General features: G+C 40.0%; 1 protein-coding gene across 1 annotated transcript; it reads right to left on the bottom strand.

The window, feature by feature from the left end:
- Positions 1-24,171: 24,171 nt before the first annotated feature.
- Positions 24,172-74,907, bottom strand: LOC133122600 (C1q-related factor). The gene is made up of 2 exons (XM_061232651.1): positions 74,067-74,907; positions 24,172-26,836 (listed from the first exon to the last, which is right to left on the bottom strand). Exons 1-2 carry the CDS (start codon positions 74,664-74,666, stop codon positions 26,657-26,659), a joined length of 780 nt encoding a protein of 259 aa, XP_061088635.1. The 5' UTR covers positions 74,667-74,907; the 3' UTR covers positions 24,172-26,656.
- Positions 74,908-144,179: the final 69,272 nt, after the last annotated feature.

Genomic DNA, 144,179 nt, shown 5'->3' with positions numbered 1-144,179 from the left:
TGTCCCTTGTGTCGCAAGAAACAAAAACCCTGCATGCAATTGCCAATGCTGTTTAACACATACTCTTACATGAGAAAACCACAACAGAGTCAGTGTTGGAGCCAAAGACGGAATGAACTACAACTGTGGATGTTATAACTTCAATTCAATCTGTTAATGTATGTCATGTGGTCCAGCCAGCATATCCACTGGACCAGTACACCAACTGTAGACCTGGATGTTCTATCCTGCACAGAACGGTACCTTGTATGCGGTAGTCTGGTGGTGGTGGGGGGGAGGTTGTGCATGTGTGTGATTAACAAAAGTGGACAGGTGGCACGTGGTAAAAACTATTTATATATCCCCAATGCTAGGAGGCCTGGCAGACGGTAGCAAAAGAACAGGTCTAAAAGAACAACCTCGAGGGGGACTAAGGGTCATATCCGGTGCCCTCTTCTGTTTAAACTCTCTTTCCCAAATATACGTGCACAAAATTTTCCCAAAATGGACAGTTTATTATTGAGTGAGGTGCTGTAAGCCTTACACACCCTAGCAATTTGACAGGAATGTGACAGTAATGGACTATTTTTGTGTCGCCTTCTCCCAGGTGATAACTGAGAGCGAAGTGCACAAAAAAGGACAATGTGAATCTTTTCTTTGAAAACTCCTTTGAAAGAAAAGACACATTCATTGTTGCTATCTTTATACCACCTTAAAAAAAACTTTTCAGAAAACTTGACCTCTGCAAACCCTGCCCATCCTCCCCTGAGGAGCAGTGAATACCACAAACCCACAGTTATCTATGAGTGAGTCAAAGGGATAGAGTATTGATGTCAAAGCCTTGTCTAGTGGAGGCTTCCTGGTGAGGCCATGCTCGGGCCAAGCTCTAGGGGCACAGTATTTCCCAGCTCAGAGGAGGCACACGAGGAACATTCCAGAAAGAGATGCCGTGAGAAGGACCCTGCTGTCCGCCATGGATTCCTGTGCGAGCTGGAGGGTCCCCAGCCACAGCAGCTCTGCCTCTGCCAGTGAAATGAATTATGTAGCTTGTTTTTCAGGAACACGGAGAACAAGGTGAGGCGTCGCCAAGGGACGCGAAGGGGAACAAAGCAACAACAAGGGAATTCTAAAGCTGGCACCAAAAGAGCCAGTCCTAATGCAGTCATAGAGTGCAGATGTCTTATTTTAATTGCTTTTCAATGACAAGGACACAAAGAGTGATTCGTGCCGGTATCAAACAGACATTTATACAAGTATTTTAATGTGTCAATAGTGAACTCATGGTTTTCAGGAACATTTCATTTAATTAATGTTTCACTTGCTCTAAAACAAACCTGCTCAGCCCCTGAGAACTGATAAAGAGAATTGAATAATTTGATCATTATTCAGTGTTCATGTCTGCCCATATTACGGCTAATCAAACATGCTTGATTTCCCGTGGTCCTTTGTTCTATTTTAAGCTTCCAGCACTCACACAGATTTAAACAGTACCTATATCTCTCTTTGTCACATTTGCACTTTGCAACCTCCCCCATGAAATCTGAAGCTAATGCATATGGAACAGTGACTACAGAGAGCACTGAGTCTCTAGCCCCCCCCTCCCCCCCAGCATTAGAGCACAGTGAGTGGAAGGCATGGCGTGGTGATTCGGTCGGGGGTGGTGCAGTCGGCACTGACAGCATGTCCTGTCAGGGTGCATTATGGAGAGCTGGCCCTCAGCCTCTCCAGGTATCTGTATCCGCCATCAATTACACATGAATCTCCTCACGCATGGGGCAGCAGCATCTCCGCCTCCCGGGAGTGGGAGACAGGCGGTGATTTTTGGGACAGAGAGAGCAGGTCTCTCTCAAAGACAAAGGCCAGGATTTAAGCATAAAAACCTTTCAAAAGAGACATGGAAATCCTCACTTTCCCTCCTTATACGGGAAAAAAACCATTGACTGACCCTTCGTGAGCGTAGCAGGCGGCTCGTCCCTGTATAGGGTACAGGGAGGGGAGGGCATCTGAGAAGAATGAGCTGCACCATCTGGAGTGCCAGGCAATGTGCCCACTATTCTAGTGTTATTTTCAATTATGAGAGGTAGCTTTAATGGAGGGGAGTAGAACTGTGTCCCCCATACTTTATTCAGGTCTTGCTCAATTAAGCCCGGATCTTAAACGTGGCACTATGTTTGGCTGGGAGCAACCAACTGAAAAAGGCCATTCCCTGAGGTGTCATTTGGATGAGGGTCTTGTGGCAGACAAAAGAGCCAGCAAGTGTGGAGAGGACACTCTCCGCTTCCACTCAAAGGTCACTTAAAGAGTGGGAATCAGGGGTCACCGTTGCAATTGTTACAAATGTCACCATGTCTTGGTTGCTGACAAACAGGATAAAATTTGGCAGTATTTCCACATAAGGGACAAGGGAAATTTGACTTCATTTTTGTACTGAGCTACTCATACATGCAAATAAATCTATTGTACAGAGCACTGTCCTGGGTTTACAGCGTTACAGTTCATTATGCACATATGCTTCTGGAAGTCAACTGCATGATTTAACTTTGCATGTCAATTGTGGGGAAACAAAATAAGGGCCTGTCCTTATAAGTAAGTAATAAGTGCCCACGGGATTTACGACCGATTGACCGAGTTCATAAAATCTGTCCAACAAAGAGTGGCATCCATCAGGGGCCTCCAGCTCTGTCCACAACTGAAATTATCTGAACGAGGCAGGGTCAGAAAAAGACCCTGCAAAATGTGCATCCGTATTTCTAGGCTGACTTTAGTGGGAGGAAAATTTGGCCTCAGGGCATTTGACAGATGGCCACCTGAAAGAAGTTAATCTTTATTTTGTGTCTGCACAGCCATGCATCATTATCCTCCTGCTGCTGTCGGGTTAGCAAATTGCTGTATAAGGAGCCGAGGTCACCATCAGGTCAACAATGCTTCTGAGGGACCTCCTGACCTGAACTATTCTAATAATAGCTTGCTGGGGATTTAAAAGTGATGGTTGTGATCAGCTCATGCAGTTATGAGCTCTTATTTAAGTAGTCATGGGGATTAATGTTGAATTTCAGCCACAAAAGTGGGTAATTTCACAAACTTACCTACAGTGTTATTTTGGAGAACTTCCTAATTAAACTAGACTTATTTTTTTAGGTTACCTGAAAATGGTTTAATATTGAGGTTCCCAATGCAGCTTTGTCAACACTGCTTTGAGATTGGCTTGTGTTCGAGCACCTATTATCGGCCACCTACTGAGAAGATGTGCACTGACCACCTCAGACACTACGTTTCTATTTGACTTTATTTGAGAGAAGTGAATGTCATTACCCATTAAAATGTAAGTCCTGTAGAAATACATGTAGTAAACATGAAAAAATAAAATTATAAACATTTTGTAATATTAACACAACCTTTTTTGCCATATTAAAATTACATGTACAACTCGCCTGGAATTCCTTAATCGAGACGATGAATTAATAAAGCGCGACGATAAGGTTTCTTGGTTTGCAAACTAACTTTCCTAACGGCTGTTTTGTTTAATATATTTCTGCATTCTTCCAGAGCATTATTTTGTATGGAGAATACCAATTTTCTTGCTAGGTTTCCTTTGTATTTCAGATTTATGAATTGTTTATGTTGTGTCAAGGACATGCACCAAATATGTCACCCAATGGGCTATTCTTACTGTTCCTGGTATGTTTTTAAATTTCAGCTAATATGTTCCCAAGCAGTGACTGCCATAAGCTGTCATGGGAATAAACTAGGCTCATTAGGACACAGATATAATAGGTTCAAAATACCCATGTTCCAATTGCCACGCACTCCTTCCCCGTGTACGAGACCTCATTGTCCAGCGTTGACAGGCGCATCATCACGCTTCATTAGTGCCACGTGTCACTCCCGCCCACACTGCCTACCGTCCCCATGTTGCCGTTGCACTGAAGCTCAGCTCGGGCGTCCCGTCATACAGCACCGCTAGATAATCCTGCACAGCCGCACCCCCAGCAGACGACTGACACTGCACTCGTCCGACAGGATCTCATTATGCCCACATCCCTGACAGTGTGGTGCTGCAACAGCAGTTTGCATCATCAACAAGTCCAATCAGGAGCAGGGAAACCCGGCCAAAGTCTCTCAGGTGAAGGGAATTAATTTTTGTTCGACTGCCCGACAGGGAGACAGGATCCATACACGCGTGTGCACTGTGTCCATGGTGATCGGAAAATTGTATCAGGGAGGAAGCACAGATCTGGGTTACAGTGGTTCCAGCTTTAAATAAGAGAACTGCAAATTACTGTACCTCTTTGTGGCAATAAATTTTTTTACCTTATGTCATGATGTCGACCCGTCTGTTTGTCAGTCCATCCGAGATACATCTGGAAAGGTAATGTCCAGATTGCCATGAAATTTGCTGTCTACATTCATGTTGCCTAGACAGAAATGTATTGATTTTGGCGACCCTATGACCTTTCCTCTAGCGACACCATCAGGTAAAACTTTGAAATTGGCAAACGACACAAGGAAAAGTAATGGCTTGATTGCCATGAAATTTGCTGTCTACAGTCATGTTTCTAAGGAAGAAACTTATTGATTTTGGTGACCCCATGACCTCTCCTCTAACATCACGATCAGGCCAAACTTAGCTCAAATGTAATGACTGAATGGCAGGATATTTGCCGTGCACATTTATGAGGGGAGTTTGTTGTGTCTCTACTGAATGCATTCTTTCTAGAAACAGAGCAGTGAAATCTGTAAAGGATTCTTATGTCACCTTAGCAACAGCTCTAAGCACAACACAGAAATAAATGAATCTGCATAGGCTTGTACTTGCACACCATTTTCCTTCCACTGCAGGTCTCGTTGTAACTGAGTTGTGGGAAATCACAAACAAAACTGGGTATCTCCCAGAGGAATGCTTTCAGAGGTAATGAGTTCTACTTAAAAGGCAGTCACTAATGAAAAACCAAAACTAAAATATCTATTGTTCATTATTGGATACTTCAGAGAACATTACAATTCATTATACTTATCAATCAGTCCCTTCCAAGCACCTCTTTTGTTTCATTATTTTATTGTTAGAACAGCAAAATAAATGTTTATAAAACTGATTTCAATTATAGTTACTTTTCAAGAACGTGTTTATAATTACCATTCTGGTGTGGCTATCTCCATTTGTTTGAACCATCTGCTTTATATGTTGTTGTTTTTGTTTGTGTTACTGGGGCATGAAGATAAACCAGTGAGGCATTAGATGAAGAGGCACAGGCACACTGGAAATCTACAGCTAGGTCAGGTGACATATTGGCCTCCCTCATAACATGAAATGTCTATTTTTAGGAAAAAAAAGAGCAAACTCACAATTATATTTTTAGGAGGACCATGCTCTCGGTTTCAGGTAAGGAAAAGGGTTTTGACAGTCAAACCTTCAAAAGATACTTGCACACTGCCATTTTTCTTGGCAGTACGACCAATATTTTTTAAGGGGGCACAGGTGCAACTAAAAATTTTAATTTGTTGTCCCTGCAAATTATGGGATTCCCCGCAATCTTTGGTTCAATTCACTACTGTTTGCGATGGAATAACATGAATTTCACTTCATGTGTGGTGTACCCAGTACTGTGAATGTTGCAGCACATATTCCAGCAAATTGGTACAAAAATGATTAATAAAGAAATTAATGAATTAATCAATCAGTGAGCAAGTTTTTTAACTCCTTGAAAGATTATTAATGTACTGTATATCATAAATTACATTGCAATGTATAGGATTCTTATTCAATGTTCTATTCCGTGTTCTATTCAATATTTCGGATATAAATGTGTGGGGATATGTATGTATGTCTGATAAGTATGTATGTCTACTCAGTGAAAATGTTTTTTACATGTCCCACACATAAAATAAGACAAGACCCTGTAGTTTCATGCTTTAAAAAATATTTTAAAATGTTAATTACAAATTGAACGCTGCAGGGTTAAGTGAGCTGCATCTTGATGGGGCATTGCACAAGAAAAATGTGGTTTAATATCTCTGGAGTACTGTTTTATGAACTGGCTATATGGCTTATAAATGGTTTTGAGGCTATTTGCAGCAGCGTGTAGCCTATGTGAAGACGCTGTTTGATTGCAAAAAATGACGCCTGCTGTCCTTTATTTAGTAAACTAAATAACGCACGATATGGAAATTCACTAGTTAGGGCTTAGTAATAGTGAGCAATTTTGGACACAGCCTTAGAAACACAAAACAAAACACGGGAAATACATAGAAACCGAGGAACAGGGAAATTACCTAAGAAACAGGCACGGCACGTGACAATTATCCCTGTTGTTTATTATATGCAGCCTTTTTTCTCCATTTTATTAAGGGTGCCAATAATTCTGCAGCCTACTGCATACATCCAGTGAGCCATTTATTATGTAAACATGTACACCAGCTTCTTAATACGAATATTTAATCAGCCAATCATATGGTAGCAACTAAATGCATAAAAGCATGCGAAGAGGTTCAGCTGTTTTTCTGACCAAATGTCAGAATGGGAAAGAAATGTGTTCTAAGTGACTTTGGCTGTGGAATGATTGTTGGTGCCAAACAGGGTGGTTTGAGAAACACAAGAAGCAACCAGGGAAATATGAGGTCAGAGTTCGAAGTTGATATAGCAAATAACCACACATTACAACAATGATATGCAGAAGAGCATCTCTGAACATGCATCAAACGCATCAAACCTCTTAAGTGGATAGGCTACAGCAGCAGAAGACCAATATGTCTAAAAATAAGTCTTATAATTACCTTATAAAGTGTTTTTTGAGTGTAGATACACTTAAATGTGTGATCCGACATCAAAATTCTGTGCTACTAAATTTTGTGATTGCTCCACCAGTTAAAACAGTTATTGGCGCCACCAATTCAGAAAGTAAGTCTGGAGCCCTGGCTTTCATATTTTATTCTTACATTTCAAATAAACTATTAACATTTTTGGTCTCTTCAGTTAACTCCTTACCATTTTCTCTTTCCTAGTTAATTGGAGATTTGAGGACTGGCCTGTCCTAAAGATTAGATTTGTGGCAAAACATTGGCTTAGATTTCATGGAAGGTCATTTCACTTTTATAAACCATTGTGTGATATGATAACAGCATGGGACATAATTGGCAAATCAATATGTTTGATTGCAGTGCTCACTCTGTGCAAAACAACAGATGAGTTCCCTGAACATCCCATCAATGCTGCCACAGCCGCAGTGTTAATGGATCTATTACCAAAGGATTACTGTGGTATAAATCCCCATTTCGGCTGTACACAAAGCTTGCGACTGATTCCCGGATTGCTGTGTAGGCATTGGACTTGTGAGAGACCAATAATCCATCTGCAGCCTGGATTCCGCACGCTCAGTGTGCAGTCTTCAGAAACAGCTGGCACTTCCACAAATCAAAGAAGGGCAGAGTTTGACTTTGACAAGGGCCAGGTTTAGCATCCAAATATTTAATTTGTCCATTTCGAGTTAAGCCGGAGAAACGACTGTCAGTGTTTGCTCTGTGTCACCAACGTGTTTGGTTTAAATGGGAAAACAAGGAACGTCAGAGGAGAGGCATGGCATTGGAGGAATGGGATAATCCCTGGGGCCCATGATATCTGCTCCTCTCTCTGTGCTGACATCTGAGGCGTGTTGCCAGGCTTCACTCGCCCCCGTGAGATGCAGAGTGGTCCAGACAAGGACAGCTTATGGCGGAAGGGGGGGAAGGGACCTTCTGATGGATCGCGGTCCTAAACCGTGTTGACAATGGAGAGACCCTGCTGATCGCTGACTCAGGTCACACTTCTTTGAAATGCGCCATTCTGCCCCGGCCCTCTTAACACAAAGGGACAACCAGCAGAGGCTGGGATCAGGGTGGCAGCCACGTGTGACATCGGACCATACAGGGGATGCCCTCTTGGCTGATGCCCTCTTGGCGACATCAGTATCTTCAGAGAGAGCAATGGTCCTGGTCTACACCGTGAACTCCCTCAAAGCTAATGATTCTTTGAAGGTCCAGGTTGCTGTACAGCATGATTGTGGGTTTACAACACTCTACAAAGCACTATAATTCAAGTTTAAGAATAGGAGAAGGCAGTTTGAGAGCAGGAAAAACTTTGAGAACAACAAAAATCCTTGTTCGTTGTTAGTATAAGTGTGTACAATTTTACATTATTTAACACTAAAAGAGCAGGTATTTACTGAATGAAATGAATATATAATTGGGAGCATGTATTGCCTCAGTGGTGATAACCGTGGTGTTATCTTGGACTGCTGTACGTCAGGATGAGTGCACAGAGAAAATAAGTGATGGAGAAATTTGCTTCAGCTCAATGTGAATCAAAGCAGTAGCATTTTGGGGGCTGCACCTTCTCCAGGATGGGGCAGCCAGACCCTCATATCATTGCAGAAGTAAAAAAAAGGCACATTTGCTTGACTCAGGCTTGAAGTGGACATGCCAAAGAGCAGCACGCGAGGAAAAGAAAAACTAATTTGGATGCATGAAGAAAAATATGTGAAATATCTGTAGGCCAATGCCAGGTCTGCCTCAGGCTGAACTCATATCCATTCACATTTAAATGAATGTGCACAAAATTCTGCAGAAACAGATGTATTTTCCATCGTCCTTTTTTCATCCCCTTAAAAGAATTTCACAGGTTCTCCAGTGTGACTAAGAGGACAGCCTTCTGTAACTGAAAACAAGCCTCGAACAGCAATTTATGTGCTTTTAAGTCTGGAGTGTTAGCCCATATAGAACGAGAACACACTTGGGGATTGTCTAGTGAGGCTGGGGTATAACAGTGTTGCTGATGTGGAACTAGGAACCCCATCTTTGAGGACTTTGCAGTGTTTGTCTGCTCTTGTGTTTGGTGTTTTAATTCCATTCCCTGGAAACTGCAGAAGGAGACACATGCCTTCATCTCTAGCAGAAAGGCACAGTGTGTTGCACCCTTGATGTCCTGAAGTTTCTGCTCTCCACCAGATGGCTTACTGGAAAACACCCTGTGAACATACCCTTTTTTTCACACCCTGTCCCTTTGTAATGTGGAATATTGCTCTTGATTTACATTTCAGTAGGAGCCGTTGAACGTTTTTCCAATGCCCGTAACAAGCATGTGTTTGCAAAACACATATTCCTTGTAAGAGATAAATACATCTCTCGCATGCTCCTAACTACAGTTTCCAAGCATGACCCATGCGTGCACTGGAAGTACAGCCATTTTCTCCACTTCACAATAAGGTGTCCAGGCTGGATCATATTTCATCCAATAATAGTCAGACTGAACCTCCAGATAAATAAATGGCATTTTTGTTTTTGTTTGTCGGTTTCCTCTACAAGCTAAATTTTGCACTGTTCTTTCTATGTACATCTCTTTGAGGTCAGGACTACCTCAGCACTCCTGTCCGCTCAATGAGCTGAAGTCAGCTGAATAGCACTTACTGGTTATTATGTAGTTATTTATTTTTGCCGGAGGCATAGGAGGGAAACAGCAAAAGGAGGGAAAGCTAAATTAAAAAAACAGTAGAAGGCTTCATGCAGCATTAGAATATTGCCCATCTTAATTATGCTAAATGTGTACAGATGCATCCACTTTGCAATATCAGTTTGCAGGATGTTTCTGTGGTTTTGTGGGAGGAAAAGCAATGCCCACAACGGCTTCTAAGTAAAAAGCATTACGTTTCTGCACTTGCACATAGAATGCCTGAGGGTGGTATGGTCGACGAAGCGGTTTGATGGGAGAGGGATGGTTTTTTTCTCTGTCTTCCTTCACCTCACACCCTAGAGGAGATAAACCCCTGCACACTACTGCCACCACAAACCCACCCACCCCACCCCACCCCCGCCCTCCCTGTTTCACTTCCCTTCCCCTGCTTGGCCCTGGGACCTGCTATATCTCTCTCACACTTCAGCTCCCCTGTCAGACCCCATCTGTCTCAGCATCATGTCAGCGCACAGGGTCCTCAGGCAGCCAGCGCAACCCCTGACACGGAAACTCACTGAAGCTCCCTCTTTATTGTCAAGTTCTTCTCCATTTCGAGAGTCCGGCAACGCTTGAAAACATACACTGTTCCAGACTCTTAGTCTCACCATTTACTTCAGAGGACCTGCTCTACAATGCTTTGTTTGTGTCATGTTGCGTCTATGTTTCCAGGTGATGCAGAGGTTTACTGATGTTCTTGGTCTGTTTTTTCTTGTGTATATTGCTTTGGCCTGCCATTTTCACATGGTGGTTTGGCTGTCATTTTTAGAGGGCTGATACACTTGTTGACCATCCATATCCAAATCAGCTTTTATCAATCAGTCAATCAAACTTTATTTATGAAGCACATTTCCTACAACGGGTGCAACTCAATGTGCAGTACAAACATTTCAAACAAGACAGGAATAAAATCAAGATATGAAATGATAAAAATGAGGGCAAGAGCTGCAGTCCTGAAAGTAGTTCAACAACAAACACAGCAATCAAACAAGGCCAGATAATTGTTTGTTTAATTTGATTGTTTTAACCCTCCCATTATGTTCAGATTTTATGATCGGTTTTACATTTGGGATCAAATTGAGCCCAACAGTTGAAACAAACAGAAAAATATTGCAATAGAAATGATTTTAAATGTAGTATGTTGCCTTTTTATTGTCTCCCAAATTATTAGCCTTTTATCCATATATATGAGAAATCTGTGTATGTCATTTTAGAGAGAGGAACAGTAAGTAAAAGTTACAGAAGGAACAGTAAGTAAAAGTTGGGCACCTGTATGGAAAAGTGCCACAAGAATCATTCACAAAGAATAAACAGAAAAAAAAGATTTGTATATGTTCTTACATTTTGTTCTTCTATAACCCCACTTCTTTTCCCCTGCAGTAAGATGGCTGAGGTATTCCCCAGCAGTAAGATGGCATACGCTGAGGAACAGGTCACACACAGACTACCACAAGTTGTTCCACAAGTCTCCAGGACAGCTGATAGATCTGCTTATTAAACATGATCTACATGCTGTCTGAGGTCTACAAGCTGCTTCAGTTATACTCAGGAAAAGGAGTGCTGGTAGTTCTGTCTCAAAATTATAAAAATGTATCTGAGCAACACGCGGTCCTTTGTTGTGGAAGAACTACACGTCCAGTGGAAAATGAAATTACATGAATCGTAATTGACCATGAAATAATGCCACCATGAAAGACAGGAAAATGCCCTTCCTCGTGAAAAACGCATCTCAGTCATTATGTTCAAATATATGGGAAAACGATATACTTTAATTTCAAGACATTTACATTCATGTTTCAATGTTTCTTATTTAGTAATCTAATTTTTTCTGAAAACCACAGGTGCCAAAATTATTGGCACCCCTAACAATAAGCAAGGGTGCACAGCAAGGGCCGATCTACTTCAGGATTTTGTGCCAACTGCTGCTCTTAATGATTTAATTAGCGAAATAATTTCTTGAGCAGACATTTGTATATGGATCAGCTACAACTGCAGACTGCTACTGTAGCCTAAAGATTTTATTGTGCTCAAGGACAGGAGTGAACCAACATAATTTACAAAGCTGTCAGAAAAATATATTAAGGTAATTGGTTGGAAAAATACCTAAGTGCTTAAGCACTGTAAGGGCAATAATTAAAAGGCGTGAAACATATGGAATGGTTGCAAACTTGCACAATGGGCATATGAGCGTCAGAACTGGATCATGGAGTAATGGAATATAAATAAATATACATAAATATAAATGCCAACCATTTGGAAGAAGGTGGCCTGGCCTGATGAATCATATTTTATTTTACATCATGTGGATGGCCGAGTGCAGGTGCATAATTTACCTGGGGAAGAGATGGCACCACAATGGGGTGAGGGCAAGCTGGTGGAGGCAGTGTGATGCTCTGAGCAATGTTCTGCTGGGAAACTTTGGGTCCTAGCATTCATGTGGATGTTACTTTGACATGTACCACCTACCTAAACATTGTTGCAGACCAAGTACACCCATTCATGGCAATGGTATTCCCTGATGGCAGCAGGATAATGTGACCTGCCACACTGCAAAAATTGTTCAGGAATGGTTTGAAGAACAAAGAGTCCAAGGTGTTGACTTGGCCTCCAAATTCCCCAGATCTCAAATCCGATCGAGCATCTGTGAGATGTGCTGGATAAACAAGTACGATCCATGGAGGCCCCATATCGCAACTTACAGGATCAGCTGCTAAAATATTGGTGCCTGATACCACAGGACACCTTCAGAGGTCTTGTGGAGTCCAGGCCTTGACAGGTCAGAGCTGTTTTGGCGGCACAAGGGGGACCTACACAATATTAGGCCAGTGGTTTTGATGTTTTGGCTGATCGGTGTACATACACTTAAAAACCCGAAAAGAAATCCAGTGAGCAGCAGTTCTGCAGACAGAAGCACCTTGTTAATGAGAGACATCAGAGGAGAATGGGTAGACTGGTCAAAGCTGGCAGGAAGGTGACAGCAAATATCATATAACAATAATGCAAAAGAGCATCTCTGAAAACACACATAACTCTAAGTGGATAGGCTACAGCAGTAGAAGTCTAAAAAAGAAGTCTAATAAATACCTAATAAAGTTCTCGATGAGTGTATATACAGTGAGATGCACCTCATACCTACTAGATGTTTTAAAGTATTAAATCAAGGATGCCAATAATTGTGGAACTTGTTTTCTAGGGAAATAAATGCTTTAATTGAAAGATGTCATACTTTGGTTGATTTTATCATCAATAAAGTACCTTACGCATGCTAGAAAATAAACCTTATGTCAATAACTTTATTATAGTTTACAGCACTTTTTGTGCATATTTATCAAGGGTGGCAGTAATTCTGGAGCCCACTACCAATTTCAATAAAATACAGTCATTGTTAATTTAGTTGATAAAATGTAGCTGAAATTTATGGATACCTATTGTTGATACACATTTTAATTTGAACATACTCTACTAATAAACTGCTTGTCAGGGACAGGTGCCTATAAGCAGGTTGTATCATACTGTGACGGAGAACTAAATGTTTTTAATTCTCCATCCCAAGTTCTGCATCTGCCTCCCTTTGAGTACCATGGAGAAATACACAGGGTTTGAATTAGAAATGTAAATGTTGTATATACACCGCACCATGTTTGTTTTCATGTTTATTTGTTTGTTAGTCAAATTGTCGGTTATGCAGCAAATGAAACCAAGCTCTGTGGATTTACCGTTAAAAAATAAAACATTCCATTTTACACAAGTAATCTGTTCAGACACATTTTAATTGTTGCAGAAATGTAGTTTTATTTTGCAGTTGGCTATGTTAATTAGTGGTTGTTATAGTACACACATCATTCCTCAAACTTTCTGTTATACACATTCTCGGTCATACTCACATATGTTTGGCACTGTTCAGACAAAGGAGCATGCTGTGCTAAAAATTGTGGTTTTATGCATTGTCAGTGCCAACTCTGGCCTCCAGGGGGCCCTAAGCAAAAAGTGTTTTTGTGCCCCCACCCACCCCAAGCTAATTTTATCTGTTCAGTTTGCCTGGTGCCAAAAAGCATTTGTTTTTGCAACGTTTTGCTCTAATGTCACATGTTCAACGTGCTAGGCTAATCTAAAAATATTGCCTGAGGAGACCAGGCATAGCCCGCCGCATCGGTAACTCCAAAAACAGATGTGTTTTCACTAATTAAGCACCAATCAAGCACCGCTATAGCTAACTAAATCAATTAATTATAACATTTCATGAGAGTTATTTTATTGCTTACCTTTATCACAAGCTCCACTTCCTTCACGGGCCTTCTTTTTCAGTTTCTCCGCACCGGAGGCATATGCCTGTTTAGGTGCAATATCTTTTGACGTTTCTTGTTGCGATTGACATTTCGTGCATTGCACGCATGACTTGAACAAAAACAATACAGGTATACCTCGATTTTCAAACATTCTATTTTAGGGAATTTTTTTCATTTAGAGAAAGGAATGTTCACTCTAACAAAATTTTACAGGGAGGAAAACGTTTCTTATTGTGGCTACACCGGGCGAACCTTGTGGGTCCCAGTCATGTACCTTAACCACTACGCTACAGACCACCCTATTTAAACGTCTTCACTTTACCATCTACAGCTCCGGGATTTACTCAATTTAACAGTTGAGCCAAAAAGCGAAAGTCACCTTGATATGGAAATGGAGATTACATTTAAGCATTTACAAACCAAACATTAAATCTGCCCGAGTATTGATCAACTAGTTTGCTAGGCAGATATTTCAACTTCTACTTTTCAGTCGTTGCGATTGCACTGATTATTTAATTTCTATACAGTGACGGGTGGCTGAGAGGAACATCATATTAGCCAACATCTATGCACATTGTTGGCCATAGGCACAATGTTGGCAGCCATGTTTTGGTTACAAATTTTAAATGTGCTTTTTTTTATTTCTATTTTTTTTTTTGTTGCAATTGCAGTTTCAGTCATTACTTTCATTTAATAACCACGCAGATGTAAAGATTGTTTTTATTATTTTTTTCTTTATTGTTATCAACTGCCCGGAAGGTATAGCTCTATTAAATCAATGGAATGGAATCAGGAATGTAACCCCTTGGTAAATAAAGGTATACCTGTACTCCCTTAACTAATCAGATCTATCCATGATATGGGGGCCCCTAAAGCATCGCCTGTAATTTAACCTTTGTGTCAATACAAAATTTGATAGACCAGGGAAAGTTTTCTCGTGAACGTGCATGATGTGTGTGGGTTGGGGGGTGGTTACACAACAAGGGGGCAATATGTATAGTCTGCATATAGGAGGCACCAGCACTGTGCATGAAATCTGTCCCCTATGTGTTTGCCATACCCGACCCTTGTATTATGATACTGATAACTATTTAATGACAATATGTAATTATCAAGTGATTTTACACACGATTATACAAGCTAACGTAAGCCAATTTTATCTGCCGATGCTGTTATTTTTTCAACCTATGGGCAATTAAACTTGATATTAAACTTGTCATTGCACAACAAGCATCATTTTTTAGGCGCTTGTCCTGTACTCTTATTTAAAAACACTGTATGAAACCCAGTTGTATTGTACCATCATCACAAGCTGTTCTTAAATTTTTCTGCACCACAACTAGGTGGAGCAATTATTTACGACAAGGTATCATATCGGTTGGACAAATATGAAACCCGAAATTCTGATTGGTCGTTGATGGGCGATGCCTGCAAAAAGTGAAGCCATGGGAAACTTTTACCAGCCAACTTTCGTTGCTCATATTCCTGGCCGTCGCTCAGACTTCCGGCAACTGGTCGACCAAATCACAGAGATGCCAACTTTTCACTGCTGGTATGATATTCAGATATTGCAAGAGAAATTAGCAATCCACAAGCAAAATCATCATAAAACAAAATCAATAACTTTCCATTTCCAACTTTCCATAGGTAGGCTGCATACAGTGCATCTGCACTTACCCAAAACGAGTTTGGACAAAGACTATTAAACTTGCACACCCTCTTGACTTTTATTTGGTTCTCTACAAAAGCATTGGGCTCGCATATGCTACCAGCAACAACATACAGAAAGCAAGCTATCTGATAAACAGGCACAGCAATACTATAGATCAGCAAGTTAGAGTGTGAGACGGGTGCGTGGGGGGTTGGACCCAAAATGCACGACTCAGAAACAGGGGTGAAATAAAGTCCTGTCAGGGCTTTATTCAGGGAGCGTCCAGTGAGCGTAGTCAAAAAACAAGCAATGTTCATACACGTAAAATCCAAAACACAGTACAGTACCGAGGGAGAAGGCAGTCTCGTAATCGGTGCACCATGCAAAAAGTCCGGTATCCAGGAAAGCTGTCAGCGGGGCAGAAGTACAGCCAGACGGTAGGCAGGCTAAGGGTCGATGATGGCGCAAGAGTCAAGATCGAAGTCTGCTCCGCGGGGCAAAAGCACGAAGACAGCAGGCAAAGTCGTGGTACAGGCAGGCAATGGTCAACAAAACAGAAGTCAATAATCTTTGGTCAATAAACAGGCTTGGATCATAACGGGTAGACAATGGCTAGACAAAAACACTCAAAAGTGCACTGATAATCAGGTGTGGAGGATTGACAAGTTAACGAGGTAATTAGTAATTGTTAGTAATAAACCTATCCTTCCCTAGCGTTAGTAAATTAGTAAATGACATGCACAAGAAACGTAAGGTAACATGAACACATGGTTATAATGTTAGTATTACCCAATCCTGATCTAAAGTTAGTAGATTAGTAAGAAGACAAGGGAAATTGAAACAATTAGGGTGTGAGTGACAGAAAGGGAGAGAGAGAAAGTAGGAATGCAGAAAGACACAAAAAAGTGTATGCTAAACAATGAACAGTACCACATAACATGAAACAAACAAATCGTGACATAACAAGTTTGTAACTGTGACATGAATAAACTACATAATGTGACATGACTAGACTAACAATTAAATCATAACAACTAAACATGAAACGTAACATGACATGAAAATTAAATGTAACAAGAAATAAAGCATAACAACATGGCAAGACTAGACTAACATAATACGTGACATGACAATAACATAACTAGGACAATGACTAAACATGAAACATGACGTGAGAAACATGAAACGTGACTAAGCACTACTAAAAGGTAATGTGCTAACATTAACTTACATCTTCATCAGTCCGTAAGTTATATTGTATGTTCTTCTCTTTTTTAAAACTCCACTGATCACTATCCAATTTTAATTTTCATTCTGTTCCACTGAAGATCACTTTCTGTTTATAGTAGGCAGGTTTGCCTTCAGATTGTTGCTTCAGTTGACTTCTTTAAATATCCAGGGAGTATTTCAGGAAGCTGGATAACTGTGCCGAGTAAAACTTGGAATGGCTCTTTTTACTTTTTCCAGTTCCAGATTTGGGAGGGTTTCCAGGTTTTTTAATGCAGTTATCCAATTAAATCAGTAATCCTGCTTCGTGAAACAGGGTACTGGTCTTTCCTTTGGTAGCTCAGACATATTTGTAATCAAACTTTGATTCTTCCCCAAACTCCAGCAAGCTAGCAATTCACTACAGCCTGTAATCCGCTGCCTTCTTCCATATTAGAGTTGTAATGAATATGTAAACTGGAAAGCTAATCCAGAGAAATGTATAAGGTATTTATACATTTACTTGCTATTGCCTAAAGTGCCAATGATAAAAAATGTATGAAAAAGTTGCCTGGCTTTCTGGAGCGGAAGCATGTGACATACCTGTCATATCATAATTTATTGAAAAAATCTGTTTCCATCACCCTTTATTGCATCTTCTTTTTATCATGATGCCAAATTTCCACACAGGTATACTTATGCGCAAATTCAAAACTCCGGATGGAAACCCTACTGGTGTGATAGCCCTTGCTCTGGAATACACTATTCATTTCAATTATCCTTGACATTCTCATTGAGGTGGGGACAGGGGGATGGCATTCTCTCCACCAACAATGGTTATACGGAGTAAATTCAAGAGGGGTATATCCAAAGAAGGATTAGTGCTGAGTAAGATTTTACATGGATTTTCATAATTTTACATGGCAAAACTCAGAACAGCTGTTTTTGCTTCAGTACATGTTCTAGTTGGGTTCTGGGTTTTACTCAGTGAATGTATCCAGTCAGTATTCCCGCTTCGTGATAGACCAAATTATAAATAAATAAATGTTCCAGGTAATCCAAGTACGGAGAGCTGCAAACAAGACATCACTCTTTTTAGGTGTTCTTGCTGCCCAGCAGCATCACGGAGTAAAAACTAGATATCTTGTCTGTCTGCTATGGACCTCAGACTTGCCATATTCATATTACTCACTTTGCTCCTTATGCTATAAATATCATTGCCAACATGTAGACAAAGAAGCACAGGCCCAATAAGTCCACCTGTCTGCTCGTCCATCTTGTACTAATCGAGCATGATCTCACCTAAACCAGCTGACAGTTTTCTCCCCAGACAGACTAATATTCAGGACCACATCCTGTTTTCTACTTATTGAGAACATCCTGTATCTGCCAGAGTGGGAGGTCAGATTGGCTCCTAACCCCACCCAACACAACTCTAGCCCTAACCAACCAATTCTCTCTCAATACAGCAAACTGAATTAAGCAGCATTAAATAAAATGTGAGGTATCACCAGAGAAGTTACAAAGATCACAGTGACCTGAATTTAATTAACATTAACCTTTAATTTTGTCTGGAACTACGAGCCTTTATCAGAACTTGCCATACTGAGTTTCTGAAGAAAAAGAACATAGAAAGACTAGGAACTGCATGTCAAGGTTAAGGACAAATGTTGTAAATGTTGCAATCCTTATTCCATTGTTTTGCACGAGAACATATAATCCAGTTGTAGCCAATGATGTCTCTACTTCAGGTGACTTGCCATCACTATTCTCAAGGCATGCTGTGCTTTATGGCTTCATTATCACATGCATTTCAGAACAAAACAACAACCTGGGCACACAAGAGCAAGGAGGAGAAAATATACTTAGAGACAGACCTAAATTATATTTCTGGATATCACCACATATTTTAATGTTAAAAAAGAAAAGAAAAAGAAAAACAAGCTGAGCATGGCTGAAACTGCAGTACAATACTGGCTATTTACCGTGTGGGTGTGAAACACTATACTATTTTGATTTTGAGGGACCCAAGAACAGAGTCGGCTATTGTGCCCCTCTCCGTTACAAAGTCATTTTGTGAGTGAGCAGAATGACAAAATGTTGAGCAGGGCCTTAGTGGACATATTTGGAATACCATTTATAAAACATTCTCACAAAGTGTTCTGATCATAGATTTTTAGTAATGTATGATATGTTTCAGACAAATATAAAAAAAGATCATTGACAATATCAAGAGCCCTATTTTTGCAGTCTTAATGGCATTGTGAAGTGCTAGCGGTAATGGAGGCAATAGCAAATATGGATGTGTCCAAATCAAATTTTCAAGTTTCTTGACCCCTGCCAGTAGCAGAAACAAACAGTGGCGAATTATCTATTGTGTTCTATCCTGAGAAGAATATCAAAATATCAAAGCATTCAAAATACCTTTGTGCTGGTGTGAAATGCCTCCTCTGTAAAATTGTTGTTACGATTGGTCCAGGATCTTACAGAACTGTCCACCAGACGTCGTAATGACTGTATTCTGTGTTCCTGTTTTGTGATTATTAGTATCAATTATTCTATTAGTCTTGTCACCTGTGTCTTGTTAGTTTGGTTCTTCTTTTCAGCGGTGTCTTGTTAGTCCTGATCTTTTTTTACTTTGTATATATAGCCCCCTTGTTTCATGTTTCAGTGCTCAGTCTTGAGTTTCTTTTGAGCTCTGTCAAGCATGCATTGTTTTTGGTCTTTGTATTACAGTTTACCTGTTTGTTCCGGTTCTGGTTCTGGTTATATTGTGTTTGTCAGTAAGCTTTCATTCCTTTCCCCACCCCATCTCTGAGTCTGCCTGGTTCACTTGGATCCACACCTCAGCCCTTGCACCTGAGTTTCTGCGGGCTGCTGGCAGGAGGCAATACAAATCCACCTGACTCACAGCAGGTCAGTGAGACTCTAAAGTTATGCATCTGATAGACTGCTGTGTGTCATTGCAAAGACAATGGTATGTATGGACAATTGGCAGACTAAGTTGACTAAATCTACTTGAAAAAAAAAGAAACTTTGAAAAGTTAATTTTTTCATTTATTATTAATTTAAATGCATGGTGATTCACCAAAAATAACTGAACTGTTCATCTGACACATCCATCGTGGCAGTAGTGGCCAAAATGTACCAGCGGTGGCAGCGATGCAGCCTTGAGAAGCATGAATTACCATTACATAAAACTACCATTTCTGCACTCATCTATGTGACGACTACTGCTGATCTGAAAACAGGGCTCCAAAAGTTTTATTTTGCTGCTATCATTTTGTCCATGCTTGCTGAGATAAAATACAGAATTAAAGGCACTATATTTACATATCAAGGAGACTGACTTTACTTATTATTTGAACTTTCCAGCATACAGATGTGTTTTGTGGGTTTCTTTGATGGCTTTGACTCATTATGTTTCATTATGCAAGAAAACTAAAGTGGTGTCATAAATGAGAAATAGAGCTGCTGTTATGATTTCCAAACAATAAAGGATGTGTTCTAAAACAAAGAAATTGGTGCCTAGTGCTGTTATTGTGTTCAACACATCAATTCTGTCAATGTGTCAGGTCCAAAAGCCATCCTACGATTCAAGTTAAAAACAAGTTTTTATTAGTTGTAGTTTGCACTGGGGGAATTTTACATTCACCTACACACATACTGAACCATCCCATAACAATAATAGCAGAAGGAACTTATGAATAGGTGTGTTAAAGCATGGTTTTGGATGTGATGCTTTAACTTGTGGAAGGACCTATGCACTTGTAAATCGCTTTGGATTAAAAGTGTCTGCCAAATGACTAAAATGTAAAATGTAATGTAAATGTGTGAATAGCTGTTGCATTTAGATACCGTAAATCCTCAAATTGTGTCCGGGGTCTTTTATTTACTTAGGCTGCACAAAGCACAGGCCTTTATCTGGGGCAGGCTTGTATTCGAGGCAGGACTTTATTTCTTATTTGGCTTCTGTTGTAGAATTTTATTCTTAGAAATAAAGTAAAAGGCTACACTTAAATTGGGCCAACACTGTTCAACACTTTCTGTAACCGTTCAGAAATCAATTAGTGTAGGCTAATCAGGAAACACCGTTTGGTAAGTCATAGTGTCAGTCTTAACAGACTTAGTTTATTGCAAATATTCTCAAACACAATAAATCACATGCAAGTCCAGAATCCATAAAATAACAACTTGCCAGACATGCCTTCATGAACAATAACAAATTAGCGTAGATAACAGCAAGTTAAAGTGCGTTTTATTGTGAGACATGCATTTCGTTTGGAGGCTATCAAAAGATTTTCGCTTTGGTTTGGGATTTAATTTACTTTTGGACTGTTTGATTCTATTGCTAAATGTTGGGACTGATGGGCACTGAAATCTGGGCGGTATTTGATGGTTCACTGTAAATTTTTATGTAGTTGGAAGAGTGTCGGGATTTCCACCCATCTGTTTATTGCGAGCCAAGGCAGCCGCTTTCATTAATTCATTGAATGTGCGCTTATTGCATAGCCAAGTAGCCTAAATTGAGTTCATTTTTAATTTTGCCTGATTTATTTTATTAAATTCGTAGGCTGGAATGCCTCACGGCAACAATTGTGTTTAAATGTATACTGCTTCAGCCTTTGGGAAGCTACTTAGAAGGGGGCAGCCAGCGACTGGTAGCTTGAGAGCAACGTGTTGGAGACCCATGGTGTAGGACAACGACTTTTCATTGGCAACAGTATTAAACCAACCAACAATATAAAATATTAAGAAGAGCTCTTTTATTTCATTGAGTTAAATCGAAACAATGTCTTCTAGTGCCCATGGACTGATAGCCCTACTGGTAGGCAATATTACCTCGGCTTGTATTTGGGGACCGGCCTTTATTTGTCCGAATCAGCCACGCCCCCGGCTATTATCCGAGGCCCGGCTTCAAATAGAATCCCGGACACAATTTGAGGATTTACTGTAACTAACAAAATTGATTAGTTTGTGAACTCATCTTCAGAGTTACCTTTTTTTAACGGAGTCTGTTAAATTACTGTAAATTGCCATTCACTGAATTCTATTCCCTAAGCTTCACACCAAGAACTGGGTCCAGTAACATTGGCTACAATGAACCTGAAAGGTGTCCTGTTAATTAGTACTGGCAAAAACAGCACATGGAACATGTGTTACTAAATCTGTCAAAATGCTGGAGCAATCACTATTCAAGGAATCAAATTATTTAGGAATGCAACAGATTGTTGAGGTGTAAATATAGGGGGTGATTAGGTGATCAAGTGTAGACTCCTATTCCTTTAATAGGATCTATAATGACAAAGAGACAGGATCTTGGTTTAGAATCTCATCTGATCGACTGATGTTCCATCACTATGTTTGGGCATTGACTGCCCAGGCTGGCCCACTAATAACCTACTTTTCATAAGTCTCCAATCTAAGTACTAACCCAACACACACCTGCTTAATGTCACCAGGTACTGAACAGGGTGGTATAGCTGCTGTCAAACCATATACTGTACCTGGTGATTGGCTCCACAGAATTTTGTATATGTGTGTTTTGGGGGAACTCATGCTGTGAACCCATTTGTTTTGGAGAGCTTTATTTTGCCCTGGATAAAGGTGAGTACAAAGCAGATATCTTAGAGATGGCTTTACTTTGCTTGGTAAAAAAAAAACAGTGTAGTTCATCACGACCACAATCTCTGACTTTGTTGTCTGTGTCAGGCCCACATGGTTTTTTTTGTGCATTCATCCCAGCCAGGAACATCTAATTGACCCTTTGTCAAGCCCCGGCCAACATCTTTGCTTTGCCTCGAAGCAAAAGCCTTATGGAATCAGTGGTGGCTAACAACAGTTGCTATGCCAACAGACACCAATTGGTGGTCAGCTAGGAAATAAAATAGCTAACAAGGGGTTATTTTTTTGTATACCTAGAACCGTTCTGAGAGTGTTTGTGATTAAGCATAGTTGGACAACCTACTGGACTACTGGCCAAGAGGACTGGAACTAGATAGCCCCTGCTGATGGCTAAAGTGCAATAGAAAACATGCATACATGTTTTGAAACATGCTTTCTGTAAACTGAGTTACAATATATGGATTGAGAAATCCTTAATGCTGTGCCACTCTTGAGTTTTTATAAGATGTGGCATTTGACAATCCAGTAGTTTGACATTTGGCAATTGAGCAATGCGGCTCATCCTTCCATTTAACGAGGGGAAACTAAATTGATTTTTTTGAATCACTACAAAGATGCCAATCAATAACCTGATAAGGATCTTATGAATTGGTAAGCTGATAAAACAGGAGGGCGGCTGGTTTTGGGGGAGGTCTGATGTCCATCTCTGCTGGCCACCCGCAGAGGCATCATTGCTGGCTGATTGACCGGAAAAATGCATGTCAGCCGCCGGCCTCTGGTTGCCCAGAGAGTGAACAAAGGACTTCTCTATACTGGATGAACCCAGGCTGACAAATGAAGGACGCGATAAAGCAGGCCCAGACAGCAACAATATTACTTTTGTCTGCAAGTCAGTGAGAAAATGCATTTGCCGTACCTACCTCCCCCTCTGTTTGTCAGAGTAGGTTAAAGGCTAGAGGGGGAATGAGGGGAGTGAGAAAGGGAAACTGACAGTCTCCTAAAAGTAATTGACTCCAAGACAAGTTGAACTGAGAGACAGGAGGCCAGTGCTTTGTACACTTTGGAGTTGTGGTTAGTGCTCTGCTGTTTGATCAACCTGAGCAAAAAGATATAGCACCTCACTGTCTATCCACAGTACTCCCGTCCATGCTGTTAGTAGATTGTACCTTTAAGTGGTCATCCATTCTCATAAATTATGTACATCTCTCCAAACGATGTAGCATACATCAACAAATGGATTTGGTTTATTTTCTGTTTGCTGTTTTCTGAAATGATGTGTTAGTGATACATAGTGATACAATTAAAAAAGAAAAAGGAAATATAATATTTGAGATAATGAAACATCTTGAAAAAGATTTTGACTTGTTGAATTAGTTGAATTAGACCTATTTATTGAGAATGTCTGATAGCTTTCCCGTATGACATCACCACTGGTGAAGACAATCCATTTCCTTACCAATTCTAATACATAGAATGCAGCTGTATGTCTGATATAAACATCCCATCCTCTCCATTACCCAAGTGCTGGTGTAATCCCCCCTAGCACAGGGCACAGCCAGGCAAGATTGGATCCATCTGTGAAAACAAGCCCCTTAATTCAGTACCCACCCCAGCATCACACTTTAAAATCTCTTAGCCAGATTGCCTCACCATAGGTGGACATCTCTCCTTTCATTGAAAGAGACTGTCAATTACCTTTTTCGGGAACCTGACATTTAACGTAACTCATATGTAGCTGCCTTTTTCTCTCTCCCTTTTGATTGGGCCAATTGAAGTTGAGATGACTTTATCTCGTCCCACACCTTTCCGTTACAGCAGTCCCCACACGCTGATGTTTAGAGGGGATTCGTTTGTGTTGTTCCGCCCAAGTGACAGATAGATATCATCAGAAGAAAACAGGGAAACAAACACATTTTTGGTTTCAAGTGTCAGGGGACAGGAAAAAGAAGTGCACCACTGAAGTACATTTTTTATTTCAATGGTTCTTGACTTATCTCCAGTGACAAGTAATGCTCTTTTTGTAATACCCTTTTAGAAACAAAAACAAGACAAATATCTATTCATGCACACTATTGTATGTATACAGCAAATGAAGCAATCCATTTCAGTCCAACCTTAGGTCTTTTGCCATTTTTTCTCTTTCCCGTTTCCTTGCTGTGTATCTAAAAAAAATGGCAATAACCTTTATATATATAATCAAATGCAAAGGTTTTGGCACAGTGACAGTTGTTTTGCCTATAACTTTTATAGTTACAGTATGTAAGTACCCTTAAATTAAAGCTGTCACTTTAAACTCATCTTCAATGTTTTATTTCCAGTCCAATGTGCTGGAGCCAAAACAGAACAAAAATTGTGTCACTGTATCAATGCTTTATTAATTTAGCTGTGTGTGTATAAAATCAGTGAGCACTTTATTAGGTATTTATTAGTTATTTTTTAGACTTGTTGATCTTCTATCCACTTAGAGGTTTGACACATTGTGTGTTTAGAGATGCTCTTCTGCATACCACTGTTGTAATGCGTGGTTATTTGCATTACTGTCACCTTCCTGTCAGCTTCGACCAGTCTAACCCTTTTCCTCTGACCTCTCTCTTTAACAACGTGTTTTTGCACGCAGAACTGCTACTCACTGGATGTCTTTTTGGTTTTTGTACGATTCTATGTAAACTTTAAAGACTGTTGTGTGTGAAAATCGCAGGAGATCAGCAGGTTTCTGAGATACTCAAACCACCCTGTCTGGCACCAACATTCATTCCACTGTCAAAGTAACTTACATCACATTTATTCCCTATTCTAACATTTGGACTGAAAAACAGCTGAACCGCTTGACCATATCTTATGCTTTTTGATATTTGCATTAACAAGTTGGTGTGTAGGTCTTCCTAATAAAGTGGTCACTGAGTGTATATACAGTATATGGCAAAATAATCCATATGAGAAAAGGAACTCCAAAATCCCATTTATTATTATAATTTATTGAACAATTCCAAAAAAATAAAGATTGACAAACATAACACATTTCATTTACAAGCATTTTAACAAGTTTTAATCTGTATCTGCATTCAGAGATTCTCACCTCTCCACTTACTGCAATCTCATTGGCTGATGAAGATGTCTGTGATTGTTTGACATGAAGGATATCCAGGACAACAAAACATATAGCAATGACACATTCATACACATACTCACAATTTGAACAATCACAAGCTTTTCAAGTGTAGTTCCTAAACTTTCACAAGAATTTCAAGTGCAGTCTTTCCATGTGATCAACGTAAGTGCAGGAGGATTTGTAGCTGGTAAACCAATCTTTGAATCCAAGTTGGAGATCAATCAGAAGGGTTTTTAATCCATTTCTATGAGGCATATTTTCACTGATGAGCCATTTGATAAATGAACTATGTGAAATGCTTCAAACCGGCTTCAGATAATTGACTAAAGCCTATTGTTCTATACATGCTCATACATTTCCAGGGCATGGAAACTATAAAACAGATGACTTAGACATTTGATAATGGATGAAAGATCAAGTATTGATTCTTGTGTCATTACTACCTTTAAGCCTGTTACAAATTACAATATCGCAAGACTTCATTTTAAGGACTGCTAGGTCAAAACTAGAATATCTAATATACTTGGGGCCTTCCAAAAATGCATACAGTAGTCCATCAATGGGACACGACAGACAAACAAGGACAGAAGGCAGGGGGTGCTGATGGGAATTGTTATAGTGCAGAACATGTGGGCAACCATGTTTTCTCGGGAAGGTCCTGCATTAACAACATTCAACCACAAGTCTGGCCAGGTGTGCTTACAGCAAGCATTGCATTAAAAAAAACAAACATGACAATATGCAACCACCAAGTGGCAATGTGTTCCATGTGAAATTCATAACAGCCAGTCAAAGAAAGAATGCCCCCTTGAGCTGAGACCTTCAAATTTGTCTTCTGTTAAGATAATGCTGTGCTTTCATCGAGTCCCCAATCTCAAAGCATACTTAGGCCCTCAGAGACAAGCTATTCTTATAAGGTACTACAGATTTCACAAAGAAATAGCTGCAATGATTTTTGCACTTCCTTATTTTACATGTTTGGACAAAGGAAAATAGTTATATGCTAGGAGGAGGTATAAGACGGCAAGGCAGGGGTCTCTGTGAAGTCAATCCAGACTGGATTGGAAGGCCTGTGTCCTTTCTGCTATGGAGACAAGGTCAGCTTTTTCAATCTGGCAAAGTTGTTTGAAAACAAAATTTTCAGCATATCTGACTGGGCAAAACACCAGCATGTAGAGTGGGTGCCACTCAGAGCTTTCTCTGCACCCTCAGGATGAAAGAAAGAGTCCATTTTCAGAGTGGAGAAAGAGAGAGATAGAGAGAGATGGAGAGAAAGAAAGAGAGACAGAATCTGAAAAAGTGCTCTGGTCTTCAAACCCTCCCCTTCAGTCGGCATAGATGATGAACCCAGAAAAGGTGCTGTACTTGTTGTTGTTCCCTCCATGGGCCTTGCCCCCATCAAGTTTGATGTAGACCTCATCGCCAGCATCCAGGTGCAAAATAACGCTGTTGCTGGCATAGTCGTAGTTCTGGTCTGCGTCTTGAGCAATGGCACTGGCTCTCACCTGCAAAAAAAGGCCACACCAGTTGTGTTGATAACAAAGCTTGAAGGTATCACCATTTTCAGTTTTTTTCATCATAATAAAATAAAGGCCACATCATAAACAAGAAGCCATATTACATGACATTTAACTGATATTTCATTGATCAAGCAAGAGCTCAAGGTGAAATTTAAATGAAAATGGAATAGCTCCACTATCAATATGTTTTTCCTGGCCATTTAAAATTAGGCACTGTCTGGTTTTCATTCACTCTTAAAGACAAGCTGAAATGGAAGTTAGAGCAACAATAGCTTCTGCAATAGTTTCCCATTATATTTGCCAGAAATATCCAAAAAGTGGTATGACATACAAGGAATATTATTATCATTATTATTATTATTATTATTATTATTATTATTACTACTACTACTCTCCGTACTGGCCTTGTACTGGAAAAAAGGCTTTAAAGCCTGTTAACTGGGGTTGATCAACTGATGAAAAGCTGCTCACGATGAAGAAGGTGTGTATTTGCTGATATCAGGAATATACATATGTAATATAATGGATATTTTGAACATTTCTGAGGAGATTCTGCATTCCTATTGCACTTCTGCAGCCCCACAGTAACTGGACCAAGCATAATCCATGGAAACATTAAAGAGCAGGTTCCAAAATCAAATGTCTATACACTGCAACAAGGAAGGATGTAGGTTAGCTCAAACTGTTTTCTTGCAAAGCAGAGAGACAACAAAGGCTAAAGCTAAATTGCATAGTGCATTATCTCTATAAAGTTCACACAGAAGTAAGAATGTAAAATGGAACGGAGTAAGAAGAGCTACCACCACCCCTTTGTCTGTTTTTCTTTATCCTTTTCGTATTTATTTCAAGCTTGAGAAATTGTGTCATTCTGCTCAGTATGATATGTATGACAACAAGCTGAAGTAGATTTTCTTTTTACTAGATTAATACTGTACTGCTTTCAAAGAGGGAAGGAAATCAAGAAAAGCATTCTTCCTGTACAATACAAATGCAGAGAATATGTTCACATTCAATTTATTATAAGACCGCAGACAGAAAGGGTACATTTCGAGAAAATTGTAAACTACTTTACTACATCAAAGAAAGCTGCCCTGCTTGCTCTTCTAAGCAAATGGTTTCCCATTTAGATTTGGAAGAGAGTTTGAAGATGAGAGACAATCAAAGTTTCCTTTGAAACAAACATGGTATGAGGACCAGTCTCTGGAGATAAAATGCACATTATTATGCTGGACTGTGGTCAAGACACCCTTCTGTCATGCTTCATGTCCCCACTGTAATTTATGTTACACGCGGTATGAAGGATGCTAAGTCACATTGTGAAATAAAGTGTAGTTTGTGAACTGGATTGTCTTCAGGATAATCATACTGTGTCTTTGCTCAAGCCTCAATGCATTGTGAGAAAGTATTACCATCCTAGGGATTCTAGATGGTTAGGCAAAGGTACAGTGGCTTTAGAAAGTTTTCATCCACATTGATTTTGTCTTAATTTTTGGTGTTGCAAAATCAAAATAAAATGTACATTCTGATAGATTTTTTTTCTACTCCTATATAGTAATTAACTATGTCAAAAGTCAAAATAAAGTGAAGCATTCTCATAATTATATTAGAAAGAAAAAATAGGAAATTATTTAATAAATGTATTCAAAGTTGGAGAAGGTTATAGAAAGTCTGGCAAAGCGTTAAACCTTCGGAGCACAGTTAAGTCCACTGTAACTAAATTTAAAAAATATGGTACAAGACACTAAAAAATAAGACACTACCAAAATCAGGCATCCAAACTGAGCTGGATGAGGAAGACAATTGTCAGATAAGTCCCCACAAGGCCAGTTACTACACCGACACAGAGTTCATTAGCTGAAATGTGAGAAACTGCCCAGGGATCAACAATCTCTTCAGCACTTCACCAGTTTGGCCTCTTTGGGAAAGTGTTGAGATGGAAAACATTTCTGTGAAAGGCTAACATTAAGTCATGCCTGGAGTTTGCCAGAAGCCATGTGAAAGCCCTTCTGGATAAAGCTTTTGTGGTCTGATGAGACTAAAGTTGAGCTCTTTGGCCTGAAAGCAAAGTCCTATGATTGGCTCAAACCAAACACAACCCATAACCCTGATTACACAATCTCTCCTGTTGTGGTTGCTTTTCTGCTGGTGGGACTAGCAAATTACCAACAGGGACTAGGGGTGAGGAGCCAAATATAGGGAACTGTGGTTTAAAAGTAAGGTATGTAATGTTCTGTAATATTCTGTAATGGCCCAGCCAATCTGTATCTGTGTACTGATATGACCTCGCAGAGTTGGAGCATTTTCTGTATCATTGTAGGTTTGCAATACATCATTTGCTTGAGTATTTATAAAGGGGCACCTCACCCAAAAATGAAATGAAAGTATCTTTCCACTAACTCGGAGTACTGTCTATCCAACCATCCATCCATTATCTGAACCCGCTTATCCTGAACAGGGTCGCAGGGGGGCTGGAGCCTATCCCGGCATACATTGGGCGAAAGGCAGGTATACACCCTGGACAGGTCGCCAGTCCATCACAGGGCACACACACCATTCACTCACACACTCATACACTCATACACTCATACCTACGGGCAATTTAGACTCTCCAATCAGCCTAACATGCATGTCTTTGGACTGTGGGAGGAAACCGGAGTACCCGGAGGAAACCCACGCAGACACGGGGAGAACATGCAAACTCCGCACAGAGAGGCCCCGGCCGACGGGGATTCGAACCCAGGACCTCGTTGCTGTGAGGCAGCAGTGCTACCCACTGCACCATCCGTGCCGCCCTCTATCCAACCAGATTATTTTATTTTATTTTAGATAAAGTTCACTTCATGGAGTTTAAATATATAAATTGACATTTTCTGCAGTACAGTAGTCAGTTTCTGATCTTTTATGAATGCCAAGATTAAATGTAAAACTGAAACATGGAAAAACATTTGGTCATTACTGCATTATTAAATATATGTTATACTGTGGGCTGATCTGAAGAGGGATAAGTTGATGAGCGCAAACCCAAGAATGTGAAGGATCTTGCAAGGATCTGCATTGAGGAATGGTCCAAAACCCATCCAAATGTGTTCTGTAACCTTGTCAAGCATTGCAGAAAAAGACTCCGTGCTGTTATCCTTGCCAGAGGTGAATACACCAAGTACTAAACCAGGGATCCCAATAATTATGGAACCTTGATTTTGGTGAAATCTATTTTTATTAAATCAATGTTTGATTTTGGTTGGTTCCATTGAAACATGAAAAGTCCAGTATTTTTCCACATGTTGACATTTATTAGTAATATTTATATTGTGGTAAGTGCACTGCCAGTCAGGGGTGCCAGTAATTCTGGAAATTTTTTTGCATGTTATCCTGGAAATAGGATTTTAGGATTGTACAGCAAATGTACAGCAAATTAAAGTTACTTCAAAGCCTTGCAAGAACTACTTTAAGACCAAAGAAGAACAAGTGTGCTGCACAATTGACAATCTCCTGACCTACTTGGATTGGATTATCCTTCTGCTCGGTTTTGGATCACTCGTTACCAGACTTTATGTATTGGATTTTGATTCTCGGATCACGGTCTGTACCTTTGCCTGTTCTGCCTGCCTTTCTGTGTTTGGACTTTCGCCCGTGACCACAACCAAGATTTTGATTACCCCGTCATACCCGTATGCCCCCTGATTGATCCATTGCTAGTGACCATGACTACAAAACTGTGTATCTCTGCCATACCATTCTGCTGGTATTTGACCATTGCCTGCCTGACCTCTCAGTTCCTTAATGAAGACACTTATTCAACTTATTTCTGGGTTGCGATTAGTTACTAGTTCCTGCTGTCTGACATGTATGGCATTCAATATTTTGATCATTGTCTTTCAACATATAGCATATCTACTCTCAGTGAGCACTTTAAGTATTTATTAGACTTATTTTGTAGACTTATTGGTCTTCTGCTGCTGTAGCCTATCCACAGGTTTGACGTGTTGTGTGTTCTGAGATGCTCTTCTGCATGCCACTGTTGTTATGTGTGGTTATTTGCATAACTGTCACCCTCCTGTCAGAACCGAACTGCCCACAGAACTGCTGCTCACTGGATGTTTTTTGGTTTTTGCACCATTCTCTGCAAACTCTGGAGACTGTTGTGCGTGAAAATCACAGGATATCAGCAGTTTCTGAGATACTCAAACCACCCTGTCTGGCACCAATAAAAATATGTATTAAAATATGTGTCTGACAGTGTGTCTGTGTGTCAGTGTGTCTGTTTTTGAGCGGTTGTCACAGTTTCACACCTAGAAGTGACCTAGGTGTAAAAACAGGCCCATCAGCCACTGCTTTGGAGGGTCTGGAGAGATTGGGGGCAGGGGGTTTCAATGAGCTGCATAATGTATGCCTGATCCTTAGGTGGGAGGCGGAATTTGCTTGGGTAAACTCACCTTGTTCCAAACAGAACATGGGGAAGCCACCGCTTCCACCAGAAGTTAACATCAGTAGTTTTTCTCCTATGTTAGCCTACGTTTATTTAAATACATCATTATTTCTAGTAGACTATATTGACGTGTAGCAAATTGTTTCATTTGGTTCGTAGTCTCTCATTAGCAACAGCTTCCCCACCACAGTGTTTCAGGAGATCACCATTACCGTGTCACTGTAAACTCAAATTGATCGCAGTTGTGACTCTTACCAAATATAAACGAAAAGAATTAGACCAAAGCTGATCTGTAAGTCATTTTTCATTTATTTGTCATGAAAGTTGCACTGCTCAGAACACAGTGAGCTAACTTGATGTAAGAAAAAACGCTGAGTTTACTTTACCCACAGTTAAATGCCAAAGTATTGGAACAGGGACACAACTTTTGTTGTTTTGGCTCCGTACTCCTGCACATTGGATTTGAAAGAAAACTATTGATATGATGTTAAAGTGCAGACTGCCAGCTTTAATTTGAGCCCATTTACATCTATATTATTATAGGAATAACAGCCCTGTATATACATAGTCTCCCCATTTTAGAGGAGCAAAAGTATTTCCACAAATGAACATGATCTGAAATGAAGTCATAATATTGAGTACTCAGTTGCAAAATCCTTGGAATTCGATTACTGTGACCCATGAATACAGTGGCGTCACCAGCATCGGGCTTCCGGGCTTCAGCCAGGAATCTTTTTTGACTAGCCCCAAATCTGTTTTCGCTGAGTGCAGAGTTGTTTGCTAACTTCCCGACTGACTGATAAAAACACAAGCACCGATTTTGTCCACACTTCTGGTGATTGATATTACCGACAGCCAATGAGAGTGTAACTGTTACTACTCCAGCCCTGTAATCTTTCTTCCGGTTTTCCAAGATTCAAGCACTCAACTCCAGAGGTTATGCTATGTTCCATTTACAATCGGAGGTCGGAATTTCCCACTTGAAAACTTCCAACTTCCATTCCAGGTGCATGGTGAAAACAAAAAACATGGCTGAACATGAAAACCTGGTGGTATTTGTGTGGCAAGTGTATAACCACATGAATTCTCTGCATTCTGCACTGACCCAATGGCAGAAATTATACCACTCGTTATATTGCACAAAGCAAAAAGCCAGTAAATGCTATATTCTATGTTTTGGTAATTTTCCCAAATAACTTTTGTACAGAGAAGATAACTTTCAGACATCATTTTCCCTAACCAGCCAACTAATAACATTGTTTCACATCAATTTGCATGCAGAACAGGCTTTACGCTATGACAGTATGTTTTATTTTATTTCAATGTCATGCAGGAACAAATGCATTGCATTGCCTTTTACGATGTGTGCCCCCATGGGTGCTGCCATTGTTGTGTGATATCAGAAAACGGCTTCTCATAATGATCGAAGCAGGTGCTTCATTACAAAGAAAAGGTTTAAAAAACGTATATGATAAGACAATAATAATAGTATGTGTCAATTGTATGTCAAAAGTGAATGTCAATTGTGACTAATTTAATTAACGTTACGTTACAAAGACAGAATGAGGCTAACCTAGGGCGTCTGTTGCAGCTAGTTAATTTTAACTTTACAGCATTTTACTTAGCTAGCTATGTAGCTAACGTTAATGTTAGGTATGTAATGTATTTGAATATGCAAGGTTAAAAAAAACTAATAGGGACCCTTGTGAACCACTGCTGTGGATTGTGTAAGCACTAAATATGAATTTACCTACTAGATTAAGTAGATATGTCTAAATTAGTTTCATGGGCAATCTATGAGGTTGGCTTCTCAGCTGTTTCTGATCCATGTAGGAATTACATCCCTTTTTATAAATAGTCCCCCAATTTTAGGGGATCAAAAGTAATTGGACAGTTGGCCTCTCAGCTGTTTCTGATTAGTCAGGTGTTTATTCAATCACTTCCATAGTGCAGGTATAAAGAAGCTTTCAGTATCTTGTCTTGATTCTAGGCTTTTGTTTGCCTTTCGCAGTCTGTTATTGGTGTTTATCAACATGAAGACCAGAGTTGAGATAAATTTAATAGAGACATTATGTAGCTAATGTTATGGCTAACCCGGGAAAAGGTATCATGGTATAGGGGAGTCCTTAGGGTGGTGGAACAGGTGACAACAAGGGTGTGCGGTCATAATGGCAAGGGGGCACGCTCACCACCCCATCATTGGCAAAATCAATGTTTTTTTTAACAAATGGCCATTTGCCATAATAAATCAAATACACAAATTTGTAAAATACAGCAACTGCAGGGATTAGTAGCCTACAGTGTCAAACAAATGCGACCGAATGTTTTGCTTTGCATAGGCTACAGATAATTTGCATCTAGTATAACCGCATTTAATGACACTGCTTTCATAGCATGAGGGTGTGCTAATTGGGTTGCCAAACAAATAATAATATACAGCAGGGGATCGCCATAATACAGCAATGTCTGAACTCTGTCATAGTGGTGTCCTGAGATTCAAGTAGCCTACTTTATGTTAAGAACTGCTATGCAGTGGTGCTGTCGGTGTCTGTAGTAGTTGTGATTCATGTGCGGTTTGGAAAATTGTGAATAGATGTTCAGAACATCGTGAGCTAACAGTGTTCCAAATACAGGGAAGTTGTGTAGTCCTTTTCTCTATCGCCTAATTATTGGTCCAGTTAACATAAGTCAATGTGTTTTAGTGTCTGGGATAGTGAATAAACAACCATAATCATAAACGACATTCGTCAGGAGAAAAACTATAATTGAACAGACGTTAACAGACGTCTTCTGTTTGCAAAACTGTGAGCCTATGTTACTAAACTAATGTTAAATATGCTGTGATTTTTTGTGTGCCGCCCCCCCATGAGAAGTTGATTTACAATTCCTGTGCACACCCCTGGGTACAGGTTATTACTCATCTGTCCATAAGACTTTGTTCTATAACTCTACAATTTTATAATGTGCTTTATAGCAAACTCTCTAAACTGGTGATTCTGTTCTCTTTTTTGGAGAATGACCCCCAAACTGATTTCGATTGCACCATTACAGTATGTGTATTGAGCTGCGGCAGACTGAAAAACCTTTCTGTACAGAAAGTGCTATCTTACAGATAAAAAAAGAGTCCAAAAGTCTGGCAAAGTAAGAACGATGTTTATCATTTCTTTGCTTCACCAGTTTTTTGCACAATTGCCCTCTGTTGACCCATACACAACCTTTTATCCGCTTCTGTGAAAGCACCCCTGTCTAGAAATTAACCCGTCACCTTGAAGCTTCATTTCATTTCAGAATGCCACTGATGGAGTTTCCACCTGAGGGTAGGAAAACTCCCACACTATCATGGGTTCTCAATCATGTGTTTGGAGTAGCCACAGCCCAGCTCACTTTGAGTCTGGTTTCCCATTCATCCTCTGACCTGGCTAATTAAACACTCCATCTGGAATGTGTCAGCACTGCACCGGGTGAAGGGCATGAGGTGTTGTGTAGAGATGGAGCAGACAGGCAATGGCAGCTGAAAGCACAAGATGTGTTTTATTCCCGATGAAGAAGTGGGCGCCTAAACCAAGTGACAGCTGTGTTTCTAATCAGACAAATACTATAAATGTGTGTTGGTGTCTGAAACTGAAAATTGTACTGTCAGATGGAGAGGGTAGGCTAAGATTGACCTACCCAGGCATTTTATCTTCTGGAGATTATTTAAAGCATTTTCCACACCATTTACATGTAATTGTTGAGGCAGTATACAACACTCAAGGTCAACAAAGCAAAGTGATGCAGTTTATATAAACCAATGCTCATATTACTTAAAGCTGTACCTTGAATCAAGAATACACAAGACAACTTTAGACAAATAATAGTAGAAACAAAGGATATCGTAAGGGCAAACATTGGATATCGTAAGGGCAAAGTCAATGTCCATGATTATATTGAGTAGTTCTTCCTAACCAGGTGCCAATTTGAATACAATTCTCAAATGCAGAATTATATGACGCTTTGAACTAACTTCATAAATGAGGAATACTGTAGAAAACTACTGTGTAGATAACAGCATTTTACATTAATTTTTTTGTTTCAATAGCCCCTGCCCCACACAACAAATAACTAAGTTACGTAATATACATAAATTAGTCAAGCAGTTACTGGGCTAGAATAGTATAAAGGCCCTGTATTATTGTATTTGAAATAAAGCAATGAATATGAAGTTTCCAGCATTAATTTGTGAGTCTTTTACATCCATAGTGGTTGAACCATGTAGGAATTGCAACCCTTTTTTTTTTTTTTTTTTTTACATAATCCCTTGTTTTCAGGAACCAAAAAAAATTGGACAATTGACTGCTCAGCTGTTTGTTATACCCCTTTCGCACAGAAGCAATCACCAGGGAGTGTCCCGTGTTTGCTGTGGTGTGAAAGGATCAATCTGGGATATCCGTTCTACCTGAGAATGACCTTGGATAGACACAGCTTGGCTTTGGTATGAATGGGGGAATCCCGACTTACTTGACCCAAGATTCAATGAAGAAACCTCATTGGATACAAACAGATACGCAATAGTATGACGGCAACTGCACTTGGTACAAAAATTTTGTTTATAATCGTGTTTTAATTTAAATCGGTTGTGTCATTCTTGATTTCAAGAAAATTGTTTTGTAACATATGGTTTCTCTACCTCTTCACTGCCGTACTTGGCTGCTCATATTTTTTATATACAGATGCAGTAAATTATAATGAGCGTGAGATTCTGTAGGTCCCGCGGATTACTGCGGGTAAATCTGCAGGTGATGCTGTCATTGTAAAAACAATAAATAATAATAATAATAATTCCAGTTTGGTTTGGTGTCAATAGCTCAAACTGTAGGAGGAGATTGGTGTCAAAAAAAGTGGCGGAATAATAATAATAATAAATAAAGCTGTGGAGTGATAATGTGTGTGTGATTGCAGCAAATTGGTGGACTATTGCAGCTACTACTATGGTCTTTAAATATTTGCATTTACAAGCTGGTGTACAGGTATACCTAATGCCTAATACCTAATATATACCTAATAGAGTGGTCACTCAGTATATATGCATATCAATAGTAGATTGGCTGAACTGCTAGAGTGAGGCTAGAGTGTGAAGACAGCTGCTCTCAAACAAATGCTCATAATTCAAAAAGTACAAGGATAGCCCAATAGCTGTTAACATTGTGAGAATCAGTATTTGATGTAGAACATTTAGATGTATAATATATGCATGTTGTGTTGACAGAGTAATGGCAGTTTATAAAATTTTCTGTTACCACTGTAGAAACTGAACATTCCGCCATTCATTCCTATGGGACTTTTTCCCCTGGAAAACCTTAAATAACTTGGAGATTAATGGGAATATCAGAAAGCTGTGAATAAGCACACCATTCGGGACCATGCCGGACATTTTCCAGTTGATTTGGTGTCGATAGCTCAAATTGTGGGAGTAGGCCATCAAAACACAAGCAGAATAATAATAAAGTTGACTTTCAAATAACAGTAGTGTTTTGCTTTGCAATCACTCTAATTATTTGCATGAAACTCACATTAGGTGACTGCATAAAGGAAATAAATCCTTTACTGTCATGGTTCTCTGCTTTTTTCGGAGTGGTTTCCAGGCACTAACTTTTTTCGCACTGCTACAGGGCACGCTTGTCGTATTTTTGCCAATTTGATATTTAGTTCACTTTGGCTATCAGGTAGTCAATAACCTCTTGCTGACTACTGATTCCAATTGCCTGCCGCATGTGGTCTGATTTCCGATCAAGGTCAGCTTTGTGCCTTTCTAAGTCCTGCGTCTTGGTTAACCGGGGCTTGTTTTGTCATACTTCATCACTTCTTCAGCACTGTTGGACCTTTTAGTTTGTTTGTGCACAAATGTAAGGTGCGGACAGACCAGTATCATTTACCCATGATGATGACGGTCAAGGGAGCTGAACACGAAACAGTGTGTCATCATCTTAGGGGAATTAATCCGGTCCGCCTCATCTGCATTTTCATATTTTTATTTTCTAGTGCACAAATGGTAGGCACGTGACAGTTTGTGAATGGAGACCTGTCGGAATCCTCCTTCTGTCTGGGTCAAGTGTTGGGGTAGGAGTTTATTTCACCCCGTGCTGCGGGCTAGCTCTCAGATGCTGTTCATCTACCTAGTTTATTTATTTATTTTTTTATAGTTTATTACCTAGTTAAAGGTACAATAGGTAATGTTTTTGTGTTACAACATTGTTACAAGACCATTGTAAATCCCTTCCTATAATTGACAAAATTGCAAAAATGTTGACTCTCTGCCTGTGTTTATAGTCTTTAAATTCGGGTTTCAAAATATACAGTTGATGGCCTGACACTCTGTACCAAAACATTGTATAACTGTACAATAATTAAAGCTCATTGGTTGAAAATGGGTGCTAATTGCCACACCCAATGCCATTTCAACGTCAGAGTGTTTACAGAGAAGGGGGAGGGATAAACAGTGTTGTGTTTTGAAGGTGTTTGTTGCTGCTATTCCTCTCTTGACCATTTGAAGTCTGAAATGACCTATTGTACCTTTAAGTAAGGAGCAGGATGCTGAGTTTAGGGTGGATGGTGGCAGTGCTGAGGCCCGTTGTAATTAAGATGATTGGCTCAAACTGCCTGTAGCTAGGGGCAAGTGAGTTGTTTTCTGTGGCGTGCTGTTTTGAAGGCTGACTGTTTGTTTCTTTATAGCGAGGTGTTTTTTTTCGTCACTTTATTCAAAACTAAGTGTTTTTGTTGTCGTCATAGTTCAGTGTCGGTTATTTACATATTGCACTGAGGCTATACACTATTGTCAAAGGTGACATCCCTAGGAGAGAGTGTTTCACATCTTTAGTACCCGAGGATCTAAGGAGGAGGTCTTTGTGGTGGGTTGCGTAGTTGGGTTACTTCTGCATGGTTCTCTCAGCGGGGATGCTTATGCATTTTGTTTTGTTATTGGTGCAGGTCTGTTTTATTTGTTACATTAGGTTCAATACACAAGTTTGGAGTGTCACTCATCCCAGTAGGAGCGTTGCAAATCTCCGACAGTTCTATATCGGAGATCTTTGTGGCTGTTTGCATATTTATCTCCCTTCCCCTTAGGTCTTCCGCACTGGCGGTAGAGCCTTGGAGCACTTCGTGGCTGTGTCAATATAATGTATGTTTGCGGTTGGTGTCGCTTTTCACAAAGTCTAAATGCATAGTTTTTGGACTACCGTACCGGTACTAAGTAGGCTATAACGCAGTTGGCTTGCACTATAGGTGTACCTATGTTCTACCCGCTTCATCTTACGACCACCATAATCTGTAGGACAGAAGGTTGAGCGTCCCTGCCATTTGTTTCCTCGCTCGACTCAGATGAAACCTTTCAACAATTTTTGATAGGTTGTTTTATTGGTTGGCTAATTTCTGGGGAGTTATTTAATCCCTTTCTTGTTTACCCTTTCCTCCTGTGGGGTGTATCCCTTGTCTCGAGGGATGCCCCCAGAAAATATTGGTGGTTCTCACATCTTGTGGGTAACTTTTAGAACCCAAGTCGGTAACTATGTTAATATCCAATTAACAAAACTGTCCATGATCTCTCTATTTTATGTAGGGGAGAACGGCACAGTTGTAAAAAAAAATGTCACTTCTCACTCAATTACTCCAAGGTAAAGCAATCAAAAGTGGTGACATTTAACCACAAAGTCCATAGCCTACACTTGTCGGCTTGAATAAGACATGGGCTTCATTTCAGGACAAACTATGTGGCAAAAAATTATGATAGACAAAAGACAACATGTGTTTATAACACTCTTTATCTATTAACTTTCTTAATGCATTATATATTCCCAATATGACATTGACAAGGTGTGATTCAATGAAAATAGTAGGCTACATCAAAACATTTTATGAAGCAATACCAACAATACTCACTGAACAGGCATGTTACAAGATGCAGAGCAGTAGCCCATGTTCCTACCAGGTGACTAGGAGGGGCTCAGTCTCTGACCCACACCCCCTATAAACAGGGCTCAGTTATTGGTCCTTTCCTCTTCTCTCTATACACCATGTCCCTTGGTTCTGTCATCTCTTCCCATGGCTTTTCTTACCACTCTTATGCCAATGACACTCAACTCTTTCCTTCCCTCCCAATACCCAGGTTACCACAAAGATCTCTGCCTGCTTCGCTGATATCTCTGTGTAGATGACTTCCCACCACCTGAAACTTAACCTTGGCAAGAGTGAGCTTCTCTACATCCCTGCTAAATCCTCTCAGACAATCGACCTTTCACTGATTGTCAAGGACTTTGCAGTATCCTTCTCCCATACAGCCAAGAATCTTGGGGTGACCCCTGATAACCACCTCACCCTCGCGCCACATGTATCCTGCACTGGCAGCACCTGCAGGTTCTTTCTCTATAGTATATGCCGTATCCGTCATCTCCTGACAGAGAAAGCCACCCAGCTCCTAGTCTGGATTACTGCAACTCCTAACTAGTGTCGGCATTCCAGGCTGCTAAGGGGACTGCCCTACTTTACATCTAATCTTTAATTGCTCCATACACCCCAGCAAGACCACTCCGGTCTGCCAGCTCTGGTCGCCTTGTGGTTACCTCATTACGTGCAGCAGGTGGTTGAGCTGCACGTTCACGCCTGTTTTCCTTTCTGGTTCCTCAGTGGTGGAATGACTTGCCAGAATCCCTCCACATATTTTGATGCCTACTGAAACCACACCTTTTCAGACTAACCTCCCTCCTGATTTCATAGCGCTGACCATAGACAACCGGTACAAAACAAAAATACAGTGACAGATGGTCGACAACGCAAATTTACTCTCGCTGAGTATAATATAGCTATTTGTCTTACCTTATAAATGACACCAGTAACATAGGTAGAAGGTAGTCTGTAATTAATAAATGAGAGGGTAACAACAGGGTCGCAATTTAGCAAGGTCTGTGACCAGGTCATCCAGATTCAATGATTTCACCAGCCTTGGTTCCACTGCTATAAGCATCAGGTGTGTCAGCCTTTCGTCACCTATTGAGGTCCTTGGTTAATCTTTAATTATTTTCAATACAGAGAAAAACCTATCATTGGATGCTGTTGAGACCGGTAACATTGCTGCAATCCAAAAAAGTTTTGTAATCTCCGACTGCAGTTGGCAGACCATCTAGCTTTTGCAGGATTTAAATTATGTTGCCAGTGGATTGCTGAAACATAGCACTGAGATTAGAGCAATGCGCAGTTCACATGGGTGTCATACAGATTGGAAAAGACATCAACTGTGGTGAAATCTCTATGGGATTCTATAGTTGCATCTAACACAGCCGTTATCCTAACCTAGTTTAATTTTGTTTACTGCCCTGTACCAGTATAGCCAGTGGGAGGCACAGGTGCACTCTAGCTGTAGGACCTTCTGTTTCAAGTGGTTTGCCCCCCCCCCCCCCCACACACACACAAAAAGCTCATGCAGAGTGTTGTACAATGTATGGACAATGTTCAAAAACTGGAATTTCCCAAACAGTATTCCCCAGCACAAGGTTCAATGTATGCACATAGCAGTGGATATACACATTTTTGCCTGTATCCCGTTCATGCACCCACGCATTACACTCGCCCCATCATGGCATTGGCCAGCGCATAACTGACTGATCTTCCAAGATGTTTTATTTACATCATTTGGAAGACACAAAACATTTAATTCCCACGATAATATAATGTCAGATGGGCTACATACGATAACAGAATTATTAATAAAAGACATGTCAACCTCACTCTGCAATGCAATCTTTTTTTCCTCTGCAATCAGTAAAGCCTTTTTATACTTTGACACTTTCAACAATGGTCTTGTGAGAAAAATAATGTATTTTCAATGGAAATTAGGTGCACCCCTAGAATTTAATGTGGCGGACACTTTTGTTGCGCTGTGTGATTAATCTGTGATTAGAAAATGTTTTTGTTGATAGACCTACGTTTTCTCAAAAAGAAAGACTGAAGCCAAATGCTATCCCTCACGTTGGCAAGAACCCTGAAGAAAGCATCAGGATACAAATTAGCATTTTTTTAACACTGTGAATCCTGCTTTTTTAAATGATCCCTGATTTTCCTTTTCAAATACCCAGCTCATGGCCTCCTAAAGTGATGCACAACGAGGTTAATTAACTCTCATGCATTGGGGAAAAAAAATAAGTAGCCCAGACAAAGCTTTTTGCCTTTGAATTGCTTTACTATAATGGGGTTACCATGCTCGACAAGCACCAAAAAATGGTGGGAATTGGGTTAAAAACTGAATTTATGCTACCTTGTTTTTGTATCCGATGCTGCTTTTGCAAGTCACCCAGGCACATCTTTTAACCTAGGCTACACTGTAACAAACAAGTTTGTAATTTCTGTAGGCTAACTAAAGTTTCCGGGGGGGAAAAACGTCAACATTGAAAAGGGTTGCTGTTCAAGGGTGAAGAGTGAAAATGTAAGCAATGTTTTTTTCAAAACAAATAGGTAAGTTAACCAACACTGAATATATACAAGTGTTTTTTCTCCCTCGGAAGTATTTCACTGAAGTTTGGAGATGTGTTACCGTATCAAGTATGATTAAAGAAAAGAAGGAAGAACATTTACCACCACCAAAAAAAAAACTATAAAAGCTATATCGCGCAGCCCTACCTCAAGCCACACTTGCACAAATTTGTGCACCATCGCACAAATACTACCATTTTGTCATTGGATGCACATCAAAAATTGATATCTGCCACTTGAAAACAAATTTAAAAAACAAGCAACGCGCTGTGAGGATGCCTATAACTAGGGTCACCAAACTAATGAAATAGGCTTCAGAATCGTGATGCAACTGGCCAAACACTGTGGAGGAAGGTGAAAAAATATTCTTAGCCTACTCATGGTTGTAGCCTAATCCATACACTCGGTTTGGAAAATACCCTTTAATTGACAGAAAAGCTGTGTAGGGCCAAATCAAGAACAAAACGTCTTTGTCCGAACTATTATAGGCTACTGTACATCATATAACAATTCACCAAAGAAAGACAACACAACCTAAAAAGCATGTTTTTTTTCTCCCAATTTGGTAGCCAATTATACCCTATCTAATCCAATTGGTGCTAGCTGGCCCTGTCCGTCGGCAGCACTGTAGGATCTTGCAACCCTGAGAGCTTGCCTTCTCCAAGTCGTTTCGTCTCAATTAGATCGTCACTCTGAGGCGCTCCAGGGCACTGTATGCAGCGATCCCACTAACCCCGCCAAGTCCCTCCCCTGGAGCAGCGAGCCAATTATGCTGTTCCATGAGAGCCGGCCAAACTTGGCTTTTGGCAGGACTGGGTATCGAACCCCGGTCCTCGGTGTGCAACTACAACGAACTGCAACCGCAAGTCCGCTGCATCTTAGCCAGTTGTGCCACCACAGCTCCCAAAAAAGAATGTTTTGATAGATTCTGCGGTATGTCCATCTGCCAAATTCAGTATGCAGCTGTAATTTATTGTTTGATTACTTTAACTGCCTACAGTGGGGTGCCTACAAGGTCCATGCCTTCTAAAGTATCCAATTGCAGTCGTTGTTCTGTCTGGTGTTAATCATGGATTCCTCTAAACAGTTGTTCAAGAATTTCTGAATGAAGATGGTTAATTTCCACTGTCAGAAACATTGTTAGAGAAACAAATTAAAGATAAATGGAACAGTTGAAGTCAAGGCAAGAATGGAGGAGGATCCATTATGCTTTGGGGTTGTGTGGCAGCTGGGGGCACTGGAAATATAGTGCGAGTGGAAGGAGATTCCACCCAATATTAAGACATTATAGAGGCTAATGTTCAAAGGTCAGTCCAGACATTGAAGTTGAAGAGAGGTTGGGTATTCCAGCAAGACAATTAGCCAAAGCATCAACCATGAAGTACCTCCAGGAAAGACAGATGAAGGTTTTGGAATGGCCACCGCTGTCCCCAGACATGAACGTAGCTGCCAACTCTCACGCTTTTGGCGTGAGACACACGCATTTGCCTGTTTTCACACGCACATGCAAATGCGTGTGTTTCACGCCGAAAGCGTGAGAGTTGGCAGCTATGCATGAATATTATTGAAAATATGTGACGAGATCTCAAACATGCCATATATGTAAGGAGGCCAAATAATGAAACTCAATATAGGCTAGCCATTACAAAACCAAGAATACAGATTTCCACGTTGAGGTATTTTTCTCAATAGAATAACCCCCCATAAGTAATAAGCAGTCCGTGATGAAAATATGTTGCCCCCCATGCTGCCAAGTCAAACTCCGCCTATGCTAGGAACAAATACGTATGAGCAGGCTAAAATGTATTGATAGAGGCTTGTGGATTTCATTGTACACCTTGTTTCTCCCCGCATTTGGTAATAGGCTCTGCTTAAAATGCACACAAATGAGTCAGCATACAGTAGGCATGACAAATCCCACTGCATACAAAATACATTTCATATCTCTCCAGCCAATTGCTAGAAGGCTAGATCATTTACTCAATGTTTTATTTACCATAAAGAATACAACAAAACTTTTAAGAAGCATAATCTTTTTTTTTGGTTTGTATACATTATTTACAGTGTGAGTGTAAATATCAGTGTGCTGGTAGCATTAAACATCTTGAGCGATTGCTATTTCATTGTATATTGACATCGAAAAGTCAATGAAGTCTCATTCAATTTAGCACATTCAACAGTAGAATGTGCCTGCTTCTAGTTGTGATTAGTGCGATAAACATATTTAAAAATAGATCAGCTCAGGAAGGATGTTGTCAGTGGCCTGGAGAGCATCAACAGATCCACACTCCCTGACAAGTTGAAGCTCTGGTGTATGCAATTTGGGCTCCTTCCATGACTCATGTGGCCACTAACCCTATATGAAGCTCCAATCTGGAAGGCGGAAAAGCTGGAGAGAATAATCAGCTCATACGCAAGGAAGTGGCTTGGTCTTCCCAGGTGCCTCAGCAGCATAGGCCTATACAGCAAAGGAATCCTAGGGCTACCCATTTCCAGTCTCTCAGAAGAGTACAAGTGCGCCAAAGTAAGACTGGAGATGATGCTAACAGTCGAGTGATCCATTTGTTGCCCAAGCTGCCACCATGCAGGCTACTGGGAGGAAATGGATCCTATCAGAAGCAATTGAACAGGCAAAGGCAGCGCTCAAGCGCAAGGACATCATGCGCTGAGTGCAGCAAGAGAGGAGTGGTCTTGGCCTTGGGGCCAGCACACCAGCCTGGAACAAGGCTATTCGGTCTCAGGGACACAGCCTCATGGTGCAGGAGATACACCAGCAGGAGATACACCAGCAGGAGAAGTCAGAAAAGTGCTCAAAGGCCAAGGTCGCTCAGGCAAGGCAAGGGCAATGGATGAGATGGGAGGGAGTGGAGAAGAGAAAGATCTCCTGGAAAGAGCTGCGGGAAATGGAGACATGCAGAGTGAGCTTCACTTTCAAGACGATGTCCTGCCATCTCCCAATAATCACAGCCAGTGGTATGGAGAAGACCCCACATGCTTGCTCTGCCCGACTCCAGCCTTGCTCAAGGCCGCATACACCTACCGGCACACCCAGGTGCTACGGTGCCTTGCAGCAGTGCTGGAATGTCGGCGGATGAGCGTCAATGCCCTTCATCCCACTGGCCGGCAACAGCATTTGTCCAGGAAGGTGAGGGTCAAGCCACACACACTATACACCGTTGGAAATGTCATGTCATTAGCTAAAATGCTTTTTATTCATCACTTTAATAACATGCCCGTAGTCAGCTCTTTGATGAGCTGAAGCTATACATAATTTTCTTACACATGGATGGGGGTAATATATTTTCTCTGCAAGTACATTACCAATAATCAGAGAGGCAAGTCCTTGGGCTCATCGTGTTCGAGCAAGCCTATACAAATTGTACATAATAGCATTTCTATGTACAAGTACCTTTGTAGATGTATACAATAGCAAAATGGATAACAATGATAATTCCTCCAGACAAATTATGCGTAAACAATGGACATTCTATCAATGTTTCTCAGTTAGCTCATTTTTAGAATGATAAATGCATGATTATGTTATTTGTCTGTGGGACCCTTGTCGTGAAGATATTTCTTAGACACCGAAGACACTGACATTACCTTATTTCTTGTACTATGTGGATTTCCAAAATTCAGAGAAGGTGAAGCCCCCCCCACGTTGGTTTTATCATCCACACCCAAACTAAGGAACTGTTGTCAGTACAACAATTGCATCTTAAAACAGGTTATACAGATAGAACTGTACGTTTTTACACAGTTTACACTGTTGCAATTTTGAAAATTGCACCCTGAAAGAAAATAATAATCCAAAAACCCTCACTGGCCCAGCCAGTTATAGATATAGTCATGGCACGTTGCTTGTTTCGTTTATTTGTTTTTAAGTAGCAGATAGCTGTTTTTGATGTGCGTCCAATGACAAAATGGCAGTGTTTGTACAGTAGCAAAATAATGTGGGAAAGAAAGTGTGGCTTGAGGTGTATAGCTATGGATTGCATATAAATTAGTGCATGACTTTAAAATTTTAAAAAAATAAAATTTTTCTGGATCTCACTACTCGAAACCTATACAGTGGTTGCCTTCTATACTATTTGCAGCTTACAAGCTTTTAACACACACGTTCCAGCCATTCAGAATACAGTATTCACCCAGACATGGGCAGAACGTTATAGTTTTGTTTGATATAGGCTTCATTTAAGAACACGGAGTATTGAAAATATAAAACGCTGATTATGGGAGGTGAGATATGCAACTCGATTTCATCAGAGGATTACCCTTAAATGGTACATTACATTAATAAAAAAACACAATGCACAATACACAATGACTTTTTTTGATTATCAATACAGCTATTCATTTGCAAAATACTCAGATGCATACTCACAAACTATATGTTTAAACATACAAATAAACTGAAATATGTGGTCTACACATGATCTGATACATTTTGTTTATGATTAGGTTATATGACTGTGTGTGTTGCCCTATATCCTGCCAATGGTTATTTAAGCGGTTTAAAATAAGTGTTTTCTTCCTTTTTTTCTGGCAGAAAATGTGCACTTTGAAAATGTACCTTTCCTGTCTTATCTTTGTGGAGGGGCTGGTTGAATTTGTAAATATATAAAAGAAACTGTAGAGACAGAAGTGAATCTAGCCACAGTACACTGGAAATGAAGAAGGCTGAATGGTGGAATTGCCTTGTGTCATTTCATGAAATGGAATGCTTATCATTTAGATTTTTTTACTTTTTCTAAGACATTTGTTATTATCCAACAGGTAGGCTTCCATATGACTATTCTGAAAGTTTAGATCATTACTAAGAAACTGTCACAGTAGTTATGTGCACCATAAGCTTCACAATGACGTAAGATCAGGACCGACGAGGAACATATAGTGGTCCTGAGGTCACTGGTTACTGGCTTTACTTCAAGCACAATTTCCCTCAGTAAAATGTAAGGTTAGCTACAGATTACCTTTAGTCTCGGTAAACAAAGCCATTACAGGAAGAAAATGTCCCTCCACAAATTTTTCATGATAGAGAAAATGATATTCATCCTTGAATATAGATTTGCACGTAAATATAGTTACGAGATCGTAAACAACCTGGAAGGCAAACTCGATCGCCCAATATACTGTGTATATATTTACACTGCGGTTTTTTGCTAACATTTTCAAAGCAGTGCTAGGTCTACAGAGAAGAGAGTGATTATACTAGGCATACTCATTTATTTCATATTTCATAATTACTTCTTAAATGACTCTCACTCTGCTACTCCATCAGCTCAGGTGGTCTACTACTGAGTCCACTCTCTAAATTGCCTGGGATACCAGCCAATGAGTCCTTCCCAAGAGTGTATTTGACCATTTTCGTGGACTCTGATAAATCGGCTGGGGACAGTCCACTTTCTATCAAACAATGTAACTTGCATTAGTTTGGCTTCAACAGCACCGTAGAATTGTAGCCGATCATTTGGGCTTCAAACGTTAATACAAAATTTAATTTTCATGTTACTTGATCGAATATGGCTTGCTATAGCTATTACTGGAGTTTTCGCTAGTTTTGCTGGAATCCCTATAGTTAATTGTTAAATTCTTTTTTCGCATATTCTCATATTTTTTAAGAACCCCCTGAATTGTCTTCACAGCTATATTTCTAGCATTAATCTAATCTGTTATTTCCTCCCTCATCTTGTTTTTGGTCGCTGTCACAGTTGGATTGATGTTTTTTATTTTCACGTATTCCTCCAACAATATACACTTCCCCTCATCCGTCCAATTTGGTTTACTTTTTTGTATAAAATATAGCTAGACTACTGTAGGTTAGGGGTTAAAACCTAATCTTATTGTATAGCCTACACTAAGTGATCATAACCGATGAGATAACGCATCAATGTTTACAGTCGAATTTTCCTACAGTAAAACACTTAGCACTTAGACTTTTCTTAGGTAAGGGAAACAGTTAAGGGTTTAAATGCAACACCTTAAGGTAATTCCCTTGGCTAAGGGGAAATCAACCCTTAAGTGTCAGAGTTAAGGGAAACACTTAAGGTGCACTGATCTTCGTCAGCTTCAGGAGGTGAATACAATCGGGAGAGTGCATCAAGCTTGATGTTCTTGGGCCTGGGCAGGTAGATGAGGTTGAATTTGAACCTGTTAAAGAACAGGGACCACCGGGCCTGGCGGGGGTTAAGTCTCTTGGCCAACCTCAGGTACTCTAAATTGCGATGGTTGGTCCAGACAATAAACAAGACAGGTGTGCCGTTAAGCAGGTGGTACCATTCCTCAAATGTCAACTTGACAGCGAGAAGTTCACAGTCGCCAATGCTGTAATTTCTCTCAGTAGGAGTGGTGAGAGAAGAAGGCACAGGGTGCATCTTGTTATCAGGAGCTCTTTGCGAAAGTACCGCTCCGATGTTAGGGGTGTTGACATCTTCCACTCATCCCCCTCGCAAATGCGGACCAGATGATATACTAGCAATTTTGAAGGGAGGAGAAGGTAGAGAAGATCAGCGGGATGGGGTAGTGGTTCTTCACGGTGATGTCATTCAGCCCTCGGTAGTTGATACAGGGATGGACTGACTTGTCTTTCTTCTCCACAAAGAAGAATCCAGCACCAGCGAGCACAGAGGATGGACGGATCAGACCAGCAAGGAGGGACTTCTCCATGGCCAGGGTCTCAGGAGCAGACAGCGAGAACAGACGTCCCCTTCGGGGAGTGGTGCCAGGGAGCAGGTCTATGGCACAGTTGTATGAATGGTGCAGAGGCAGTTGACCAGGGAATTACTGAACACTTGGCCGATGTCATGATAGATGGCAGAAACAGAAGGCAGGTCAGGGGGCATTTCATTTGGTGACAAGGTAGCCTAAGATAGCAAGGTAGCCTAGGCTGACTGGAAACAGGACTTGTGGCAGCCTGGGCTCCAGCCTGTGATGGTCCCTTGGAACAGTAGAAGCCAGGGTCTGCCAAAAATCACAGGAATCAAGGGTGACTTCATCACGTAAAAGGCAACCTTTTCTTGGTGGATCAGGAGGCTGACAGGTGACATGACATTGTTCACTTTGGCCAGAGGGACACCCATGAGATTGTTAGTCCAAGAGCTTGCGTCGCCGACGGACAAGATTGGGGCAGATGAAATTGGCGTCGGCTCCCAAGTCGAGGAGAACCCGCACCTAGTGTCGTACCCCCTCCCAGGAAATGGTGGTGAGCAAAATGGATCGGGAGGTTGAGGGGGACGGATCAATGGAGGCGCCACTCAGGACCCCCTTGTTCACTGACGGGCATTGTTTTTTACTGGGCAGTTACTGATCCGCAGGAACAATCGGGAGCGAGTAACTGGTCACCTGATGGTGTAGATTCACCAGATGTTAGTTAAAGGACCGGAGCTGCGATTTGTGCATGCCCAGCCTCTGTCTCTGGAGGGTTTGTTGGGTCGGGGTCGGGTTCGCTGGGTCCAGATTGTTCTGTCAGGCTTCAGAAGAATGAACCCAAAAGCAAACCTACAGAAATTCCAATTAAAAATCTTTATTGAATTTTTGACAGGTTGAACGGGTGAAGGTCAATTGCTGGAAAACAGGAATGTAGCAGGCTAAGCAGTTCGTCGAGAATCCAAACAAGGGTTCGTTAACAGGGCAAACAGACACAGCAAAAGAAGTCGAAAATGTAGCCACGGTCACAGCCAAGAGTTTGATAATGAGAAGGCAGTCCAAACAGGCTGATGAACAGAAACAAAATCCAAAAACACAAACCGGAAATCAAAATAAAGTCTAAGCTCAGCAGCTTATACACAAACAAAAGGAGAATCAAAAAGGCAGTAGACGAGAAAAACGAAACGGGCCAGAACTCAGACAGAGAAAACACTGAAGAGAATGGCAGGAGCACATTACAATCTGGCAACAAGTAGACAGCACCCACAGGTTTAAATAGAACAGATAACAAGAGAAAAGAGAATAAGGTGTGCACGACAATCAGGAAGTGAGACGCAGGTGAAATTAATGGACAGAAAACAGAACTACGGAGAGCACAGAAGTTAAATAAAAAATAAAAAAAAGCTAAATACTGGGGACTCATGATACATTTTACATTGTTATTTTCTCCAAAACATTTAAATTAGGCCTGGTGAAACCAAAATGTAGCCTATAAAAATACCCTTTAATAAAAACGGAGAATCTGCACATTTACCAAATGCGAATTATGTGGTGAGTTTGGGCTCATGTCATGGAATGGCAAGATTATAACAACAGACAGAATCATTATGGAGGTGGAGCAGACTGTTTGTCTCTATGCAGTCAATTTAAAAATACAAACAATAAATCCAGGGCTGTCCTGTCTCAAAATATTTATTTGCAATAGAAATAAATAAATACAGCAAATAAAGTGGACTATCATGGACAGTTTTGTTTATTGGAGATTCAACATCGCAGAAGGTGCACATGATCTGGTATTTTTCTCAGGAAATCTTCAAATGTATAGGATTTATTTCCTTTATCCAGTCACCTAATGTAAGCTTAATGCAAATAATTATGGTTATGCAATCATGTTCAACCATCTTTGCGACCAAGAAGTTCAGAATTTATGACAGAGAGAAGCCTTTCTGTTGTAATCAGCATTGTTTACTGAAGAGCAATGAAATTGACCTCAAACTAATGCCTAATCTAGTTGCTGCTTGTTTCATTTTGTATCGCGAATATTTGTGAAATACAGAGAGTGTTTCCTGAGTGGAACATTGATTGGTTGATGTCTCAACCAGACGATAAGCCACAACAGCCACAATGCAGTTTTGAGGGAGAGAAACATAACTAGCATTGCCAGATGAGAAATATTAAATTATCGTACATGGTTGTTAAAATTATGGGTGTTAAAGAAAAGAATCATACATAGTCAATACATAGGCAATAATATGCCCTTATGATAATATGCCCTTGCAATATAAAAATACATGCTTGTTAAAAGGTTGCGTTGTGTGTTCTTTATTGGAACGACAGCAGACCACATTGAGCACACAATCTAGCAATTGGCTGGAGATATGTTAAATGTATTTTAAAAATTTACTTTGGGTGCTCCTTGATATACAGCTCCAGGTTGCCCTTACATTTCCCAACCCTGATTCTAACCTTAACCATTGTAGCCCACTGTTCATGAACTGTTCATGAACATCATTATTTGTGAAATGACAGTTATCGCATCGAACAGTTAGGAACTGAAATTAAACCCTTTCACAACAACAGCAAACACAGGACATTCCTGGGTCATATAGGGGTATAAGGGGCTACAGTAATAAAGCATGTTACAAATATGCATGTTTAGTTTGTCTGTTCCGTTAAGGTAATGCTTATTTGTTAACCAATTATTTTGTAAGTTAAAATATTGCTAAATCAAATTTGATTTGTGTACAGTTTATATTTATTAAATTATTTATGAGACAATAATAAACCCATAATGTAGCCTACCTCTACTTTGTTGTCCTGATGTTATATCATTTTTTGCTCTGTTAAGTCATGAAATCATTAATATCCTATTAAACAGACTGAACTTTCAAAACGGCTGACTTGGATGACTGCGTCTCCTTGTTCTTGTCAACCATCGCAGGTCACCTGCGGATTCCTGCAGAATCCCAAGTTAATTTAAATTGACTGCATCTGTATCTTGCAGCAGCATGGTGGTTTGAGGCTCATTTGATACATTGGACCCTTAATGACTTAAAGCCATTTAGCCAACAAATGTGTTCCATACTGTATTTGCATAATTTACAGCTCAACCTAGTCCCACCCACCAATTTCCATAGAGATCCATTCAAATGTACTGTTTTAGTATTGTAAACTGAAAATAAGATGCTCTGATGTTGGTAGGTCACAGACATCAGGAAGTCATGGCATGCAAAGGATATGCAACAAAAACCTAAACATGACTACTTTCATTTACATAACATTTCTGTGTCCTAAACAATTATGGTGTCCTGAAATGGGGGACTATGTATAAACACTGCTATAATTTATACATGTTGAAACCAAAATGTATAAAAATGCCATTCATTAAAATCTGACAATGTGCACTTTAACCACATGTGATTTTTTTTTATTACAAATCTCAAATTGTGGTGTACAGAGGCAAATAAATAAATTATGGGTCTTTGTCCCAAACATTATGGAGGGCACTGTATATAGTATACTGATGTTCACAAATAGGAAACTTATGGTATCAATCTCTAATTTTCTCAATATATATTCAAATGTATTTTCCACATACAATTACTGCTTATTATGCTCATAAGCAAGATTAATTTCTGGATCTTTCCTAGTCTGCTGGCAATTTACTGCTTCATTTTCAATAATCTTTCTTCAAAGATTCTTGTGCATTCTTCTCAGTACATTCTTAATAGCAGCCACTTGATATGATATTTTCCTCAGAGTGCATTCTGTATTAATTAATAAAGATCAAAGTTTATATGCACCATCCTCTCAGATTTTGCCTCCACAGAATGGCCTTAAGTGCATGGGCACAGACCCAGCTCTTGGTTTTCAAAATCTGCCTGCAAGCTGGCTGAACAGGTGGCTGGGATAAACTCAGTAATTAATTGCCCATTTAAACAAGGTACACACAATAGATGTACTGACACATCTGAGGTCCTGAAGCTAGTCGGACTTTCCTGAAGACAATTTTCTGGTGATTAGCTCACAGTTTATTTATTTCATTAATGGGGACTGTGGACGTTCCCTCTCTGGTCAGAAAATGGACTGGAGCAATTTGTAAGGGCATTATGTTCACTGAGGCATATCCCTCTCTAGTGCATGCCTTCAGGTCCATTCAGAGAACATCTGAATGAAATCTCAATTACGCATTCACATAAAGTCATGAATACGAGCCTCTGAAATGGTGGGAATTACAATGTTCCGAAAGAGCATTTTCAGTAAAAAAAAGGAATGGCATGTTTTTTATTTATTTAATTTTTTTTTACAGAGCACTGCCGAATATGTGTAAATAGTTTATATTAATTACTTTTTAGTCAATAGGAAACCAGATTCTGTATTCTGAGGAATAGTATTACCCTGCAATCACAAGGTTTATTTCTGTTCCTCATATTTCAGTTTATTCAGTTTCTGCTAGTTTATTCTTGGCAGCTTTCAACAACTTTCCCAAAGGCAGTTGGAAATGGTAAATTATACAGTTTCTTGCACCTCAGTTGTACATCTGTGTATATGTGTGCTGCGTGAATTACAATGTGCAACTCAATTGAAAATGGTAAACAAATGATACTTTAATGGTTGTAGTAAAAGAGAAAATAATAAGAGCACAATTTCTAGATCAATTTCTTGATAAATTCTGAGTCAATAACACCTCTTTATGTACTACACACACACGCACACACGCAAATGCACGCCGCCTGTTTGGACAAACACAGAAAGCCATATCTACCTTGCCGTTGGAGACAGGAGTGGATCAATAGTTCAGGGGATCAGAGCAGCTACTCAGAATGTTGAGGAGGAGAAAAAAAGGCTAGAGTAAGATGAATGCCAGCTTGCACAGAGTCAGACAGAAAGAAATTAGCTTTTGGTCTTCCTGGACTGCTGTTTGTAGGTACACAGTGGGGGTCGAACAAATGGAAAGCCAAGGACAGTGGGGACAGAGCTGGTAAGACCTCTTAGTACAGTATATACGTACCTCCAGGTATGTCACAGCAAATATAGTATAGTAAGCACCTGCTGACTTATATTCAGACATGAAAAAACATTCAGCATTTCGGTTCTGTCTGACATGAGTGTATTTGGAAATTGATTAGAAAGAATGTATTTTTCCCATGTGTTCTATATAGCCCGTGTCTGGCAGAACAAATGTCTCATGGAGAAATTGAGATATGACTTCTTGTAGTTTTTGATGGATTGAGGATGACTCTAGCTGCATGAATTCACATGAAATTAAAAGCTGAAGTTTCTTGCCTACTTGAAATTTGTTGCCGACTCATGTTGAAGTCACATGTTGTGTGGGACTGTGGGCTGCATGCAGCTTGGGGATGACGCACATTTGCTGTCATGTACCCCCTGAATCAGAGAGTCCTGCTTGCCCCAGCTCAGTGTGGGCTCCCTCATTACCCAGATTTACATCATGGGCCCAGATGGTGAAAACAGCTCCCAGTTGCTCAGACTATCACATACATTTCAATTATCCATCCTATACCTCACACAGATGGCTCTTCAACTATCTTGTTCTTCTCTCTGACAAACTTGCACATGCACACCAATGTACAATTGAAATACAATCCCATTACACACACCAAGTAATATATCAGCATGAAGGGCAATGCAAAATAAACATTTAGCTAAAGCTGTTGCATATTGAAATACTGAACTATTATTCCCTGCTAAATTAAACAACAATTAAAAGCTATAACCTGTCCATATTCAAGAGACTATGAGCATAGATCCAGCCATGAAAAATGTAACATGATTATTTTCCTCTGACCAATTTAAACGCCTGAAGCATTCACATCACACCTCAAGTCCAAGTAACACATAACAGACTAGACAGATGTCGGTTCAGAAAGCCAAACTGTTTGATCTCTCTATGTACATTCAAACATGTGCCAGTTCAGGAAAACTGATATATCAATTTGGAGCTAGCAGTCTTCTAAATGTATTATGACAGGTGCACAATACAAGTGCAGAAAGACAGCTCTTATCATGTTCAGACTTCAGCGGAAGAGTGATCATTGGACTATTTCTAAATATTCAATATTGGATAATTGGGCATTCACCTGTCACTTGCACTGTGTTCTGTTTGGTAAGGTTGCTACATATTATAGTGGCGAAAGCCATCATCGTGCCCTTACGTACAACTGAATACGTTAGACATGCTAGTCTCAGCATCTACAGGTTCGCTCTTAATGTTCCAAATTCCGCAAGAATGCAGTACTTATCTACTAGTCTTCTTATACTGTGTCACATACTCTTTGCAATATCAATTGAAACTAATCATGGTGTTTGAAAACAACAGATTGGGTAGGGGGATTGTACAGTAAATGGCTTAAGAGTCAGCTCTCTTATTTGCTGTTTCACGTGCCACGCATCTCACCCTTGTAGGAGATTTTACCTGCCCACTGTGAACAATAACAAAGTATTGTTATTAACAATATATAGTATACAAAGTATAGTTGAACCACTCTGCACTAAACTAAACGAATATCCAAATAAAATAATATTACAATGTAACAGATTATTTCATATGACTGCTTTAAAATGAAGTTCCTCCTGTGAAAACAGGAGAACATTACAGGGCTCTAAAGGGTTACATGCTCCACTATGAAGGCACCTACTGTATTAGAAGGCTGAAGGCACTTTAAGGGTTAACTGTTCCACTCTGGAGTTGGTCCTTCTTGTGTACAGTTCTGATTAAATCTTGGCAGTATAATATTGATGTGCAAACAAAGCCGGCTATTCTTAGCTGAAATACCTGTCATAGGCTGAATATTAAATGTGAACTTTACCACAAGTACACTGCTTCCATATTGTAAGGTTTCACTTTATACAGCGATATAGTTTTATGTGATTCTTTGTGGAACTTTCATTTGGTGTGTACATGAGCAATTGGCAGGTCAATTTAAGTCTTTCATGTTCTATTTGTGAATAGATCTTGCCAACAAACCCAATTTCTTATATTATTTACAAATCATACATTTTAGTGGCTATTTTCAGTGTCGAATAAAAATAGTCTTTTAGAGCCTGCCTGCATAGAGAATGATAGGCAAATTAAAAAGAAAATGCCTCAATACCTCAATGCCTCAATACAAATAGGTATATCCAGATGTTAGCACAGAGTAAATGAGATACTGTATCATATAGGAGTAATCCTATCCCAGAGTGGTATCATTTCAGTTTTCAATTATACCATTCTCTTTATTTTTGACCCCCCAAAAGTTTCACCTTATGATGAAATAATTTCCATTGTCAGAGCAAAATTTTAACAAGCCGTGTAGAAACAATGTGAATATAAAAAAGGAACTGCTGGACATGCCTATGATACTGTATGTGTTCCTTATTCCTCGTTGCTGCTTCATACTGCACCTTTAACTCAATGTAAACATCATGTCACTACAAAGAATTGTTGCATTTGCCAAATTAACTTTTGCAAACCATAAAGATAGAAGAGGTTCCTACGTAAGGGGCAAAAGCCACACTGTTTAAGGATGTGTGAATAACCTGAGTAGCTGTAAAAGCTGCTTTGCCACAGGGGTTCTCTGAAAAACTGGGAGTAAGGGTAAACATGCAGTGACATACAGTACAGTATGTAACCTTGTTGATCATTTTTATTATTATTTCACAAATAAGAAATATATTGCAATTTACTTGCATATTACATACTTTACCCTTTTACCATTTTCTTCCAATCTTGTTTGCCCAATTGCAGTATGTTTGTGCAACTTGCAGAGACTTCCTCTGTCAGTTTGACACATTTCAGAAGGAGAGCCCATTTTTGTCTGCACACTCTGAAACGAGTGACGTCCAGCCGCTGCTTCTTTTAAATCTGCAGTTCGCCACTTTAGTTTGCACAGACATTGAGCTGGAGGAGGACAGTTCATGCATCATTTTTCTGGTAGACTGTGGGAGCATGACTGACCAGTGAGGGACGTTTGTGCAGAATGAAACACAGACATCCAGCCAAATGAGATCCTATCTCTCTTAGGCCCATGCAAAATATGGTTTTGGACCTGCCCCCACATTAGAATCCAGTAGGCCACTCGCCCTTAATACAAATATGTATTGTGTTTGTATCCATTTACATTACATTATTGGCATTTGGCAGACGCTCTTATCCAGAGTGACATAGAGTTGATTAGACTAAGCAGGATACAATCCTCCCCTGGAGCAATGCAGGGTTAAGGGCCTTGCTCAAGGGCCCAACGGCTGTGCAGATATTATTGTCGCTACACCGGGATTAGAACCACAGACCTTGCGTGTCCCAGTCATTTACCTTAACCAATACGCTACAGGCCACCACATACACATTTACACTATTGTGTTATCTAATAATAAGTATTCTTTTATAGTTTGGAAATTTGTTTTGGAAAGGTGTCTCCACACAGCTACTGAAATTTGGCTAATGGTGTCTGTTCAGTTTAATAATCCTACATAGGCTACATTCACCCTTTACTATGAACTCTTTCCTGCACCCCTTTGCATCGTCTCCTGTCTTCCACTCTTATTCACTTCTCAATCATCTTCATTCAAACCTGGTGGCACCCCTTACCTGGGCTCCAAGCCAGAGATAATCTTGTCTATTTCTCTACCAGACGTTCTATTTTACAGATAAGCAAAGCAATAAAAATCTATATAAGAAAATCTATTTGCCAATATTTTTCATTTTGCTGATTTGGATATCATACAAAATTATGGCGTCATTGCTTCATTGCCTTGCACTGCAGTGGCGCACTTTCACCTCAATAACACATTTGCATTACCCCTCATCTAGGTAAAAGTTATGATGTCTTCATGCTGGGTCTGTTATGTTGTATGGCCACAGATGAGGGAGGTGTCTCAATTTTCCACAATTTTGCTGATGACACAGCTTATACTTTCACACATCTATGGTTTCTTACAACTTGTTCCCTTAACTTCATATCAAAATAAAAAGAACCCCTTAGGAACTGACAGAACAAAGAACATTTCACTAAATGTATTATTCAAATCAAAAGCCATACTGCCAGGCTGTAAGGCTGAACTCCATCCATTATCGTTAGCCTGCTCCCCGTGACCAGCACAGCCTCCCGTGTGTGTTAACAGAGGGAGTGCCTGGAACTTCTCACAAGGCTGAAAACATGGTGGGTAATTCAAGAGAAGGGATGTCATGACCTCAAGATGATTAAGAAGCAAGGCATCAAAAGGGTAAGAAGAGGAGGGAGCCTGTCAGTTCTGTGACATCACTCGTGTTTGGCTGATATATGAGGGGGAAAGGATGGGGGTCAAAAGAGCCTCCAGATCACATCAAGTTCTGTTGACCTGCATTGCAGCCTCTCTTCCACAGAATATTAGGAAATTTACGTTAGAACCACACATGTGACTTCCTGTGTCATTTCACAGAGATGTTAATAAGGGCCATGCATTGGAGATTCCTGGCAAGCCCTTGAGTACATAGGAAGTGGGAGAGGAAGCTTCTCTTCTGGTGCTTATATGTCATCCATCTTTGAATTGTTGTGGAAATGTTGACGGCTTAGACACTGCATTGAAGAACCAATGTTTTTTTTTTTTTTAATGCTGATCTTATGTCACGGCTGTGTCCCACACCCATTGATCACTGCATCAATGGTGGCTTTTCTGGCAGGCATGTTTACACATTTATGAAAGGCAATGCAAGTGTGTAAGATGGTTTTCAGGGTGAGAAGAGAAGGTGGTTCTCAACAAAGAATAATCACATTGAATTTTACCATACAGTATGTAGTAGAAGGAACAAGGAAACCTGCCCATAGTAGCTTGCCATCATTTCACCTATAAAATTCTGATCATTGTGGATACAACTTAAAGAATAGCAATGATGTGTTAGCAACAGAAAATAATCTCCCAAAGATGTGATCAATCAATGCTTGACTGGCGGCCAAGAGACATCTTGAGGCAGACAGGAATAGAAGTGAAAAATCCTGACAAGGTTGTGAGGTGCTGATGTGCAATAAGTATATTCTAGGTGTTTTGGTGGATTTATCTAATAAACCAATCGTCCAATATTTTTTCTGATGATCATCATTTTGTTGGTATAGTTCTATAATTAATCACATAAACTATTCATCTTTAAAATGATACAAGCTAAACGAATCAGATTGCAAAACACTAATCTTGCAACCTACAGAGTGTTTCTCCAGTTGAGCAGTTGAGACTGCTTCAGGTAGAAATAAAAAATGTTCAGAGGCACTAAATAACAAATATTTAAGAAGCAGCAGCTTTATTGTACTACTGCAAGACAAAAAAGTTTACAACTTTTTGTCCAAATTCCTTTATTCAGATAGAATTATGTGGCAAACAATGAAGTTCAGCCTTGTGTAATTAAACGGTTTCATTCTCTCAGATCGCTATGTAATGTTGATGTCAGCAATTAATCTAAGTGAAGACCCCTACAGAGAGCAACTCCTTCCCAATTGATATGGCCTTGTTTAACAAGCGTTATTCAATTATGAACCAGTTTGTATATCAATGCCAGTATAGAAGAAAACAGGCATTTAATCACATTTGAACAACTGTCTGGTGTGATCGTCTATACCTTCTGTTGAAATAATGAACCTTTCCCAGTTCAATGTCTTTTTACTGTTGAATGCTATTATTTCATCAGGTTCATTCAGGATAATGACCTGATCAAAACACTCAACTTAAGAAAGCGAACACATCATATGCCATCTGTCTCATTAGTGTCATGACATAGAGAATAAACTGACTGCTGATTGCATTTAGAGAGGACTAGGTGCGGAATTAATTTGCCTTGGCTTTAACCTGTCAGCCATTCGTGTAATGAATAGAAACAAAAACTAAAAAGTATTTTCTTTAGCATGGCAAATTAATGTATTGCAGTGTTGACTGGTGTTTCACCTGAAAGATTCTGTTAAACCACTCCAATCTAGTTTTGTGATGTGGCATTTGATATTTCAATGCAGGAATTTGTGTCATACACATTTGTAAAGTGTAACATTCTCTTCCTCTGTGAACTTATTGTATTTACTGTATCTTCATTTTATGTTAATGAAACCAAATGTGAACTCAGAAAATGGCTAAATTAAACCAGCATAGGAGGCAGTTTCATGTTTACTGATGTAAGAAATATTCTGTACCAAACAAGGCTGTTGTGACTGTAATTACAAAAATAAATACTCCTACGCACACAAAAATTATCTTGGGGGACAGCTTCATCCTTGGATGAAACTCTTCCATTGTCTTTGTTTGATAACCTGCCTTTTAAAAATGAGCTACAGGGATTAGGAACTTCAATACATAGTAGTTTGAGTAAATACATTGTCCATGCTACAGCCCTAAGGTACGTTTCATAATTGAGTTGTTTAATGCATACTGTAGTAAATTCTCCTAATCTAGCTTAATACTTTCTATAACAGGGGATGGGGAAAGGATAGGTGGCTGGCTGGGAGACCAAATGTCAAGTTTATGTAAAAACATTCCCATAGGCAGCATTTACTGTTGTGCGTGGTTTCCTTGTGATGAATAACACTCATGAGTCAACCACAAATACATGTTTGAGTCAGCCAGCTAGATCTCAAAAGCCCAGCTTGTTTTAGTTTGTCTTCGTTTTGCTTGTGATCGCCAGAACAGTTGATTTTCCATAATGCCTCAGTTCTGGTAAGGAGTTTTGTTACTGTACATGGATTTGAAGATGAAAGACAATGATATTGATGTTTGACAAAATCCATTTTCATGACCTTTGATAGTCAATGCCATCTCTGGGGTACATCTCACACCCAACAGTACTTTTTAAAAGTGGGTGTTTCAGGTTTTCTAGCCCCAATATACCTAATTATTGCCACTTGTGATGCTCTATTCCAGTGCCACATTCAATGCCCTATTATACACTGGGTAAGGAGAGAGAATGCATGCCAGCTTGACAGGAAATAGAGTGTCATTTATAGCATGCGCCTTGCACTGCCAGGCTCTGCTGAGAGTTCTGTCAGGTTTCAGAGAATTACAGCTCCAGAATTATTGGCGCCCTTTATAAAAATGAAAAAAAGTTGCATATAATCAAAATATGCAATATCTATGTTCAAACATATTGGAAAATGATATACTTTTCAGTACATTTTTTTTATTAATCTATTTTTTTCTGAAAACCATAGGTGTCACAATGATTGGCACCCCTACCAATTATTGGAAATAAAATAAAAACAATAAAATTAGATTTAATTTAGTTAATCACATGACTTGAACTGTATTGTGTCATTCCTTCACTTCCTGTTTCACTAAGTCCAAAAATTACGTAACAAGCATGCAAAATCCCTTTGTTGTCCATTAGCATGGGAAAAGCCAAAGAACTGTCAATTCAAAACAGGCAGATGGTAATTGACCGTCACAAGTCTGGTAATGGCTAGAAGAATGGTCAAATATACCACTTAGCACTAAGTGGTATATTTAAGGGCAATAATAAAAAAGTAAAACATATGTAATGGTAGCAAACTTGCCAGGAAGAGGACGGTAGTGCACATTGTCCACACGGTTGATGAGGAAGATGGTGAGGGAGGCTATAAAGAACCCAAGGATCATGGTTTAAGAATTGCTAATCCCAAGATTAGTTGCATCTTGGGATCAGCGTGTCTCAAAAAGGACCGTACAACATCACCTCCATAGCAACAAACTCTTTGGAAGAAAGTCCTTACTGAACACAATAAACAAAACCAAGAGTCTGGAGTTTGCAAACATCATTGGAATTATGACTGGAAAAGAGTGCTATGGTCAGATGAGACCAAAATGGAGCGTTTGGCCATAGACATGTTTGGAGGCAAAAGAGGAATGCATAAAAGGAAATATAACTGTGAAATATAGAGGTGGGTCATTGATGTTTTAGGTTGTTTTACTGCTTTACTGCCAGTGGTCCAGGGACTAGTGCATTTACGATAAATGTAATAATGAATTCAACAAAGTACCAGGCAAAGTACCAAAGGAAATCTGGTTGTCACTGTTGGGAAACTGAGATTTGGTTGTAGGTGGATCCTCCAGCAGGACAACAAATCCAAATATACATTAAAGTCCACATGGTTTAGTGAAAACAACATCCATGCCCTGCAACCGCCATCTCAGTCTCCAGACTTAAACCAGACTGTGGTCTGAACCTGTGGTCTGAACTGAAGTCGGGAGTCCATAAGCGCAAGCCCAAGGAACGATCTTGAAGTTCTGTATGGTCAAAAAGTCAACATGGTCAAAAATCCATCCAAATGTGTTCTCTAACCTTATTACAAATTATATACAAACTGTCATCTTTGCCAGGGGTGGTTGCACAAAGCATTAAATCAAGAGTACCAATTATTGTGAAACCTGTTTTTTGAGGAAATATATATATATATATATACTGTATATATATATTTTGATATTTTGTATTTACACAATATAAGGCTTTGGTTGATTCCATTGAATCATTAATAAAACACACTACTTTGCACATGCTGTAAACGTTTTTGTGAATATTCTTTTAGTTTCACTATTTTTGTGCATATTTATCAAGAGTGCCAATGATAATGCACCTGACTGTACATCCTTTTGGGGATTTTCTGTGAGAGATTTCCACTCCAAGCAGTAATATTCCACACTAGTCTGCTTCTTTTCTTCTGAGGGTGGGGAATAAATGCTTGTCATATTTGGCATTCAAGGCATCCATGGGTATCGATTCACTCTTAATTATTTTCCATGGTCTGGAACTGTCCTTCTGCACAGGTCACAGTGGTGGAATTTGTCATTGCGTACTGGGTTCCTACAAAGTAACGGGTGGGTACCTTTATGTTGGTGCTAAAATGTAATGGATGACCATCCATGTCCTTAAAAGGCAACTTTTGTTCAAAGCCACCCGGAAAATGAGCGGGAAACTACAGCAAATATGCACTTCAGAAATGTCATTGTAGTTTTTACATAGACAAAACTGTATTCAATTCCTGTTTTTGACCTGCTGCAGGTAGTGTTAGCAATGCAAGCAACATCAATCAATATCACTATATAAGAGCAGGACAGGAGATGGTGCTAATACCATTTGTTTTGCTGAGAAGCAGTGGGTGAAAATGGATGAAGGAGGGTGAGAGACAGAAAGAAAGTGAAAGCATGAGTATGGGAGAGGTAATTGCCATGGAAGAGGCGCGTGTGCCCCACGATTAGGCAGGATGAGCTTATTAAAGACGGAAATAGTGTAATTATTCACCCCTGGTCCATGGAGACAGTGGCGCTGAAGTCATTGGTTTTAATTACATTTGAAATGGCTTTTGGATTGATAATACTATTTTTAAAAAGGCACATGAGGAACACAAACATATATGGAATCTGGTTCAAGGTTTTTAAATAATGCTTAAAGAGACACTCATTCAATGAGACTTTTTTTCTCTTGGGCACATGGAAATGGATTTGCCTTTATTGTGCTTTTGTCAGACTCTAAGAGACAAGTTGGACATGTGAGAGAAAGTGTCATCTGAATGTTTAGAAATCAAAGGGGAGGGAAATGGAGTGCAGAGGAAAAACAGAGGAAAAGAGAGAGCCTATTATCAAGGGAAATCCTTGGGAATCCTTTGGTGCTCGAAACATATCAGCATATCTGGGAAAAGTACCTTATTTTGTCAGTCACATACAATGTCTTACTAAAAAACCATTTGCTGGTGTGGTGCCTTGTGAGAACTTCAGAAGCTCTTAGGTGGAAATGGGGGGATGCACGCGCCCCACTGTGAGACTAGAGACATGGAGTACAGAGGCTGTGAAGATGATGAAACACCACAGTTTCGTATATCCTGGTCCCCAAATCCCAGCACCATTTCCTATTCTTCAGTTACAAGATGAATGCTCTGCCCTGCTTAAAGTGCAATGGCTTTCGTACGCACTTCATCACTGACACCCAGCCAAGTCCCAAAACATTTGTAACTGATGCTTACAATTAAATAAAGGAAGCATTGAGACACTGCATGAGGCTCAGATACAAGACTCACCTGCCTAACCTTTCAGAGTCAAGAATACTCCCTTCAATGTCATTACTTCTTGCCATCTTCTGGTGGCTCTTTCTCACAATGTCTGAATGCATGTAATTAAAGAAACAGATACCACATTGTAAACAGTATCCCCCCCCCCCTCCTGAGACATGCTGTGTCTATCTGATTTAAGTGTCTCAACGTTCTCCTTTGGGAACATAATGAAGCATGAGCAGAAGGCATTTTATAGTAACATATGTTTGGCTTCATCTATATTAAGTCAACACTTTTATACTTCGCATAAATGTTATTATGAAAGAGACTAGTCATATATCTTTTTCTTTATAACCATGTGTAAAAAAACAACCATCTTGACAGCCAAGATAAGACAAAGGGCTAAAAAAAAAAAGTACAAGAAGTTTTCAAATAATTAATGTACAAACTTTTTGTTCACATCTAAGACCACAGAGACAAATTCCATTATCAATGCACTTAGCAGAAGTCCTTTCTCAGAACTGTTTGTCACGCTCTCTTTAACGCATTGCTCATTCATATCACTTTGTTTTAACTGGGTCAATTCAGATTCCTTGATGAAGGGTAAAGGAACAGTATACAGCCACTAATATGAAACTGCATTTCTCAATTCTAGAGACTGATCCTCTAACTCTGCGACCAGCAAAGCTATAGTATTTCATATGCACACATTCTATGCTCCGGTCTCATTATAGCTGACAACATATTATGGTTACTGGAGGTAATTACATTAAGCTACAGCCTTCATTAAAGGCTCAAAATGAGTTCCTCACCACTTTTCTATGTACAACATTTGTCTCTAGACTATTAAACTTTGAGATGTAAGCCAGTGTTCGGGTATTACTTATGTACATGTTAAATAATCTCAGTCACACAATAAATGAAATTGTGTCTTTTTTATTTCTTTAGAGACGTCACTTTAAGGGTTATCAAACTGACAGTTCAGCTGATATTACAAATATATAAAATTATGTTGCACCAGCAGAAATGCCATTGCAATTATATACAGTTACAGTTTTTCTCGATTGCTAACACACTAAAACTGGTTCTTTTGGCAAAAGCTCCCAAATGATTTCTTCAGTTTTCAGAGAACCAACATAACTCTCAAAACTAAAAACACTTTTCACTTGTTTTAACACATGCTGCAAATCGTCAAGATTTTCTACAAACAAATACCCTCATGGATCACTGGTTACACAACATGCTCATGCAACAAACACAAGCAGCCAAAACAGTTAACTCATCAAAACCTATTTACCTTGGCTCGGTGCTTATAAGCATGCCATCTCTAATGCTAGGGCTTATTATTTTGCAAAGCTTATTCAAGGAAATAAAACAATCCCAGATTTCCGTTCAAAACTGTCGTTGAACTAATTAATGATCATGCAGCAACCAATCCTCAAATTCCAGCTTCTTGCAGTAGATTTAAATGTATTTAGTGATAAGATAACTGGAATTAGAGACTAATTACTGACTAATTAGTCAGTGGTAGCCTTATTGATAACATAGGTTTGGATTTTTTTCTCCCTTAATAATAAAAACCTTCATTTAAAAACTGCATTTTGTGTTTACTTGTGTTGTCTTTGACTAATATTTAAATTTGTTTGATGATCTGAAACATTTAAGTGTGACGGGGAAGGGGGCACTTTTTCACACCACTGTATATATATATATATACATTTTATTTTCTGAAATTCTGTATACATCTCAGCAAACACAGCTGGATTTGTAAAGTGCTCTTCATACAGAACAAACAATAGAAAAAAATAAAACAAGCCTTCTGCATATACTGTAAAGAAAAATTTAATTAGGCTGCATCCTGCCTTTTGTTTCTGTCTGGCCACAGGACCTCATCGACATCACAAGCAATGTTCTCCCCGGCCAAGCCGTGGGGAAAGCATCGCCTGGCCTGACGAATCCAGCCCTGAAATGCTTCAGCAGCTATATGACCACATGCTTCCTCCATTGCTTGTAGGAGGGGTATGAGTTCATATACCTTCCAACGCCAAGCTGAAAAAAACTCAATAGGGTTGAGAAATGGACCATATGGTGGTAGATAAAGAACGCAAAAATGTGGATGCTCGATGAACCAGTTGCAGACCAGAGCAGCCCGGATACCTGGATTACCTGGATAGGCTACAGCAGTCTAATAAATAGCTAATAAAGTGCTCGGTGAGTGTATATACAATATTTTTTGTAGAGATTTTTTGAGCTTGATGGTCTGGACGCACACCACAAATATCTCTTGGTCAGCGTGCTATTGTTTAGGTGCAAACATGTGCCTATGTGCCGCCATTAGCCAGCTGGGTGCCCTCAACCGCTATACTACCCTTACAACATAGCACACCTCACACCTCAGGGCAGCCTGTAGCGTAGTGGTTAAGGTAAATGACTGGAACACGCAAGGTTGGTGGTTCTAATCCCGGTATAGCCACAATAAGATCTGCACAGCCGTTGGGCCCTTGAGCAAGGCCCTTAACCCTGCATTGCTCCAGGAGAGGACTGTCTCCTGCTTAGTCTAATCAACTGTATGTCGCTCTGGATAAGAGCGTCTGCCAAATGCCATGTAATGTAATGTAATGTAATGTAATTGAATTCCTATAATGTATAACATAATAACATAGAAAACAACATGCGTACATCAACAGGAAGAAGCAGCCAGAGCAGTTCCACTATGTTGTCATTTGCCATCATGCTGCTGTGGTTCTTCCTTCATATTTACAATTCCTCAACCCTATTGAGAATTCTTCTCTCCATGGTGGTGGAGGAAGTAAGATTGCAACCCTTATGTGCAGGAAAATCTTGTGCAGACCATGAAGGAGACCTGTGCAGATGTTTCACTTGAATCCATTTAAGGGTGGATGAGGTATACCAGGGCTCCATGCTGCCTTGCAAGAGCTAATATCCCATGTGTTTTGTGGATGACATTTTGTGGCCTGACCCAGCCCAGAGATGAAACAGGAATCAAGCTGATGATGCTGATTAGTGTGAATTGTAAGCTATTCTCTAAATTGCTCTAAATTATGTTTATAGTGCTGCATATGCTGAGTTCTTTTGAATGCTACTCTCCTTTGAAATGACTACATTTTTTGTTCCTTCAATTGTATTGTGTTTACTGTACAGTACTTTTTACTCATCTCTTTTCAGGACTGCAAATAAAATAAATTAGCATACTCCCTCATTTGTTAGTATTGTGACATCGCAAAGATCAAAATCTGAAAACCCGAAAATAACTCCTGACTCACCGCTATAAAAGGTTTTTGCTGTACTACTTTGAATTTATGTGACCGATGTGTTAGGGGTAATCTACATTGTCCCTGTTTTTGACGGCTTGTGTGTACCATCTGATGCCATAGTTTAATTCTTGAGAACAGACTTTGAGTTTGGCATGGATGTTTGAGGTTTGTACTGATTAATGTGTAGTTTTGGGACTGTGTTAATAGTTTTGAGAAAAAGGAGGACTGTTTCATATAATGTGTTTTAGCAATCAGAAAAAAATGTAAATATAAAGGAACGGTGACACATTTTTGTTGTTTTAGCTTTGAAATTTAGCTAAAATAATGATACAACTTTTTACATACAGCCCCCCATTTTAGGGGAACAAAAATATTTCATAAATTAACATTATCAGAGATAAGTTTTTGTACTTGGTTGCAAATCCTTTGCATTCAGTGGTGATAGGGGCGACATGGCTCAGGCAGTGAGAGCAGTCGTCTGGCAGTCGAAGGGTTGCTGGTTCGATCCCCCGCCCGGGCTGTGTCGAAGTGTCCCTGAGCAACCCTGACACCTGCTCAACAAATGCTCCTGACGAGCTGGTCGGCGCCTTGCATGGCAGCCAATCAGCGTCGGTGTGTGGAGTGTGTGTATGAATGGGTGAATGAGAAGCATCAATTGTACAGCGCTTTAGATAAAGGCGCTATATAAATGCCAACCATTTACCATTTGATACTCTGCCAAGCTTTTATTGCAGTCATCTTCAGTACCTGTTCGACAAGTGAGCCACATGCCCAAGCCATAACACACATATCTCTAATTTGACACATACCAAACCGGCAATGCCGCAAAGTGAAAGTGAAGGCCTAAGATTTACGGGAATGAAGAAAAATGTGCCTTAATATAATAAAACAATTTGTGTCAGTCTGGTCAACCTATTATTCTCTATCATTTCATTCTGAGTGCTCCAGATGCTCAGATCAGGAAGGCTTTACCAGTGTCAGTGTTATCCAATCAGTTTTTTTTTCTCTGCTATCTCTAAGCAGAAAATTAAATCTAGACTCCTCCTTAAAGGCTTTCAGAATCCCGATTGAATCCCTCTGCTATCAAAATGAACAGGGGTCTGATTTTTCATTGTCTAATTACCAATGATATTTTTATTTGTAGCTGCAGGACATATTCATTCGCACTTTCACAGCATCACAGGCTGTGTGCACTTGCAGTCTGCAGTGATGTTGGGGCCTATGCGTGCAATGGTGCAAAGGTTGTAGCTTGATATGGCTCTATAGTATTGTAACTACTTAGCTTGCCACCCTAAGTGAAGATGACTGAAGGAGGAGGACCAGTGGCTGTGGAATGAGCCAAGGATGTTCTGTATGACCAAGTCATTGCCTGTGTCATTGGTGAGTTCATTGTATTCTTTTCATAGGAGCACACTTGCTGGTTTATTGCTTTTTGTTGAAAGAACTTTCGATCAATAGGCCCAGCTTGGGTGTACATACTTGTGTAGTTGGTCGTTGATGATGGTACTGTTCGTATTGGACATATGACATCGATAGCAGAGAAATAACTTTCTTGTGTGTGCTTGGAGGTCGGTTTGGTGACTTGAAGTAGCTGTGTGCGGCTATAGGCTGTGCATTATGGTGATGTGGTTGTGCGATTTTGAGGTAGTATTGCTGGAGACACTCAAGGCCTAGGTCTGAAATAAATAGTCTGCAACTGACCTCTACCATATTTCACAGATGAGGGGGATGACTTGGATCCTTCTCCAGTTTGTCCCTTTTATCCACACTTTCCTCTTTCCATCAATTTGTGGTTTCATTAATTTGAGGCTTACCACTGGTTTGCATCTTGCACTGAACCCTCTGAGGTTACAATGGTGTAGTCTTCTCTTGATGGTCATCTTTGACACATTCATGCCTATATCCTAGAGTGTGTTCTTGATCTGCTCAACAGTTGAAAGAAAAAAAGGTTTCTTCACAATTAAAGTACTCTTCACTCATCCACTAGCGTGGTCTTCTGTCGTCAAACAGTGGATTTTGACATGCCCAATGTTTTGGCTCTCACGTCTCAGATCGATTTATTCAGATTGTCCAGCCTCAGGATGGCTTGCTTTACTCATATTGACATTTATTTGGTATCATGTTGAGAGACAACAGCACCAGACTACAAATTCCCCACCAAGAATCAGCTCTAAACCTTTTGCTAGCTTTTTTGTGCATGGACTAATGCACAAAATGACACAGCTGGCCAAAAAAACAGCTGAACAACCACTACTTTTGCCCCCCTAAAATTGGGTGATGTATGTGTTTCAACACAGATCACCTGGTATGGATGTAAATGCCCTCAAATTAAAGATGATAGTCTACAATGGAACCTCATATTCATTGTTTCAGTGATGGTTTAACCCTCAAGAGGAAAACTGGGGTATATATCTGACCCCATACTTTTATTGATACCAAAAATTCTTGACTTTGTCAAGCAACATGTCCTCAATCACTTTTGTTCTGGTTTCTGCCTTGATTTGGAGTGATGTGATGATTAGGTGATGACATATCCTTTGGGGTCATATATGAACCCAGTCAAAAGCAACACATTCCACCAATGCGACTTGATAAAGGAATCCTTACAATAATTAAGATTTCTGTGGGGACAAGATATCAAGTGATATGTGCCCACAGATTTCTTTGGCAGGTAAAATTATGTTCCAAATTAAAATTATTGTATACACATGCTTAATTAGTACGTCAGAGGTTATATTTTAAAAGCATATAGCACAGTTGAGTGTGGGGGGAAAAGTTTAAATTGTAAAATTCTGGGCTGTAGCATGAAGTAGGGGACGTCTGTGGTTTACTGGTGTAGAAGAGTTTAGCAGCAGCAAATACAGAGCCTGTGAAAAGTATCACTGACTCCCCTGATTGAGCTTACAAACATAAATCAGAGAACAGTGTCATATCACATTCAAAACAAGGATATATGCAATTTATCACAATGTTACCTCAACAACATTATATATTGATCTCACAAAGGTTCCATGTGTTATGGCTAACTATTACCCCTATTGCCCTATATAAAGCCAATCTGGGTGACATTACTGATTACTACATGTGCTGTAATTGTAATAATAGATATATACTTTTGTTTTCCATGAAAAAGAAATTTCATTGTTTAATGACATTTTAATTAAAAACTATTTTTTAATTGATGGTCGATTGAGGGTTAAAATCCAATCTGCTGGAATACAAAACAACAAAAATTTTATCACTGTCCCAATATTTTTGCATATAACTGTATTTTCATTTCACTGAGATACCATCTGCCTCATAGCAGTCCTGTTTCTCAGGCAACAACACTGTCCCTGTAAAAACTGCATTTGATTGACAGGAAATGGTTAGCCTAGCCATAGAGAAACTAAAATCTTCTGAATGCTTTATTCAGTTAGAAGCATCTTTTCTCCTATATAGTGAGTCATCATTTATTTGAATTTCTGCACAAAATAATTTTCTCTCTATGAATTTTCGGTAGATTAATAAAAAATGGAATAAATCTGGTACTCAGTGATCACTTTATTAAGTAAACCTTTACACCAGCTTGTTAATGCAAATATTTAATCACGTAGTCATGTGGCAGCAACTAAATGCATAAAAGCATGGTGGTCAAGAGGTTTAGCTGATTTTCAGACTAAATGTCAGACTGGGGAAGAAATTGAATCGAAGTGACCTTGACTGTGGAATGATTGTTGGTGCCAGACAGGGTGGTTTGAGTATCTCAGGAACTGCTGACTTCCTGGGATTCTCACGCACAACAGTCTCTAGAGTTTTCAGAGAATGGCACCAAAAACAGTGAGCAGCAGTTCTGTGGGCAGAAATGCGTCGTTAATGGGAGAGTTCAGAGGAGAAGGGCCAGACTGGTCGAAGCTAACAGGAAGATGACTGTAATGCAAATAACCACGCATTGCAACATTGGTATGAATAAGAGCAGCTCTGAACACAAAAAATGTCAGACCTCTGGCAACAACAGCAGAAGACCTAATAAGTCCAAAAAATAAGTCTAATAAATACCTAATAAAGTGCTCAGAGTATATTTATTTCAGGATATAAACAAAATTGTCAAATGTAAGTTTTCAATACTTGTTTAGGTAGCCAAAACAGTTTGATACCTAGTGCTGCTTTATTTAGAATAGCCATACACTGGTAAATAACTGTGGCATTTTTGAACTTGTACAATTTATAGCCATAGAGTTAAAACCACAGATGCCTACAAGATTGTATAAATGGTTCTTACAAAGATTATTATCATCCTCGCTGTCATCGTAGTGTTAGTGGAGAAACAAATATAATTGCTGTAGTTGGGGTCTGTTTCAGTGCTAAATCATGTGACGACAGCCTGCAGGCCATTTGAAGCCTTTCATATCCAGGGATCATAACCACAGACGGACTACATGAGTGAGTGTATTGTGAAGAAGAACAGGGGAAATCTACTTCCTAAACAGCGTGCACCCCATGTGTGCCTATTTATAGTTCAGCAAGGTTGTTCATGGACTGAATTGTGCAACTGGAATGTTACTGTTTCACTGTACATGCAGAACTGGTGTGAATCCCAATATTCTATAGTCTGTCTTTCTGTTTTATGATTTCACACAAAGATTAAAAGACAATTTATGCTTATTTTTCAATTTATTAAGTCTGTGTGGATAAATGCATCACACTGAATATACTTTTAGAATGGATATTTTCGGGTAGCAACATATTGCAATTAAGGGTGTTTACAGTTGGATGTGTGCACTGTATCAAATGAAATGGCTGACGTGTATAAAGCAGTGTAATACTCTTGGTGAAATAAATTATTTTTTGATGCAACAACCTGATATATGTAATTGAAAATATGTTAGAAGGAAAGCAAAATAAAACTAAATGATGATTAAATTAAGTATCACACACATCCAAAACAAACATATTTAATATATAAATCCATGAAACTCCCAGGTCTGCACAAAAATATGTGGCACAAATAATATTCACACAGCTATATTTAAGCAGTAGCTCTTTATCAACACTTTTCAGTGTATCACAATGCCTTTACTAACAATAGCAGGCAAAGAACATAGCACAACGAACCAAAAAAACGAATAAAGGTCACATTAGATTCAGGAGCAATGCATACAAGTGTCGGCGTCGCTTGGTTTTTATGTATTTGGTCAGGAACTTGGGACTAAGAAACTAGTAACAGTGTGGCGGCTCGTATTTTATGCTGCTGAGTTGCGCGTTGGCGACGAGAAAAGAATGTTACTATAATGAATGTAGTAAGCCAAAGTCTCGTATAAAAAGCATTTCACATTTCTTCACATGAACAATAGCCTACTTTCCGCAAATAGCTCCATTCATAAGCGACCGCGGCGTGTTGTACGATACATTTCCAAAATAAAAACATTTACTCAAAGGTGGTAGAAAATAATTTCTTCCACTGATGCCTAATTTAGTATTGTACTTCTGGCATACTCTGTAATGCACTGCATTATTAATATAGGTTACTTTTTAATCATGCGCTTCTGACATCGCTTGTTTGGAAACAAACCATGAAAAAGGAAATTGTGTGCGCAGTCTCCATCCTTAGAATACAGCCAGGGATGTCCGTACGTTTACTTCGAGCTCTCTCGTGCGAAATCTGTCAAAGAATAGGCTAACTCTTGGCCCCACCTTTAGATTAAAATAATCGAAATCGGAAACGTGCGATTTCATTAGTTTATGACATTCAACAATGTATCACGCGTAGTTATTCCAATATTGAAAAAATGAATATTTTTGTATTTCCCGAGACTTTATATCTGCGCACCGGGATCTACAAATAATTGACTGTTATTTTACACCATACTATAGGTAATTTATATATGTATCTTACATTAATTTGGCATGCGTTCATGATGTTTTAAAGAGTTAGCCTACGAAACTAGACGGGAAATACGTTTTGTTTTTATATTGTAGCGGTTCTGGTGCGGTTCGTTTTGGTACTGGTCGTGTCGAGCTATCCCGTCACAAGCCGCTAAACTATTTAGGTAGGTTGCTCCCTAACTATCGAAAACCTTATCTCTACTATGTTCCGTTTCTATTGCTTTAAACTAGCTTGTAACATATAGAGGTACGATTTTAAATTGTTTAACCCAGCAACACACCACAATCATATTTACATTATTTCAAAAGAGATTTATTCAACCAAATCATATAGACAACATTAATAGCATGTATGCAATACACTTAATATATCTCATATTTGTCATCCAGTAGCGCTTTTTGACCGAAATCGACGTCACTTTTTTTCTGGCAGTTGTGTTGAGCTAATGCTGAATTGTTTTCTCCTCCTGGGATTGTTTTCTTCAAGTGCGTTCCTTAATACGTCTCCCGCCATAAATGCTTCAGGAATCAAACATATATTGTGGAAGAAAAGCTTTGATAGAATATTTTGAAGGTCACGAGCAATTTCCAACATTTCGCTTTAGAAAGGTTCATGTGATGATTGGAGTAGATGAGCAATTTTCGATTATCTTGCAAGCAGCACTGCTGATGAAGTAATACATCTTAAAGTATGCTACCACCAGTGGAATACTATTTTATTGGCATCATTGCTAAATATTTTCGTGTCATGAGCTATGACCGCATCAACGCTTTGTTGAGGCTTCACGTAGCCTATTCCAGCAGAGAGTAATTTTGAACTTATTACTACAACTTCAATTTTCGTGTCCGACAGCAACAGGTTTAGAAACAGCCAGTGCTGAACACTTCTGCACATTTCTTGCGAAGTTCTATTCCTTTTGTTTATTAATTTTACTTCACTGGGCTAACAACTCATTGGAAGTGAACGTTACTTTTAATCATTGCAAGAAACACAGACTGTATGTTTTCGAACGTGCACTGATTTTGTTAACCATGTAACAGACTCAATATAACGTTGCACCCCACAGGGGGATTAACACAGTTTCAAAACTACATCAAAATAATTCCAAACTATTTTACTGATCTCTGTGGAGACAAACTATAAGGGATGCAACTTCATTGCAAACCCGTAAATTGAAGACAATCTTTGCTCATTAGTTCATGCTTGTTAGTATGCATTTTCTATGCACATGTGCAGTGTCACTGCACATTAATGGCTGCGGATGCATTAAGCAGATTACATTGCATCCTTTCAGGGCATAATATTTGTTAGAGCAGCTGTGTAAAGTTCAGCTGTCAGCTGTGGGATTTTTCACTTGCACTCTGGACATTCTGGACATCTCTTGTTCAGAGGAAGAGCCTTGATGCGCCATAGCAGTTGTGCAATTTAATTACACAGCCCTACATAATCTCCACCAACACACCCACTCAAATAACAGGTAAATCACCCCATTAAGGGCATGCACAGGCAGAAAGAAAGGGAAGCAAGTCGTACTCACCTGGCCATTCTTACAGAGGTCTGCCCACATGCTGGTGCCATCACCACCCCTCATCAGCACATGGTAGATGAAGAAGTAAGTACCTGGAATGCTACAGATGAACTTGCCCGAGGAGCCATCGTAGTTGTTGCCCAGGTTGGTGACAACATCGTCGAACTTGAGAATCTCGTAACCCTCGTGAGGGTTCTTAAGCCCAGCATAAAAAGCCACCCGGGGGATGGTGGTGTAGGTAGCCGTGCTGATAGCTCCGTCCCCCCCCAGGCCTAGTATCCCAGTCCTTCCAGTGTCTCCTTTTTCTCCAGGAGGGCCCACCGGTCCTGGAGGCCCAGGCTCCCCAGGAGGCCCCGGGGGCCCCGGCTTCCCCGGCCGTCCTGGCTTCCCCTGCGGCCCCTGCAACAGGGTAGATGGTGGGGGCACGACGCTGTGGTCACTCAAGGCCTCGGCCTCCGCTCGGATGCTGTTAGCGCTGGTGGTGGTGCCCTTGTTCAGGTAGGGGTCACACACCATGCGGCAGGTGCCCAACATCTCGTAGTGGCTGGTATCCGTGCCCACTGAACTCACCAGCACGGGGATGAGGACGACCAGCACCAGGACGAGCATGACCCCCACGGCTGCTGCCACCAGGGTCTTCCTCCCGATGCTGAGTCGGGGAAGCGGCTGAGCTGCCAGCGTGGGTCTCCCGGGGGCGGAAATGGTGACTGCTGTGTGGGGGGGAGCCGGCTGCTGGTGAAGGGGATGCGAGGATCCCAGGAGAGACGCCGAGTGTGTGAGGGAGGGAGAGAGACCCACATACACACACTCGCTGCTCACACACGCGCGCACGCGCTGAGAATGGGAGACGGCGAGTGGGAGGAGGAAGTCAGTGAGAGTTGATGGGTGAAGAGAGAGAGATGGTGTGTGAGAGGAGGAGAGAGAGAGAGAGAGAGAGAGAGAGAGAGAAAGAACCCTAGGAATCACTGAGCCAGTTTTGTGTTGATTGATTCGCGGGCTGCCTTTTTATACGGCAGCTGTGGAGCCCTCCCTCTAGCGCAGCTCTGGCATGGAAATGCATGGAGATGAAGATGCTCGTGCCTCCCTGTCTGACAAGTGGAGGACTGAGAGGGAGGTTTGTAATCACATCACATTACTTTAAACCACAATGTTCTTCTTCTTCCTCTTCTTCCACAGTTCCACCTTGCATTTTCAGTCATTTTCATTTGGGTTAGGTTTTGTTTGGAGTTGTTGCAAATTAAAATTGCTTCAGATTTCAGCCGTATGGACATACAGTAATTCTCAAACGCACACATAAACACAGAGGCAACAACCACAATGGAACTATGTATGTATGTATGCATGACAAGAGCAATTTTATTTTTAATGAAGGATGAACTAGAACTTAATGTATTCTACAGAGCAATCAATTATATTAATACACCCTATGTTTACCTTCTGAGCTTCATTCAATACAGGCTTTTCAATACACCCTTGTGTGCCCTTTTTCAGTATCTTATTTATGCACATTTGTCTTAGAAATAGGAAGGGTTTTCATGCCATATTCACAATTTTATGAAACATATTTCTAACAGATTTTAGTTGCAAAATGTATTCTTACATAGAATAGTGGGGTCTAAAATGTAAATGATTGTTACAGAATTGTGTTTGACAATCCATTTGGATAGTGGGATGCACTGTTGCTATTTCAATGCACAGTGTACTATCTGCGACTGATTTTGAAGCCCTTGCTAAAGTAAAATCAATAATTGCATTCAACACAATAAGCAAAGGGAACATTTATTTTTATGTAACAATTAATTATTAGCTCAGAGCATGAAGTAAACAGTGGTATCTACCAGGATTACTAAACTGAATAACTGAAGTTTACTCATTTACCAAGTGACTGATGTTTTATGTGTTCCTTTGCTAAATTCTCAGATTCTCAGAAAAAAAACTGTCTGTCCATTCAGCTAATTGCCTACTGAGATAAAGCCAGTATATTACATTCCAAATACAAATCCATGCTCATTGTTCTGAGGTGCTGAAAGGCAGGTCATAGAAGCACTGGATGCATACCTGTCTCTTTCTCTTTCATAGAAATACTAATGAACAATTCCAATGGAATAACAAAAAGCTTTAGTAGTAGTAACAACAAAAAAGCCAGTGTGGACCCTTCGCTAGCCACAACTAGGGGGATGCAGCTTTCAGTCTCCTCTTGCGCCTGTGCTTTGACAGAATCATGGCAAAATTCTGTAACATGAGCATGCATTCACAAACATGGGTTTATTGCTTGGATTTCCTTTGAAACTTTATTTCGCCATATAGCCTAGTTTAGTATTTTTTACAAGCCTGTACAAGCTAAGTTATGGTGATAAGTTAGCTTTCGCTTAGCTTGGTGGTGTGGAACCTTTGTAAGCCACTGATATCAATCTATTTTTTACATATCAGTATCAAGCTGCAACTTTCATTCTTCTGTTGAGTCTGCTTTGTTAGCAGCATGGCAAACACAAGCACGACCCTATCATCATTTTATATTTAATTTCTTTGCATGTTTATTTAATCTAGGCTCTACAGTAGAATGTCAGAGAACTGAACACATTGAAGGTCATTCAGAACACATGTTTGAAAGTCTGAAAGTGATGTTGAGATCCAAAAAGATCAGTTTAAGATGAAATTGAGCATGGTGGGGCAAGACTGTTGGAGTAGCCTAACCAAAATTATTGCGCAGAAAAAGTAATTCTAAACACGTTTTCAACACATATTCTAAGCGAGTCAGTATTCAAAATCCCTGGACAACAGCCTTGTACAGTGGTTTTGAGACGGGTGCGTGGGGGTTGGACCCAAAATGCACGACTCAGAAACAATAGTAATATAAAGACCCCTCAGGGCTTTATTCGGGACGAATCCCAGGAGAGTAGTCAACACAAGCAAAGTCCATACACGTAGATCCAGCCAAACAAAAAGTAAACAAACAAAAAGCACGGTGTCGAGGGAAGAGGCAAGCTCGTAGTCGGTAGACGTGCAGGGAGGTCCGGTAGCAGGAGAGCTGTCAGCCGGGCAGATGAACAGACGGACGGCAGGCAGAGGCGTAGTCGTGGGCGAAGCGGGAGTCGAAACCATGAAACAATCAGCGAAGCAAAAGTACAAAAACGGTAGGCGAGGACGTAGTCAAAAAACAAACGATTGTCACAAAACAGAAATCAATAATCAATGGTCGGTAAACAGGCTTGGATCGTAACGTGTAATCAATAGTGGTAAATGCTCAAGAGTTGCGTGGTAAACAGAGGCAGACAATTTTGCAGTGAACAGTAGCGCGACTGGGCTATAAATGCGGGTGTAGACAGGTGTAGACAATTAGTTAGAGCGTAGCAAGGAAATGGAAAACAGGTGCGATGGATGACAAGTTTAACAAGGAGATTAGTAATCGTTAGTAATAAACCTATCCTGCCCTAGCATTAGTAAATTAGTAAATGACATGCACGAGAAACGTAAGGTAACATGAACACATGATTAGTTTGTTAGTTTCTACCCAATCCTGATCTAGCGTTAGTAGTTTTAGTAAATAGACAAATGGAAACAATTAGGGAGTGAATGACAGAAAGAGAGAGAGAGAGAAAACGCAAGGTTTGCGGAAAAACATGTAAAAGTATGCATAACAACGACCAGTTAACGTAACAATAAACATGCATCAAAACATAACACAAAGCGAAACTAAGAACGATAACCACTCAACATAACCAGGTAATATAATCGTACGAAAACATAACTAGACATGACAAGAAAATAAATCGTAACGAGACATAACTAAACATGACAAGAAAATAAATCGTAACGAAACATAACTAAACAACATGACGAACCTAGACTAACATAATACATGATAAGAAAATACAAGACTAATACAAAATGAATAAACATAAAACATGGCGAGACAGACCTGAAACGTGACCGGTTTCTTGTTTCATTTGGTGCTTCTTCCCCGAAAGATCTGCCAGGCAGCTGGAGATTTTTAGTTTTATTACACAGTAATTACTTGTTGTTCGCACAACCACCACCAGGTGGCATATGTTAGTGCACTAATCCACAGCGGTCTGACGTACTTGCAGGTTCCGACAGTAGGGGGGCAGCAGTGCTCTTTTTCATCACAAGAAGCAAAAGATCTGAAAAGTTTCCAGAAGTAACCAATAGTACCAAAAAAATACCATGGTTTCATGGTTATGTTTTGTTTCTATTAATATACAACTTATTATAAGCACAGACTCTTTTTCTTAGAATCTGGACAACCCAGGTGAAAAATCCAGCTATGACCAGTTTGAAATTCTAAAGTTTCATAATACCATCAACATATAGCTTGAGCTGGGGCCTGTACTGCGAAGCGAGATTACAGGGTTGGTGAGCTAGCTAACCTAAGTGCTAACCCTGGGCTTTCTGGGCCCTATTTCTTATACATCGCAAACTCGGTTAGCCCGATTAGATTGTTTTGGGATAAAGTCAGGACGTTCGGTTTCATAAAGGGATTTCACAGTTTAGACGGGCTTGTTGCTCGGGCAACAGTGTCTTAAGCACAAACCTGCCAGGTTTGAGATTAAGTTAGGAGGATAACATGTACAAAGCCTGTATAAACCACCAGATGAAATCACGTTCAGATAGCGGAAATTAGCTCAGCTCTTCTAAGTGAGCTTCTTGTTGATGAACAAGCCATCTTTGTAAGAAGACCATTGAGAAGACCTTTTAATGTTATCTTCATGAGCGCCTACAATTTAGTTGTGAGGGAATCATTTACCTCCAGCGATTAATGGAAGTGTACCTTGCACTGCGGAATGAAACCTGTAGATACTGTATTGTGCTCTTGGACAAGCACATTTTTAAGTGCTCTCACCTACACTGAAAATATAATAAACTATATTTGTCCTCTCATTTCATGCATTAATTCAGCTAGGAAGCTGGCTTTTTGATGAATCCCTTGGCTAACCTCCATGTTGTTTGCTAACTGCATTGCTTTTTAATTTATATTATGCTTTTCAACTTCTGTGGTAGTCATAAGTACTTAATGTAATCTTCACAACTTTCAGATAGAAGCCTAGGCGAGGAATGTCACATATGTAGCCTATGTTTTTGAAACTAGTCAAAATGCAGGGGGAAGCAACTTTGAATAAGTTCATCTGTAAAAACACAACAAAGAGAGCCGAAGTGTGACATCACTGTAGTGCCAGAAGAAAATGTCTTAAGTAGGCTACAATTACAATTGATATCACGTTCTACAATAACAAACTACAATTAAAATAAAAAATAAAAATGTATCAATATTTCTTTTTACAATATTAGCCTAATACAAATTGTTTGGAGAATGAGGTTGCATAATTGTTTGCTCATAAGAGGGTACAGTTTGGCGAATCAATTGGAATATAGTGATACAGTTTTTAGGTTTCATCTCATCAGCAGCATTGAACCAGATCAACATATGTTTTGAAACAGCTGGTTAGTTGGTACCTCAGCTGGTCAGAGCTGGATTTTACACCAGGGGCACCTAATGTCAGCTAAGTTGTATAACAAGCATTTGTTTACTTTAACATTAAGTTAATGTTTGTAACGATGAGCTAAAGTTAAGAACATCCACATCTCTATAATCTAACATTTCCCTTAAGCCGCACACAAAACCATTAGCTAGCTATTTAAAATGTATTTGGATGAAATCAGTGAAGTAATAATTCATCATGCTCTTTCTGTGTCCTTTCACTAGTATCACGTTAAAAAATAAGTGTGAATGTGTCTGACCCGCTAATCAGTAGCAAACTGAATGACAGAGGAGGGTAAATCAAGGAGAGAGTTGCATGTTTTAGGACTACAAACATCACACTATATTCTCAGAGGAAACTTCGTAATCTCGTATCTTCTTATGAGTAAACAACTATACACCCCCATTCTCCAAAAGTGTATTAATATTGTAAAAACGATATTGATACATATTTATTTGTTATTTTTAAGTTTGTATTGGTAGGTTTACATTGCAAGATTTAAGTATTTGACGAGCCTGTCAGTAAGTGCATGTGTATTTCAATGAATATGAGCCATAATGATAAACATCCACAGTGTTTTACATTGATATGTGACTATTCAAAAAAAGGAAATAATAAGGGGGATGATAAGGGTTAGATAGACACCTTGACTGTAACGAGTCATGTACTTAAGTCGCAAATCCCAAAGAATAATGATGCACTTCAATTGTTTAAATATACGACAAAAAAAAAAGATCTGAGGTAAAATATCCATTAACTTCATCTGTATTTCACTGAATTTGAACCATAACACAAAACATGCTCGCTCGTGTACAGTACTTTCATATTTTTACGGTTCAGTAAATGCATTCACAATTCCTTTCAACCAGAAAAATCTACCCAGTGCTCACTGCAATATGCAGATAAACTTGTGTATAATTCAAAGACAGACTTGGTCATCTCGATGCAGCTGCAGGGTGGAGCTGGTCCAGACTGCAATTTGAAGTTGGTAATACAATGCATTCCAAACTAGTTGTGTTATTGAAATGTAGATGTTGTTAATGTTAGCTCATCAGTACAAACATTAATTTAACGTTCAGTAAACAAACGTTTGTTACACAGCTAGCCGACGTTAGCTGTTATTTGTTTCTAAAGCCGGACGGGGATGTAATGTAACTTGTGTCTTCTGATTTGTACAAATGCACACATATTTGCACTACGTGAAGAGCAAAATTAGTATAAAATTTTGTGTGTATTTTTTGCAATAGCCGAGTCTCAAATGTAAAATAGGTTTTTGAAGTGTACAATCTGCATTTGTGCATTCAGTGGTGTGAGTTTGTAAGTTTCCTTTTTGATTTTTTGATTTTGAGACTTTCTTTCCACTGTTCCTGCGCAATCCACACAAATAGCTATGGATCGACAAATGTGGAAAGCTGTGCATGGAACACCAAAAGGGTTACAATTGTCCAAGGTCCCTTTGCAAGGTCCCTTTGATGGCTAGCGCACTTAAAAGACCTTAGTACTAGGTATCTAACTTGCTATTTTAATAAAGCTAAGCATCCTATGCATTAATTTTGTTCATAGCTAGCTAACTAGCTAGCTGTATATTTCAGCTGAATCTTACCAATGTCATGATAATTCTAGCTGTGTACTAGCCAGTGGTCCAGGCGGTATATCATGAATTAGCAAGGAAGTCACTGGAATGATTCAAGAAAAATAACAGCACGTTTTGGAATCAGCTCGCTCTCAAGAAAGAATTGCCACATAGTGTGGGGTGCAAAAATTTGGCCTCCCCTGGTTTAAATATCTGTTACAATGAATCTATATGTGATCAAAAGCAAAGCTGAGCTCTAAATGGAGTTAAACATGAGACCTTTCCACAAATTTTAAAGCAAGACTTATTATTATTATTTTTTTACCGCTTTTAAATTATAAAAAAGGCCCCGTACAAAAGTTTGGGAACCCTTTTAGAAAATATGATGACTCCGACTTAAGTATAATTCCAGGACTGAACTTTTGACTATGAAGTAACTCCATGCCTTCTAAATTATCAACTGCAGTGGCTGTTCTGTCTGATGTTAACAACCATGCGTTTCTCTAAACAGTTGATTTCAGAATAAAGTGGCTACAAAAACTGTCAATGAAGAATGGTTGGGGTTCGGAATTCCAGCAAGATCCAAGAATACCTAAAAATCAACCATGAATTGCCTCCAGGAAGGACGGATGAAGGTTTTGGTATAGACACCACCATTCCCAGACGTGAGTATTATTGAACATCTGTGGAGTGATCTCAAACATGCTAGAGGTGTTCTTCCAGGAATAATGTGGAAAAATTCCAAAAGCGAGAATTGAAAGACTCTTCGAAAGGCTACAGGAAGCGTTTACAAGCTGTTATAGTTGCCCAAGGATGAGTTACAAAGTACTAACTGACAGGGTTCCCAAACTTTTGAATAGGTCCGTTTTCCTGCAAATTTAAATGAAAAGCAATCTTGCTTTAATTGTCATGTTTAACATCGTACCATTTAGAGGTCAGGTTTGCCTCTCTTAATGTAATCTTAATTGTAAAAAAACAGATTTTTTGCATACTACTGTATTTCTATTTCTCTTGATTTGTTGATAAGAACCACTTTTTCAGTGAAGCCCTGTGTCATTCAGGATAGTTGTTTAATATCAACAGGCAACTGGTTGGTATTATATAATTAAGGACAACACAATGGCATTTTTAAATGGGAAATAATAGCCTGCTATTAATAATTGAATTTATTGGTCGACTGATGCATAGGCCGGCTGATTAATCAGGCCGATATCTGACATTTTGAGAACAGTGGCATTGGCCGATTATCAAAAAGGATAGTGCTCCCCCTTGTGTCAATTCAGTCATCTGCAGACCAAACGGTTGGAATTTTGCTGCCAATGCTGGATGTAACAAGAGAAAACATGGTAGGATTGTAGCGTATTCCGAACTTCCCAAGCTTAATGTACTTAATTGGCCATTCCTAGTATCATAGCTAAGCTATACAATGCTTATTATATGTATAATTTGAATGATTCCGGTATTTTAGTGAGAATGAGATTCCTGGTTGGAAATGAACATAACTTTTGCAAGCTTGCTAAGCAGCTAAATATAAGCTTTTGCTCAGCATAATTATTGTTGATTATTCAAAACAGTGCATTTTTAACGTTGATGCTTTGCGTCTTTGTTTGCTTTGCAAAGTAACGTTAACTGTTGTTACTGAAATAGATTCTCCTCCATTAATGCACTCATTCTCTGAAGGAAAGTCGGCTGAATTACTAACAGTTCATGTGGTTAGCTAATGCTAGGGAGGGCTTTAGAATGTGAAAATGTAGTATCTCCACTTCAACTTGACAGCAGAGGTGGTAAAACTTACAAGAACTAACTGTTAGTGTGTTAGAATACTATTAATAAATCTCAAATGCAACACTTAATTTTCATGGTGCAGTTCGATGGAGTCCTACTTTTATCATTGATGGAAAGCTTGGAAAATGCCAGTTTAAAAGTCACTGAAAGTGTGTACAGCATATCACATTGAATTGAATCCAAAGATGCACACTTTTGCTAGAGGCTAAACATTTGCCAACAACTACCATGATTTTATAGCTTATTGTAATTTTAATGTTCCTTTAAAAGATCAATGGCTCGATGGAAAACAATATTGTTATTGCCACATGGGTTTAAAGGCCAGTCCCATTCTGAAAGCTACAATCCATTATGTTACGTTATGAAATTGTTAAGCAATGATGCGAAATCTCCCGTTGTAGCATCCCGTTAGTGAATGTAATTAGATTAAAGAAGTACAAACTATTTGAGCGCAATTCACAAAAAATGTTTCACACTGGTGCAAAACGGCTTTAATTCAGGATATTTACTGAGCGAATCAATTGTTTGATGGTTAGTCAGGCAAAATAAATTTAAACTTACTGAAAGGTAATGTTACTGAATACCCTAGTTCTATCGAGCTGTTACTGTCACGGCGGGGAGGACAGAGGAACCAGACACAGGTGTGTAAAAAATGGCAGGTTATAATGACGGCAGATGAATGGACAGACAGAGTGTAATCCAAACAGGCGATGGGTCAAAACTGGGAAGGCAATCCAAAAACAGGGCAGAGGTACAGAATCCACAAAACAAGTGAAGAGTCCAGGGAAGCAGGCAGGGGTCATACACGGGAATCCAGGAAACAAAATAAAAGAAACAATGCCGCAGGGGCAAGGGAAACAAAGGCTCGGGAATAAGGGGGCTAGAACAGGGGTAAAGGAGTAAAAGGGCTCGGAACACGAAAAAGCAGGATATGACAAACTAGCAGGGTGCAACTGAAAAGGACAGGTATAAATACACAGGGGAATGAGACAAACTAGGCAGGGCATGGGAGTGAGGGCGGTCTAACAAATAAACATCAGGTGAGACACATGAAAGGGTAATAATACAATAACGAGGGGGAAACGAAAACGCAAACTGGTGTAGGGGTCCTCGCACGGGACTCCAAATTATGTAGGGTCCTTGCACGGGCCGCCAAATAACGCAGGGATTTTACTCTCTACGAAACCGGGGCGCCAGTTAAACGTTGTGTTGCAGTATAACTGCGAAAAGTAATCAGTCTCATAAAATTACTGTTATCAGAAATATCCAACCACAAATATAGTATTTCAATTAATTAAAATAACCAATATTAATGATTGAACATACCGATAACCTGAAGGTTGGAAGTTCTTCGAAAGACTGCTTTAACTCGGCTCTCATGTCTATGCGATTCCAAAACGGACACCGGGGTTTAATAAAATATATTTATTAAACAAACATACAAACACATAACAGATAAACTAACGGGAAGTTAGTAAGGAAATTTAGTTTGGTATGTGTGTGTGCGTGTGTGTGCCGCGCGCAAGCGCGCGTGTCGCTAGAGTTCTGGGTGTGGTAATGAGTTAGAGTTAGCTGTGAGAAGGGACTACTTGCGTAGTTTTACTCTATATATGCGCAAAAGACGGCGAATCAATTCACGTACATATATATGTAGCTAACCAAACACATTACAATGGTTGGATGGTAAATATTGAAACACAGATTCACAAAAACAGTTAAGACTAAACTAAACACTGGCTATGCCTGAATGTTTGTTTTCTTACTGAGTCCATACGCATTGCTGGATCCAAAAGACATGCTGTCCTTGTAGAAGCGGCGATGGTGCTGTGAATGGTGTCCGAGCGCGTTGTCGTCTGATCCGCTGGTCCTTTTCCAGGTGTAAAAGTTCGTTGCTGTTTCGTTGTTGGGCTTTATTGGGGTAAACTGATGTAGCGTTCCGCGTACAACAATTTCCACTCACTATAGGCCACGTAGTTACCGCGAGGTAACTGGGTGTGTCCGTAGGCCTGGTAGTGCGCTGTGCAGCATTCAGCCTCTGTCCGAGTCTCGGAGCAGATGAGCTGAAGCGACTGGCCAAAAAGGGTGCGTCGAAGAGAACAAGCAGAAGAACAGAAGAAGCAGAAGAGACAGAAAAGAGAAGAGAGATCCCAAGAACGTGTCTTGCTCTTATACGGGACCGTTTATTGCTCCCGCCATTACGGGATTGGCTGAACCAAGTTAGACGTCATTCGTGGTGGACGTCGCAGAATTTTCCTGTGGGAATGTGGAAGTTGTAGTCCCTACATCCCCCCTGTGGTCTCAGGATGCGGCTGAAGCCAGTGTTCCTCGAGAGCACAAAAGTCAGTTCACAGTCCACAGGTCAAGTACATTGGGTCGGTAACACAGTTCACAATTGACTGACAAACATCCAGGCATTTATCAACAATTAACTAAACTGGTCTAAAACACATGATACAAACAATGTGAAACACTAAGGTCGAACAGTGAATACATTGTCACAAAACATGAGAAACCTTGGTGAAAGGGTTAGTCGTTTTGTTAGTTCAGGTGTTTTGTTAGTTATTGGATGGTGTCCAGAAGGTGGAGCACCAACAGGGATGACCCAGCCATGAAAATGTTCAGATGATGTAGGGGTCTAGGATGGAGAGGCTGTAGCCTTTTTGGAAGTCTTGTTCAGACTGACCAATTGTTCTAGTCCCTACAGTCAGGTTGCTGACGAGGGTTGTCATCTGAAATATGTGGGGGCATTTTCAAATTAGGGCAGCTTTCTGTATCCAAGCTTAACCTTATGGCTGTGTCATCAGGAAGGAAATGGAGAGGTGGTCTCATTTCTAAATGATGTGGTAAGCTCACAAGTGGTCTTGTCTTGCTTGGGGAAGAGGTGGAGTAAGGCACACTGGGGTGTGGCAATATACTTGTAAAGATTACCCTGTAGTTTCTACATGCAATACTTTACGATGGTTCAGTAGGTGTAGAAAGAAGCAATGAACGTTTACGAGTTATAACAGGTGTCGGATTTAACTCTACAGTACCTACTTACGATCTGCGTTTGCTGCTGCTACATGCAAATCTAAGTGGCTGCTATAAACTACCAGTTTATTTTGCCACCCCCCTTTGGTAGGAAAGGTGTTCAAAAGAAAGTGGTCAAAGCTTCAGCTGGGAGTCTGCCTGTGAGGAGACCACGGCTATAGATCAGTCTTATTCAACGTCTTTTGATGGAGGTTGAACAAGACCAGATAGCTCTTTGGAGTGGTTACTCAAGGCATACACACTACTGAACAAAGGTTAGAGGCTTTAGTTGTCCTCAGAGGAACTGAAGAAGCTCTCTTCAGACAAGGTATCTTCCCTATCAGAGTCATGCTGGTGACTCTGAGGCTTGGGCCTACCGGGTCGGTCTTCTCTCCAATTCCGGCTGGAATCAGAGTGTGAGAAGCGACCACGGTGGCTCTTAACCGGGAACTTACTCACATGCCGTTGTTTTGAGCCATTAGATTTTAATGGGGCAACTTGGGAAGTGCCGGCGGGCTTGGTTGGAACAACGTGCTTAGCTGTTTCCAATACCTCGTTCCTGGGCACAATCCTGAAAGTGTCCCAGACCATTTGGGCTTCATTTCTTAATTCAAGGGCTGAGTGTTGGCCCCTTGAAAACAGTGAAACATGAGTTCGGACGCAGGGGTGCAGGTTGTGCACAAAAAGGGATTTGAAGGCTTGATCTTCATCTAAGCCTGGTCCGTTTCTGCCCTGGAAAAATGCATGTTTAAGTCGTTGGTAAAAGTCTTTTGGTCGTTCTGTACGGCTATGTTTAACCTCCACAGATTCGATCATGGCTGTGGCCTGATCAAACCGTGGCAGGTACTCAGCTACCAACGCTTCACAAACCTTGGGATAGCTGGAACGAACCTGTGGTGGAAGTTGTTCCATAAATGTATGGATCTTTCTGGTAGAGGTTTTCCATACCAGTCGTACCTTTTCTCGATCGGTTGCCCTGGGCAGATCCGAGAGACAGTAGTCAACTTCTCTCAAGTAACTCTGAATGTTAAATTTGGAGTCCTTGGGGTCAAATGTGTGGACATACTTCGCCATGGCCTCTAGCTCCTCAAAGCGAAGACCCTGTGAAGTTGCACTCGTCTGCCTGTTTGGAGAAGGAGAGACTGAAATCACATTTGAATGTGAATGCGTTTCATGCGGAGCTCGACGTCCTCGGTTTGGTTTAGGGGGTGGAGCTACAAAACAGTCATTCTCACAATGGTTGGCAGAAGATGAATTGTCGCTGTCAGTGTACTGAACAGAGCTGTCACCTATCCTCTCAGTTATAAAGGGAAAGCTAGCGGGATTAGCGTTGCTTTTTGTGTGCCCAATTAATAACGTTAGATCTCCTCTACCGTGTCCACGGGAGGGTTCCCTGACCTCCTCACGAGAGGGGTGGGCATGGAAGGTGCAGTCCTGTACTTGCCTGACTGTTTCTCCCTTGCGGAGATGGACCACCGTTGGGACGGAGTCCCCCCTTTCCCTCTCCAGGGAAGAGGTGGGCAAACCATTGCATGGGTGGTCAACAGCACTGCAATCTGAGGAGACTGACGAGTCTCCATCAGAGCAAGCTGTGGAACCGGGATCTGACAAACCCGAATCAATTTGTGACCCCCCTTCCCCTGCCTTGTGGTGTAAGGAGGAAGCAGGAGAAGCTGGAGTTGGGCAAGCCTGAGAAAGCAGGCTTACAGAAGAGAGTGGATGTGGTAGCTTGTGGCATCCACTCTTCAACTGAAATAATTCCTCTCTGTAGGAACAAAGATCTGATTCGGCTGAATGCAGATCACGCAAGTATTGTACTGCTTTCTTGCCAACAGTTTGAAGCTCAAGTAAAACACTGGTGTGTTGTCCTCTGAGGTATGCCATCTCTGAGTCTAAGTTTTTGTTGCTCTGAAGAGCAAGACTAATCTGTCTGGCAAAATTCAAGACCAGACAACTTAGAATTGGGTCTTTTGAATGGTTGGGGGAGTGACCTTTCTCGTTGATTAATGAGAACATTTCTTTCCTACAATCAGTGAGGTTCATCTGATTCAGGAAAGCTATGTAGCCAGGTGCTAAACCTTGGGCTAAAAAGGAAAGGTACTCATCAATAGATATGGGTTCCATATCTCAAGCCAAATAAAGCTAAAAGCTAAAATCAGTAACTTAAGAGGGTACTCTTGAAGTTAACAATTTGACAAGGGCCTTGAGCTCCTAACAGTTGGCAATGAATTGTTTCCCAATATCACAATCCAACATACAAGTTGTGATGAAGGATAAAGAATTTAAAACGCTCTTTGAATATTCTCTATAACTATAGTACAAGGTAGCTATAGCATCACACAGGGACTCGAGTTGCACTAGCGGTACTGCAATGCAACAACAGCAAAATGAACAAACATATGGCGGATATTCAGACCGTAAAATAGGAACTGTGATGCTGATCACATTAATCCTAAATACCAGAATGTGATTGGTTGAAATTACAATTAAATTTGGATTTAAATGTAAAATTCAATTAATTATTAAAATTACTTTGACCAAGTAATTATAATTAATAATACAGTGCGGCTAATAATACTATTATTGATAATACGTATTATACCGGAAGGTAAATGCCAATCAACAAACTACCGTGTAAGATTACGAATGTAATGCCACAATGTTACACGAGGGGGCAGTATATTGAGAAAGCGGCTCATGCAGGCTTTCAAAAATGGTACAAGGGTGACATCTAGCGGTATTTTCAAAAAATTGCACTGGTGGCAATTTAGCTGAGAAAGAATGCCGAGAATTCGTTCTGGAGTCACGTGACATGAGCCAAAGCTCGTCTTTCTCACGCAGAGCTCCAAATTAGGAAGGGGAATTCGTTATGAAGTCACAAGACATGAAATTTGAGCCAAAGCTAGTCTTCCTCACACGGGGCGCCAAAATATGTAGGGGTCCTCGCACGGGACTCCAAATTATGTAGGGTCCTTGCACGGGCCGCCAAATAACGCAGGGATTTTACTCTCTACGAAACCGGGGCGCCAGTTAAACGTTGTGTTGCAGTATAACTGCGAAAAGTAATCAGTCTCATAAAATTACTGTTATCAGAAATATCCAACCACAAATATAGTATTTCAATTAATTAAAATAACCAATATTAATGATTGAAAATACCGATAACCTGAAGGTTGGAAGTTCTTCGAAAGACTGCTTTAACTCGGCTCTCATGTCTATGCGATTCCAAAACGGACACCGGGGTTTAATAAAATATATTTATTAAACAAACATACAAACACATAACAGATAAACTAACGGGAAGTTAGTAAGGAAATTTAGTTTGGTATGTGTGTGTGCGTGTGTGTGCCGCGCGCAAGCGCGCGTGTCGCTAGAGTTCTGGGTGTGGTAATGAGTTAGAGTTAGCTGTGAGAAGGGACTACTTGCGTAGTTTTACTCTATATATGCGCAAAAGACGGCGAATCAATTCACGTACATATATATGTAGCTAACCAAACACATTACAATGGTTGGATGGTAAATATTGAAACACAGATTCACAAAAACAGTTAAGACTAAACTAAACACTGGCTATGCCTGAATGTTTGTTTTCTTACTGAGTCCATACGCATTGCTGGATCCAAAAGACATGCTGTCCTTGTAGAAGCGGCGATGGTGCTGTGAATGGTGTCCGAGCGCGTTGTCGTCTGATCCGCTGGTCCTTTTCCAGGTGTAAAAGTTCGTTGCTGTTTCGTTGTTGGGCTTTATTGGGGTAAACTGATGTAGCGTTCCGCGTACAACAATTTCCACTCACTATAGGCCACGTAGTTACCGCGAGGTAACTGGGTGTGTCCGTAGGCCTGGTAGTGCGCTGTGCAGCATTCAGCCTCTGTCCGAGTCTCGGAGCAGATGAGCTGAAGCGACTGGCCAAAAAGGGTGCGTCGAAGAGAACAAGCAGAAGAACAGAAGAAGCAGAAGAGACAGAAAAGAGAAGAGAGATCCCAAGAACGTGTCTTGCTCTTATACGGGACCGTTTATTGCTCCCGCCATTACGGGATTGGCTGAACCAAGTTAGACGTCATTCGTGGTGGACGTCGCAGAATTTTCCTGTGGGAATGTGGAAGTTGTAGTCCCTACACTGGATTCACAAAAGCACACATGTAATACAAATGGCTCCAGACTAGGGAGTAGACAATTGCACAAAATCAGGATATGTAGTGATAACAAGCGACAGATGCGAACACTTCGCTGAAACTAAGCAAGTAAGTACGGAGTTGCAGAACAGAATTGAGATGCATTACTAAGTTAGTTGCGTGATTAAATTACAAATACTCAAAACTAGTGAATGTTAGTTTGTTAGTTTGACAAACATATTAGTGTGTTAATATAATTAGTACTGTACAAATTCTATATTAGTAGGGATTAGTATATTAGTGCTATCTACAAACATGAAATGGAGAGAAAGCAGGAAGTAAGAACAGCGGGCCAGAAGGAATTGTGGGAAACCGGAGAATTCCAAAACCACCCGAATAGTGAAGCACGCAGACAGGGGAGTGACTCGGGATCAGAAACATTCAGACACAGACATCACAGGGGAAGATGAGTGCAAAGACTAATGAAAGTAATCAGAACACCAGACATGAATATGAAAAATAATAAATTACAGGAATTACGATAATAAACTAACAGACAGATAACAGGAACATAACAGTTACTGGATAAGATAACCATTTATATTAGATTGTAATGTGCATGGAATAGTGGAGCTCATGCACAGAAGAAAATGCAGAGAAGGTAATGAGGACCCCCAGACAAGTTGATAGGAAATTGTATGCCATCTATTCAGTTGTCAAAAGCCAGATTGGTCAGCAGTATCAAAACTTGAATGTTTGAAATTCATGGAATTCTGGATTTTAACAAATTCACAACATTCAACTTTCTCCTGGCTGCATTCAAAAGTCTGAATGATAGCTATGGTCAATTCTTTGACCTGGCAAAACTGAAGTCAGAGTTACAGGTGTTTTACATTGATGAGAAGATCCAAGGTGGCCCGTGGACTAAATGATGCAATGCCTGAATTGTACAGACTTATGTTTCCCATTGCCATAATTGGGGTTACCTCTGCTGGGGTTGAGAGGAGTTTTTCTTGTCTAAAAAGACAATGGGACAAGAGCAGCTGAGTAACTTGGCAGTCCTTGCAATTGAAAGAAAATAAATACCAACATTGGTATGAAAAGACCATAGACATCTTTGCCAGCCAGACTAATAGAATAATGGATTTTAGCTTATGTTGCTACCGACAACAACAGCATCACCTGTGCCCTCTCTCTGCCCCTAACAACAACAGCATCACCTGTGACTCTCTCTGCTTCGGACATTAACAGCATCATCTGTGACTCTCTCTGCTTCTGACATTAACAGCATCACTTCTATGCTCCTGACAACAACAGCATCACTTCTCTGGTACTGACAACAGCATCACCTCTCTGCTACTGACAACAACAGAATCACCTGTGACTCTGTTACTGACAACAACAGCATCACCTCTCTGGTACTGACAACAGCATCACCTCTCTGCTGCTGACAACAACAGAATCACCTGTGACTCTCTCTGCTACTGACAACAGCATCACCTGTGCCCTCTCTCTGCTCCTGACAACAACATCACCACATGTTGTTATCTTTAATAATTTCAGATTGTGTGTGTGTTTTTCAGATCATTCTCTGAACCATGGCTCTTTCCAGGATCTGCTGGGGTTTAATTTGCCAGAGCAAATCATCCTGCACCGCTTTTCTCCAACAAGAGCAAATATTTTAGTAGTTTTTAAAAAGATATTTCTTATAAATATACCAGACTTAATTTTCTGTTTTATTTTTGTATTAATTTCATATTTATAGATTTTTTTTCCTCTTTAAATTAGAGAACATGAAACAAAATGCATGTTCCAAAACACCCTGTCAGCCATTATTTTAATTAATTAATTTAACTTATCAAGAAAGTAGAGAAAAGTTGCAGATAAAATAACATGATGCAGTGGGTTGCCACCAGCCACCACTGTACATAATAATCGTGAATTACTGTCTGATCTTTTTGCCAACAATAACATCTTTTTGAAAGATCATAAAACATGGAAAATAGTTTTTTGTGTGCAAAGAGCCAGATTGTAGCTGTGCCATTGTTCGGAAAGTATGTAGTCATTTGTTTAGTTTGTATTTCTGATTTGAAATAGATTTTTTCGCTGGACATATATTTTTTCATGGAGCACCGTAAATAAATCTGGTATCTTCTACTGCGGCGCAGCCATATTTTGTGCAATCTAGGACTGACTACGACCTTCCAGCCTACCCTAGACGACAACTTCTATTATTTGAGCAATAGTGGCCTTTCTATTAGCTTGAACAAGTCTGTCGTTTCTTCTCTGACTTCACTCACTAACAAGGGTTCTTCTTACTCCTCAAACCTGGCAACATTATTTAATATAATCCATCCATCCATTATCTTAACCCGCTTATCCTGAACAGGGTCGCAGGGGGGCTGGAGCCTATCTCAGCATACATTGGGCGAAAGGCAGGAATACACCCTGGACAGGTCGCCAGTCCATCGCAGGGCACACACACCATTCACTCACACACTCATACCTACGGGCAATTTAGACTCTCCAATCAGCCTAACCTGCATGTCTTTGGACTGTGGGAGGAAACCCACGCAGACATGGGGAGAACATGCAAACTCTGCACAGAGAGGCCCCGGCCGACGGGGATTCGAACCCAGGACCTCCTTGCTGTGAGGCGGCAGTGCTACCCACTGCACCATCCGTACCGCCCCATTATTTAATATAATGTCACTGATATTTCATTCATTCATTCCATGAAAGCCCATCTAATTTTGGTTACAATTTGGTGAGTTTATTGATAAGCCTGAATTAAATCTTTATACTTTGTCCAAATCTAAATTTTTCTTCAATAAACAGTTTAAACAATTAAACAAAAAGTCACACATGGATTTGCTATGGGTTAAAAGTTCAAATCTACTGCTATGTAGATGATTCATAAAGAATCTCTACATAAGACACCAGAGGCCTCATTTATAATCGTTGCATACGCTCAAAAAGGGCTTAACATGTACATACGCCACAAGCATAAATTTGGATCTATATAAAAAATAAAAAAACTTGACAAGGAAATGTGTATACATTTAAATAGCAAATCTGCAGGCAAAGTAGTGAAATGAAGAAAATAAGTTCTAATGACAATTTCACTCAATTATTTGGACACCATACAAAATTGGAAAGCCTGCTAAATAATATCACTTTTCAGCGGAAAATCCATGCCTGAGTAATTGTTTTGTTACCAATAAAGCACATAACCTCAAAAAAATACATCTATTTTTTAATTACTTTTCATAATGGAATTGGGGCATCAATTCGTCCACACTGATTGATTCAAAGTGTTAAGCAATTCCACTAATTGTGAAAGGGTTATAAAACGGCTGGGTAATAGCCGTGTGTAAGAATGCGCAATGGCTGCTTTAGCACTGTTAGACGACTTTGCTAATGGCAGGCTTTGGATGGAGAGGGTGTTCAGGGACCGCAAGGATTTTCCGGCCCAAGAAGATGACTGGCTTATGAGCCAATGTCAATTCCAAAGAGCAATTCTCTTGGAATTGTGTGCTGAATTGGACCCAACATTAGAGCGACCAACCTCCAGAAACTGGCCAATGGCCAGTCCCTTTACAGATTTTTACCACTCTAGGGTTTCTGGCAACCGGCACGTTCCAGAGGGAATTGATGGACAAGTCAGGGATTTCATAACCCTCATTGAGCCTCGTAATAATTGGAATGACCCAGTGATACTTAGATTCCCTACACTGTGGGTGAACAGTAGGGGTGAGCGAGTAGTACATTACTCATATTCGTATCCGTTAAACCGATTATATACAGTACTGTGCAGAAGTCTTAGGTACCCTAGACTTTGTTATATATATATATATATATATATATATATATATATATATATATATATATATATATGTTTATTTTTTGTGTGTGTTAATATAAAAGAACACATTTGAGATTTCCTAAAGATTTAATTTTACAGACTTTATTTAATTAAACATATTACTATAAGCAATTGCAAATAGTTTTTACATAAAAACTTGATCAAGGCTGTCTGAGATCAGAAGCAAGGAGCCAACCAAGGTCTGCAGAAGAACTGTGGCAAGTTCTCCAACATGCTTGGAACAACCTCCCCGCTGATTGTCTTATAGAACTGCAGGACAGCGTTGGCTATCTCAGAGAAGTGATGCAGTTTTAACGCCAAAAGGTGGTCACAAAAAAATATTGATTTGATTCAGTTTTTAACTTCCGCCAAATTACTAAAATGTAATCTAAGATGTAGAGTACATTTATTTAGGACCTTTCATTGAATTATTTTTGAAAGAATCTTGTCTGTACAGATTTCAAAACACAGGACAAGATGTAAATATCCTTTATGTGCGCACTTACCAAGAGAGTAGACTTGATGACGATGGAAGGTTGACACAGAGGAGTTTTCAAGTGGGCACCCTCCTTCCTCAACGTTTCGTTGATGAGCCCACGACGACTCCGGAGGGCTCAACAGTGACTTCTGGCGTCCCAGAAGCACCCCCCTCTGTGTCAACCTGGCCTGCTACTTCGGGGCCCAGCAGGGGTCTTGCCTCTTCATCCACAGCCACTTTCCAGTTTCTCCACTGTTGAAATTGGGACCTCATAGACTGTGAGGGGCCATAGCACCCGGGGTAGAAGTCCAAACTGCAAGCACTAGGTCTTTAATCTTCCAGGCAGCTGGGTGTTGTCGATGGCCCACAGCCTATTACTGATCTCCTTCCGCAGTTGCTGCACCTGCTCTTTGTCTTTCAGGCTGGCATCATACCACCTTCCGAGGCTTTTTACAGGCTGCTCGGATACTGTTGGGATTGGGTCATCTCCGATGAAGAATTTAAGGTCAGAGAGCATTCCCTTTATAATAGAAATGCTGCGTGACTTGGGTGGTTTTATCTTCATACGGGCCCAGCTGATGTTCTCCTCCAGTTTTCAGAGTAGTCTCCTGGTGCACGGGGAAGTGGTGGTCAGAGTAGTTATATCATCCATGTAAGCTCTGAGGGGAGGGAGGCGCAGGACCGAGTTGAGCCGTTGTCCGCCCACCACCCATTTTGAGGCTCGGATGATGACCTCCATTGCCATTGTGAAAGCCAGGGGTGAGATGGTGCATCCGGCCATGATGCCAACTTCCAGGCATTGCCAAGAGGTGGTAAACTCGGAGGTGGTAAAGCAGAACTGCATATCCTGGAAGTAGGATTTAACCAAGCCCGTGACGGTGTCCGGAATATGGAAGAAGCTAAAGGCAGCCCACAGGAGTTCATGGGGCACTGACCCAAAGGCATTGGCGAGGTCCAGAAACACCACATGAATGTCCCTTTTCTCCACCTTCGCCAATTGAATCTGGTGCCAGATCATGCTGGAATGTTCTAGGCACCCAGAAAACCCTGATATTCCTGCCTTCTGTACAGATGTATCGATGTACCCATTCCTCCGCAGGTATTCGGACATCCTCTGGGCAATGATACTGAAGAAGACCTTACCCTCTACGTTTAGCAGGGAGATTGGTCGAAATTGGCTGATGTTCACTGCCTCCTTCTCCTTTGGGATCAGGACCCCTCCTGCCCTACGCCACACTTTGGGTATGATCCTCTTCTGCCATGCTGTTCTCATGAGCTTCCAGAGAACCCTCAGGACATCTGGTGCATTCTTATACACCTTATATGGGATTCCATTTGGCCCCGGGGCTGATGCTGTTCTTGCTCAACGGACTGCATTTTCCACCTCTTTCCAAGTTGGAGGGCCAATCTCAATCTGATGTTCTGGTGGGTCAATTGGTGGAATGGTCAGATGTTCGTGCCGCCTTGGGTCAGAGTGTGTTCTTCAAGTGATCCTCCAGGTCTTTCTTTGTTGTTTCTAGAGCTCCACTTTTCTCCCTAGTGAAGAGAATTTTTAGGAACTGGAAGGGATCTTTATAGAACCGTGTTCTTGTTTGTTCTTTCTTCCTTCTGCGTTTCCGTAAGTTCTCAGCTCTGCGGAGGGATGCCAGTCGGGTTTTAATATCAGCTTGAAGCGCGTTGATGCCTTCCTTTTCCAACTCAGACGCTTTCCTCCACTGCTTCCTAAGCTGTCTCCTTTCTTGGATGAGGCACTTGATCTCCTGTTGCCTCCTGGAAGTTGGTGCAGCTGGAGCCTTTTTCCCGCCTTTCCCTTCTTGTACTCCAAAGCGTTCGACCCCGTACTGGTAGATGATGTCTCCCATTCTCTCCAACTTCTTCTCTACTGTGCCCTTAAGTTGCTCCAGGGTCAGGGTCAAGTCGGTGTTGACTGTTTCCCACAGTTTCTTGTCAGCAGCACCAGGCCACTTCACACGCAGTCTGTGCCCGGGTAGCCTCCTCTCCACTCCGGGCCTTGGAGGTTGGGTGGGATTCACTGCTGTCGCCATCTCTGTGCTTGAGGTTACTTCCTCCATGACAGTGGTACTGATGCACTGCAAGCTATGGTTTGCGTCCAGTTGCTGTGCTTCATTCGACTGATTTGACCCCTTCCCCAGAAAGTAGTCAATGCGAGGCCTCTGTCTCTCTTCTCTCAAACACCCTTTCTTTCCCTGGTGAATCCGCAGACCCAAGAATGATGTAACTTTCCTCCACCCACAAGCACATATCTGCAGCTTGTGGCCCGGTGCTGCAGTTGTAGCTATGGCAATTGCTGTGGTGCTCTCTTGGTCTGTGCTCTTGTCTCTCATAGTCGTTTCCGGTCCAGGGTCTGTTACCATAATGTCAGCCGATGAGTCTTCTTCCGCCCCCACTCTCGCAGACTCTGGGGGTATTCTCTTTTGTCGTCGTTCTGTAGCAATAGCGGGTGTTTCCAACATGCTTTAAAGCCTGGGAAACTACAGACTTGGGTAGCTAACCCATGCCCGTCCCTGTTATACAGGTGCCTAAGACTTTTGCACAGTACTGTATCAACCGTCTATCTAAAATAATGTGTGAACAATTTTACAAGGAACACTTTTGGCTGAGCCGCCTGTCCATTCATATCTGAACCACTTTCCGCTTTGCCATCACACTCGCCTCTTTGAACACACACCCATGCTTTTCTAAAGCACTATACTCTTAAGCAACGCATGTGAGACAGTTTGTTTCATAAATGAAATAATGCAGATAAAAATCACTCAAATAACAAACTGTAAATCACAATGTGACCTGCAACCACACTCCCGTCCAGATCCCCGGACTGCTAACTCTCATGACAATCTGTGACAGTGGCAATGGAGGCAATACACCTCATTCAATGCACTGGGCTTGCATGGAGTATTAGTGCATTTCAAAATGAGTAAGACAGAACACAACTGCCCTATACCTTGCTATCGGGTGACGTCTATCCATCACCCACACTACAGTAGTCAGCCTAAAGTAGCTACCTAGGCTATCAGGTTACAATAAACAGGCTTATTTCATTTTATAATTATTTCTACTTCGCCACTTTAGGAGCTAAACATGTATTAATTGACATAATCATTAAAACACCGTACTTACAAGTACAATTGATTTCTTTAACAACCCCTACCAGAGATTGCAGCATGTTTGGGGCGTTATGGGTTTATTCAGAGCAGTGATCCTGCTTTGTGAAATACCACCAGTTCAGATTGCTAGCCAGGTAACCAGCTAGAGCAGATATTTTAGCTAAAATGCTATACATACATGTAGCAACAACAGTAATAAGCCAACAGGGTCCACCAAGCTAAGTGTTTCATGTTGTAGTAGACCAACTGTTGGATTAACTAACATGTAAGACCGGAAACAGCGGTGTTGAGTAGTTAAACATAGATCACAGGAGATCTGACTACAAATCAGAATTGGTATGACATACATTACAACTTGAACAAACAAATCAAGCCAATGGAAATTGCCCACATGTTCAGCACAATCCCAGTACCTAGGTAGCTGGCTAGCATTCTCCATTCTTACACTCCGTCCTTACACTTTGGCATTTTTAATCCTGGGTGGTAATGAAGCAGGAAGTTGGCAGGAAGTATGTCAACGTCTATTACACTACTGCTCGGTTTGAGAGGATGCTGGCGTGCATTTCGCCGCTTCTTAATCCATGTCTTTTTTGTGTTCGTTTTCTCTCCGAATCTAAAATCTGTTAACACCATTTGTAGATTAGAGGAGTATACAACTTTGTTTTTTATGTACTTACCATCTCCGCTGTGCAGCTGCTAGTTGTTAGCCGTCGTCCAGCTATTGGTCTCCACCAACAAGCTACCAACCTAGCTAGCGTTAGCGACGACCCGCCGGCAGTTTCAATCGGCCCTGCAGTGGGGTATGCCACGCTACCGGGAACACACTACCAAGATTATCCTGGACCTTCTGGACCCTTCATCGTGCCCGGGTTTCACTCCATCACCGCTGTCGTGGTCTGATGCCACGTGTTCCTAAAATACTCCGCCTGGGAACTCGTCAACCTTTTCAGCTGCACCTCTTCTAACTACCTTGCTGTTATAGCATCCCTTGGACTCTTGCATCAACTGCGCTATGTCCACCGAGCAACGACATCATCACAACAAACCCCACGTGCGCACCTGCAATCAGAGGTCCCTGGTCTGTGTTGATGGTGTCATTTCTCCCGACTCGCCTCCTTCAGCATCTCTGAACAACACTGCAGTATTCATGCTGCAGAATACTTGCTCTCTAAACAATAAAACACTTCTCATCCATCACCGACAGGAGAATTGACATCTTATGTCTAACTGAGACTTGGCAGAATCAGCAGGACTTTGATGCTCAATCAAGCCACACCCCCAGGCTATGTCTACATCCAGAAGCCTCGCTCTGTGAATACCACCACATTAGAGTGTGTTGCTTCACACTGGCTGGGTTGTCCTCATCTACCGCCCTCCTAAAGCCTCTGCTACCTTCATGCCTGAGCTATCTGTCTGCTTCATGTCTCCATCTACACTTCTGCTTGGTGACTTCAATATCCATGTGGACTCTAGCAGCTGCAAGTTTGCTACTGAATTCCTGTCGCTGCTGGACTGCTCCAACATCACGCAGCACGTCCAAGGTCCCACCCACAACAAAGGTCATATGCTGGATCTGGTATGCTCCACTGGCATACCTCCCTCCCATCTAGAGTGCCTGGATCTAGCTGTGTCCAACCACCTCTTCTCTATTCCTGTCTCCCTGCCCAGGCAGCACCCCCAACGTACCATCACGTTCAGAAACATCAATTCAGTGAGTGCACCAGCCCTATCCGACCTGATAGCGACCCACATGGTCTCAGTTCCCACCGACTCCATGTGGACAGCCTGGTTGCCCACTACAACGCTGCCTTATCCCTCAGCCTTGACTCTCTCGCCCCTCTTAAAACCTGGTCTGTCTCCTTCGCCCGTCCTGCCCCCTGGTTCACCACCAAACTCCACACCATGAAGGCCACTGGACACCAGCTGGAGAGGCTCTAGCACCTTGCACCACGGTGCACCTTCAGGCCTTTAAAGACCATGTGAGGTCCTACAAGGAAGCTCTCTCCCAGACCAAGACTCAATACTACTCCACTCTCATTGACGCCCAGCAAAAGCATCCCAGAACATTGTTCAGCACCATCAGCTGCCTACTCCGCCCCCCTGACGCCCCTCACCCCGCAGGTGCCACCAACCTCTGCTCCAAGTTCCTGGACTTCCAGACGAAAGTGGACTCCATCCATCAGCAGCTTCTGGTACCTACACTCCCCCCCACACACAGAGCGCAGCCGCAGGGTAGTGCCCCCTCTGTGGCACACCTGCCTCAATGCTCCCACTCCTCCTTCTCCCCGGTGGATGCCCTCCAAGTCACTGAGTTGAACACCAAGGCCAAGGCCGCCACCTGTTCTCTGGACCCCATGCCCACAGCACTGGTCAAGACCTGCCTACTGACACTTTGCCAACTCATGGTGGACATCATCAATTCCTCACTATACTCTGGCATAGTTACCACCAGCTTCAAAACTGCCTCAGTCACCCCTATCCTCAAAAAGCCTGGTCTGGACCCTGATGACCTTAACAACTACCGGCCAATCTCCAACCTTCCTTTCACAAAATCCTGCCAACTCCATCAGCATATAGCCAACCATGAGCTCTATGAGACCCTCCAATCTGGCTTCAGAAAACATCACAGCATGGAGACCGCCCTCATTAAATCATCAACAATCTCCTCATCACTGCTGACATCAGTTTACTCATCCTCCTCGACCTCTCAGCAGCCTTCAACACAGTCTCCCACTCTATCCTCCTTAACCATCTATCTGATCACCTAGGCCTCACCAGTACAGCCCTCTCCTGGTTCCAGTCATATCTTTCCAATAGGAAACAGTTTGTCACCATCAATGGCTCCAGTTCCCCTCCGACCCCAGTCAACCATGGTGTTCCTCAAGGCTCGGTGCTTGGACCCCTCCTTTTCACCATCTACATGCTCCCCCTCGGCCAGATCATCCGCCACCATGGTCTCAACTTTCACTGCTATGCTGATGACACCCAACTGTATCTCAGCACTTCACCATCAACTCAGCTTCCCCCATAAGTCTCTTATCAACTGCCTACATGAAATAAAAATATGGATGTCATCCAACCTACTCAAACTCAACAGCAAAAAAATGGCTCAACAGCTATAGAAATTGAATTTATTATCATTATTTATTTTTTTATGTCTAAAGTAATCTCTGTACCGTATGTACTGTTCTCCCTATGCGTTATGTAGCCTAGCCTACTTTAGCACAGTTAAACACCAAGCCAAACTCAGGTATTTTCCTTGGAGCCAGGATATGAGCGCCTTGCTCCTTTATTCTTTCTCAGTGTAGGGTGAAACACCAAGAGTGAAACTGTAACAGAAATAATACAGAGACTCAGTTGTCTTGTACAGCAAGTCGCTATACTAATAATCAGCATTGCATCAAGCTATTAATAGAATAGCACATGAATTACGCGCCGAAAATGAGCCCGTTCACATGAACAATAGGCTAGCCTACTATCCATTGCTAGCGTATACACGCGAGTCCACACATATTATCTCATTAACGTGACGGATAACGTAACTATCCAGTCGAATAAACCATCAAACTTTACATAAATACAACTTTATGCTACGTATGCATGTTCGTTTATATCATGGAATACATTGTGAAACTTACAGCCATTGCTTTCGTGAGCATGAGAAAGTTGACGATGTTCACCGTGTGACTGACTATATCTTTCTACTGCAGTTGCTACGATTACTAGGGATATAAACAAATCATGCAACCTGCTATCACACTTCAAAATAAAGGTCCGGTTCTCCGTAGAACTATTACTGTGTGTGTGTGATTTCTTAATGCAAATATTCAAATCTAACAACATTAATAACTTCAAACATCATAAATCATGAAAATAATTCTGCGGGCAGAACACCGTAGCTTGTTGTGTTTACACAGCCATTTCTGTTAGCAGGGCACTACCTTTTCAAATTGTGTAACAGGATAAAGTTTTAATCTGTTTGCACAATGACAAGATACTAGTTAAGTAGTTATATCCTGAATCTATGACTGGAACAACTTCACACAACAGTCTCTTGACATTCACAAGAGAGAAATGAGGAAAATAACAGCAGGCAGTAGTTTTTACTGATTACTGAAGGGGGAGGAACTGGCCTATCATGAAACAGTGTTAACTTTATGTTACACATTCGTCACTGATGTACAGCTACTACAGCCAATAAAAAAAATAAAAATAATAATAATAATAACAAAGCAGGCCAATTCTCCAATCACGGATAATGAATCCAATTACTCGTACGACATTCGTATTTAGAAAAATACGTTTTTCTTTTATTTATTTTTATGCAGATACCGCATTGTGGAAAGCTACATTCAGTTTGCGGGTAGATTGAATTTGCGTGTCAACAAATAAACACGGATGAAAAAACGCTGTACAATAAGCCCTAACTGAACTAACATCTGCAGATTTCAAACACAGAAATTATTTGATAACTATGGTACTGTAGCATTCCATTCCCTGTGGTGTTTGTCTTCTTAACCCCCTGAAATGGCCACAGAATGATTGCTAGTTTAGAATCTGAACAGCCTACTGCACTATTGCTTAAACTGCAATAATACACCTGGTGGTGAACTCACATTTATTTTAAACTGAGTTTACCATTTCAGCTTCAGAAATTTTTTTTCGGTGCATATGTGTACACATTTTTTGTACACATTTACAACTCAGCTTGGTTAACTGTTTTAACATTCACACCCCTAAGATGAGGAAAAATTTGCTTTAGTGAATTGAAAGCATTTTCATTCCATCAATGGCCAAATTATCTTTCTTATTTATCTTTATAAATTTCTCTTCTTAGCTTTGCGCTCTGACATTGCCATTTTTGCACAGCCATAGCCTACATCGGGATTATGAATGACATTTCTATGCTTATCAATATTAATTAAGTGTATGTTATGTACGGCACTTAGGACCCAAAAGCAGACCAAGGGATAATCCAAAAATGTAGTTTATTCAGTCCAAGGTCCAGAGCCAGGAGATCAACAGACAATGCCCAAATCAGAATGCAGAAGAAAATTTGAAAAAACAATCAAAGCTCAAAATCCAGGGAGTCAGAAAAACGAAGGTACAAAAGGGTTGAGGCAAAAATCTGAGTTGAAAAGGCGAAGCAAATAATCAAAAACCAAAGAAACAGACGGGAAATCAAAACAAAGGGATGTCGTCAGAATCTCAATAATCAGGCGTACTTGAATCTTGGCACTGAATATGATCAACGTTCTGACAACGAGTACTGCGGAGACTGAGGTTTAAATGCATAAGGGAAGGTGACAATCTAGTTAGGGCTCAGGAGAAAAGTGGGAAAAATAGACAACAGGTGGGTAATGATACAATAACGGGGAGACGAAAACACTTCGCTGAAACTAAGCAAGTAATCAGGGATAGCATAGGAAGGTGGAGTTAACGTTTGGAAAGCTAGGAGATAAGGTTTGTGTGTTAGTTACCTGATTAAATCTAAACTACCCAATTAAAGTGACTGTTAGTTTGTTAGTTAGATAGACAGTACACATATTAATCGGAATAATAGTGTACAATATCTAAATTAGTAGTAGTTCAGCCGGAAGTAAGGCGATGGCTGGAAGAAAGAATGAAAAACAGACAGAACAAACTCAGAACATTACAGGGTGTTTCTTTAACCATTTATGGGCAACTGTGGGAGTGAACTAGGCAGTTTGTTGGGATCGTGCATGTATGGACAATTCCAAGTCGATCTGGGATTTTGCGCACTGGCTGGCGTACACAAGGTTTTATAAATCAGACTATTTTTTGTTGTATGTACATTTCCTCATTTGTACATATGCAAACATTTAGTGTGGATTCTCTGCAGAGTTTTATAAATCAGGCTCCAGATTACTACGAATGTTCTTTTACTAAACTTTAATAAAGCAGAAAATGTCCTTTTCGGCCCCAGGTGGCCCCATGATCTCACAATTTGTTCTAAATGTGGAATGCATCTCCTCCCAAAGCCAAGGCTGGAGTCATTATAACGTCCAGAACTCACTCACTCATCTCATGCAAAAAACATAACCAGAGTAGTCATTTTTCATCTTAGAAGCATTGCAGACCAAAGATGCTTCTAGATGCAGAAACACTTGCTCATGCTTTTGTCATCTCAAGACTGGAGTTTTGCAAAGCCTTAATTGTTTTGCAGCCTTGACATTTTTTTCCTCTCTAGAATTAGTCCAGAATTCAGCTGCTGCTTGGATTTTAACAAAAACAAAAATAATACGGAGTCATCTGTCTTGTCAGTCTCTCTTCACTGACTCATGTATTTGCTGAATTGACTTCCATCCCATACGTTCATGAAAGACATGGCTCTATCATACCTGTGCAAGCTCATTATTTCATATAATACTGATAGTTCTTCATAATTTCAGGCAGCTGGCTTCTAGTCTGTACAAAAAACGGATGAATTGGTATAGCACCCCTGTGCAAAAATGTGAACGTTCTTGCAATTTTAGAAGCCCCAATTTAGATTATTTCCACATGAAACAGAATATGATGAAGCAAATGTATTTTTCTTTTACATACACACATCATTTAAGTCATTACGTTTCTTTAATAATGTGTGAAATAAACTCTGTAAACAATTCTAAATAAAGGTGTAAATTGTCTGTTTAATAGGAAGGAACTATCGGCTATCCATTGTAAGCACTGCTTACAATTGTGGTTCTACCCTTCAGCAGGTTTCTTGAGATGAGTTTGCACCATGCTGTATATTTCAGTGCTAACCAACAGTCTTTATTCTCTGTGCCTTTTGAAGAATTGTACTACCCTTTCATCATGAGAGTTTGTGTCTCAAAGGGTTTACTCTTGACAGATTGTACTTTCCTTAGCCCATTGTCACAGTATCTACTCCGGATATATATTCATTCAGTCCCCTTGCACCTAAACCATACCGACCTTGAACATGCAGATGCTTTCCTCACATTCAGATTTTGCGAGACACATTTTTTTGTAGGCCTATACCTTACCTTTTGTGCATACTGCATTTATTTTATTTAAAATGTTATTCCCTTTTGCCCTTGTCACTTATTATGATCAATTGGTGATATAGATGTTTTATTATTATTATTATTATTATTATTATTATTATTATTATTATTAAGTGAACAGTGCATCTGGGGTGGGGGGGATGGGGTCTGTGTGCTTTTCCCCATACAGTGCTCTAAATAATTTTGGGGTAAGAAGAGTTTTACAGATTTTTTCACACTGGAGAACACAATTTATCACGATGTTCCTATGTATCTCTGCCACCCTGCATATAAATGCGTTTATTTAAGGTTCAGGTACAGTATAACAGTTGCAGTTGTATATCGTGAAACTTCCTCAAACGCTGGTTTATCGGCAAACTTCAAATATTTTGCTTCTCTTCTCAGCATTCTTCAGTTTTTTAGTTTGCCGTGTGACAGTGTGATGCTGGTTGCCTGTGTTTTGTTTATCTCTTTGCTGTAGAAGTGTAAAGGTGTACATCGTCCATGTTAAAAAAGGACAACATTTGTGCGAGATACTGTTGAGGCTCACTGTTTTGTTCTTTCCTTTCTTTCCAGTGAGATTTTCAGTTCAGAAAGATTCTTTAAATCTGAAGTGTGCAAGCACTTTGATTGAGTGTGTGAGACCAACAGCTGTCCTGTTTCTACATGCAGCTCAACACTACTGACTTGTGATTTGCAAGTTATTTCTGATGGAGACCGTCTCAGCATGCAAAAGAAGGGAGAGGCTCATGGGAGTTTACCCCATTTCTTAGTAAAATATCACTCACATACCCTCACCCCCACCCCCTCCTGCAATGGAGTGTGTTGTTGTATTCCTCAAAGTGGCACCAAACTGACTCACATGAAAAAAAAAATTGCCCTTGAAAGAGGTATTTGTTTTCTTTCTCCCTTTTCCATTCTCATTGAAGAATGATACTGGATAATCACACTGAGGTTCCTGTCGTTGAATGCTGAATTATGATTCGCAGTGCAACATACTATACTGAAACAAGTCCCCCACATTTGCCCACATACTGCTGTTCACATCATCTGAATCTTCATCAGAGCCCTATATTGTCACATTACCGGGGGTTCACTCCTCACAACACTGGGTGCAGCTGTGACGAATGCTACTGCAAAGCTCTGTGCTGTGCGAAAAACTTTGATCACAAAGTTCAGATGAACACATCTGTTCTGGATCTGTGACTTTGATGTTCGAGAGCATTCCTGAAAACACTATAATGTTGTTGGCGCCTTGCCCCGTTGTTCTGTTCCTCTCTCTAAGGCCATAACACCAAAACACAACCTATCTTACATCACAAATCAGAGGTTAAGAGGACTCTATTGAGGTCTGGTATGTCATTTGAGCTTGTGTCCCTTGCCAGCTCAACGACAGGACTGTGAAAACATATCCTGCCCCGTTACCGCCTGTCCAGCTGCCAGATGGTATTTCAGAAAGTAGCCATTAGCAACATGGGTCCGTTTGATCTGGGACCACATGACTGCCGATATGCGATCACTGTAACTAAGAATGATGGCACCTCAGGTCGCACTGTAACAAGATACTAGTTAAGTAGTTATATCCTTAATCTACTATCAGAACAAGTTCACCCAACCGTCTCTTGACATGCACAAGAGAGAAGTGAGAGGGAGGAACTGCTCTATCACGAAACAGAGCTAACTTTGTTACACATTCGTCAGTGATGTACTGCTGCTGCAGCCAATATAAGAAATTTATAAATAAAGCAGGCCAATTATCTGATCACGGATAATGATCCAATTACTTGTACAACACTCGTGATCGGAAAAAGTCAATAATCGTTACAGGTACTTGTCTGGATCACCCCTACTATCTACCAGCAGGCAGGTAACGTGAACCAGGGATATGACATATAAAGTTAAAGGATAACATGTTATTTCTGACCATTGGCAGGGAGGGCAACTAAAAATGTTATTTCCAGAAATTAACATGAATATTGTGATTTAAATATCGGTTTAACCTTAAATTAACGTGTGGACAATAGGTATCATCAGGTGGAATTTGAATATGATAAACTAAACTTTGTGGCTTTTAAATGTAGATTTTACCAGCATTCCATCCATGATGAGAGCAGGACCCCGACGGCACCAAAAAACAGACAGGTTTCACGGAGCATTCCATTGTTTACATTTATGGAGTTAGAATACGGTGACGTAACAACGGCTCTTATCACCACTGATGTGAAGTAAAAAAAGTGGACAAATGATGTTTTCTATGAGTTTTTTCTATAACTGTATTGTCACATTCACGTCCACACACTGCGGTGTACATTCAGAATGCTAAGACTTAGCTGGCAATGGCTTATGTTAATCAACTGGCTAGCTGATCCATTTTGTTTTACCTTGATGTGCCACCTAAAATGCAACTGACAACCAAAAGTGAAACATATTGGAGGAATTTTATTTTATTTATGATTACACCATATAACTAGGCAGCCTCAGACAACTAGCTAGCAAAGATAAATTACCTTTCACAAGTTAAGACCGCTGGCGCTGACTGACAGAAACTAAACTAACAGCATTTCAAGTCATCAATGGCGGCCAGCTGTCACATTACATTTTTGAATAGGCTAGCCACCTAACGTTAGACTGCTTCGAACCACGACAGGGTAGCTCAAATTAATTGACATTATATTACTATTAAGGCAGGGTTGCCAACTTTGGTCAACTGAGTGAGGTATTATGACATGGGTTGTATCTCTTCTGCCCTCAGCTATGTGGCTCTACACAGCCTAGACAGCGAGCTAAACAAAGTGGCAACTTCTCAAGACACTGGAGATGGGTTTCATAGTGTTTACTGAACCACAATTTGTAAAACTGAAAATACAAAAAATAAAGATATGTTTTCAATAAACAAGCATAATTTTGTGCTTAAACAATGGCATATTTCTAAATCATATACTCCAAGTTTACTAGTAATTCCAGCATTTTCTATGCGCCAACCGAAGCTAGTCATCGCTTAGCATTGCTAAATATGTGGCTGTCGCCTTAACCTAAAACATTGCTAACATTCAAGCTATCATGTAAGACTACAAATAATACATGTCTAAAGCTTTATCCTTAATGTTAGATGACTTAACACTTACAGACTGTCTCGTGTCACAGTACGTATCACCGAAGACACAGAATTTTCACCGTCTTCACTATACTGAGAACTTGATAACAAAAACACTTCCCGAACTTACTTAAGCATAACGCTGATGCATGTTTGCGCCACTAGATGGGAGTGTTCCTCCACAAACTACGCAACAAACCGAGAGACAGAATAGTATCTTTAGCTACAGTGGGCTCCAGAATTATTGGTACCCTTTTTATTCATGATAAAAATTAAGAAGCAAGACTCTATTTAGTAAATAGCATAGATAATAAAATATATTTTATGTTCAAACATATAGGAAAGCTAAGTATATACTTTTATTTCAATACATTTACTATCATGCCTCAATGTTTTATTAAGTAATCAAATTTTTTTTGGCACTCCCAGTTTAATATTTTGACCATTACGGAACATGGATGTTGTTTTCACTTAACTATTTCTGTGTTGATTGTGATGTATACAGTAAATCCTCAAATTGTGTCCGGGATTCTATTTGAAGCCGGGCCTCGGATAATATCCGGGGCCGTGGTCGATTCGGACAAATAAAGGCCGGCCCCCAAATACAAGCAGGGGTAATATTGCCTACCAGTAGGGCTATCGGTCCATGAGCACTAGAAGACATTGTTTCGATTTAACTCAATTAAATAAAAGAGCTCTTCTTAATATTTTATATTGCTGGTTGGTTTAATACTGTTGCCATTGAAAAGTCGTTCTCCTACAACATGGGTCTCCAACACGTTGCTCTCAAGCTACCAGTCGCTTGCTGCCCCCTTCTAAGTAGCTTCCCAAAGGCTGAAGCAGTATACATTTAAACACAATTGTTGCCGCGAGGCATTCCAGCCTACGAATTTAATAAAAAGTAAATCAGGCAAAATAAAAAATTTACTCAATTTAGGCTACTTGGCTACGCAATTTTTTATTTTTATTTTTTTTTATTTTTTGTAATTTGTAATTGTATATTGTATATGCCTTATTGTTTCTCATGTTGCAACTTCATGTGTGCCGTCTTGGCCAGGACTCCCTGGAAGAAGAGATCTTGTATCTCAATGGTGACATTTCCTGGTTAAATAAAGGACAAATAAAATAAAAAATAAAAATAAGGTTTCCATGTATTTACAGCACAGCGCACGTTCAATGAATGAATGGAAGCGGCTTCCTTGGCTCGCAATAAAAAGATGTACTTAACAGTGAACCATCAAATACCCCCCAGATTTCAGTGCCCATCAGTCCCAACATTTAGCAATAGAATCAAACAGTCCAAAAGTAAATAAAATCCCAAACCAAAGTGAAAATCTTTTGATAGCCTACCGGTATGCTGCTCCAAATGAAACTCACAATAAAACGCACTTTAGGAAAAAAAGATCCTTAACTTGCTGTTATTTACGCTAATTTGTTATTGTTCATGAAGGCGTGTCTGGCAAGTTGTTATTTTAAGGATTCTGGACTTGCATGTGATTTATTGTGTTTGAGAATATTTGCAATAAACTAAGTCTGTTAAGACTGACACTATGACTTACCAAACGGTGTTTCCTGATTAGTCTACACTAATTGATTTCTGAACGGTTACAGGAAGTGTTGAACAGTGTTGGCCCACTTTAAGTGTAGCCTTTTACTTTATTTCTAAGAATAAAATTCGACAACAGAAGCCTAATAAGAAATAAAGGCCTGCCTCGAATACAAGCCTGCCCCAAATAAAGGCCTGTGCTTTGTGCAGCCTAAGTAAATAAAAGACCCCGGACACAATTTGAGGATTTACGGTATTTGGAGTCATTGTCCTGCTGGACAATCTACCAACGACTAAGGGGAATATTTTCCGCTATGAACTTCGCACGGCGCAATGGCGCAGTCACTTGGCGAGGTGCGTGGCTACTGAATCTTGCCTATTTTCATTACCATTAACATCCAGGCATACTGGTTGGTTTGTCAATTTCCATAATGTCTATGAATACAACTGAAGACGAGGATAAGGCAGATGTTTCAGCCAAAAATTTATTTTGCGGTAGGTACACACTTGAGCTGATTTCTATTCCTCTGCCCTGGCGATAGCCGTGGCCAGAGGCATTATGTTTCCTGATCGTCCGTCCACTGTCCCATTCTTGTGAACACGATTTCTCAGGCCTGAGGGAATTTCTTAAAATTTGGCATGAATGTCCACTTAGACTCAAGAATGAACTGATTTGATTTTGGTGATCAAAGCTAAAAGGTCATGGTTACGTGGCACCATGTGACAAAGCTCTCTGTACTTCTCTGTAAAATTAGTCTCTAAGTGAAGACAGCATGTTTCTCACTGGAAATTATCATCTGAAATCATACATGTCAATATAGTGAGAACTTCCATTTCCAAAAAATAGACTTAATACCTTTTATAAAATTCCTTCCAAGTCTTCACTACATATATTATATGAGTCTGGACAGACCGGGATGTAAACTGCAGCTTGACTGGTTTGCAGAGGCATAGAACTTCAAGGCAGTTGCTTCGCTCTCGTCTATTTTTTGTTTTCACAAATGGACTTCTAACGAATCTCATAACATAAATCCGTTTGAAAATCCATCCTAAATATTTTATTCTGTCAGAATTTCAATAAAACATTGCCTAAATGTTTATTATTATTGTTTCAATTCCCCATTGAACCTCAAACTTAACTTTAATTAACTCAATACATAAAATTGAGTTCAATCATAGTGGTTATCGGCATTTTGGGTTTGCACGCGTTCTGTATGCGAGCTCCATGGTTATTTGCATGACCCAGAACTTTAATTCGATTTTCAGGCTACCTATCAGCATAGCCAAAAAATAATAACAGCACGTCTTGTTGTTTATCAGTCCCTTTGATACAAGGAGTAACTGTAAAGCAAGGAAGATGCTGCTTGCATATACAGTACTGGCATAAATGGGAAACACTATGCAGTTTAGTTCTCTTAACCCTTTCCATTTTTCCCTGCTAGAGGGCAATGTCCACCTATTTTGTACTAGTCCTATAAAAGTGTCAATATCTCAAAAACTTTACTGCATAGACATACATTCAAGAGACTTGTACCACTTGAGACATAACAAATTAATGTCAGGGACCAACCCATAACTACTTTATATTTGTGCACAAGCTTCATGCCAACAGACAGGCTGACATGATTGATCTGAAAATCTCATTTTTTCTATGAATTGTTTTCTATTTTTGATACAAAATGTAAAGACAATGAACCTTTGTGGCCAGGGAACAACCTAACACTTATAGGTTTTTGCTTAATTTAAAAAATATATGCATAAACAAATATTTGTCATTCAGAAATAAGATACATGGCTTTGCTATGACTATAGACTACCAGTACAGTTCTAGGACATTCCTGACAACTGATTACAGTTCATAATTAAAATGAAACGATTGTTCAATTAGTGTTAGCTATGTCATTCTTCTCATTACAGGAAGGAAGAAGAACAAAATACCGTACCTCAGGGATTAGTCTTGTAATGTTGCGGGACAGAGGACCAAACATGACCCAGTTGCATTCTAAAAGTTAGATAACCACTGATATTTTCTGGGGGAATTCCTAGAGACAAGGAATACACCCCAGAGGAGAAAGGGGTAAACAAGAAAGGGAATAAATAACTCCCCGGCAATTACCTAACCAATAAAACTACAAAATGGTTGAGAAGTTTAATCTGACAATCTAACAACAAAGGGCAGGGAAACTCAACCTTACGTCCTACTGATTATGGTGGTCGTAAGATGAGGTGAGTAGAACGTAGGTACACCTATAGCGCAAGGAGATGCCTAACCAGGTTCCCAACAGCTTTATAACCTACCTAGGACCGGAAGGGCAACATGATAACAAGAGACACACAAGACATCCCGTCTCTGATTCCACAGCAGGAATACAGGACGTAACATGAGAATACCCAAAATAACCTTAACATTCTAATTCAATTACTGTAAAAAGAAACGGGAACCCATGAAACACATTAACCCTCTAATTCACCTGTAGCAGCAGAAATACTACAGAGGTAGGAAGTGTACACAAAGCGACGGGGGTGTCAGTCCCAGAACCTCAAGCTTATCGGTGAGTTAGCAACGCGCTCAACTAAGAGGAGTGATACTCCAATGACCATCTACACCACTTGACTTTTAGGAAAGTCAGCAACCACAGGTAATCACCAGACACTCACCTAGGCTCAACTGACCATGCAGGAGACCTACAAGAAAGTGAGCTAAAAACAGGAGCAGTGCCCAAGGGTCTCCTGGGTACTGAGCCCTGAGCTATCGGAGGCCCCACCATCAGCCAAGAGGCCGTCAACTCTAAGACACATGTCGTTAACCTTAGTGTAATACTTAATACAGACCTGTACTAAGAAGGAAACAAAAAGCATAAGCGCCTCGGGTATGAGGCAAATGTGGACATAACCTAACAATACAATCCTGCATGAGGATCTACTACAGATTACAGATGTTACCTCCAACAGAGCGGCGAATTGAGACTTAGTGTTATTCAACACAAAAACTATGTTTAAAGTGAGAGATAATGTCATAATGGTTGGCAAAAGCTGAAAAAGACAGGAAATTCAACCCAAAAACGATGTTTTAAAGAAGAGATAATGATTGGCATTGGCAGTTTTGATAGTTTTGATTATTGATTGGAGGATTCAATCAAATATTCTCTTTGAATCAACAACCAAATAGATTATTTTCAGAGGAACGCAGGAATTGATTAAAAATAGATTTTGGGTTGAATTTCCTGTCTTTTTCAAATTTTTCCAACCATTATGACATTATTTCTCACTTTAAATGTAGTTTTTGCGTTGAATTTCCAGGCTTTTTTTTACTGGAACGTAATGTAATCTATATCTATATAAACAGTGGTTGCCCTGATCGATGATATCTTGTGTTATCAGAAAGTAAACCATTTCAAAATCTGCATTTTACAATATTCCACTTGCGTTCTGAATAAACTCTGCTAATTTTGCCATAATAACTTGTACTATTAATGACTAATATAATTGAAATTTTTGACCATTTAAAAAGAATAGAGAACCTTAAGTAGTTTCAGACAGTTACCTATCAAATACATAATGGCCCTTACATGTAAACGTCAGAGCAGCAAGAGCTTCAGTGAAGTAGCCAACAAGCCTTGAACCCCTTGAACCACATTCTTTTTAGCCTTTTCCGGACCGAGTCAAAAATGAAATAGTTGAAGTTACAGTAATAGTCCGGAAGCATTGCGATGGCTTATTTTGCAAAATGTTATAATTTGGCTTGTGCCATTGCAAGCGGAAGTTTGTTAAAAATGCTTTAAACTGTATAAACTTGTCGATACACAGTTAATATTTCATTATATGATAAGTGTACTTCAAAAGTTAAATTCTTCACCCTTCTTCCCTCCATTGGAATTACATGGCACTGCATGTGGTGAAACCTATGTAGGGTTGCATGAGCATATTACGTTTTTTCTTTCCAGCTTGCCGTAGCAGTATTGCCCAAAGTTTAAAAAAAACCAGGATAAAAACAAGAATGTAAGACTTCTTTCATTGTGATCGAGGGTCTGTTTAATTTGCTAACAGTTATGGTTAGGATTTGTGGAGCTCCATCACAACATAATTTCAATAGCTGCAGACTATTTGGCTACAGGTTAGCTAAATATACGTTTGCTAGCTAGCCACATGACTAACCAACCATACGCTAACTCTACTGTTCAAACTAGCTAACGTTACAGCATGACAGTTACTAGCTAGCTCTGCCTATGTATATATATATATATATATAATATATATTCATGTAATTAATGTTGTGGCGGGCAGTGAAAGATAATTAACAGAGGAGATGTCATGCCTCATGCCAGGATGTGCTAGCTGTTGATAGCTGCAAATCTGGAGATAAAATTACATTAAGGCAATGTCATTTTATAAGCTTGGCGGTGACAAAAGTCTGCTGTTGTTGGTTTAATGTATATGCTTAACAGGACTTAATAACTTAGCTAGCTAGCTAGCTAGAAGTTGCCATTATAGCTAAATTGTCCTATTTAACGTTACACAGTTAGCTACCTGTGATTGATTTGCACTTTGTTGTACGTCGCTCTGGATAAGAACGTCTGCTAAATGCCACGTAATGTAATGTAATGTAATGTAACACAATTAGCTAGTAATGTTAATGCTACTTTACCACCAAGCCAATATAGACTAGCTGGCTAAGTATAAAAGCATAGAGCTAGCCAGCTATCCCAACAAGACACACAGATAGACATTTGATGGCTAGAATAGCTACAGACTAAGAGATGCTGTTTTTTTGTGGTGTAAAAGGTAAAGTATGTTACCCATTTATCCAGGGTCAGACATTATGTTCCTTAGATATTCCTCAGATCATAGAGTAGCAGGGCAACAAAAGCCTGAAGTATAGATAGATAGGGAAGTAATACATAAGTTGGTGTAAAAAATGTTTTTATTTAAGTTGACTAGCTTAATAGTAGCTTTGTACAGTTGTACCGCTAGCTACTATAACTAACAAGATAGTTAGCTATCAATAGCTAATGTTAGCTGAGCTAACTGCCATCTTGAAAGCGGTCAGAAATAGCCTTTCATGACAAGGAGTGCGTCCCATTAGCCAGAAAGTGCATACTCCCTAACTCTACTACCACCCTCCTCCACTCTGTGCTTTGGAAATATATATCAGTATATATATCAGTAATCTCAGTAATCGGTCACATTTTCCCCTGATAACTGACATATGAAGCGCCATATGGCATAGGCTACGTTTCACTAATGTACAGAAATGTTTCTGAATTAGTATATGTGAGATGCAACCGACAATAGCCAAGAACATAAAAAAGTACACGGTGTTGAGATTGGACACATTGGGATTCTGGGATTAGCCTATGGAGCTGGTCAAACTGGTCAGCCAGATGTTTCAAAACTTAGCTCAAGGTGTCTTGAAAGACTTCAGCAGGGGTTGATATTGGCTTACGAAGATGTAACGTAAAATTAGCAACGAGAAAACAATGATACGGACCATGTCTCGTTTGGTTGTAGCCTATCGAGATAGCAAAGTATGCCTTTGAAGTACACACAAGCTAAATCACACTCCGTTTTGGCTCCATGTGGCTCTGGCAATGTATAATCCATGTGTTCTGTGAGTTGCGCAATGCCTTACATTATAGAGTCACTGGCTAACAGACAAGCTAACTTTTCACCATTCATTTTCAACGGGGCCTCGTTCTAAAAATATCAATTTTAATAACAATTGTAGCACATGAAAACCCAATTTTAGGAAAAGGCACTTGTCTGTTCAAAAGTAGGACGTGTTCTAATTGGGTGAGAAACTGTAAAACGCTTTAAAAAGTTTATAGAAGAGTGCCAAAAAACTCTTATGAAAATGCTAATATTTGTACTCATCTTTTTAATAAAAACTACCAAACGGATTTTTAAGAGATTTTCTGGATTAATTTGAATAGCACGTCTGCCTTACCAAAATTTTTCATGTATATTGGTCCCAGAATGGTGAAATGACAATGCTGGCGATTTGCATGCAAGTGTGGTTTGGACATTATCTAACAGAGGCACGACCGTGTTAATACCTACAATAACATACATAAGTTTTAAGAAAATGAACACCATGAGTTTTAAAAGTGAAAAACAGAAACACCTCGCTATACTAAAGTAAACATAAGGCAGCCGTCAAACTTAGAAACCGCCCACTATGGAAACAGATACACAATGAAGCCAAGACTAATTTCCACATACGGATAGGGTGAACATTGTCTTCTCCCTTACACTAAGTTACAGAAAGTCTAAGCCATTCTCTTTAATTACAAGCGGGCATTAGAACTTCACCTTAAACTCAGCTTACAGCTCCTTACCTGAGAAAGGTAGCAGTTAAAACAAGGCGAAAAATGAACTAGGTGGACGCACAGCAAGACAGCAAGCGCACCCAATTACTTGGCCTAGATAGAAGGAAGAATCTGACAGGACTCTCAATTCCCAGAGGAATCTTGTGTCTAATACTTGCGCACAAAATAGAAGGTGAAGGTGAGCGTGTGACAGGCTGTCCTCACTCCCCTAAAGTGACAAAGAGTTGCTGCATGTTCAGCTCCCATAAACCCCAACACAACAGGTAACTGAGATGAGTCAGTCCCACCTCACATATTGCAAATGAGAAATAAAAAGAACGTGCTATGAGGATTGAAAAAAAATGAATCTGTCTGAATCTGACAAACAAGCACCAGTTGAACACGGTAATCAGACCACACGCGACAGACAATTGGAATCAGTAGTCAGCACAATGGTATTGATTACCTGATAGCCAAAGTGAACTAATCACCAAATTGTTAAAAATATGACAAGCGTGCCGTCTAATGGCACAGAAAGGTAGTACTTGAAAATATGTCAAACTAGAGCCAAGAACCGTGACAGGACCCCCCCACTTAAGTGGCCCAGAAGATCCTTACGCACTCGCCTGCGAAAGCCAGGTCGGCTTAGAATCTGCGCTATTCCTAGAGGGACGGCGAGCACTCAGTATGACCTCCCAAAACAAGACATGCCTATACAATAAAATACTGGTCTATAAGCCAAACACGTCCAGCGACGTGAGAAGTTTTGCCACATATTTAGGTAATGGCTATGCTGACTGTGATTTTAAATGCCTACTCACATAATGTAAGCATTTAATCCAAATATGCTCAACTGAAGTGTGACAGTGCTCCTTTAAGGATTCTTATTATAGACTACAAGTCAAATTTAAGTCCGCTTAAGGGAAACAGCCCTCACTCTAGTTAACACTGTAACAGTTTCGTCGCACCCACAGAAGAGGGTGACTCTCTCCCTGCACAGCTCATAAAATCCCCTCTACCCAGTCCCCACCCACTGAGTTGCCAATCACAAGGAGGACCTGGCACCACTCCAAGGCATCCCCTGTGCAGCCAACGGATGATTGCCGGATCACCAAACCCTGTTAAAAGACAATGCAGCAATATACAGAAACAACATTGAACTTATACAATTACGAGGTCATTACAATCCGCTATTATTTTGTAGTATTTTTACAAGAATCATGTAATTACATACACAAATCCAACATAGGTCAGCATGCACTGTATATAGGGCAAATCAATGCATATACAGTTTACTAGTCACTATAAATTGCTGGTTTATCTTTTTGTTGCTAATAGAAATACATGCATTTAAATGGACCGCCAGGCTTTGTTTGAATCTATTTCAAGCCCACATGAATCACGGGATCGCCAGACACTGGAGGGTTTTGTCCCTCCACTGATGCGACTCTCTTTCTATGGCTCTGAGTAAACCCATAACCAAACACAAACACTAGCATTGTTTTCTGGTTACCAGATTACCCACTGCAACAGACAAACACCTGGTTTTCCTTTCTTTTAAGTTTGCGTTGAGAAATTGGAAAATGCAAAACAAATGTCTTTTTTTTTGTTTTTTTTTTACCAGGGTAACAGAAATGAGGGACCTATCATGTAGGCTACTAAAATCGGTTATTTGTGAAAATGGATGTCAAATGTCACCAATGTTATTAAGTAGTTTCTTATGGCAAATGATCTTTGAAAGTTACCTTTGGCTCAGAAAAGTTTTGGGATCACGTTAAACATGTGAAAACATTTGGAAATATAGTCTATGACAATTACTGACTTTTGAAGATTAGCTACCGATTCAGCTAGACATACACTCAGTGATCACTTTAGGTAAACCTGTACACCAGCTTGTTAATGGTAATGTTTCAGTCAATCTTGTGGCGGCAAGTAAATGCATAAAAGCATGCAGACATGGTTCAGCTGTTTTTCAGACCAAATGTCAGAATGGGGAAGAAATGTGATCAAAGTGACTTAACCATGGAATGATTGTTGGTGCCAGACAGGGTGGTTGTATCTCTGAACACACACCCTGTCAAACCTTTAGGTGCATAGGCTACAGCAGTAGAAGACTAAATAAGTCTAATAAATACCGAAAAGTGTTCACTGAGTGTATATTATACTCAAAGAGCTAGATAGGAGCACAGTTAACAAGTAATGTTACTGGTCTGTGGTTGTGTCAGTGTAGAATATGGACAGTGAAAGTGGTTATAGCTACACTTGCCTCATTGCTTGCTTTTTGTGTCATGCACCTGGAATGCTTGGAGGTTGGGAATTGGAATTTTCAACTGAGAAATTGAATGAAAACCTAAATGTGTTGTTTAGTTTTTTTAAACGATTTTGTAAATCTGTGCGTGAAACACATGGTTAACACTCTAGTCATATTGTAGGTTAGCTAGACTACTACCATGTATAAATTCACCAAGAAACCAAGATATTTCAAGAAAGGGGTTTTAATGGCAGGCAATTAAACAAAAAAAAACACAAGAGCATGCGGGATGAATAACGCACTTCAAAATGCTCTTGTTCAGCTGTGGTGCTCACAATTGCTGTTTGAAAACATACCATAAACCACTATGGATTGTGGATAATCTTGCTGGAAATCACTGCTCCACCTATTACAGGCCGAAATGCAATGTGGCTACCCCCTACTGTCGGAACCTCGCAAGTATTATTTCCCGGTCAGTGGCATTCTTGCCAAAGAAGCAAACCGCCAAATGAAACACTAGACCACTGGAGGCCAAACAATAGGCTTACCAAAATAAACTGTTTCAAACATCATTAAGAGGAAAGAAAGCACTGGTGAGTTCAGTAATAGCAAAGCGGTCAGTACAGTAGTGTGCAAAAAAACTAACAAATAATAATCCAAAAGGAAGACTGAAAAATCGCCATAATGAAGAACAACCCCCAGACACCTATCTAACAGATCAGAAACCCTTTGCAGGAGGCAGGTGTGGATGTGTCAGTGTCACACTTCTCCACATAAGACTTCACAAACAGTGCAAGATGCAAAACACTGGAAAACCAAATCTGGGCAATAAATTGGTTAAAATGAATTCATTAGAATTTATGTTTTAGCACATAAGTTCATGGTTTTATGTTCTAATGTGCACAAATGCCGCAGCATGGGAAGTGCCATTCCCATGACATTCCATAGTGGTAAAAATATGGTCTGCATCTACACAATTTAAAAGTGTGGGTTCATACAAATGACAATAGCCTGAAGTATGGGTTATCTAACTGCTATGCTCAAACATTTGAACCCTAATTAGTGCTGTGAATGTAAAACGCATCACTTCCTGTGCACCGATTCAGTTTTTGGCGAGAGTGTCAAACCAATCACCACGCTAAAGCAGATTTTAAAAATAACTCATGCAGCAAATGTAATTACACATTTATTTATTACTGCCTAAAAGTGCCAATGATAAAAGGTATCAAAAAGTATTAGAAATGTATTTATATCAAAATAATGTAATGTTTTAACAGCCATAACATTTTAACTTTCTTTATCTCTTCATGTTTTGTCCGTGCGCCCCCTCCTCACATGCTACACCCCCACCCCCAGCCCCTTATTCTGCCTCTAAAATTAGATGTTAGATGTTTGCTGTAACCAAAATCTCTTTATCATTGAACTCGGAAAAAAAATCAATGTGAGAATGAGAGGCCAAACAAAGAGAGGAAAGGAGCTGTATTTGGCCAATGGATGGCACCTCTGCAGGGGGTCGTGGGGTGGTGGTGGTGATGGTGGTGGTGGGGGGGGCAGAATCAATGGCATTTCTGTCATATTTTTATTTCCATTGATTTCTCCAAAGGTGATGGTTCGCAAGAGAGGGATAGGCTGTTTTGAAGTAAGTATCAGTAAACATTCTATTCAGTTGCACACAGCTCACTGAAAAAACCCTGAAATAAATTCCCCTGTTGAGCATTGTGGGTGCATTTAAAAGTCAAGAAGCAAAACCTTCCTCATTTAGAAACAAAGAATAGTGAACAAGGTCACATTTGCTGAAATGTAGGTCTGCTGCTGATTTCCATATCATTTAAGGACAGTATGCAAGCCCATTAAAACAACTGAATATTTAAATGAAAATAGAGAATTCACATTTGGATGAGAGTGTTTTTATAAATAGAAAACACACTGCCAGTTTTAATTTGCTAATTTAGCAAGGCCTAATGTCTGCATAGCTGCTAATTGCTGTTACTTTATGAGGCAGCAAGTCCAAAATAGATGCCATGCTGCTCGCTGTCACGTTATGCAAAAATGGGATCAGGCGGCAAATTCTGATGACACCTTTTTAGCATCCCGTGCTTTTCCATGAAAGAAAAAAAATAAAAAAGCCTTCATTTTGTAGATACAGCCACTGGCTTTGCTGACAGGATGGTGCAAGGAATTTATACCATGCCACTGCTCACCTTAAGCTCCCGGGGACACCAAGAGCACACTCTTACCAGGAAAATAGAGGACCATGAGAGCTCTGTGCATTGCTGTATCACTGAGCCTACCTGCCTGACAGAGGTGCAATGTGGTTGCCTTTAATAGGCATTAACGACAAATTGTGGGTCCTTGAAGGCATCTGTCAGACAGAGGGTTAGTGAGCACTGCCATTGAAAGTGGGAGAGCAAGCTCCTCTTTGGCAAGATGACGAAAGATGGCCTTGGTGGGAAAAGGGGTCTGGGAAGGTGCTGAGGATAGGGATTAGCCACGCCAGAAAATTCCAGCCTTGTGATGAATTCCACTGTCTCAGACCCCATTCTGTCATTTTCTATCATGTGGTGCGAGGAATAATGGTGACTGACATGCTATATTTTCCTCACACCCAAGCCCTGCCCTGACAATGCACAGTTCCATATGTCTAAGGTCTGTGTTGTACCATGTAGGCTGTGCTGAATGTGGCTGCTCACTGGCCAATTATGGGTTTATGTCCTAGAGGAATTATTGATTTTTTGCCCTTTACCGAGGTAGCAGAACCTGTTGAACCTTTTTTTTTTATTCTTCTTTTTTAAGTCTCATGTTCACTGTCAGTTTTATTTCCCCTGGCCTTTACAGTAACAAAGCTGGGGAATTCAACCAACAAAAAATGTGCAGATCTGGCACAAGCTAATCTCTTCTTTGAAAGGATTTTTTACTCACTTACTGAGCAGGAGAGCTTTGCATTTCTGGGTTGGTAAAAGGTTTGATTAATGCACTTAGTATTACATCCACATTCAGTGGTGTCATCTGTGACTCAATCAATAGATGCACATTGTGGAACATTTTGTCACTTGAAACAATGATTGTATGTGTGATTCTATGAAACGTAACTAATTTACGTTTATCGGTTGTTAATGAAGGCTCTGACCCTGTGGTCCTTTTTGTCTTTGTCTCTTATGTCTGACATGAGCACAAACAAACAGAAGTGCAGTCACACACATGTATACTCACACACGTACTCTCAATTCATAATAACACATAACAAATGAGAACTCCTCCACATTACTCTCATCAATATTGACCAATTCAATTTTCATTTATGTGGTTCAATCAAACAAGGACTAAAAAACCAAAGTGCAAAGAGAAGTTAAAAAATTGTGGATTTTAACCACTAAAAGGTGATTAGAAACCACCTACCGATCTGTTCTCAGTTTGTGAAGATGTCCTCCACCAAGGGCAGAGAGTTCTTTGTTTGGAGTACATAGTTAATTGCTAGCTGTCAGCTGTGTCTCGGAAACTACCATGCTTAGATTCTCTCCCCTCTTCCCTCCCTGGCCCATGGAGCTGTCTATCTGAGTCTGTTGTGGCACCCTGTTGTCCGCCAGAATGAATGTTGAACAGCTTTGACCTGGTTTTGGCAGCTCACAGAGGTGTCATTCTTGGAATCCATATGCAAAACTGCTTGAGTTGCAGTTTCACAGCCGCACCAAGGGAAGCCCTGCCTGCTGTGGCTACAACTAAAACCTAGAGGTGGGGTGGTGGAGCACCAGCACTGCTCTCTGCAGTTTGTGTGTGCTTAAATTGTGTGTTTGTGCCTGTGCAAGAACTTGAAATATCAGTGAAAAGAATGGACTTGCGTGCTGTGGAAACCTTCAGTGTTTATAGTGGTGTCCTGCAATTTGTTTCAGGCTCTGGGTCTCAGTCATGAAAGCCAGGTAATCCCTAGAAGCAAACAGAGTAATTTGAGGAAGGCTGTGCAGTCACAGATGAAAATCAGACTCTACACTGTGGCTTGGGGTTGCCCAAAAGCAAAATCCAGAGCTTAAGATCCAGAGGTCAAAGACTTAATGGATCGCACAATAAACTGGAAATTTCAAAAGGTTCCTTCTAGCCTGGAGCTACTCTATAGAGTGTAAGGCCTCTGCCCTATTTGCTACCTGCCTCTTTATTTCCTTATCTTTTCATGGTGTCTTCCGCAAAGTCACAGGGGCCACACAAGTTATTGTTAGGTTTGATCAACCAGAGGGAGAGGGCATTTGCAGAAATTTCCAGTTTTTTCCTCTTTTTTTTAACAGTTCTTTCCTCTAGTTATTGCACTTTATGTCTCTAGGGTCTTGGTAACCTTTTGTATCAGTGGCACAACTCCAATGAAACGAAACCGTACAGGTTTCAGCCAGCTTGACTGTTCAGCAGGATTTCCACAAAATTATTAATAAAAAGCAACAGCAAAGAGAAGGAATTATTGCACTTTGAAAATGCCGGCATTAAGCCACTCAGCACACCTTGCCTCGAGTGATCAGCATCACCTATCTTCGGGTCAAGTTTTTTCCATGGCAACCAAGATAGACATGTGAATGAACTCAAATGGGGGTGCTCCAGAATAGCATTGCTCATGCACACAGAGAACATTGGAGAATAGGTGACAAAATAGTAATTTTGGACTACTGTTAAGTGGATGGGGTCAAGACAAATGCAAAATAAATCAATGCACCACTGCCTGCCCTGGCCTTCTTTTTCATGTTTTCCTTCATGTCCCTCCTGGCGACCATTTTACTCTTTCTGGGACTTTGTAAACCAGGAGATGCAGTAGTGAGCTGGCATGAGCACAAGGCAAACGGAGGAGATGTGAGGACAGGGAGTCATACGGGCATCGCAGCATGAGCAGGCACTGTGGACCTGAGGTGACAGCATGGGGGTGGGGGTTAAGACTTCAGTCCACCCCCCTGTTATGGAACGATGTCCGACGAAAGGCAGATGAGCGTCAGCATGCTCCGTAATAAGGGGGAGCAAACAGAGCGGTTAATTGCTTAATGTGCCCAGGCTCCCATTGCGAGGAGATGTGCCTGAACACTGGGATAATTAATGTGTGTGTAAGACTGTTTGCTCTGGACTTTCTTCATTTATTTCGCTGAGGCAGCTCTATAATGCAAGCAAACACGGAGAAGGGTGAGGCTGGCGTCAGCAATAATACTACTACTTAGTTTCCAAATGCACCCCAGAAGAGATATAGATTTTCTTTGCAATGATGCAGTTTATATTAATGCAGAATATATTGTTATTAATGCACTGTATGCTAGATTCAATATTGTTTTTCTTATTTTCACAGAACAGTATGAGTTTGGGCTATATGAGACTCAGGTTCACTTAGTTGTCTTCTTCAACAGTGAAGAAGCAAATTTATATGCAGTTTCCTATATATTACATTTTCTGTGGCTTTTTGTCTTCTTTATTAAGAAGGTTAAGTAAATGTACTGCCCCTATGAAATGGGAATATCTCTGTCGCTTAACTAGTGACCCACTTAATGGAGTCATCTGCATGGTTTCTTTGCATCACCCGTGGCTGTAATCAGTTCTGCTTTCAAAACCAGAAGCCGTCTGTCTACCAGAAGTCCCACCTCTGTTTATTACTCTGCCTGGAGGACATTTCCCATGCTGTACCCTTGCCTATTTGAGTGGTGCTACTCATCTGTGACCAGCTTCATGGCCCACACATTCCCTCTGTAAATACCTGAGCGACTGTGCTGTTTGCAATGAGATCACTTCAATCAATGGTGGCATCAATTCTGTCTTTTCATGCCAATTTCAGATATCATCACCTGCTATTCATTCCAGTGGCAGCTGGACAGGATTTTGCCTATGGCCTTTTTACAGATCCAGCAAAATTGTTTGGCAGGCAAAAGCAAATTTCAATCCCAATTTCAATATCCATATCTCTCATGAAAGGTAAGCAAGAGATAATTTCAGGTAATTTATGATCATTTTCAGATTAGCTTTGATCATTCAAAAGAAACATGTAGTGCATGGATTACAACCTCTTTACAGATTGTATCCTTAATATTCCCACTTCTAAATTGGATATTCTAGCATTCATTTTAGGTGATTTATCCATCCTATTGTCGACAAATGAGCATAAAGGATTTAGAGCTCCTGGGTGACATCGTTCTCTGTAGGGCTCTGTTACGGAGTGAATCTGTCACGCCTTGCTTTAAAATATTGTAATGTGACTGAAAGGGTAATTTTCTTAATTGACAATGTGTGTTAACATGAAGACAATCACGTGGTTAAAAATAACCTTTTATTTTGAATCCTTATTACTATTAGACCACTTCTGAATGAAGTAATAGGATATTAAAAGGTTATTTTTAACCACGTGATTGTCTTCATGTTACCACACATTGTCAATTAAGAATGAATTAAGAAAATTACCCTTTCAGTCACATTACAACATTTTTAAAGCAAGGCATGACAGATTCACTCCATAACAGAGCCCTACAGAGAACGATGTCACCCAGAAGCTCTAAATATGTTATGCTCATTTGTTGACAATAGGATGGATAAATCACCTAGAGTCTTTCGCTGTCTCTCTCCCAGCAGACAGACAGCCTTTGACGTGAATGTCTCTGCTTCTCCTGGAAGGGGGCAGCTAGCACATCCCACTCTTAGAGTAAGGTCAACAAGGGGTATTCAGAGGACAAAATACTGATTAATGTTAGTGGCCAGTTTCATGTCTTTTTGTTTTGGTTTACTTTTATCATTCAAAAAAATCCAATGAGGCTAGATATTTTTTATGCAAGAAATCGGGAGCTATGATTTTGGGATTACATCTACACTATGCTATAGGAAAACCTATAATCATAAGGAATGCCATCAACCAATGCAATAAAATGATGAATTTCAAAATCACATGCAACTACAGTACATGCCAAACTCAGGTTCTATGGTAGCTTTTAATGTTAGCGTCTATTACAAACAAGCTCTCTCGAAAATACACATCATATTTGTATGACACTGGAATACAGAACAATGTCCACACAACTACTACATAACGTCACCTAATAAGACATTCAAAATCACTTGCTGTCCAGCTTGCATATCGATCTTAAAGAGCATACTGAAAGGTTTTTAAAATAGTGCTACCCTTGATCAGGCTCCAGATCAAAATCCCATCAGATGACGTGTCACCGAAAATGCAGCTGCTTGTCTGAACTACTTTGACAATGAAAATGTATGGGGCTTTTCAGATATTTTTTAGGCCTTTTTCAGCTTTATTGGACAGTATATAGTATAGAGAGACAGGAAGAATGGGAGCGAGAGAGAGGGGAAGACATGCGACAAATGTCGGACGGTCGGATTCGAACCGCCGATGTCGCGGCTCGCAATGAGCATGCGGTCAGTGCTGTACAGGCTGCGCCACCGAGACACCCATGAGGAAGTTTGTTTTAACGTTACTGTACCTTAGGTTAGTGGTTCTCTTGCTTTCATGCTTTCATAGCGTTTAAAAATCAGCCATTTGAAATGCAAACCAACATCGCTACAACTTGGCAGTCTATAAAAATAAAAAAAAGTGCTTCCGTGATGCTGATTGAACAGTGACAGGAACATTAAACTGAGTCTGAAATGCCATCACAACAGTTTAGCCAAGTTACGTTAACTAGGCCACAACATGCGGAACTGTAATCTTAGCGAGCTATGCTGCAAGAAATACAGTGTAGGGTGTTAGCAACTGAAAGGCACACGTAAAACGACGTTGGGTGTGTTTTAACTAAGGAATATTTTTCATATAAATAATCATTGGTTGTGATATTGTTCACTTCATTGTGTTCACAATGTCCTTATTGACGTGTCCGAGTTGAGTTTCAAGTCATTTTTTGGATAAGTCTAAGTCGAGTCTGGAGTCTGTGTATGTGCGAGGTAAGTGCTGACTCGAGTCCCCATTTCTGGTAGTAGTTGACCAAAGCCTTTCAGGTTTCATGTGTGGTAGCAGCTAGGAAACGTACACAAGACTTTTGAATATAAGGAAGTTATCCTCACCGTATACAATATTCTTGTTAGACCACACTTGGAGTAATGTGTGCAGTTCTGGGGACAGCACAATAAGAAAGATATAGATGAAGAAGGATAACTAGATTGATTCCTGGTATAAAGGATAAGAGTAATATGCTTAATCTCTTCAAGCTTAGTAAAAGGATACTTGATTTGATGGAGGCTTTTAAATTCATTGAAGGGATTAACAAAGTGAACTATAAGCGATTCTTCAGGGTGAGTTTGGTTAGCAGAATGAGAGGTCACAAATGAAAATTGGCAAAAGTGAAATTGTTATAGCAATCTTCAATTTGGTTGTTTAATTTGTAATTAGGTACTTGTGACTTGACCTTGACACTTAAATTGGGTATATAGTGGGGTGCAGAAATTTGCGCACCCCTGGTTTAAATATCTATTCCAATGAATCTGTATGTGATTGAAAGCAAACATGAACTCTAAATGGTACACAAGTTAATTAAACAAGAGAGCTGCAAATTTTAAAGCAAGCATTTTTTTCACTGATTATAAATACAATAAAAAAGGAAAAGGGCCCTGTGCAAATGTCTGGGGACCCTTTTGGATTATTCTTTGTAACTTTTTAAAAAGATGATTACTAAGGCCCAGACCCAGATGATTAACTTGTTAGTGCTTAATGAGTCAGATGAATATAATTTCTGGGCTGAAGTTTTTATTGTGACGTAACTCCTAAAGTATCCAACTGCAGTGGCTGTTCTGTCTGGTGTTAACAACCATGGGTTCCTCTAAATAGTTGCCCAAGGATTTCAGAATTAATATGTTTCATTTCCACCAAGAAGGTGGAACTACAAAAACACTCAATGTTTCAGACTACCTATTTCCTTTGTCAGAAACATTAGAAAATGGAAGATGAATGGAACAGTTGAAGTCAAGGCAAGGTCTTCCAGGATTTCAGATAGAATGGCCAAAGACCTGGTGAGAAATGCTCAGAAGACGGAGTTCAGAAATCAATAGTCGGAATAAACAGGTCGATACACAGAGCAGACGATGAAAATAACACTGGAAAAATTGTATGGCATAACAGTAACAGTTAATCACGGCTAAAACCAGATTTTACAGATTTCTTTCCACCTCTTCCTCTCTGGTTCAACCTCTAAACTCAAATAGAGATACACAAAGATGTTGAGATGATATAGTATGAGCATGAATGATTTCTGGAGAGCTTTGTACCAGTGTACAAGTGAACTTTTCAGCTTTTTTAAGTTTTGTGAGAACAAGTCAAACAGGACATTATTGCATAAAAATGAAAAATTGAAAAAGGTTGTAAAATAAAATAATTGTAATGGATTAAGTTAATAAAAAGATTTTACAAATATACTCAAGTAAAAGTAAAAAGTATCCTCTTATAAAATAAATTGTAACTTAGAAGTACAATTTATTAAAAAACATACTTAAGTAACTGTAACGGAGTAAATGTAATTCAATACTACCCCCTCTGGTTATAGCTTAACCAGAATGTTTGCATAGAACTTTAAGGAACGTATTAGTCAGGCAGGCAATGAGAGCTCAGTCTGCTAGTAAACAATAATTCCAGCAACAACCATCAATTGTGAATAATACAATGAAAAGAACAAAAGACATTGTGACCTTATGAATTTATTGCATATGATGATGCAGTATGTTTTGCAAGTAAATCTGTATTATTTGTATGTTACATTTTAAATGAATGAGCCGAAATGAAGCCAACAAGCTGGCTGCAAGTCAGCTTCCTGTAGCACAAGTTGTATCTAGTTAATGGAAACTATTCTGCACTAAAAGAATAATGACATCATCACCACTGTGACAATAATAACATCATCACAACTTCATTTGCATTAATTTGTGTAGCAACAACTCTTCAACCAACAAAGAAGAATGCGGCAAACCGACTTGGCTAGGTTTTATTTTTTATTTGTTTTTCATATTTGCACATTATGACATGTAATCCTGAATGATACATGAGTATTTCAAGATTCCAGATCTGCGCTTATCTAATTTTTGACCAAAATCAAATCTGTTTTTCAAGTTGAGAACTGTGCAATGATACCCCATTTATTGCCTCAATTCACAAATGTAGTTTAAGTGCAGACTGTCACCTTTGATTTAAGGGTATTTACATCCATATTGGGTGATCCGTGTAGGAATTCCATCCCTTTAATACATAGTCTCCAATTTTTGGGAACCAAAAGTAATTTGTCAATTGGCATTTCAGCTGTTTACGATTAGTCAGGTATAATCAATTGCTTCCTTAGTGCAGGTAGAAGAAAGCTTTCAGTATCTTGTTTCTAGACTATTTATTGCCTTTGGTGTCTGTTATTGTAATTTGTCAACATGAGGACTGGAGCCAGTGACAGTCAAGGAAGCCATTATGAAGCTGAGAAATAAGAAGAAAAAAAAAACTGTCAGACATAGGCCAAACAATAGGCCTACCAAAATAAACTGTTTGGAACATCTGCAGTTGATGACCGAATATTTCTCACCACAATGAAGAAAAACCCCCAAACACCTGCCTGACATACCAGAAACACACTTCAGGAGGCAGGCGTGGACGTGTCAGTGACTACTCTCTACAGAAGACAAACAAACAGATCTACACTGCAAGATGAAAATCCCTACTTAGCTGCAAAGAGAATGGCCAGGTTACAGTTTGATAAGTAGAACCTAAAAGAGCCTGCAGATTTCTGGAAAAAGGTCTTGTGGACAGATGAGACCAAGATTCACTTGTGTCAGATTGATGGCAAGAGCAAAGGGTGGCTAAAAAGGAACTGCCCAAGAACCAAATCACTTCCCCTCATCAAAATGTTGGTGAGGGTGTTATAGTTTGGGCATGTATGGTTGTCACAGGTACTGGCTCATATGTCTTAATTGATCATGTAACTGCTGATAGCAGCATAATTAATTCTGAAGTGTACAGAAGCATCTTTTCTGTTCAAGTTCAATCAAATGCCTCCAAACTCATTGGACTATGCTTCATTATTGCTTCATCCCACAGCAAGAACATGCAAGAGCATTTTTGTAATTTTATCATAAATTTTTATTTACTTGTTCTAACTGAATATGTTCTGTATAATATACTACATACGACACTGTTGGTGGGTTTCGTCGGATGGCCAATGGGAATAACAAGAACAACTTATCACGTAGTTGGTACCTGATTGGGTAGACTGCGGTTCAATGTTTTTTTTGTTTTTTTTTGGCAAAACATAATAGTATGGTGGGCTGATGATGAACTTCATGTTTGCACTCCTAAGCAGTCCACTAAAATATGTGACATGTGACGCGATGCTGCAAATAGTGGACTATCACGCAGTCTCAACTTGCTGAAAAAACTGCAGATTCCACTTTGGTCAACAATTAGATAAGCACTGAACTTGTCTATCAATCAGCTATAAGTCCATTATGCGTCACAATGTGCAAATATGAAATATACAGTTCCTCTTTCAGTTGTTGTTTATTTATTTATTTATTTATTTATTTTTTCCCTTAAATCTTCTCTTCAGGAGGTGAAATGCATGCTCAATTGTGTTAAGCTCTGGGGCCTCATTTATAACCTTTGCGTATGCACAAAAAAGGGCTTGAAATGTCAGAGGAAAGAAGATAAATTGGGATATATATACACAGTACTGTGCAGAAGTCTTAGGTACCCTAGACTTTATTATATATATATATATATATATATATATATATATATATATATATGCTTATTTCTTTGTGTGTCATTTTCCAAAAGATTTAATTTTATAGAGACGTTTTTGTATTTAATTTTAAAAAGTAACATATTACTGTAAGCAATTGACTGCTTTTTACATGCAGTTTTAACACCGAAGGGTGGTCACAAAAAATATTGATTTGATTCAGATTTTAACTATTCTGCCAAATTACTCAAATGTAATGTGAAATGTATAGTATTTTTATTTAGGACCTTTCATTTAATTATTTTTTAAAGAATCTTATCTGTACAGAATGTTATGTAGGTGCCTAAGACTTTTGCACGGTACTGTATAAAAAAAACTTGACAAGGAAATGTGCGTACATTTACGGAAACTTTGACCCATGCATACACACATTATGGAGGCAGAGGGAAATAGCGAAAATATGTTACAATGACAATTTCACTCAATTATTTGGACAATTATTTGGACAATTTCACTCAATTATTTGGAATATCACCTGTCAGCGGAAAATCAATTTTGTTACCAATAAAGCACATAACCAAAAATAAATACATTCTCACATTGGGCTTGGGGTGTCAATTCGTCCACACCGATTGATTTCAATTCCACAAATTGCGAAAGGGTTATAAAATGGCTGGGTAATGACCGTGCGCAATGGGTGCTTTATCACTGATGGAGGACTTTGCCAATGGCAGACTTCAAATGGAGAGGGTGTTCAGGGACCACAAGGATTTTTTGTCCCAAGATGATGACTGGCTTAGGAGCCAATGTCAATTCCCAAGAACAATTCTCTTGGAATTGTGTGCTGAATGGGCCCAACTTTAGAGCGATCAACCTCCAGAAACTGGCCATTACCAGTCTCTTTACAGATTTTGACCTCCGTAGGGTTTCTGGCAACCGGCACCTTCCAGGGAAAATTGGTGGACAGGTCAGGGATTTCACCACCCTCATTGAGCCTCATGATGCCATCCGTAGGGGATGGCATAATTGGAATGACTCAGCAATATATATGTGTCGCATCATGACAAAGGGTGTATCATCGCGCAGTTCTCACTTTTACAGACTACTTAAAAACTGTCCGATTAAATTTTGGTAGATTTTTAATCTTCAAATACTCATTCGGCTATACATCTATTCCGCATCACAATGAAAAAAATATTAAATCGACCCAAGTCTGGTCGCATTTCCTGTTGGTCCTCCACATTATTCTTTGCTGGTGCATCAGCTGTAGCTGTGCAAATTAAGTCGTGATGAAAATGACGAATATGGTAATTGACCGTTCCTAAGCACCGCCCACTCTAGCGACCACAGGAAAAACATTCCAACGTAAACTCATTGTGTTGCAATAGTGGCCGCTTCCACCAGAAGTTAACATCCTTTCAATGGTAGTTTTTCTCCAGAGAAATGTGGTTTATGATTATAGTTGCTTATTGACTATCCCAGACACCTTGATTGATGTGAATTGAACCAATATTTAAAGAGAACATAACAAATTACAGCACAACACCTATTCACCTGCCCAGTTCGTAGTCTCTGGTTAGCAACAGCTTCCCCACCAAATGTCACAGTGTATGAGCATTACCATGTCACTGTATGCTGAAATTGATCGGGTATGTGACTAGGGTTGCCACACGTTCTGGTTCTCGGGATTGTTCACTTTTTTGAGCGACTGCCCCGGAAAATTACTATTCTTTACCGGGACACAAATTGTCCCGGTTTTTGTACTTCTAAATGTCAGAGTTCCAAATAAAACCGGATTCTTCTAATCCCATTCTGTTTTTTCCTCTTTACATTTGGACATCCAATTCCATGTCTGTGAACTACCGTAAATCCTCAAATTGTGGCCGGGGTCTTTTATTTACTTAGGCTGCACAAAGCACAGGCCTTTATTTGGGGCAGGCTTATATTCGAGGCAGGCCTTTATTTCTTATTAGGCTTCTGTTGTAGAATTTTATTCTTAAAAATAAAGTAAAAGGCTACACTTAAAGTGGGCCAACACTGTTCAACACTTCCTGTAACCGTTCAGAAATCAACTAGTGTAGGCTAATCAGGAACACTGTTTGGTAAGTCATAGTGTCAGTCTTAACAGACTTAGTTTATTGCAAATATTCTCAAACACAATAAATCACATGCAAGTCCAGAATCCATAAAATAACAACTTGCCAGACACGCCTTCATGAACAATAACAAATTAGCGTAGATAACAGCAAGTTAAGGATCTTTTTTTCCTAAAGTGCGTTTTATTGTGAGACATGCGTTTCGTTTGGAGCAGCATACCGGTAGGCTATCAAAAGATTTTCGCTTTGGTTTGGGATTTAATTTACTTTTGGACTGTTTGATTCTATTGCTAAATGTTGGGACTGATGAGCACTGAAATCTGGGGGGTATTTGATGGTTCACTGTTAAGTTTTATGTAGTTGAAAGTGTGTCAGGATTTCCACCCGTCTGTTTATTGCGAGCCAAGGCAGCCACTTTCATTCATTCATTGAACGTGCGCTGTGCTGTAAATACATGGAAACCTTATTGCGTAGCCAAGTAGCCTAAATTGAGTAAATTTTAAATTTTGCCTGATTTACTTTTTATTAAATTTGTTGCCTCGCGGCAACAATTGTGTTTAAATGTATACTGCTTCAGCCTTTGGCAAGCTACTCTGAAGGGGGCAGCAAGTGACTGGTAGCTTGAGAGCAACGTGTTGGAGACCCATGGTGTAGGATAACGACTTTTCATGGCAACAGTATTAAACCAACCAACAATATAAAATATTAAGAAGAGCTCTTTTATTTCATTGAGTTAAATCGAAACAATGTCTTCTAGTGCTCATGGACTGATAGCCCTACTGGTAAGGCAATATTACCCCGGCTTGTATTTGGGGGGCAAATAACATATATTGTTCAAATAACATTTTACATTATTCAAGTATTATAAATTATATGTGACTACAAAGTTTGTTTGAAATGTATGCTTTCTGCAAAGCCTGGGTACAGAAAAGTGGGCGTTTCTGTAGAATGACTAATGATATGTTATAAGGTGGGGGTAGAGCGGAGAGCCAGGAGCGACCAGAGGAAGAACCCTACTGAACGAACGCGCTAGGGTTCGCCCCTTAATGCTGGGGTAGGTTTACAGGGATATTAAGGAACGGAAAACAATATCTACTCCCAGAAGAAAGGGAGGAACAAAAACTAACCCGAAGGCGATTCTTAATAAGGAAACAGAAAACAAGCCCAAAACGGCTGAAGAAAAATATAACAACCCTCACAAAACAGGACGAATAATGAAATCACTATATGTGCTTAAAGGCGAGCACAGATACAGATAAATAGAGAGTTCAGAAATAAAAGTACAATCTAGCAATGAATCTAGGCATGAAACAAAAAACCCATGAGGCGCAGCTCAGGCAAAACACAAACTAAAATACAAATACCGGGGACAACGTCCCTCTACCACCGGCTCACACGAGCCCAAAACAAAAATGAAAACCCTTAGGGAAGGCGTCGGTGAACCCAACAACTAAACCGAGCACCTTCCTTACCTTAGTTCTTTTTTTTCTCTTAATTGAATTGCTTAGACACACACACACCTGCACAGTACCTGACTTGTAAAACCACAGAGTCTACCTTGTGCATTTACCGGCTTTGTGCTAGGGTGAACGGTAACACAAAAGCACTGAAGGCCAGTCAGAACTGGCCTTAAATATTCTGCTGGGAGGCAATTCCCCTGGTGCAAATGCAGCGCGTCCCCAAATGTAATCGCTGTGGTCGAATGCACTTATATTGCAACAAATCATGGGTACAAAAATGGGATGGTATCCGTGTAGGCCTAACCGATACTGCTTATGACAGCTAAACTGTGCTGACAAATTTGATTGCATTTTTTTTGCAAACTTTATTTTGAGCCATCTTAATCGTCAAATGTCAACATTGTAAGTCAGATAATAGCCTCATTGACAAATTAAGATTTACATTTACATTGACATTGTGCAGTGTAACCTCACAGTTACAGCAGTCTGTAGTTCAATCCCTGTAGTTACATGCAGTTGATTGTGTGTAATTTTTTTAAATGAATTGGTTAAAATTCTTTAATTCATGAATTCTTCATGTTTTCATCCCTCTTTCCTATGGTTCCTGCCTGACAGTCTTGATTGGCATGAAATCTGCACTGCTGCTGTTAAGAACTTATAGACAGGGTTGGGAATGTAATATTTGCCTGATATAATATGATAACACTGGGTCTATTTCACCATAGACAACTGGTCTAATGATTTTACATTTATGCCAATACAAGCGTGGGACAATTGTGGTTGTGAGATTAATATGGTCCATTTTCCGCTGAAAGCAGGGCATTTTAATAATGTATTCAGCTGTGTGTTTACCTAGCAGCTGGTCTTGTTAGCTACTTCTGTAGACAGGGCATTTCTGCAGTATGGTTTGTGAATAGTTTGGATGGTCGATCTGTTGGTAACAATATTAGTTGCCAAATATTTTTAAAGCATTGTATTTTCAAAATTTTTTCCACTATAATCCCAACAAAGCACACCTCATTCAACCGCTAGAGGTCTTGTTTAGCTGATAATAGTAGAATCAGGTGTGCTAAAATAGGGAAAACCAAAATCAAACCCTACAGGATGGTGTATATATTTGGGCTGGGCAGCCCTGATTTAAACATTAATGCAGTAGTTCCCAACCTCTGTCCTGGGGATCCTCTTTGTATGATGGTTTTTGTTCCAACCAGAGTTGCAATCCCAGAATTACTATTTTTTGTGATCATGGACACGGTAAAGCAGTGTACAAGGGAAAATCGCAAAAGTTGTATTCGTTATGCAGAGGACTGTAATTTTCCAGTTTCCAAACCCCCCCCCCAACACAGATATCTAGTTTTGTGACCGTCTCTGACTAAATCAAATGGGTAGTCTACAAGAAGACATACATTGAATTTGTGAGAGAAGAGATTTTGTCACAGGAAGAGTTAAAAAAAATCAATTCAGGTCATTTTCTATGATGGCAACAGTGAAGCAGATGGTAATTCACTTACTTACATTAAGGCAAACGTTTTGCTGACATAATTAAGATGTATACAAGGACTTACCTTGTGCGACAGCAATTTTGGTCTCTGTAACCTGGTTTCAAATCAACCCTTTTCTTTTCCTTCTGTCTTTCAGAGTCTCTAATGGATTTAAATAGCAGAATGGGCTTTGTTTTGATATCATAATCAAGGCTCTAGTTTCATTTAAATGGACCGTATGAATTATGTTGAAATGTAGATTTCCAATTTTAAAAAGACCATTGTTCAGCTTGTTATTTCACCACAATACAGTGTTTTCTGGTTGTTATACGTTTTCATAATTATTACCTATTCTTCATCTGCAACTTGTTTTCCATGGAGATCTACTTGTGAGTTGCCTAAGGAGGGTTAAGGGTTAAGCTAAAATTAGAGGTGGTTGTTTGGCCAGGTTGCTCATTGCAATTTAAGTTTGAAAATAAACTAAAATGAATTTGACCTGAAATCTGTTTAAAATGCCAAACATCATAAAATGAACACCATCATTTGCATAAATGAGTAAGTTGGAGGATGTGCAGTTACACCCCTATTCATGATGATATAGCTCATTAAATGATTTTTATTACAGAAAATCATTTAATCATTTAATAACTGCTGCAGCAGTTAAATGCTTCAATTGCAAATGCTTCATTGTCAGAAGCTAGGGATAGGGGGCAGCTTTACATACATTGTATCATACTGATGCATAATATGATGCACGATTCACAGTCAAACCTATTAGTGTACAGTGACTGATTACTGCGCAAGCTGTAAACATTTTGTTTAGTTGCTAGGTATTCAATCACTGTATTTTCACAGTGTACACTGTACCTTTAAACGTGAATCACATATAACCTCATCACAACACACTTTTAAAAGTCCTCAGTGAGGCACGTGGTGGTGGCCCTTCTGGAGACATTCAGGAAAATATCTGTCAGTCTATGGAAAACATCCTTCAGTCTAAGGCAGGGGTGTCAAACTGAAGTCCCAGGGGGCTGCAGTGTCTGCAGGTTTTTGTGGTTTCCTTTCAATCAGCTGCCAATTAAGGCCAATTAAGGCCTTGAGAACAAGGCATGTGGATACTTTAACCAATCAATGACTTCAATGAACCCAGAACACCCCAAAAACCAGCAGACACTACGGCCCTCCAGGACTGGAGTTTGACACCTGTGGTCTAAGGAAAACATTCACGAGTCTACGTAAAACATCTGTCAGTCTAACGAAAATTAGACTGTTAAATGACCTTAAAATGTAATAGAAAAACGGTGCCCATGTGGGTGGTTTGGTCTTGAAATTAGATTTTTAAAGATGTAAAAATTAAATGTCAAATATAAATACAAGTGTTAAATCCATCCATCCATCCATTATCTGAACCCGCTTATCCTGATCAGGGTCGCAGGGGGGCTGGAGCCTATCCCAGCATACATTGGGCGAAAGGCAGGAATACACCCTGGACAGGTCGCCAGTCCATCGCAGGGCACACGCACCATTCACTCACACACTCACACCTACGGGCAATTTAGACTCTCCAATCAGCCTAATCTGCATGTCTTTGGACTGTGGGAGGAAACCGGAGTACCCGGAGGAAACCCACGCAGACACGGGGAGAACATGCAAACTCCGCACAGAGAGGCCCCGGCCGACGGGGATTCGAACCCAGGACCTCCTTGCTGTGAGGCGGCAGTGCTACCCACTGCACCATCCGTGCCGCCACAAGTGTTAAATGCAAAAGTTAAATGTCATGATCCTGGATTTTGTCTGATGGTTTATTTGTTATTCTTGTAAATTTATTATTTTTCATAAGCTTGACTGGTTTTCTGTTTACATTCATATTTCATTGCACTCGTCTTCCCCTATGATGTCTGTGTCTGTATGTAGCTCTAGATCGAGTCACTACCCTGTCTGCGTGATTCACAATTGTAGATAGCACTAATATACTAATCCCAACTAACATGGATTTTGTACAGTACTAATTATAATTATTACTAACTATAATTATTAACACACTAATTGTCTGTCTAACTAACAAACTAACAGTCACTAGTTTGGGTAATTAATTTAATCATGTAAACTATCATACTAACTTTATCTCTATTTCTAGACTGCTCTATAATTCTGCCTCCCTGTTCTATATCTAATTGCCTGCCTTCATTCAGCGAAGTGTTCGCACCTGCTCTCCACTATGTCTACATTTCTTACCTCTGTGCAATTGTCTACTCCCTAGTCCGGAGCAGTTTGTATTACATGTGTGTCTATGTGAATCCAGTCCCGGGTTTTCGTTCCTTCCTTGTCATTGTATGATTACGTTCTTGTCTGCCCCTTGTTAAATAAAGCCTACCTTTTGCACGTTACCCCTGCGTCTGCTATTGGTTCCTCTGTCCGCCACCCATGACATTAAATGTAAATGTCAGGTACATACTAAAATCTGAGATCATTACACTGAATGTAAAAACCAGATAAATATATGAGAACAGCCTTTAAATGAACTAGCAACTAGGCTACTAAGAATAGAAAGAATTTGACTCATTTTCAGGTAACATGTAAATAACCACAATTAAATTAAACTACATTTCATCAAGTTTCTTTTTCTTGTGATTATGCAGCAATAAAATAATTTTGAATATTGAGTAAATACTCAGGACTCAGAAGTTGCTTTCTTGAAAAGGTTATATATTTATTTATCGCATTCGTCCGGGTCCAAATTGCGAAGTTGAAGCTGCCATTTAAATTATCTGCCTCCATGCGTCTTTTTTATCTTGACACTTATTCAATAATTATTTCATTATTTCTTTATTTTTTTATGAAATAATTCCACCAACTTCCACCAACATCACAATTTCCTCCACAGTCCAATTTAGTTTTCTTTTTGTATCCATTTTGCTTAGCTGAACGTTAACCAACAATGTACTTTATTTCAACAGAACATGGATTTCCCAAAAACTGATTGGTTTTTCCTCTAAATTTGATGATTGATGACATTGTAGTCTTTTAGATTCAGGCACCTGTGATTGTTGCAAAAACACACTTAAGAATTACTCTTGAGAATATTTCAAACTTAATATCTCATATCTTATAATATCTTAATGTTTCGCAGTCCCTCATACAATCGCTGCATACTCTCCAAGCAAGGTGTTCGCTCGTGGCTCCCTCAGGATATCACCCAGCATAACATAACATAACATAACATAACATAACATAACATAACATAACATAACATAACATAATTGTCTGCACTAAGTGTACCTACTGCTTAGGTTTTTTTTTTTAGGGTTTTTCTTAGCTACTGCTTAGTTGCCTAAATGATGAATAGTATCTAGCACCGTATCAAGCCTGGTCTTGAAAACCCCGTGTTTCAGCCCCCATGTCCTGGCAAGCTATTCCACACAGTGACCACTCGCAGTGTGAAAACATGCTTGCCAATATCTGTGCGGAATTTATCCTTTGCCAATTTTGCAAAACAAACACCCTGAAGAATTGCCTGTAGTTCACTTTAATTCCATTAATGAATTTAAAAGCCTGAATCAAATGCCCCTGAAGTCTCCTTTTACTAAGATTAAAGAGATTAAGCATCTTAAGTCTATCCTCATAACTCTTATCTTTCGTACATGGAATCAATCTGGTTGCCATTCTCTGAACCTTTTCCAGTGCCTGTATATCTTTCTTATAAAGTGGTCCCCAGAACTGCACACAGTACTCCCAAGTGTGGGCTCATAAGAGTATTGTATAAGGTCAGTATAACTTCCTTAGACTTATCCTCAATATTCTTGGCCATGTATCCTAGCATCGTTTTTTACTGCTACTGTGCATTGACTAGAACCTGAAAGGCTTCGACCAACTATTACCCCCAAGTCTTTTTCAACTTGAGCATTTTAGAATTTTGTACAACCCATGAAATAATCCTGCCTTATGTTTTTATTTCTTTATGTTTTTATATATTAAATTCAAACTAACTTTACATTTAGTTTGAATTTAATTTGCCAGGTTTCCAACCACTTTTGGATTCTGTTTTACTTTAGTAGATTGCATTACTTTAGTAGATTCCAAACTGTTAGTACTATCTGTAAATTTAACGACATTAGTTTCAATGCCTCTGTCAAGGTCATTTATGTGGTGTGGTCATTTATGTGGTCATTTAATGAGGAAGAGCGGTAGCCCCAACACCAAACCCTGTAGGACTCTACTTCCCACAATACCATGCAATATCTTGCAAAAATCAGACAATACCTACTGTTACAAAAAAACATGTTGGCTATCCCTTAGAATAAGAATAAATAATTAATAAATAATTCCAGTTTGTCTCTAATGATAGTTTCAAGTATTTTACATGTGATGCAAGACTGACAGGCCTGTAGTTTCCTGGATCAGTATGGTCCCCTTTCTTATATATTGGTATTATTATTATTTTTCCAGTTTCAACAAACTAGCCATTTAAGGCATCAGCAATATCTTTATTCTTTTACAGTAGTTCTTCTTTGTTACTAATGCACTTAACCTCCCCTTTAATTTTTAATTTCCAACTACAGTATTGACAGAATGGCATTGCATTTAGCAACTTGTGCAATTTGCCTTTCAATATTCAGCCTCATTACTCTCAGTACTATCCTTTTTATCTATCCTATACAGTTTATTCTTTTTTGCAAACTCTTACGTAAAGCTTCATTCATCCACTGTGGTTTTTTCAACTTACCTTTCCGTACCTTTGGAATTAATTTACACCGAGCATCAAGTAAAACCCTTCTGAACCTGCCCCACTTTTCATTCAGCCCTGCAATCAAGAACTTGCTCCCAGTCTACATTACTTACATTTAATTGCATCTTTTTAAAGTTGGCACAGCTAAAATCCTGGACTTAGAGGAGCCCCTGTTAGATTGCCAAAGGGACCACTGGTGAAAATGCTTCTATTGTGCATTCTTTACTAATTTAATTTACTAATTTTTTCATTACTAGTATATTATCAGCATAACAATTTGAGTGAAGTTGCATCTGTGAAAAAAATACATTATTTCAGAATTATCATAGTATTTGGTATGTCCACCTTTTGCCTAAATGGCAACATGCAGTCAAGCTGGCTTGGACTCCAGAAATTTGTGTCAAACCTGATGATTCATGGTATCCCAGCATTATTTGACAGTGTCCCAAAGAACATCTTGTGATGCTTACCGAATGCTTACCTAACTGATCTAGTGAGCTCTATGAAATCTTCCTCCAGCCCTTTAGACATCTTACCAACGTCTATGTTGAAAGATGTTATTAGCTCAGTAGGTCCGTGTTTGGTCTATCATCAATAGCTCACTGGAATCTGGTTGCGTCCCCTCCTATTTTAAACAGGCAGTTGTCCAGCCGCTCCTTAAAAAACCTAACTTAGACCCATCTCTTCCCAAGAACTACAGGCCTATATCCAAGCTGCCTTTTGTTTCAAAAATTTTAGAAAAAATAGTTGCCTGTCAGCTCACTGATGTTTTAAATCACCATAACATTCTTGACAAATTCCAGTCTGGTTTTCGCGAGAAGCACTCAACAGAAACGGCTCTTCTCAGAGTTTCAAATGACATTACGATGTCCTCTGATGCTGGTAACTGCTCTATCCTGGTGCTGCTGGATCTCAGTGCAGCTTTTGAAACTGTGGATCACTGCATTCTGATAGATAGGCTTAGTAAGTGGGTGGGTGTCTCTGGGAGCGCTCTAGATTGGTTCTCATCTTATCTCTCTGATAGGAGTTTTTCCGTGGCTGTTGGCCCCTACAAATCTGAGTCTGCTGCCTTATCCTGTGGTGTCCCTCAGGGTTCTGTTCTGGGTCTGATTTTGTTTGCTCTGTACATGCTTCCTTTAGGTGTCATTATTAGCTAATTCAAAGGTATTTTATACCATTGCTATGCGGACGACATTCAGTTATATCTTTCTTTTAAACCTGACAGGATTGATAAACTTAATGTACTGCAAGACTGTTTGTCTGCTATTAAGGACTGGATGGCCAGTAATTTTCTTCAGTTAAATGCAGACAAAACTGAAGTCCTCATCATTGCTGCTGATAATATTGTTTCTAATGTTATAAATTGTATTGGGTCTCTTAAATCAAATGTGCACTCGGAATAGAGAAATCTTGGTGTTATCTTTGATCAGGCTAAGCATCTTGACAAGCACATTAAGTCTTTGTCCCATACATGTTTTTTCCACCTTAGAAGCATTACTAAACTCAGGTCTATTGTATCACACGCTGAGCTGGAAATGATTATTCATGCTTTTATTTCATCACGCCTGGACTATTGTAACTCGCTTTTTACCTGCCTCAGCAAATCATCTCTAGACCGCCTACAACTGGTCCAAAATGCTGCTGCCAGGCTGGTGACCAGGTCCAGGAGGTCATGTCATATCACTCCAATCTTGGTCTCCTTACACTGGCTACCTGTCAATTTCAGGATCCAGCTCAAGGTTGTTGTCATCACATATAGAGCCCTCCATGGTCAGGCACCTGCTTACCTTCGTGATCTCCTCCACCCATATGTTGCCAACAGGTCTCTGAGGTCTTCTGACCAGGGCTTACTGGTTGTCCCTCGCACTAGGCTCAAAACTAAGGGTGACCGAGCCTTCGAATCGGTGGCACCTAAATTGTGGAATTCTCTTCCACCGGACTTAAGAGCTGTGATGTCTGTGGAAATTTTTAAAAAGCAGCTAAAGTCACATCTTTTCAGACAGGCGTTCATCTAGCCGTTTTTGTGACTATTTCCATTTATTTCATGTTCGTTTATTTGTGATTTGTTGGTTTTATTGACTGTTGTTTTATGTATTATTATTATTGTTATTACTTATTTATTTATTTTTGATCCCGTGAAGCACTTTGTGTGTCTGTGAAAGGTGCTATATAAATAAAATTTACTTACTTACTTACTTACTTGTCCCAAGTGGTTCCATTACCTCTACACTGCAAATTCTGTAGGAATAATTACATAACACCAGATCTATAATCGATTGCCCTCTTCTAGGCTGACTGACATACTGCGTCACCTTTTCCCTGTCTGGTCCCCAAATTGCAGTTAATATTTGCGTAATTGAAGACTCCCATGAAAATAGTCTTACCTTTCTTACAAGCTTGTTTTATTTTTTTAAAGAGCATTTAAACAGCATTGCATTCACACTACTGTCTGAGGCTGGCGGTTGGTAACACACTCCTATGTTAAGACCCTCTTCTTGTTCCCCAATACGGTGTCAGGGTGGGAGGTAATACCCCTGGTCACCACCTGATGGCTGAGGATCATTGATTACACCTGATCCTCATTTACTTCAGGGGAATTACCTCCCGGGAGACTATTTAAGCCCAGTCCTGACTTCCTTTCAGTGGTTGAGTATCAACTGTTCGCTCTTGAACCAAGCCGGTAAAAGCACAGGGTAGACGCTTACTCTATGAGTCAGGTGTTGTGCTGGTGGTATTGTGTTTCAATTACGGGTAAGGTTGACGTGAAGTTTGTCGCTCTATTTCACTGGCGCCTTCCTTTAAGGTTCTGTGTTTTTTTTTTTTTTTTCTACTCGTGTGAGTCGTGGGTAGAGGGACGGTGTCCCCGGTAATTGTATTTTTGTTTGTCTTTTCTTCCCGAGCTGCGTCTCGTGGGTTTTATTTTATCGTGCCTAGCATTTTTACGCTAGGTTGTATTTTCTTTTTGGTTTGATATTTCGCCCTGTTTTGTAAAGGGTTGTTTTATTTTCTCCTCAGCCAGTTTTTGGGATTAATTTCTGTTTATTTACTCTGAATCGCCTTCGGGTTTGTTTTTGTTCCTCCCTCTGTCTCAGGAGAAGGGAAGTATTTAGTTCCGTTTTGTTCAGGGGGAAATTAGTGGCGAACACGTTCGTGTGCGCGCTTTTTGAAGGGTTCTCCTCCTAGTCGCAACTGGCTCTCCGTCACCCCCAACCTCACATATGGTTCATCCAAATAACCTTACTAGACATGAGTTGGTCAAATTCTGGAATCTCCTGCACATTAAGATTTTCTCTTACTGAGTATTTTATTAGGGACACCTGTACACCTACTTAATCATGTGATTATCTAATCAGCCAATCTGGTGACAGCAGTGCAATGCATAAAATCATGCAGCTGTGGGTCAAGAGCTTCAGTTAATGTTCACATCAACCATCAGTATGCAGAAAAAAAATGATCTCAGTGATTTCGACCATGGCATGATTGTTGGTGCATATTTGCTCATCTCCTGGGATTTTCACACACAACTGTCTCTAGACTTTGTAAAGAATGGTACAAAAAACTAAAAACATGCAGCGAGCTGCAGTTCTGCGGACAGAAATGCGTTGTTAATGAGAGCTCAGAGGACAAGGGCCAGACTGACAGGTTAAAGCTAACAGGAAGGTGACAGTAATGCAAATAAGTACATGTATTACAACAGTGGTATGCAGACAGCATCTCTGAACACACAACACGTCAAACCTCTAAGTGGATAGGCTACAGCAGCAGAAGACTTAATTAGTCAAAAAAATTAAGCCTTACTAAATACCTAATAAAGTGCTCACTGAGTATACACAAACAGCCACACCCCCAGAGAATTTGATATTCTCTGGCATCCGAGAGGATAACACCGACCCTGAAAAAACTGTTAGTGACTTTATGTCCAACAACCTCAAACTCTCTCCTGAGGTAGTTAGAGACATAACTTTCTCCAGAGTTCACAGACTGGGCAGACCTGAAGACGGAAAAATCTGTCCAATAATAGCTTGTTTTGTGCACTACAAGCAGAAAGAGCTGGTGAAGCACCGTGGTAAGGAACTGAAAGGGACCTCTCTCTGGCTAAATGACCACTTTCCTGCAGAGATCAATGACAGGAGGAAAAAACTGTCACCTATCATGAGAGAAAACAGGACCCTGAACCACAGAGTGGCTTTGACAGTCGATTGGGTGTATATAAATGGACAGCTGTATTGGGACTAAAAGGTAATCCTCTGGCTCTTTTAGTATGTGTACTTGTTGAGTGTCTTACGTTTTATATTTTGACTTCTTGTTGGAATGACTACATCCATTACTGACATGCCCTGCATTAAGCTGGGCCTTCATAAGGGCCTGGTGTTAGCTCATGTTTATGCAGCCTGTGTAATAAGTACCAGGAAGTAGAGTGTATTGTCAGAGCTAACTGTATTAATATCCTTGCTATTTCTGAAACCCACCTTGATGATTCCTTCTCTGATTCAGTTGTAGCTATTGAGAGGTTCTCAATTTTTAGAAAAGACAGAAACGGGTTTGGAGGTGGAGTGGCTATTTATGTTCAAAATCATTTACCTGTCAAAATACGCTATGATCTGATGAGGGGGAACATTGAAGCTAATTGTACGCAAGTCCACTTGCCTTATTTGAAACCAATTTCAATATGTTGTTTCTATCGGCCTCCTCATGCCAATGCTCCTTATTCGAATGTGTTGTGTGAGATTCTGACAGAATATCAGATGAAAATAGAGAAATCTACTTACTAGGTGATATGAATGTAGATTGGTTGGGACAGTCATGTACCCAGGATAAGTTGCTCTCAATATATAATGTTTGTAATCTGTCTCAAATTGTTGCCCCTCCAACTAGAATAAGTGTAGGCAGTGATGGTACTACTTCTTCCACATGTATTGATCATATTTACACAAATGTTCCTGACTAATGCACCAAGGCAATCGCTGTCCCTGTAGGTTTCAGTGATCACAATATAATAGCTGTCACTATAAAGCTGAAGATTCTAAACGTAAAGCTAAAATCATGTTCACACGGTC

Source organism: Conger conger, chromosome 2 (genome assembly GCF_963514075.1).
Source record: "Conger conger chromosome 2, fConCon1.1, whole genome shotgun sequence".
In the NCBI taxonomy this organism is placed as follows: Eukaryota; Metazoa; Chordata; class Actinopteri; order Anguilliformes; family Congridae; genus Conger; species Conger conger.
The sequence above is the reverse complement of the archived record's forward strand: the minus strand, read 5'-3'. Positions and strand labels throughout refer to the sequence as shown.

Bases quoted from the DNA above. Each gene is read 5' to 3' on its own strand.
- LOC133122600 (XM_061232651.1), bottom strand. From the start codon at position 74,666: ATGCTCGTCCTGGTGCTGGTCGTCCTCATCCCCGTGCTGGTGAGTTCA. The intron at 26,837-74,066 runs GTGAGTACGACT...CTTTTTTTGCAG, and splicing joins ACCTCTGTAAGAATGGCCAG to GTGAGAGCCAGTGCCATTGC.